General features: G+C 38.9%; 2 protein-coding genes across 2 annotated transcripts in view; one reads left to right on the top strand and one right to left on the bottom strand.

Moving 5' to 3' along the window:
- Nucleotides 1-1,008: 1,008 nt before the first annotated feature.
- On the top strand, nucleotides 1,009-82,280 carry CFTR (CF transmembrane conductance regulator). The gene is made up of 27 exons (XM_042872522.1): nucleotides 1,009-1,075; nucleotides 12,109-12,219; nucleotides 13,085-13,196; nucleotides 19,358-19,573; nucleotides 20,501-20,590; nucleotides 22,161-22,324; nucleotides 22,690-22,815; nucleotides 26,089-26,335; nucleotides 28,348-28,440; nucleotides 28,976-29,158; nucleotides 32,018-32,209; nucleotides 42,250-42,344; nucleotides 44,908-44,994; nucleotides 45,837-46,569; nucleotides 47,955-48,083; nucleotides 51,183-51,220; nucleotides 52,537-52,790; nucleotides 53,865-53,944; nucleotides 58,193-58,343; nucleotides 59,448-59,675; nucleotides 61,017-61,117; nucleotides 68,548-68,790; nucleotides 70,532-70,687; nucleotides 77,567-77,656; nucleotides 80,645-80,817; nucleotides 81,590-81,695; nucleotides 82,074-82,280. Exons 1-27 carry the CDS (start codon nucleotides 1,023-1,025, stop codon nucleotides 82,278-82,280), a joined length of 4,458 nt encoding a protein of 1,485 aa, XP_042728456.1. The 5' UTR covers nucleotides 1,009-1,022.
- A 4,416-nt stretch (nucleotides 82,281-86,696) lies between these two features.
- CTTNBP2 (cortactin binding protein 2) overlaps nucleotides 86,697-122,576 on the bottom strand; it is a 74,233-nt gene continuing 38,353 nt past the window's right edge. Inside the window, 20 exon segments of the mRNA XM_042872307.1 lie at nucleotides 86,697-87,453; nucleotides 87,455-87,591; nucleotides 89,207-89,308; nucleotides 91,065-91,197; nucleotides 92,154-92,214; nucleotides 93,531-93,716; nucleotides 93,928-94,133; nucleotides 96,587-96,765; nucleotides 99,431-99,618; nucleotides 99,899-100,051; nucleotides 101,954-102,053; nucleotides 102,137-102,223; nucleotides 103,160-103,239; nucleotides 103,651-103,746; nucleotides 105,085-105,360; nucleotides 107,320-107,437; nucleotides 109,894-110,148; nucleotides 111,213-111,363; nucleotides 113,029-113,128; nucleotides 118,495-118,698. Of these exon segments, the coding sequence (XP_042728241.1) occupies nucleotides 87,279-87,453; nucleotides 87,455-87,591; nucleotides 89,207-89,308; nucleotides 91,065-91,197; nucleotides 92,154-92,214; nucleotides 93,531-93,716; nucleotides 93,928-94,133; nucleotides 96,587-96,765; nucleotides 99,431-99,618; nucleotides 99,899-100,051; nucleotides 101,954-102,053; nucleotides 102,137-102,223; nucleotides 103,160-103,239; nucleotides 103,651-103,746; nucleotides 105,085-105,360; nucleotides 107,320-107,437; nucleotides 109,894-110,148; nucleotides 111,213-111,363; nucleotides 113,029-113,128; nucleotides 118,495-118,698 (2,987 nt within the window). The 3' untranslated portion in view covers nucleotides 86,697-87,278.

Raw genomic sequence — 122,576 nt, 5'->3', positions numbered from 1 at the left:
GCTGAGGCAGAGCAATTCCTTATGAAATCACGGTGGGGTGTAGAGAGAAGTGGTGAAATTAAAAATTCCTGCAAAGTTTACAAAGAGAAACAGCAGCTTTAATTGTAATGGAGTTTATAAGAGCACAGAGTAGCATGTTTGCCTGCTTATAGATCTAGCTCAATGAGGAGCAGCTGCATGCTTAGGGAAGCCTTATTACATCTATACTTTTTCAAGTTATAGAAGTGAAAGGAAAACTGAGTTTGTAAATATGACACTAAAGCATTAAATAAAATTATCTGGTGTGCGGCATTAAAGCATAAGTTCTCGTTCCTGCCTCTGGCTGTCTTTGTTTTCTTATAAGCATGCTTTCTACCGTGCTGTCCTTGGCAGCAGGGATCCTGTTTGTACAGCATGCATCCAAAACTATGAAAACAGCCTTACTGTTAAGCCCGGCTCTTCAGACTGAACTCTATAAGGATGTGCTCCAGCTCTCATTCCTTTCGGTTCGGAAATTTGAAAGAATGCAGCACGCGTGTGCGTGTTTTAAAGCGGATCCGAAGGCTTCTGTGCGCAGTGCCCGCTCTGTCCCGCCGTCGATGGCACGGGCGCAGGTGTGCAGCCGCCTCCCCTCGGCGCCCCGTCCCCGCCGCGCCGCAGGCAGGGCAGGAGGCCCCGGTTGGATGGGCGGCGTCTCCCCGAGGGGCTTCTGCGGCACAGCGGCAGGGCCGGGCAGGAAGAGCTCTGCCCAGGGGAGCCGGGGCGGGGAGCGCGGGCAGCGGGTGCCGGGCGCGGCGGAGGAGGAGGCGGAGGAGGCAGAGCGCGGGCCGGCGCCGCAACCCTCCCGCTTTTGAACCTGGGCAAAGCAGAGGCGGGGAGAGGGGCAGGGGAAGGAGGCAGGCAATGACATCAGAGCGGCCCGAGCGGATAAGGTGGGAGAGCCGCGGGAGTGGAGCAGCCGAGCCGGGCGTGAGCGATTAGCGGCCGCCGCCGTCCGCGCCGCGCAACGCAACGCAGCGCAGCGCAGCGCAGTGCCGGGCACCATGCAGAGGTCTCCCTTGGAGAAGGCGAACATCTTCTCCAAACTTTTCTTCAGGTGGGAGCCCCAGCGCGGCGGGACACGTGCGGCGCGGGGCTGCCCCGGGCTCGACTCCCTTCCACTGCTCCCCGTTCCCCGCCCTCCCTTCCCCTGCGCTCCCTGCCCTCCCCTCCCGTCCGGCGGCCGACTGCTCCGCGGGGTGCGCGGTGGGAGCCGCGGCCGAACGACGGGATCCTATCTCTTCTCTTGCATGTTGTTGTCGCGGGGCTTTAGCACCGAGCGGTCTCGATCTGTCAGGTGTCATAAGCCCTCACCTGCCCCGGACAAATTAATTTATGGCATAATTTGAGCAACCTTTGGTAAATTACTCAACGAGGCGATCTGTTATTTCATCCTAAACGGTGAGAACACGGGAAGGGCAGGGGGCGGCGGGGAGCGCTCCCGGAGCGAGCGTTCCCCCGTGGCTCCTCGGGCTTCAGCGTTTGCTCGGCGTGCGACCGCAAGACGCGATCTTACTGGAGGGTGTTCCCTGTGAGCCTTGAGAGCCTTCTCTTACTAGTTCTGTCCCTGGCGCCTTTTCTTTCGCACAACAACAAATAAAAAGAGAAGGAGCCAATGCCAACACCGGTGCACAGCGCTCTCTAAGTCGGTATAGAAGCCTGAACGCGCTCTACCTGACATTGTTCGAGGTAACGCTGCCAGCTGGAATGAGCAAACAATCCGGCTGGCAGCAGCCCACTTGCCGTCAGTTTTGCCCTTTTCCTAAGGAGCTGCTTTCCTCTTTTGTTCCTTGGGGGTCTTTCACACAGCACTGATGGGTGGGAGGAAATGTTAAAAGCGTGAGCACGGGACTGAAATGGGAACACGTGGTATAAAACCATAACATTGGCCGAGTAACCGAGGGCTGTTAGCTCACTTTCTAAAGCTTTGGGGATAGCTTTCCCCTTCAGCAGGTTGCCCTGGGCTTTTCTTCTTCTTCTTCTCCTTCTTCTTTTCGTTTAAAAAAAGTTTCTTAAAGGAAGTTCCCTTAGAGAATTGCTGTTTTGCCAGCCTCCCCCTCTTTGAGCTCTGTTGTTCATCTTTAACCAGGTGCGATTGCAGGGTAGAACCCCGAACATATGTGGTTTCTGAGGCTTTATAACCCTCCAGGCAAAGGTGAGGACCCCAGGGAAGTCTGATACAGATGCTGCAGTGAGTGCAGCTGTACCTGCCTTCAGATGCTTTTAGATCCAGAAAATGTGGATGATGGGAATAACCCCATATAAGTTAATCCATAGAATAAGCATCAGTTAGTTCTTCCCTCAAGTATTAAGATACAAATCTGCGGGAGAGAAGGCTACATAATGACTTCAGTGCTCATGGAGCCACTTGTATTTCATTTTATTTCTTTGTAAAGTTTTTGTCAGGGTTCTCCGCTAGAACCTGGGAAGGCATCTAGGAAAGATTCCAATGTGATAAAGTAAATGTATTTCTGATTCTGACCTTAGTTAATGTTTCCATGGCTGAAACCAGATGCAGCTCGTGCTCAGGAAGTGCATAATTAACCATTCTGGGATCCGATCTGATGTCTTTTAAAATCTGAGTCTTCAAGTCGATTAAATGCCGTTTGAATCTTACGTCTCACGGAGGAGATGTGGTACTGCACCAACTATCTTACTGTAAACGAAGTGATAATAACCAATATATGAAGTAAAAGGGATAATTGTCATCAACACTGACTACACCAGATAAACTTATTTACAAAACTTTGCAATAACTATATGTCACAGAAATCTGTGGAAGTACATATTCAGTTCACTGGGTGAGAACAGCTAAAAGTGTAACTGTGTAAAGACTCATACGTTCTGAATGATGTGTGTCTATTAATTACAAAGTGTTCTGCTTACTTGCATTTTGACAAGTACACTGCAAATGCCTTTGTTTCTTATGAACATTACTTGAAAGATTTGAAAAAATCACAAAAGCAAAAACCAAAAGGTAAGAAAAAGTATTACAGCCAAACTGGCAGAAAAAATGTCTTTCTTTTAAAAATAATTAAAGAAATCATTGTGTCTTTTAAAGTCACGCATTATTTATAGCTATGGCACACATTAGTTTGGTTCAAAATGCTTCAGTCCTCAAGGACTCCAGCAGTTCTTGTCTCATCAGGGGTAGATCCATATCAATACTAAACACTATTAAAAGGTAAACTATCACAGAGCAAAAATGCAACAAGGTGTAATAATTTCATACTGCTTGGAAGTATATTTTCTGTAATGAGCTTTACAAAGTCAGAGCATTCGCTACATATCAATATCAACTGTTTCCAGTCCACTCAACTGGAAACACCCACAATGCAGTGATTAATGTGTTAGATTGGAACAAGGCTTTCTAGGATGTCAGAATATTTTATCAGCATTTTAACTGAATGTACACACATCAATGGTTTATTAAATTGATGCTATTCAGTAAAGAACTTCAAGGCATGCCTACACTTTAGTATGTGCTTTAGTTCCATGAAAGAGTGAGACAGAACCCAAAGGGCATTGTATCTGGAAGAAGTAGTCAATTATTTCTTTGGTGTGTATGGAGAAAGATGGCTTTTTCCAATAACGGAACAATATTTTTTTTCAAATACAACATAGATGATGAATGCTTTAGTGAAGTAACTTCTCTGGTCAGTTCTCATAGAGTTACTTGAGAAGTACCAAGCTGGTTATAATGCAGTTGAGTAGAAGGTTACAAAAGTGTGTAAGTATTATTCTGAAGCTCTTGTGGATAAATATAATGTTTTTAAATATTTATTTAATATTCATGAGGTTTTATCAACTTCTTGATACTGACATCTATAAACATGTTGACAAGGTTTTATTGCTCCAACACATATCCTGTATCTGCAGTAGAGGGATAGGGCTGAAGGTGGTGATGATAGAATGGAGGGACTTGCTCTTAAGAGGATAACTGGAACATTTCAGTGTTGCTTGTAGTTGGTTTATTTCTTTTTTCTTCTTGTTATGCCAACAAGTGAGAAGCTATTATGTGTGTACAAGGAGTAATAACTTAGGGAAATGCTGCCACTTTGTTGGACTTTCAAGAGTCTGTGGGCTGAAAGGGCAACAAAAGAGAATTGCTTTGGGTGACAATGATAGAAAGTATTTAGGCACAACAATCAACTTCATCCTAAAATGTGAACGGTTTCTGCTTTAGAAAGTGAGTTTTGATGGTTCAGAAATGAAGTGTGAACGCAAGTGGTTTGAGATCTTCCATCAGTATGACACAGAACACTGGATATTGGCTGCTCAAGGTTTCAGGGTTTCCTTTTGATTACTTTTCCATATTACATGTTTGGAGTTTATTTATGTCTTTTATTGGAAACCACTGGGAAGACATTTATGTGTGCACTGGCAACTTCTTGTCTTGTTGTCTTGTCTAAAGCAGAGTTTTCTACAGAAGCATGCAGATGGTGATATGCCTCTGTGCATATTGCTTGTGAAGCTTCCTTCATGTGTTTGTAACAAAGCTGTGTGTGTTATAGGATTTTGCAGGGTCAAGGCCATACCTTTGGTAGCAAACAAGGCAGAGTACTTTGCTGCCACTTGGTTTTTATTATAGATAAACGGAGGTCAGGAAGAATCATTATGGTTTAATGAACGCAGGTATAATTAATTTATAGGTGGGTATAGGCATCACAGGGTTATCACTGGATTTTCAGAACTTTGGGGCAATGTGGTTTTTTTTTTTTTTTTTTTCCCAAGTTCAAAAGTTCAAAGAGGCAGTCATTACGCTCTCATGCAGCTCTCTAGGCATACACTTTAGCTTTTCTACATGCCATATATGACAACTGTCTTGTCAGGACTGAATAGTTCAGTGCCTGTTTCACTGTTAAATCCAGATAAGCCATTCAAATGAAGCCATCTTCATGCTCTCTTCTCATGAGCTCAGCCCAGCAACCCTACTCTAGATGCTCTTTCTTCCCAAACCATAGAAGGATTGACCTGCGACCTGTTCATATGGTTAGCTATCCAGTGATTCCTAGAACCAAGAACAGTGGTATGATGAGAATACATGCTGAATTCCTTCTTCCACTGTATGTATGCTAAGAAGGATAGAAAATGGAATTGCATACTATGTATCCTTCCCTCTTTTGTTTTCTGGGAGGTAGGACTAGTTACCAGTGTATGGACAGTGTCTGTCCAAACTCTTCAAGTTGCTTTAGTTTTCTCCCTGGCTCAGTTAAAGCATTGTGGCTCTTGTGGGTAAGAAATTTATTTGCATGTAAGTCCTGATTCCTCTTCTAAGGGCACTCCTTATGAAGCTGAAGTCTGTTGGAAGCCTTCAGGGTGGGTAACAGCATCCAGGACTGAAGTTTTGAAAGTTGTTGACTCATGAGCTACAGTCATGATTATTCTTTGTTTTCAGCTTAATTCATTGTTAATACTTTATTTTACTTTATTCTATTTTATTTATTATTTTCTTCAATGGCGTGCTTTCAAGTGTAACATTTGGTGGTGCCTTTAGAAAAATAGTTTCTGGTTACAGAAGGCATTCTCATGAGAATTAGTTTGAATTCTTTCGCATAGAGAAAGAACTAAGGCTAGGCCACGTGTGTGCAACCTGTTAGTTTCATGTTTTTGTTGTCTTCTTTTTTTATAAATTAATAAGTAATATAAAAAATTATTAAAGAATTGTTGTTAGTCTGTATTAACTATGTCATATATTTTATATGTGAACCAAGACTATTTGTCTTCACTCCATGTAGTCCAGGCCACGCTGCTTGTTTGGACACCTATAGGCTAGATCTACTGCAGTAAGTATTCTTTCCAGTGAGGCTGGTATATAAATAGTGGCTTAAAAATGGAACCTGCTCTATCCTTGAGTCAGGTATTTTAGCATTGTGTTTAGAAAAAAAAGAAGGTACTTAAGTTTTTGATTTCTGAATAGAGATGAATTTATGTACTTATTTTCCTGGAAAATTGTGGGTTTTTTTATGCATGTTTGTCCTCAAAACTTACCCTGAAACTGTCTTGAGTTCCCAAATTCATGGCAGTGGATTTTGCTCTGGAGGGCAAGTATCTTACATCCAGCAAATATTTGGAACATGTCCTATAAATGCATAAATTTAGCATCTTGGCCATTTCTTTTCTGAGAGCCTGTGTGAATCGTCAGCTAGGGGCAGATAAATTGAATTGCTCAGTATGATGTTTCAGTTGCTGTGACAGCTTGCTTAGACATGTGTGCAAGGCAGATTTCTTAGTCTGCATTTCTAAGGCCCTTTGTGGATTTAGTCCTGAGGACCTGACTTTTGGTAATCCCAGGTAATTCCAAATCCTATCTGCTAAAGAATATCAGGCACAGATGTAGCTGCTACACATGTGTAGGTCACTCCAAAAGTAATGCCTCCTATTTATTTCCATGGAAATTACAAGTTATACAAAGAGGATAATAACACCATTACACCATTTGATACAGCAAACTCCCAGCTACAAAACACTATTTTTCAGCATAGTCACCATCATTAGTTATGCATTTTCACCAGCATTGATCAAGAAAGAGCCTTTATGCCACGCTCATAGCAATCTGCACTAGTGGAGAGGACACACTGTCTCTGTTGCCACTTCTGAAATGCACCACCCACTACCTCAGTGTGCTGACATCCACTATTTGGTCTCCAGAAATGTTCAGCAAATATCAGTGAATGTCAGTGGATGCAATTGTTTCCTCATGGGGAAATTCAGTTACATACCTCTGTCTCATATGCCCTTCCATGTCAGATGCCATTCTGTCAGACTGCTTCTCTGCTACCATCTGTCACACAGCAACAAAATGTAATGGGATGTTGTTGGGAAGGCTGTTTAGCTTTCTGCTCTACTGCTGTACCACCAACATCTGCCTCTGAGTTATAACATAATAACATAGGAGGCATTACTTTCAGAGCAGCCTTCTTTGTTATGATTCTGCAGTGCTGATCAATTGTCTATAGCCGCAGATGTTCCTTACTTCAGACCTCTATGAAACAGTGAGCTTTCAGGACTTCTGAAGGTCAGCCCCAAAGGTTCACCATGCCTGCAAGTTTGGAGGCTCTTTAGGAAGTCTGAGTATAAAAGGTGAAAAGAATTAGAGAAAGAATGCTGACTCTCCTAGTATATGAAGTATCACATTATGCCTTCTAAATTAAGTAAGAAAGGGCGAGCCTGTGTTGTATGAGCAAGAACTTCTGGGCTGTGTTTATGTTTCACTAAGTCTCATGCAAACAAAAGGATCCCCATGAGCATTTTCACATCCAGCTTGGGGCTAAACCAAAACTGTGTCAGGAAGCTTCCAAAATTAGGAGAAATTAAATAGACTTTTAAGATAATTTTGGGAATAGTTGTTTTTTTTTTTTTTTTCTTTGAAACCAGAACCTTACTGCTGTTCAGATATGGGCAAGCATCCCTTCCTTTGGGGTTGCTCCTAGAAGGCAGTACTCGGGTGATCTCTGCAGAACTGGCACCTTGAATCTGGGGGCAAGGTTGTGCCTTAGGAGAAAATCCCAGATGACAGATGGCAAAGGTACTGGGTTTCAGGTATTTTCTCATGCTGTGTTTTAATGTTGTTACTTACCTTTTTATAAACTTGTTTCAACTTTCAAAATAAAGAATGTGAGCCTATATTGTATTGGAGCCAATCTGATCTTTCATATTTACTTCTTTCAACTTAACACAGTTTAAGGTTAATCTTTGAAATCTGTGATGCTTTTATTTCTCTGGAGGTAATGAATACAAAACAAAACAAAAAACAATATAACATCAGTGTTGCTTTGCTCAGAGCCCAAGATTTTAGAAATTGGAAGATGTGAGGCATTTTCTCGTTAACTTTCAGGAGTCAGACTGATGACCAGCAGCATCAAATACCAGGATGCAGAGAAGATGACAAAAAGCAAGCAGCCCTGTGCATTAATTACTTATTGTTACAGTGGCAGTTTACCTTTTGATTCTTAGTATTTATATTAAGTAGATAATTTCCTTCCATTTCCTTGCTCAAACTGCCACAGATCTGTTCAGTTTGTGAAGATATTTACCTCTGATAAGATCCCAGTTGCTGCCACTGGAACAAATGACACATTTGAGAAGAGTTGCAGCATGTTATGTGCAGCTGTGCATTAATTTGTTATGAAATATATCTGCAAATGCATGGCTAAGATAGTGGAGTACTATACTGAGTGAAGGTAGTTGGTGTCACATCTGTGATCATCTTCAAGTTCAGCTCGGCAACAGTTTTGCTGATACAAACTCTTGTGCCCATTTTAAGTGTCTTTAAAAGAGCAGGAAAAAACTGTTTGTCTTCTGCTGTTGCACATATTACAGAGAAAGAATAAAGATGAAACATTCTATCCTAGCCTGTCTTACTGTACATACATGTTGCATATACATTTAGAACCCGTCATTACTACTGTTGTATTTGATAGTTCTTTTACTAAAAATAGCTCTTATAGTAGTTCTGCAAGCTGAAATACTTTGGCCCCTTACTGAATGTAAGGAAATATATTGCATTTCTGCAAGAAGTCTGAGTATTTAAAAAAAAAAGAAAAAAAGTGGAAACGAGTACTATCTGTATGTAGCTTTTTTACCTTCTTTACCTTCTTTTGAAGCTCTTCAACAATTAGATGTCAATATTATTCTCAGAACATTGCATTTGTTTCTTTTTTAAAAGAAAAAGTGCTGAAGGTGTTATATATACTCTGAAAGCTATTCCAGCAGAGTACCTATCATTTGAAGCAAAATCAGCCAACCTCAGCCCCACTGCACTGAGAGCAACCAGGCCCTGGGGGTTAGGCTGTGGTGCCTGGCAGCTGTGAGGCTGTGCCACCCATTAGCGAGGGCCATGCAGAGCTAGAACCACTTTGCTTGGCTTAATTGCAGGAAGCTCTCAGAAGAGGTTTGGTGGTGCAAATGCATTTCAGGCATGGCAGAACTGCCACCTCCAGTATCACATAAGCTACAATTTGCAGTTTGTTCTGCTGCTGCAGCAATGGGTATCTACTGGGAGAGGACTGGAGTGTGAGGCTCTCATGGCATCTGGTCTAGTTTGAATTTTGAGGAGTGCCTGAGGTCTGTGTGGTACCTTGATCTTTTCCTACTGTCAGTGGGAACTAGTGGCCCTAAAAACACACTGTAAAACTTGGGCTCCAAAGCATCCATATCATGGATTGATTTTTTTTCCCCCTGAAACTGTTAAAAGAAGGGATAAGATAGAGGCACTGTCCTTGCTTCATCTTCACCAAGGTTTGGGCTCTTTCCCTTAGGAGCTACAGGCATTATTTCCAGTTGTGTAATACCTCAGGAGGGAAAGAAGTGCAGCCATGTCTGCCTCTGTGCAGCTCAGTAGATACATCACTGTGTTGTGCCTCCCCAGGCGTCTGCTCTGCTGGGCAGGCCTCAGCAGCATGGACTGGCCATCCTGGAGCAGCAGTACTTCAGGGTTAGAGAGGGTCTGCTGTCCCCGGGGAGCTCCTGTGCCTGGGAGGAAGATCTGGATGGTTGGCTTAGCAACACAGAGGCTCTTTCTGTCTTTGGTGACACGCAAAGCAGCCTAAAGGGAGAGTCAAATCCTATTGACTAGTCAACAGTGTGTATTAATTCTCTCTGGGAAGCCAAAGACATCTGTCCTTCCTGTACGGTTTGTTTGAGTGAAGTGAGACTGCTAGAGAAATAAATAGCTGTAAAAAGAGATCTATTATATACTTCTAAGGTGTATGGTAAAGAGATGGTCGTTAGAAATATAACTAAAGAGAAGTTCAAACATTGTGCGTATGATATTTATGTATCAAATGCAAAAGGTATTTTTTTGCTACCAGGCAATTGATATGGAGGAACTTGTTTTTCTTTCTTTCTTCTTTCCGACTGTACACCCTTGAAACTTGTCCCCTGCTGGGTTTTGTGTGTGTGTACCCATAATAACATTCCTAGTAAGTGGCAAAACTCTGACAGCACTACAGGTTTCTCTGTGAAAGAGTTCATTAAATGCCAGCCAGTAATCCGATGGCATTTGCTTACATAATGCTGTAAAGCCAATCTGTCTCCCTTCCTTCTTGCTTTCTTGCTTTCTTCCTTTCAAAAGAAATTTTGCATTCTCAGTATATATGAAAAGAAAAAGCTTGGAATTAATGCTGGCAAATAATTTCTATTAAGCCTAAAAATAGAAGAGGCATATTGACAAACTCTGATTCGGCTATTTTAGCTAATACAATGAAACATGGATAACTACAGATGACATTGATGGTTAAAATAAATGTGCAACCATTTTACATTTCAAAACTTTGCTAGAAATCCAGAGCATAATGGTAAACTGGATGCTATTTGAATCTGCAAAAAATGTGTTTGTAGAAGATATTCATGTATGTTCTTTTTCATTAAATATATACAGTCTGATATGGTTCTTGACACAACCAGACAAATACCACACAACAGCTAGATCCTTCCAGTACCACCACTCAGACCTGAAGCACATGGCTTGGCTCACAGGTCGGTTCAAGTGGGACATCCCAGTAGGACCAGGTCAGGTGGGAGGTGAACACTGATGTGCAAACCTTGCCAAAGACTGTGGTAGAAACCTGACTGCAGAGCGGAATATCCCTGGAGGGAGACAGTACCACTCCTTTAGCTGCTTAGAGGAATTTGTTTGCTGTAGATACAGCTGCTCTGATGAGTAGACTTACGAGGACAAGGACTGGACTAGGTTTGATTCAGACTTGTTGACTTTGGAGAAGAGGGTGACTTCGGGGCGTATGATTTAGATTGCACTGATAAGCAGAGCCAGTAAAACATCAAGAAGAACAAGAGACGTCCTTAGGAGTACAATAGGCTTGCTAAATATGCCACCACCCTCAAATGATAGTACAGCCACTCTGCTTACTAATTGCAGTCACATTTTGTTACTTCAAGCAATGGAAAAATGCCAAAGGTAGATGATAATCAAAAGTATAAACAAAATAAATGTGTGGAGAAAAGCAGGGCAATGGAAAATGTTTTCCCAAAATCTGCAAGGTTGGGAAATGTAAAGCATTTCTTTTTTGTCAAGACAAGTTGGGAATCACTTATTGCAGTCTCGAAGTATTATTGAGGAGGTCAGCAAGGATATTCCTTAACTACTGTATTGAGAATTAAAAAGATTGCTTTGGAAGTATTGCATTAGCTGCAGTACTGGTTTAGAGTGTCATAACTCATCTGTTTTGTGATTACTGAAATATCTGCATATACAGAGTTTCTGATGAAGACAGTCAATGAGAGTGCTGTGCTTGAGGAGATTAGCCATTCCTGCACCTGATGTGCACAAAGTCCATAGCAACTGGTCCTTTCTGCTGACTTGTACTTGATTTATCACATGCAGTAGCCACCAAAGACTTTCATGTAACAGTGTTATTTTGAATTCAGAAGTGCTTTTTCTGATCCATCTTCTTATGTCCCTGCAAATATTGGCCCCTATTTCCAGCAGCAGTGAAGCTTATGGATCCTTTACCAATGACTACAAAGTAGATTCTCACAGCTTGCTTTGCTACAGCATACTGTGAATTGCGTGGTACTTCTCAGATAAAGTGATGTCAAAGACAGAATTGAGCCCAAATGATTTATGTGAAACCACAGTATGATTACAGAAAGGAAGGATAATTTTCCAGTTTCTTAAGACATACTCCCTTTGCAGTGAATGTAATATAGCTTTTCACTTGGGAAATACCTTTGCATTATACTGGATTACGAGGATTATAGACTTGTGTCTCATAATCTTAATAACTTTGTTAAATGAACATTAGTATGGACATGGTAGATATTTGCAAATACAGAACAAAGGTCTCAGTGCCCTGCTTGTTGTCTGACTAAATGGGAAGACTGGGGCATAATCATACCCCCAAACTAATTAAATGCAACAGTTATGCAATTATTCTTTTAATGTTGGGTTTGTCACTATAGTTTAATAAATACGATGTAAAGCTGCATTGTATTATATCGTATTATGTGTACATACATGTGTACAAATATGTGTAATTTGGGTGTGTTGGACAAAATAATCACACAGAATAGTGCAGTTCTACCATTAATCCCAGAAACTAGTCATCATTATTTTATTTTTTACTTTAGATGGACAAAACCAATTTTGAAAAAGGGCTACAGACAACGACTGGAACTGTCAGATATTTATCAAATTCCTTCTGCAGACTCTGCTGACAATCTTTCTGAGAAACTAGAAAGGTATGAAAAGTTTCCGGGATACCTTTGTTTCAAGGATCTCATTTTGATATTCTTTTTCAGTGGGGTGTAAGTCCGAAATTGTGCTGCATCTAGAACTATTTCATATATACACAAGGGCTTCAATCCAGTCTCTCTCCCGAAATGTGTGGTGCAGGTTTTTGCTGGTATTTGGGGCAGCTCCCATCTGCATGATTACAACAATGCTGCTGATGTGCAGGGTGACGTACATATTCAAAACTGGTGGAAAGTATTGATAGCATAGGTATACTTAATTTGTTTTCATACTTATAAATGGAATATTCTAGTTATTAAATATTCTCTTGAAAAATGAAGGAAAGTGTTAGCTGATTAAGTTCTCGGGAGAGCTTAAATCTGTGGGCTGAGTTTTGATTTAACATATGCTTTTAATATATAGCACTTCTTCTGATTGATGATCAATTATTAAATAAAAAATTAATGCTCTGCAGTAGAAAACTCACATTTTTTACGCTTTGCTGGTATTTTCTTTTTGCAGATTGGAAGAGCTCCAAAGCATTTATTTGCCTATTATTTGTGTGTTGGTCTTAAGTACACCAGGTTTCTTTAAAACATACAGTGTGACCTTTTCATGAATTAATTCCCTGCAGAGTGATGTATGGCTGTGTATTTAGAACTGCCAAATATGTGGCTGAACTACATTTGAACTTTTATTGATCTATCAAGTCAATGAAGATCGGGTCTTTGGGGTCTTTGAAAAGCTTTGTTTCTTTAGTCACCTAGGCTAAATCTCCTTGGATATTCTTGAGCAAATTGAAGTATGTCAGAGCCATAGACCCGTGTATTTGCTCACACTACTTAATGGCCTTGTTTTTTGGTTCCTTTTCAGAGAGTGGGACAGAGAGCTGGCAACTTCAAAGAAAAAACCCAAACTTATTAATGCTCTTCGACGATGCTTCTTCTGGAAATTTATGTTCTATGGAATATTATTATATTTAGGGGTAAGATTTATTCTTATTTCTTGTGAACTTTTAGTGTTCTGTAAAAGGATGTAGGTCATAAAGATTGCTAAATTAATACAGAATCTTGTGAATAACTACAAGTTTTTCTTTGTGGATTGCTTAGAAAGATAATAAATCTGGAGAGATAAGCAGGGACCTTCTTAAGTAATTTATTTTCTGACCATGTGTTGATATCTTTAAGGCATACCTATTGCTAAGTGTAAGCATATGTTTTCTCAAGTAAAGATAGGGAACTGATGAATTAAAGTAATTATTTTCTCATGTAAAAATTTTTAAGACATTTCCCAATGAATTTTCAGGAGAAAATTTCATGTACACTCACAAAAAAGGACAGTGAAATCTAACACGATTTTGGTCAGTATTACCAAAGGGATTAATAAAGTTGTCATTATTAGTGGCAACAATTCTGCATAAATAAACATGTAAAATATGCGTGGAGTTTGGTGCTCCAAAGTATATGAAGAGGAGCTTGATGTTAAAATCTAAACTGTTTGTGTTTATCAGTTTTGCCATGTTGTGATTATCCTGACTTATGAAATTCCATCTGTTTGAAAACTCTGCCACTGGAGTTCTGATCTGTGAAAATAAATTATTGGTAGTGGTGTCTTACTAGATATGCTGCATATCCAGTCTGTAAATTTGAAAACTACTGTTAACCAATATGTGCATTAAATATGTGTTTCAATTTTCTGTGATTTAATAGTGATATATCTGCTTCTGTGTTCAAAATACTGTCATATCAGAAACTGTAGATGTAATAGCCTGGATAGTTCCAACTGTACTCATGTAGTACTCATGATGTACTCATGTAGTCAGTATTCTCAATTTTAGATAGACCTCTAGGCCAGAGTTTTATTTTGGATAGGTTGATACAGAAAGGAATTAATTCTATCTCATTAGTGTTGAGTGTGGTATAATTTAGCTGTATTTTCTAGGAGAAATGTGAACTGGACAAAAGAAGAGGGGAAGGGTAATTTGTGGGAAGTAATGTGTAAATTTATCTGAAATTCATATTGCTTCCTATGAAACAGCTCTCTTCTATATTTTTATGAGGTATTCCAGTGAACTACTTTAAGAGAATAATTAAGTTACAGAAATGCAAGTCTTTGTGAGTCTTTGTTCCCATTAGAATGAAGTGTAGTATGGAAAATGTCATGCTTCCTCTTAAACTGCTAAAGATTTGTCTGTAGAAGGGAAATTGCAGGCCAACTAGATCTTTTCATGAGCTGATAAAAAAAGATCAGAAACTGCTCTATAGCAGCCATTCCAGATGTATGCTAAGGTAAGTGAGATCACAGTGATACTTCAAGTTTTAATGAATTTATATAAAGAAAAACTTGAAAAATAAATAAGAATAATCTGAAAATTAAAACTTTACTGCATGAAAACTTTTAGCATTAAAAGAAAACCTTTTATAGGTGAAAAATAGTAATTTATCATGCAGTGCTTCTCATTGAAGACTATTTTTCAGATTAAGTGTTAGATTACTACTATGAATGCTGTTAGTCTTATGATAGAGCAGCTCTTTTGCAGTAAACTTCCTTGGAGTTCCTCCTGTTTACATGGCTATATGAAAGACAAATAAATTATAAAGTAAGTTTGTTTAGGATCCTATGGTGAAAATCCTGTCAATCCTAAGAATATCAGGTTGGATTGGTAATGATTTCTGTGTAGATCACCATTAATTTGGTTTGGATAATCAATAACTGCCTAAAATTGTACTTCAGATCGGATTTTTTCCTAAAAATTAAGGGAAAAAATGACTGCTTCTTTTTCTTATAATAACATATCTACCTAAAGGAAATATAGTATTTAAAATACCTTTCTGGAACACTGGTTTATTCACTACTGAGTATCAGTAATAGAATCACAAAGTTAAAAAGTAACATTGTCTAAAAAAAAAAGGAATAAATACTCTGAAGAAAATGGATTTTTTTTTCCATTAAAATGCAACTTCCCCTTCCTTTCTAGTCTATTAAAAAATAGGCTTTACTTTGCCATATCTTGTTACTTCACAGGTATAAAAAAAATAGGCCTTAATTTGCTGTAAGCACGTTGATTGCCTCTTAGGGGTAGCTCTCACAGAACAATTCTGTAATTTCTCATCACAAAGGTTTGATTTTAAAAATAAAACCTAGCATGAAAATGCTCTCTGCATTTTATCTTTTTTGCTTCTTTCTTTTGAATAATTACACTCACACTTATGAGTACACAATTTCTGATTAAAAGTAAGGTAATCAAGATGGTTGCTTAGTTGAGGTGAGATATGGAAGCAATTATCTCCAAGCCAACTTTTCCCTAGTTTAAGTCTCTCCAACTTACTAGCTCTTGTCATTGATGGAGACCCTTACATCTCTCCTAACTGATGCTCACCTCAGTGTGAAGCTGCTGCTGCTGAAGATTTGGTTTGGTGAGACATGGTGAGACATGCTTACCTTCTCCATGTACAGGGACCTCACAGCAAGGAAACAGAGACAAGGTTGCCACCGTGCTCATTCTGGAGGCCTTTTCTGTCAAATCCTGGTCCTCCTTCTGGCAGTTCAGCTGTTGTACAGGGCTGCTGGGAGCCAATGTGGCTCTAGTTGAATTTGATGAGTCAAATTGTCTTTCTGTCTTTGTCCAGGCATAACAGAGCAGTACAAGGCCTCTTGGTGTATGCGGAACTGAGTCATAACATTTATATCTGTGCTCTTTTACCTTGTTTGTTCACAGCTCTGGGACAAGACACTTTCTTTGTGGGTTCCTATACAGTTCTGTCTTATTTGCTCCTGCTGTGTCTTATCATAGCTGTTAATTTTTTATTCTATTTCCTCTTGTGTGTAACAGACACCAAGCCAGTGACTCCTGATTCCTGTCAGGGTTGTAACACAACAACAGTTCCACAAATGTAGTTTACCATACAAAGCAGAATCTGTCACCTGAAACTACCACAGTAATGCATTCTTGTTAAAAGTTAAGCAGTGTCTGAAGGTTTAAGGACAACGACCTTTCCTGGAATATGAAATGTGAGGGGCTGTGTGACTGTGCAGAGCTGATTTCTCCATGTGGATTTCTTTGGCCAGTACAATTTTGGACAAGTTGTATACAGAACAGTAACAGGTCTGCAGAATACTTGAGTCTTATTTTATTTGTTGCTTTTTTCTTCCTTAAGAAATTGCAGACATAAAGCTCAGCACACAAGAATCAAAATCTTTCACAGTGAACATGGCAAAGCTAAATTTTATTTTAAATTCTTCATTTAATTATGAGCTGACAAAACTCATTTTATTTCATTTTATTGAAAGCCTGAAGAGGAAAAACTCTCTGCTAAAGCTACTGATGTTGTTTTCAGACCCTGCACACGGAAATTAATGGGAGCTTTGCCATTGGTTTTAATGGGGACAGGATGTTGTGCCGTATTGGCATCAGTGCAATCATGTTGTGTGCTCTTTTGAACTTCGCTTTCCTTTCAACTCTTCTCTTGTAAGATCCCCAAGACACTTTTGCAGCACCTTTCTTGGAGTGTTTTAAACTCCGTTTACATCCCTGCTGTCTGTGCAGTCATGGTTGAAGCCAACATCACATCTTTGTTCTCATTAGGTCTAACATTTTTTTTCTCTCTCTCTTGCCCTTCATGCACCCTAGGTGATGATGTTATTGAAGGGTGGACAGTTGCACTCTGGCCCCCTAGAGTACTATGCTTCTCCCTAACACAGGGTTATGTTGGGCACACTGAGTTAGTTCATTTAATGTATCTACTCCCCTGCTGGCTTAAACAGCTTCCACGTTTCACCTCATCAGCAGACGTTTTGTAATGCAAAGGAAAGATGGACTGGCAATGAAACAAAAATCATTTTTTTTTTTAACAAGATGTGGCTAACAAATTGTGAAATTATGCACTTTGCTATGAGGATCATTTACATCTACTTACATTTTTGTCTTGCAGTCATTAATTTAGAAATGGTTTTAGTGTCATGTCCCAAAAGATTCTGATGAGGATTTCCTGGAGTTCTTACGTATAGATCATGTGTGTGAGTGCGTAGGGCAAGAAGGGATATGAAAGTCCCAAGGCACTTCTTGGGCATGGGCCAAAGCAGAGATGTGCATTATTGTCTTCAAATTCAGAGTGATTGAGCATATGGGAAATATATGTAATGCAAAACTGCGCATTGTGTAAGGGCAACCATACCAGGTCAAATCAGGGATCCATCTAAATAGCATCCCCTGTCATACTCCGTTTCTGTTCAGAACTTTGATCTTTTAATGAACATTGATGTGAGTGGAATGCTTATGAGTTTCTCAGTGGCCTATAGAATGCAGAGGGAACAGCAAGAGCAGAAGCAAAAAACTCTTGAAAACTGGATTTTCTGCTGGATGCACAATTCCAGTTCCTTTTTCAGGCAGGTCATTCCATTTATAGACCCACATTCATATGTAGAGGTAATTTTGAGGTTGCAATAGGAAAAATGAATAACATCTAGTTCTACTTTCACTTGTATGATGACTAGATAATATCGTTAGAAAATAAACTGGTAAAAATCCACTGTAAACTGGTGGATTTTTTTTTTCTATAGCAGATAGCAAACAATCTGGTGTATTGCCAGCCATTATTCTGCCCTTAGACAGTCAGTAAATCACCTTTTCTTTGCAGCAAGCTAGACATGCAGTCTTTATAGTCACAACAAACACAGTAGCAGAGCAAGGCATTTTCACTAGAAAAAGAGTAAATACAAAAATAAATCTCGCTATTTTAAGCTTATATATATGAAAGCTTATCTTGGAATCTCTGAGAGTATGAAAACACTGTATTGTCCTTGAAAGGTGACTGTTTTGTATTTAGTGACTTTCGTGGAGTTTTGATTTGCCACTTCTGGATGCATATGGTCTAAGCACAGCTGCCTTAGGTCGTGTGTGTTTTAATAAACACTCCTCTCCTTTGCCTACTAATAACACTGAAGTGTTTGTCAAAGCAGCCTCCAAGTTTACAGCATTTATGTTGGAAGCACAGCACGAGTATTCTATTTCAGATGTTTAATTTCTTCTCTTTTGCGGAAAAAGTGAGTGATATCAATTCCACTGACAGTGATATTCAGAAGAGTTTATAGTACATATTGTATCAATGTTTGGATTTGTTCTAGTGTGACCGAGAAGGGAAAATCAAAGAGGATTTTCCCAATCTATTTATCTCTGTAAAATATTAATTATAGCTCAGTTCCACTAGTTCACTCTGCCTCTGTATGGTGACCTGTGTTTTCAAGCTCAAAGGCAAAATAAATTCTAACAGAACTTAGCACATCCATACCAAAGATAATTTGATGGTTTCTTCTTATTTTTGAATTATTGCTTTCCGTCGAGAATGAACGTAGACAAGAAAAAGTAGAATGAAGAGAATATGGACAAATTCCTTACCTTGATGGTAGAAATGAAACAAAGGAGCACAAGTGTATTTCATACCCTTTGGAAGTTCGTTCAGAGGAAGTAAACTGTAAACCACAGCACATGGTTGATTTTTGCAGGTCCTGGGATGGGAAGCGTTGGGGCTGGCAGGACAAGAGTTCCTGGTTTCTCCCTGGGACTTTTATCAAACTTACCTCTCCCCATTTATGCCTGTCATCCTGCTTCTGTTACCGCCCTGCTTATAAGAGTCTAGAACTGTTGAGCAGGATGATCCCAATTGATACTTTTGTTGTTGTCCCTATTTACTATTTATTTTAGCTGTATTTTCACTTTGTTGTTATATTAATGTTTATTACAGGACCTATGAGTCTTCCTGTGTCCTATAGGTCCAGTAAAACCCAGTGAAAACTGTTCCTTAGTAGCTAAAACAGAGATCCAGCTTGCAGAGCTGAATTCAGTTGTATTATATGGTGAATACTTTTGAAAAGTAAATCTAGAAGCTCATATCTCAGTTGTCATTTTTGTAGAAAACAACCAGCAAAATTTAAAAAGTAGATTGTGGTGGAGTCGCAGGAGTATCACAGGGAGCAGTGAGCAGTGAGTTCTTGAGCAGTTGCTGGATGTTTCTGTGGTTTGCTCAAAAACTGACCTCTGTGATGTGTGAATCTCAGTTGGTAGGCTTTGAAATTACAGTGCATCAATTTGAAAAAAAGAAAAATCTGCTAAACAAAATTCTTTTTTTTTTTTTTTGTTTCTGTCTTCAGGAGGTCACCAAATCCGTGCAGCCCCTTCTGCTGGGAAGAATAATAGCTTCCTATGATCCAGACAACTCTTCTGAAAGATCCATAGCCTACTACCTGGGCATTGGCTTGTGCCTTCTCTTCCTTGTGAGAACACTGCTCCTACACCCTTCTATATTTGGACTTCATCACATAGGGATGCAAATAAGAATAGCTTTGTTTAGCTTGATTTATAAGAAGGTAACTCTTTCATTTACACTTAAAACCAAACTTCAGTCCATACCCTACGTAGTTTTTAGGCCAATTTGTTTAAAAGTTGATAGTTTTTTTACACAGAAGATGAATGTGATTAACATTGCCTTCTGATAGCTGTCCATTTCCTATGTCTGAATAATTAAATACAAGTTTACAGATGCTTTGATTCAAGCCAGTCCTTGTGTGAGTTCAGATGGACTGGATATATGGTGAGATGTCTTAATTGTACCACTCTGCTTCTGGATTGCTCATGTATTGCAAAAGAAACATTGAGTGCTGGTGGCTAAGGAATACTTTCAGAAGAGAATTATAAATGAAGATTTAGACAATAAATATAACATAAAAGGTTTGAATGAGTTTGAATGTTACTATGTAAAGGGTTTGAATGAGTTTGAATGTTACTATGTGAGATCTCTATTTCATGAAGAATCAACAGATACATTGATACATTCCATGTTCACAACTCCAAAGATTTCAAAACATGTTTGATTTTACCTATACCAAAACCAGCCAATGTAAGCAAATCTGTTATTTGTTCTAGAATAAAGCTCATTGTGAAAGCATCTTTCAAAAACATTTGTCTAGATAGGCACAGTAGGAGATTTTTGAGGATGTGCAACAACACAGCGTGTGTACTTAATTAAAGCTTGTATTTGCATATATATCTGTATAAATAAAATATGCAACAGAAAGCAAAGGCTAAGTCAATAAATCAATATTTGTAAAGCAGTTTAATTGCTAAGTTGAATTCAAGTGACATAAATAACAAATTTAATGAGACTCTTTTAATATCATGAAGCTGGTGAGTTATTTATACTACTGTACAACTGCCTGTTATTTTTATTTGTATTTATTCAGTATTATAGGATTAGCTACATGGCCATTTTCCTATGGTTTTGTTTTCTTTTACAGACCTTAAAACTGTCAAGTAAAGTTCTAGATAAAATAAGTACTGGACAATTGGTCAGCCTTCTTTCCAACAATCTGAACAAATTTGATGAGGTATGTTATTGTTTTATGCACTTAGTGATCCATCAAATACAAGTGCAATATTTCAAGCTGCTTGTGAAAAACATTAAGGAAGAAACGAGGATAAACAGTGCTGCACTGACTGCTTGTTGTCAACATAAAATGAAGTCTGTCTTAAGATTGTGTTTTGGCATTTGGTCACATAAATGTATATACATCTTCATTTTTCTCCTGTCTGACTAGTAAGGAAACCCAAAAACTCAACATTCCATAAAAACATTCTTGTTTTACAGTTCAGTGAGAATCTACCAGAAAAACCCTGGGTTACACAGTTGGTATCATAGCAGCCAGAACTTGCTCATCCAATTCTTCAGTCTTTTTTTCCTGAACACTTTCTATCTTTCTAATAATGTGAACCAGTATGGTTTTCTTGCTGTTAAACAAACAATGATATTCAGCATCCTGTTATTATTATTACCTACTCTCCTTAAAAATCTAATTAAGTTTTGAGGTAAGACTTTGTTAGGAATCATTTCCAAGACATCCTTTTTAGACAATACACAGTCACAGAATAGTTGAGATTGGAAGGGACCTCTGGGAGCCATCTGGATGAACCTCCCCCCTTTAGCAGAGCCACCAGAGCAGGCTGCCAGTTATTGTGTCCAGGCTTCTTTTGAATATTTCCAAGGAGGGAAAATCTACAGCCTCTTTGGGCAGCCTGTGCTATTGCTCAATCAATACCTCCAATACTTCAGAAGTAAAAGCTTTTATTAAAGACACAGAGGTAGATCCCTGGTAATGGCTTGGAGATTTGAAACTCCATGAGCTGTTGTTCAGATTGTTTGTCAGTTGCTCTGTAGATAGTATGAGGTTTTCATCCATTGGCAGAAACAGGAAGCTCGACATCAGAGGGACTCTACAGTTCCAACACGTGTGTTTGGTATATCTACTTTAAGCACTATTTTACTATGCAGAGGAATGTGAGTTATTGCTGGTGAGCTAGGACAAGGCCCAAGTAGTGCACGAGTGTAGCCGTAACACAGAGAGAGAGCTCTGTGAAGGCTCTGTATCTCAGCCTGACAAGAGCCTTCAATACAAAATCTGAAGGAACATGGATGAAGTGGGCAGCAGTCTCCTTTGAATTTGTTGCATTCATACAAGTCATCTATTCACTATAGCAATATTGGCCTTCTCTTATCAGATTAAATCACTAAGAAAAATCTGCTGTGTACTTTTCTCATCTTGCATTGATTGAAAATTCCAGTGTCAACGGCAAATTCTGTTTACTTTTACAAAGCTGTTTTTTTCCCCTCGTGCATACATAGCAAAGAGATAATTGTGTACTGAACTTTGCCTTACAAAAATCAAAGATTAGTTGTGGAATGAATATGTATTGCTGTGCTGCCATCATTATTAAGACCCAGAATGCTATGTGGTCGTAATCACAAGTCCTCCTTTATGAACTTGTTTTACTACTGGAAATATTTGTACCATCCCTCATTACATTTTTCAGTGTCACTTCAATGACTTACTCATTTTCATGTAGCTTTCAGAGCAATCTGTAATTTTCATTATTATTATTTTCTGCTGTGGTTTCCTGCAGGGTCTTGCTCTGGCTCACTTTGTGTGGATTGCACCTTTACAAGTGGCACTGCTGATGGGACTGCTCTGGGATATGTTACAAGCTTCTGCATTTGCTGGACTTGCTTTTCTAATAGTTATGGCCTTTTTCCAAGCCTGGCTGGGACAAATGATGATGAAATACAGGTGATGAGACTGCTTTAAAGGATTTTAATGTGTTTTTTTTTTCCTTAAAACGTTTTTTTAAGAGGTTTATAGCACTTGGGATCTCTAGTTATGACACTGTTAGAAAACTAGCATCCAAAGAATGTTGGATGTGTCAGAAAAGTAGGGAGAAGTCTTTACTTCTTTAGCAGCAGCTATCTAATCTTAAAAAAAAGGTGATGTCTAACATACAGTAAATAGTGATAATACTTTATTGTACTGTTGGTAGTGAGTTGATGTTAAACATAAGTATATAGGAAAAGTAAATCATAAGATATAATGAGATATAAACTGACTATAGAGGATGAAAGAGATGAAAATTAACCTACTGGCTTTTTACTTTGTAGGGATAAGAGGGCAGGGAAGATCAATGAGAGGCTTGTAATCACCTCAGAAATAATTGAAAATATACAGTCAGTTAAAGCCTATTGCTGGGAAGATGCAATGGATAAAATGATTGAAAGCCTCCGTGAGTAAGTGGTTTTTTTTGGTCACATTTCTTACGTGTTGAGAGAAAAATGTTAAGTGACTGTGCACATTGTCTGTAGTCATATTAGTTAAGAAGTAAAGCACACAACTATTAATCCTCCATAAAATGAGCATGCATTCCCACACTACAGCTTGCTTTTTCCCAATTTGTCAAATTCACAATAGAGATGATTTTTTATTATTTTTTTTTAATTTGCTTCCTTATTTGCTGTGATGGTATTTCAGTGGTTAGCTTGTACAGGTAAAACAATTGTGGCATCTGTGTTTGTTTCTGGCCAACCTTATCCTCATCTTACAGTAAAAAGCCCTTTTGTAATGCTTACTTAAGGCTTTATAGATTTTCCCATTCTGTGCTGGAGGAAACAGTATGACACCTCTGCAGTAATTTTCTGAGAAGTGCAACAGAGCTGGTTTTAGATGTGCCGCACAACCTGCTTAAGGAGTACAGTATTGCAGCTTCATGTATTCCTTTGGTACAACTACATTAACATTTATTATCTGTGGAAAGTCTTGTGTAGTGCTTATCTTCTCAATTAACATCAGGATTGAACTGGCATCGGCAGAGCTGAAGCATAAAGGAGGTAAAAGAGCTAACCCAGCTGGCTGAGAGCTAGAGGACTTCAGTGCTGATGGTGTCCTGGGGGAAGGGAGGAGAAGTGACAGATTGATTGATAGGTGATGTTGCATGAAGCAGAGTGTTTGTAGTCCTTTAGGGAACATTAGAATTCTGTGCCAGGTGTGTGATTGGTAAAATAAAAGAAAATAAAAGAAATATAAGTATTGTATTATCATGTAAATAAAAGAGGTGAAACAGTATTATTAAACAAACACCCTCTTCAGCTGTCTTCTGAAAGACAACATCGGAAAAATTAAGTGCTCTTTACCTTCAGAATAAGAAAGTTCTCAACATTATAATAATTTACTGTAAAATATGTGAGAAAACCTGGATTGAATCCAGTTCTAGGATGAAATCAGGCTAGGATTCAGCTGGTACCACTAGTGCTGGGCATTACTTTTAGCAATTTTCAGACCGCATTTTTAAGTAAATCCTGAAGAAATAAGGTTCATATATACATTCCTCAAAATGGTCAAGAAACCTGAAAAAAACAATTACCATTTTACAGTTTGTATTTACTGCAGTACATTAAAGAAAATTTTGTAATGCTGGAATTCAATTTTTACTGTATTATGTGTGAATTTTTAAGAGACATGAAAGAATTCTAAAAATGTTATAGGAGCAATCTATCTTTCTTCTGCTGCTCTTGCACCAAAATGCTATATCTTCTGACTGATCCAAAAAGTCACTTGGTAAAGATATCACCAGAGCAGGCCAGCCTGGGAATGTCAGAATTTCAATTGAATTTTGCTTGCTGAGACAGCTCTGCAGGGCTTTACAATCAGTTGGTTTGTTAAGATGGTAGGAAATGAGATATTGTGAGTTAACCCATGCCTGGATTTTAGCAACCATGCATCATAACTGTTAACAAACTGTTTCTGCGTGTTGGAAGTTTCTGGTGCAACCTTTTTTAACTAACTCTAACTTAACGAACTAGATATAACTGTGAGGTTGTATCTTCTAGATCTGAGCTGCCTGGGCTGGCCATCCTGCAGGTGTAACGCTGCTGGAGGCAAAGACCTCCATGTGGCTGTGACACTTCAAAGACAACAATATGGGCTGTCTCCTATGTGCCTCTGAAGCCTGTAATGGCAACTGTTCATAAAAGGTGTCTGAATAAATGCACTGCATTTCTATGGGCCATATAATGTATTTGAATAAGTAAAAAAAACACGGTGCCAAACTGTTACACCTGAACAACAGCATAATAGTCCAGAAAGTGAAATTCAAGGCTTGAAGTGTCTGTATTTTGTTAGCTGGCTGGTACTTGAGAGTATACTGAGAAGGTTTGGTGCATTGGTTCTCCCTTGTTCGAGTGACGATTGTAAGCTTCAGCACTGGGAGTGGTTTTGGTTTCTATCAGAGATTTTCATCAGACTGACCAGGCATTGAACTCCAAAGTATTTGTTATCCCTATTCACGGTGTCATGCAGTTTCATCCAAGTTCAGGAGATCCTTGAAAGGCCCTTTTCCAGACCATGATTACAGCTGTGGTGGTTACATGCATGCCCGACTAATCTCTCTAGGCCTGTCTTGTGAACTGCAGACATAGCAAGAGGTGCTAGGCATCCTGATTCTAAACTAACTGAGCTCAGTCTTTCTCTCAGGGACTTCCATGATAGGACACTGATGCACATGGAAATCTCACACACATGCAGTGTAGAGCTGAAAGTAGGTCCCACACAACCCCAAAATCTTGGACTTCCTTTGCGTGCAGACAGTGTCTCAGTACCAGAAGATAAGTAAAGACTATGATGCTCAGACTTGCAATACCAGCAGTTACCATCACCAATGCAACTGTGAACTGCTAAACATCCTAATGGTTAGAGCATTCATCCAGAATGGGCACCTTGATTGGGGACTAGCTCCATCTATGGACTTGAAAACCCTTTATCTTTCATTGCTGCAGAAGTGCCTATGGAAAAGCTGAGACTCTTTGTGTCTGGGAATGTGAAGTGAATGAGGTTGAAAGAAAGCTTTAGCACTTTTTATTTAACAGCTCTCTGTAAGATGCATAAATGTTATGAAGCTAGGAGTAATCATTGGTTGCATTCCTTGCATTCTTTGCACCCATGCTCTATAAACTGAGATTCAGCAGGAAAGATCGAGAACTCCCTGCCTTTCACCTCTTCCAGTTGAGGCCACCTGACACCTCATTTCTTGGGTGAGGCTGTTGGTAGGATGGTCTTCAAAAGGGGACGATGCTATAACTGATTGTTCTTGGAGTTGTTATGGTTGTATCTAGGAAATCTGACATTTAGGAGTGTCTGATTTCCCAGGGGATCGTGTATCCAGATGATCAGATGAGAAGGGAATGACATTTCTGGGAGCATTAGATGTTTCTGGAGAGTTGTATCAGGAACTGTAATGGCTTGTGGCTTATGAGGTATCTAAATCATGACATAGATCACTGTCACTTTGTCTAACAACTCTGAGGATCGGTGCCCAAATATTGCTGCAATTATTTTTTAAATGTAAATTGGGTCTGAATCTTGATTTTTTAATTGCATTCCTTAAAAATAACAGAAACGAACGAGCCTCTATGTAAACTGTTTTACCAGCAGTTCTATCCAAAAATTTGTAGGATATAAACTGTGAAATCAGATACTAATCATTTGTTTTTAAATTTTTTTTTTAACAGAACTGAACTGAAGCTAACCCGAAAAGCTGCTTACGTGAGATATTTCAACAGCTCAGCCTTCTTCTTTTCAGGATTTTTTGTGGTGTTTTTAGCTGTGGTTCCATATGCTGTGACAAAAGGAATCATTCTCCGAAAAATATTTACCACTATTTCGTTTTGCATTGTGCTTCGAATGACAGTGACCAGGCAGTTTCCTGGGTCTGTGCAGACCTGGTATGATTCTATTGGAGCAATAAACAAAATACAGGTAAGTTGCCCACACTTCAACCTTCCCAAGTACGTAAGCTAATTCTTTATATCACGTTATCTTGTCAGTTGATCAACAAAAGCACATGGCATTTGTGCAGACTTTCCGAATATACTAATAATGCTTTGATTATACACCATGAAATGTCATCATAAATCCTGATATTGTTATATGGTTCCCCAGGCAGCATAACTACAGGAGTCTTATGCTATCCGCCATTTGCTTGTTTTGAAACAGAGGCATCTAAGCCTCTTTTTCATTGCAGAATAGGGAACTTAATAAAACTACATTCTGGTACTTAAGAGATGTTTTCCCTTCAGAAAAAGAAGTACAAAATTAGTATGTGTTTTACATAGCACAGCTTCCAGTAGTTGGAATCACAAACCTGCTGTTTCTCTAGCTATTAGTGGCAAGAACAGCAGGAGATTGTACAGCTTATGCAAATGTGCATCTCATTCATTATGAGTAGTAAACATAATTAAGGTACTGGTCTGCTAATTACTGCCTACCTTACCTACCAAGATCAATTGCTCATGTACCAGCGTGAGTGGCTTACGCAGAGTCAGCTCAGGGTAAACCTTTGTGACCTCTCTTTTGTCTTCTGTTTTGTTATCAATCCTCAGAGAAAGAATTCTATTCTGAATCCAAATCTTAGGAATTTAAAAAAAAAGACTGTAGATGTTTTTCATTAAATTATAATTTTCTTATTTTTCAGCATGGTAGAAATACCCAATATACCCAATATATCCAATATAGAAATACCCTTAAAGATCTTTATCAGAAATCTGAACTGTAATAAAGAATAAAAGCATCTATTGGATTTTTGAAATGTCAAGAATCTAGCCTTAAGCCTGTCTATCTGACATTCAGAAGGTTGCCTTGTTGGATCCCAATTAACACAGAGCTTGTGTTGCCAGGCTCCCTAGGCATTAGTGGTGGCATCCTGTCTCTCATATTTCCTGGAAGAGTGCATCCAATGCTTTTTCACAGAAGTGGAAAGCCCAGTTGTCACACTACTTTGTTAGACGCTTGTCTTTGGGGATACTAGCTATATGGCTCTTCTGGAATTCATAAATAATAATCTCTTTATGATAGGTTTCCTCAGACTCCATATAAAGGCTTCACAGAATCCCCAAGCACTGATGCCCTTTGTTTGTCAGAGGAAATATGCATACATGCATAAAATGAATAAGCTATGCATACATTTCTGTGATTTAATTTATTCATCAGTTTGGAGAGTTTGACCAATATTCTCCCTTACCATATCCATTTTGTTTGTCCACTGTATTACCTAGGCAAACATAGTTGGTCCCATATAATTTTGAAAGGTGATTTAGAGGAGATGGTACTTAAAGACTGCATAACCTTAATAGAATAAAGGGACAGAAAAGTTAAAGATCTTACATAATATAGACTTACTCATTTTTTCCTTATCATGATACTCATTTATCCTTATCTCAGAAGATAACACGAGTAGGGTTGCTGATTTCTGTCATTTGAAATGACCGTACGTCAGTGCTGCACTAGCCAGTGTTATCATCTGCCTTTTGTGCCCACATCATTTAACTTCATTTAAGCTTGCAGTTTTGGAATAGTGTGTCAGCAGTGTCTAGCTGTTTAGCTTCATTGTTTAACAGAGTAACCTTCAACATTCCACTTCAGAAACAAAGCTTTATTTGAAAAGGATTAAGGCTGGCAGCTAATGCTGTGCCAAACAAGTCCTGAAAGTGAACAAAATGCTATGTTTTGATATTCTTACTAAACCAGAAGCAAATACACGCATGCTTATATTTCCACTAACAATGAAAGAATTGGTAGCTTCAAGAAACATTTCTTTCTGAATCTGAAAGACATTGTACAGTCTGCATTTGTGCTTCGCACAAGGGCACGAGAATGCAGTAACACCATCAGAAATGTTAACTGGTGCTCAGCATTGGCAAATCTGTATTGCTTTGTGGGACTGACCGTCATCCCTTACCATTTCCTGTAATCTGCTTTCATCGTGTTTCTAGGATTTCTTGCTAAAAGAAGAATATAAGGCCCTGGAGTATAATCTAACAACAACTGGGGTTGAGGTGGACAATGTAACAGCTTTTTGGGATGAGGTTTGTACTTTTACAATTCAATTAAATTCAGATAGTGACTATAGATAGATAGATAGATAGATAGATAGACAGATACTTACCAACATTTGACTCACTATTCTTTAATAAGAGCAGACCTTCCTTTTTACTGGCTTCAGCTGTCTGCAGGTGAGGAATGTGTGGCAAGTAATTAATACATAATATCAAATTATCCACGGTGGAGAAACATTGGAATAAGCTTTTTAGCAAATGAGAAGGCCTGTAACTTATTTCAAATTTAAACCATCCCGAAACCAAAATCAATCACTGGCATGTATAAATATCAGAAAGCAGTTCAGTCAGAGGAATATTTTGCTTGTGTCAGCATATTTAGGTGCAAGTACGATGTGGATGGTAAAACAGATTTAAGAATATAATAAATTGGTTATGGATAGGAAAAGTAATGTTAGCAAAGTAAGTCCATAGGCTTTCATAAGTCTGTAGTGTGCTACACATGTCTGCATATGTTCTGTTCATTTTTTGTGTATGTACAAACATACCAATATGTGTGTTGCAGGGAATTGGAGAGCTCTTTGTGAAAGCAAAACAGGAAAACAACAACAGCAAAGCTCCTAGCAATGACAACAATCTCTTCTTCAGCAATTTTCCCCTTCATGCTTCACCTGTTCTTCAGGATATAAATTTTAAGATCGAGAAAGGAGAGTTATTAGCTGTTTCTGGATCTACTGGATCAGGCAAGGTATTTCTCTTTCTGTTGTTTCTACAGAAGTCCTATTAATTTTAAGGAATATTTTCGTGTTGTCTGTGTTGTTACCGGTATTGTTAATGTATTCGTGCTAATCTGTGCTTTCTGTAAAAGTAGCAGCTGCAGGAAGAGTGTATGAATAAAATATATCTCAGTAAAATGACCCATTCTTATTTTAAATTTTACTCTGTGGCTAATGTGAAGGGGAGACTGCTGGAAAGTTTTTGTACATACAAGGATATAGGCTTAGTAGAGAAATACCAACTTAAATTACAAGTCTGTTTTTCTATAGGAACTGAAAGGAGGTTTGCAGGAGTAATGCAGACTGTAACCTTATGCTGGTGATCACGATGAGCATCTCCTTGCCTTTAAAACAGTGAACTAGAGAACGTTACATAGATACCCAGATTGCTCAGTGTGTTTGAAAGCAGGGCTTTTTCCTGCTTTGCCAAAACTTTAAGGAAAAATTTGAAAACAAAGTGGTCAGTAATCTGACAAACATGACACAAATTAGCAAAATAACTATGATGCATACTCTAGATACATGACATACCTCATCATATAGGCTCCAGATCATTCAGTACCTTAGCTTGAGCTCACACTCTCAGTTCCAGGTGAAAGCCTGGAGCACAGGTTTGGGGAGGTGCTGTTCAAACTGGTGGAGTACTGAGAAAAGTTGTGGTTTAGATAAATCATCATCTTAGATCTGGATAATGTTATAAATGCATTTTGTTTGCAGATAACGCATTCAATTGACCTTGGTACTATCATAGAATCATAGAATCTAATCCAAGGGTGGAAAAGACCTACAAGGTCATCCAGTCCAACCAACAACCTATTGCCAATAGTTTTCACTAAGCCATGTTCCTTATAAAATACACTGAATTGTAATGCTCTTATTCACTTCAAGCTGTAAGGAATTAAATAAAGTATTTGAAGGGAGCCTTCTGAGAAGGCATGAAAGAAAAAAAAAACACATTAATTACAGATTTGGCAATTTTTCCCATTTAACAAATTATTGGTGGAAGTATTCTGACTTGTTCTACTTTCACCTATCAGGACTCTTTTTGATGAGGAGGCTCCCTCTCTGGAGATTTTCAAAAGCCATCTAGACACTGTACTGAGCAGCCTGCTCTAGATGTTTCTACTTGAGCAGTCAGGTGTTGGTCCAGATGGCTTCCAGAGGTCTTGTCCAGTCTCAGCCATTCTGTGATTCTTTGTAAAGTCTTTGGTTTGTTGAAGTCAGTGGTGAGGACCCATCAATTTCAAAAGCATCAAGGCTTCAATATTATTTTACATCAATGATACCATTGCAAAAGACATGAGGTGGTCCTCAAGCTGATATACTGGTATGCATTTTACTGTGATAGTTCTGAATTAACAGAAGAATTTTATTATATTGCTGAAGTCCTCATTAATCTAATCCGGCTGTTGCTGAAGCTCATACTTATAATACAAAGATGTCACTTAGTAAGAAGGCTGTTTATATATTCCATTTATTCAACTTAGGAAAATTCAGATCACACTGTGCTGTAAGCAATTATATACATACAAGAAATTTGCTTTTTTCCAGGCAATAAAGATAAAAAGATTAAATATTATCTGAAAGGAAAATGTAAAATAAGATTTACACTTAGCCCTCCAACAAAAGAAGTTTCTCCTTTCCTTCCACCCTCTCAGTGTAGGGTTTCTTTCCTGTTGATGGTGTTGCAAATTCCAGGAATTTTCAGGCTAATGGAAAAGAGTGTGTACTTATTTCTTCTCTCTGTACTATGAGGCCTGATATCAGCTCTTTAAAACAGCTTCATTAGTAGATGTTTCTGGTCTTTTTTTTTTTTTTTTTTTTTTAACTTTAAAGAATACGACATAAGATATTGTAGCTCAACATCCAAAACATCCTAAGAGATTATCCTTTGCAAGTTCAGAAACTTCTTACTCAGCTTTTTGGAAAATTCAAGTTCTGGTATGATGGGAAGATGTCTCATGATATTCCCCCTGTATAACTTCTCAAAAGATATCTTTGCTGAGAACATAAAATTGTGTCTTAGATAGATTTTTAGATCTTGGGCTGTTATGTCCCAGCTTTGTTGACTGTTTATCTGTGATAAGAACACCACTGGAATGCCTCTGTAACATATTTTTCCTTGTATTTCTCAACTCTGTTCTTTGATCAAGTAGCTAGTGATGTGTGACAAGGTTACAACAAGCTACTGATTAACTTTGAAATTATAACATGTTAGTGCTGAAATTGCAATCAATTCTTTTATGAAGGGAAATAGCAAATATGCATAGGTCATGTATTCACGTAAATGAGTTAACAGTTACAGAGAAGACTTCAGATCACACTGAGCAGTTGGTGAGCAATTGCATCCACAGAGATAGCACATTTTTCAAGGCAACACAGAAAAAGGGCTATAAACATTAGCAAGATTGCAAACATGAACTGTGTTGCACAAAGAACAAGCAAAATAGACAGTGATGTTAAAAATCAAATAACATTCACCATAAATACTAATACCTGACATCCATATGCCTCCCACAGGTACTCACATTTTTACCTTGTAAAAGTGCTACAAGTTTAACTAATGAATGCTTTTGCAGCCACGTGCCTTGTTTATAGGCTATCATACAGTTTTTCTTGTTCAGTAACTTTCTCTCTGTTCAGGGGCCTTTCAGAACCATACACATCATGACAATCTTCAGTAATTGCGTCTTGTACTGGAACAGTGAATGTAGGGACACATTTTATAGAACAAAAGTACCACCTTATTATTTTAAGGTGATTCCTATTTTGTTTAGCATTTGTTGTGGTTGTGTGCATTTCTGATATATGAACCATTCATAATTTTTCAGACTTCTCTTCTGATGTTGATAATGGGAGAACTGGAGCCTTCTCAGGGTAAAATTAAACACAGTGGAAGGATATCATTCTCTCCTCAAGTCTCTTGGATCATGCCTGGAACAATCAAAGAAAACATCATTTTTGGTGTATCCTATGATGAATACCGATACAAGAGTGTCATCCAAGCCTGCCAACTGGAAGAGGTCAGTCATTAGAACTCTTAAGACCTAATTGTATAAAAATAATACTAAATAAGAGTCAGGAGTTTCTTGTTTTAAGTAAACAAGAACTCATCCTGGCACTGAAATGTCGTAGTATTACAAGTCAGCCTATTGCCAGCTCCTTCGGACATACGCTGATGGTGCTGGTTCTGGGAGTTTACATAACAGGAGCTAAATCAGCTTGCTTGACTGAGGTTGTGCTTTTCTTTGTGTGAATGCCGTAAGTTTTCACACTGGAAATTACTGCAGGGTCAATCTTTATGTGATGTGTAGTCTATAATGAAGTCAGAATGCCCTTGTATTTGTTTGTTGTTCCTAGAGGGTAATGTAAGAAACGAGCACTTTTTCACCTTGCAGTATACAAAAGGACCCAACATTTTAGGTCTTTCCACACTTATTGCTGTGCCACAAGATCAGGTGTTTCCTCAGCAGCATGTCGATGAAAACAATAAATATTTAACTGCTGAATAGGATCTTTCTTTAGGCTACGTAGTGAAACATTTTCCTTCAGTGCCAGTGAAGCAAGAAAACAATAGCCACTCTGTTTAAAAATAAGATGAGGTTACAGCATTTTATCTCAGAGCAGGGTATAGTCAAGTGATAAAGTAATCTGGTCTTACGTGTTTATGGCCATCTCAGTCTGTGTTTGGATTGTGGTTTGCTGGAAATCTTCTTTGAAAGCTTCTGAAGACAGAAGAATTAGCAACTTCTGTTTCAGGCATTCTGAAGAGAGTAGTCCTTAACCCCAGACTTAAAAAGTTGTAGTTAATGCCAAACCTCCAAGGGACAACTTGCAGCAGTTCAAAACTCTCCTTGTCCCAGTAGGCTTTCCAGCCTAGGCCCTGGCTAGAGCAGAAGGTTTTTAGTGATGGGTTTGTTTGGTGCTGATGGGCCAGCTCAGTATCTCCACGCCGGTGAGCTAGCTTGATGTTTCTGTGTTGGTGAGCGAGCTCAGTGTTTTGGCACTGGTATGATACCTTGGTGTTTTGCTTTGGTAGGATGGCTCAGTGTCTCAGTAGGCTGCAGTTCCTTTGTTCTCCAAGCAGGCTCAATCAAGCCAGCTTTGATCTGTGTGGGTGCAGATCTGTGCAGAACGATATGCTTCACCTCTAGCAGGACTCATTACTTGAGGCCAAGTTTGATATTTGTAAGGATACTTTCTTCTGCACTGAAGCTGAATAAATTGGGACGGCCTGAAGAGAAGGCAGAATGGTCTGGAATCAAGCCAAATGCATTACCTTGTTACTGTTATACTTGCTTGTCTCATTAGCGTTGAATTACAAATTATCAAGTAGGACCGAGAATAGCAAATGTAAGGATGGTTTTAAAATATTAATTCCTAGTTTCTTCCCCATTGTGCACTTTTAAGGGTTTTATTACGACAAGAAGAGTTAATGTTTTGTTGGTTTATGGTTGTGTTTTTGTTCTTTCGGAAGAAGGAATACTAGAGAATTTCTGCCTAAAGGAGCTCTCTTTACATTCTTCTCTACAATTTGTGTAGGTAGTTACATAGTGCCCCTGAATGCAAGAGAGTATTGTTTATTTTGTCTCTTATATGGGTTCTTCAAGTTGGACCAGGGTTTGGTAATAAAAGAGAGTTTGTTTCCTTATTGCACATGTACTGGAAGTTAGTTAAAAGGCATCTCTCAACAGTGACTAATTGAGATTTTCCTTCAAGTTCCATGCTCACAAAAAAAAAAAAAAAAAAAAAAAAAAAAGTTTTGAGGAAGACAAAGCCATTTCCTTTGACCTAGTGATCAAATGTAAACAGAATCACATAATTATTTCCTTTTGAGTGGAAAGGGATCCTTAAAGGTCATCTGCTCCAACTCCCCTGCAATGAACAGGGCCATCTACAGCTAGATCAGGTACTCTGAGTCTGGTCCAGCCTGATCTTGAATGTCTCCAAGGATGGGGATCCACCACCTCTCCAGGCAACCTGTTCCAGTGCATCACTAAAAACTTCCTTATATCCAATCTATATCTCCCCTCCTTCAGTTTGAAACTATTTCCCTTAGTTCTAAAACAGCAGACCCTGATAAGAATCTGTCCCCTTTATAGCTCTCCTTTAGATACTGAAAAGCCACTATCAGATCTCCCTGAAGCCTTCTCTTCTTCAGACTGAACAGACCCAGCTCTCTCAGCCTGTCTCCATAGGGGAGGTATTCCATCCCTTGAATCATTTTTGTGGCCCTCCTCTGGATGGACTCTTAAAGGTTATATGACTACTTGTCATAATTTCAGGAAGACGCTATATATATATATATGTAATGCTGAAGAAGCATGAAAAAAAGTTCTCAAATTCTATTTTGAATGTATTTCTGTGAGCTAGCAGCATGTCCTTATGGCCAAGAAAACTAGTGGTATCCTTGAATGCATCAAAAAGAGTGTGGCCAGGGAAGTGATCCTCCTCCTCTACTCTGCTGTGGTGAGGCCACATCTGGAGTACTGCATTCAGTTCTGGGCTCCCCAGTTCAGGAAAGATTTTACAGCATAGCCTGCTTTATATGTGTAAAGTGATTCAGAACTTGTTCATAATTACATTTTTTGATGTTACTGTTCCTTACAAGTAAAGTAGGACATCAGGGGAGGTAAAATCATGTGGTTCTAATTACAGGCATTTGGAAATAGACAAAGGTTAAGAGAAGAGCAGTAGGTGACAGAACAACAGAATGACTACTTCGGAGTTGAGATGAAGAGATTGTAGTGTGTCTAGATTCACCCTTATTCATGCATGATGTTGAACTCGAATGCCAATACATTTTAGTCATGTGATACTTACTATGAAGCATCACAGTAAAAAGCATTTCATAGAAAAGGTAGAAGGGGAACTTGATCCTCTACCACTGCCTTCTTGTTTTATCTTTCCTCGGGGAATAGGGAATATCCTAGCAAGTATGCAGTGTGAATACATAACTTAACAGATCTTTCAAAATGAAGATAAAATTAGTCAGCACAAAGTAGTAGTCCTCACCATTTATCAATTTTTCAGTAACCTTGTTGGAATATACTGTTTGAATGAGTTTAATTCTGAGTGTGCAGATATTATTGTGTTTATTACTTTTAACATCACTGCTATAATAGAGAAAAGCCAAGATGTGATTGAGGCAGTCTGAACTCTCTTTCTTCTAAAGAAAGTCCCCATATGCTAGTTTAAAAGTAATTAAAATAAGATAAACAGGTGATACTTGAGCTTATGCTACCTTTCTTTTTTTTGACAAGGTGTTTTACCCTTTTATTAAGTACTTTTCATCACATTCATGATAAAAGTCAGTTAGAAGGTGAACTTCTTCCTAGCACTTCAGATTAAAGACCAATTAAGTAAGAACAAATTCAGTGCTGGGAACATCCTGCATGATTCACCACTTTTATTCACAGTGATGAATGGCAAAAAACACTGGGAGATGTGAATTGCATGAATTTATATGTCTATGGAGTCTTGCTACTAAATATGAGGTAATTCCACAGGTGCATATTCCACAGAGACTGAAAGATTCTACTAATGTAATGGGAAGGATAACATGAATTTAAACAGGAATTTGTAGGAATAGCCAAGGGGTTTTCAACATCTTTATTACTGATTTGAAAAATTGTGAAAAGCGCATGGCTTGATTTTTAAATTTTTAATTTGAAAAATCATTATTAATAGCCTACAATAAACTGGAAGTGGGTTTTTTCATTGGTTTTTATCACTTGTTAAGTTATAAAGGTAAAGCCCTTGAACAGTTATAGCGGGAAACTTGAAGGCTACATTTTGTTAGCTTTGAACAAAATTGTCCCAAGAGAATACGTTTTTCAAGCCAGGACAGCAGAAACAAGCCCATTATAGTTATTCTTGTTAAAAAATAAACAAGGACTGTATCTCATTTGAAGGGAGGCAATACTTCATTTGTTTTAAAATCATAGTTCTGTGACTTCTGGTTTTGCCTTTGTGAAAGGTAAGAGATATTTTTCCACCTACTTAATTCATTCTGTCCTTCAGTGCTTTCCTAAGAGGCCATAAACCCATAATGGCAAAGTACCTGTAAGAAGCTGCCACTTTCAAAGTAAACACATGTTCTGATTTGACAGGCACCACCTGCTTGTGAATGTAATGTTTAACGCTGCTTGCAAACAGAGAAAGTGTTTCCTTACAAAATCAAATCATATAACAGCATACAGGAAACAGGAAACCACATTCTGTCCTTTTTGAGCTGCCTTCACAGGGAATGCATGCAATACATTTTCAGCTTAGATCATAAGAAAATGATTAGAGAAAGAGACAGTTAGTATGCCAAGCCCTCGTTTGTGCTCTTGTGTGTTTGGCATCTCCTCAGAAAGGATGGCATCTCCCCCTCGGTGAGTGGCTCTCTGCAGTGTCAAGGACGCCCCGAAACAAAAGCACATATTCTTAGTAGCATCTCACTGTGCTTCCCCAGCCCCTTTTATCGGTGCTGACTGGGGTTTTTTTTTTGCAGGTGTGTTATTAGTCTGCATAGAATATCACATCTGAAGCTGACTACAGGTGCACAATTAAACTAAATCTGTAGGAGTTGTGAGACAGTTTGACAGCTTTTAGTCAGACAGCGTGTGAAATACTTTGCACTCCGTTTTGTGGCCACTGTTCACAAGGGCTGCTGACACGTTAGGAAGCGGAAGAGAGGAACAATAAGGACTCAAATCTGGCTCTGTGTGCTTTATAGTAAGCAATTCTCTGCAAGAGGATATTAAGAGGAAGCTTGGTTACCTAATCATGTAGAAGTTTGAGATGTGGGTGTTCAATGAGAAAGCAGGTTACCTAGGCTGCCTTGATAGATAGGGACAGACACAGGTATGCCAATGTGAAGTTCCTCTCATCCTAGTGTAATCAACTAAAATAGCGTAACTGAATTCCCTGCATGTTTTCTCTTGAGTTTTGAGAGAAAACAGGTAGCTTAGATGTCTTTGTTATCAATATGAGGTGGGGTGAGTCCCACTCTTTGTCCATGCGTTAAACAGATGTATGGAAGCTGTCAAGCATTTAGCAACTAAGAAAAGACAATAATTGTCTGAGAGTTAATAACTAGTTAAAAAATCAGGAAAAAAGTGCCAAATTTTACACATTGAGAATGGTGTTTTCTTAGCATGAAGACACATAAAACTATATCAAGTAATCTTCAAATAATCTTGATAACAAAGAATTTGTATGCAAAAAAAGTCTGTTCTGTGTTTCCTTTTGTGTGTGTGTGTGTTTTAAGCAAGATCATATTTATTATATACTCTGGAAAGAGTTATTACATTAAACTATCTCAGCATTATTCTTCTGTACCAATCCCAAAGGTATTATCAATTACCCTTATTGCTGAGGCAGGTGAATATGACTTACACACAGTTAAACCTACAAACAAATATTAAATAGAGTGCTTTCTCCTTGAGTGTGAGATTCGTTAGCTAATATTAGAAGATCTCACAAAAAATGATTACCATCTATGGGAACAGGGACTGGAGAGAGTGTTAGGGTTCCTCTCTGAAAATAATGCCTCCTATTTTATTACCCTGACCCACAATGTCAGAGGTGGATATTGCTGGTATGGCAGTAGAGGCAAACCTTCCCGCCAATTTTCCATTACCATGTTGTTGCCATGTGACAGATGGCAGCAGAGGGACAGTCTGACAAAATGGCGTCTGATGCAGAAGTGCGGATGCAGCAGAGGTGTGTCGTGGAATTCCTCCGTGCAAAAAAAGTGGCACCCATTGACGTTTGTTGACTCTTGCTGAATGCTTATGGAGACCAAACAGCAGATGTGAGCACAGTGAGGCAGTGAGTGGTGTGTTTCAGCAGAGGTGGCAGTGATGTGAAAGACAAGCCATGTTCTGCATGGCTATGCACAGCTGTTACACCACAAAACGAGCTCATCTGCACGAATCAGAAGACTGTGACTAGAAAACTGTGTACAGAGCTAAATATCAGCTTCAAAGCACTGGTGGCAGTGTTGGAATATCACAGATTTTGCATCAGGTGGGTCCTTGGAATGCTCACACAGGAACATAAAGAACACCATATGAAAGTTTGTCATGACTTACTGAATCAATATGAGGCTGAAGGTGACAGTTTTCCACTACAAACGATGATGAAATGTGTTGTCACCATTATGAGCTGGAGTCAAAATGACAGTCTGTGGAGATGCAATATGTGAATTCCCCATTGAAGAAAAAGTTCAAGACACAGCCCTCAATGGGTGAAGTTATGAGATAGGAAAGGGGTGATCCTTCTGGATTCCCTGGAACCCAGACAAATCATCAACTTTGACCACTACATCATGATGCTGACTAAGCTGAAGGCTCGAACTTTCAGAGACAGGCAGAGAAAAAAACTTATCCCAAGATAACACCAGGCCCCATACCAGTTTGAAGACTGTGGAACATGCTGTCAGCCTTGCCTGGGCTGTCCTATAAAACCTATCACATAGTCCAGATTTCCTTCTGACTGCCATCTATTTGTGCCAATGAAAGATAGACTGTGTAGGCGACATTTGTCTAGCAACAAGGCTGGCACAACAGTTGTGAAATTGTTAAGTGGGTCAGCTCTGGTGGTGGAGATTTTTATGTGTGGCTTGCAGCCTTTGGTGAAATTGCACATCTAGTGGTGGTGACTATATTGAAAAACAGTGTTCTGTAGCTCAGAATTTGCTCTATCAAATAGTGTTGTTGTGCATCTGTTATAATTTCTATGGAAATAAATAGGAGGCATTAATTTTTGAGCAACCTATGTATATATTAAAGAAAATCCAGTAAATGCTTCATCAGCATGCTGGGTTTTGCGCTGTTCAGCATCATTACATTAGATTTGTTCCTGGCTTAATTTCACTTCCTGCATAAAATGACAGCAAGGATGTATTTGGACCAGCCCTACATACTTTTTTACAATAGGTAATGCATGTTCCAACAAATAACATTGTGTGTCTATTGGACTTCTTCACTCTGTTTACGCCATTGAAAGAAATTACTAACCATTTTTTAATTATTATAATTACAGCCTGAAAAGTTCTTTGTCTTTTCCATGCCATATATTACCCTGAGGTGAAAGGTAGAAGAAAACAGAAGGTGAACTCATTAAAAGTCTGATTAAAATACCATGTTGACATACCTGCAAAGAAATATATCAGACAAAATCCAACCACCAAAGCAATGGGAGTTCTGGAATTGATTTTAGTAGGGCTAGGATTTTACATTGATGATAGAGGGAGATATAATGGGCCCAGTAATAACCTGGAGCTTATTTAGAAAAAGATGTAGAGACAGGAGTCAACAATGGCACCAACAATATTGCAGGCTTCAATAGAAATGTGAGCAGTTGAAGTCAGCTTAAATATTTAGGTACGCAACAGCACAAATAGCAGTGTCCAGGTGAAGATATTGGGTTAATGTCAAAGGTACAGATGCATAACACGACTCCTATGTGCAGAGTGAAATTGGAAGGGTTCTGAGCAGGTCATCTCACTTAAATGCCAGAAAAGCCTTTATGCCAGAATTCCACACCTCCTTTTGAAGTACTTCACAGCCTATAGGAAAATAATTATATTCAGATAATTATGCTTTAAAAATGTTAGCACTATATTTTGCATCCTTCTTTCTGCAAATGTCAGTTAGTAACAGGGATTTGTTTGTGCGGGAAGTACCTAGTTAACATCAGAATAAGTTAGAAATCACCTGCAATGGCTTTTCCGTACATAAAAGCCTCTTGATTTTGAGGTCAGAATCCTCTGAGCCAGGAAGTAAATGCTATTACCAAATTAAAGAGTTGGGAGAATCTCCCATTTCCTGATGGATCAGGCAGTCAATTTCTAGTCTTTGAGCTGCTGGACTTTAATCTGTCACTGATCCAGGACTGAACGGCATTGTTACTCTGTTCCTGAGGTCAGGGCAATTTACAGGGGAGGAAGAAGGAAGTGTTTCTCTGGCAAGATTTTTATTTATTTATTTGTTCGGCAAAACCTGCGAGGCCTGTGACATCCAAAAGAGAATGATTAGCAGTCAAAATCTCAGTACAGGTGATCACAGCTGTATTGTATCAGACTTCATGTGAAATGTTAACTTCTAGAGAACAGCTCAGCTTAGATTGTATTTCCCTGGAAGTCTGAAGAGCCTGGTATCTGAGCCTGACCGTACGTCCCAGCACTTCTCTGTTCACCTGGGGAATGATGCAGATTGCATATTCAGAGCTGGAATCGATCATTCTTACGCAGATACCACAGCTGGAAACAGGAGTCCTGTGCTAGCTGGGGACAGACGAGATAAAAGGTGTTCTGACAGTGCCATAGGGAAGAGCTTATCTTTTTCCTCCATCTTTTTAATTCCATATCCTCTCTGCCACTGTTTTAGTAGCAGAAGTTATGTTCTCTGGCTGGCCAAAGATTTTGGTCGCTTCCAGAATAATTCAAGCTTGTTTCTTTCACTGAAAAGTGCCAGGCATCTGCTTTCTGATTTCATAAATAGTAATGCCTTGAAAAACGCTTCAAATTTGTCTTCCAGTGTTTTGCCTAAGGAAAGGTAGCAAGCCCTCCTTTGCCTGACTCGTGGTTCTGACTCTAATGTGGGATGTTCCTCAACAGGAAGCACTGGAAGAGCACAGCTTTTTCCAGCAGCAGTGGTAGGCCATGTGGGACATGTTCATGCCCTTACTATGAATGGAGTGGCTGTGTGCAGGTGAACGAATGGTTCTGAATGCCTTGAATTGCTGCAGTTGTGTGGGAGCAGCTGTGCAGCAGTGCTGTGCTGCTGGGTGGGCAGTGCTGGTGTAGGGAGCATCTGGCTGTCTTGGGGCTTCCAGCTGCGTGCTGGGAAGGCTGCCTTGCAGTCCTACTGCTGGAAGCCCAGTCTGCCCAGGGCACTGCCAGCAAGTGGCTGGGAACCTGAGGTAGTCGAGCCTGTGTTTCTGAGCAGAATTCCCTGACGTACGGAATGTTGTGGAGCTGCATCAGGGCAGGGTCAGTTGGATATCAGGAAAAGGTTCTTCACCAGAGAGTGGTCAGACACCAGAACAGGCAGTGGTCGTGGTCACAAGCTGCTGGAGCTGTAGAGCATTTGGACAACGCTTTCAGACATAGGGTCTGATTTTTGGGTGGTTCTGTGTGGAGGTAGGAGTTGTACTTGAGGTTCCTTGTGGATCTTTTCCAACTCAGCAGATTCTATAATTCTATGGTTCTATGACTCACAGTGGCGTCAGTGTTACTGAAATAGCTTAAGGACATAGGCTGGATAAGGTTTACAGGCAAGTTAATATTTTTTATAAGAGCAACCGTAAACTTAGATAAGCTAGACAGTGTTAGCGCACATAAGCACTTCTCCACATCTGTGCTTCCATGAATTGTTGTGGTTTGCAGGGATCTGTGCTAAATGCAACTACTCAAAAGTCTCCTGTCCACCTCTGCCAGTGAGGCACAGGGATCTCTACTGGTGCCTCTTTCTGTCTTACATGTGAACAAAATGGTATTCTCTGTTTTCTTCACTGGCAAAATATTCATTTCTAGCACAGCCACAAGTAAGTTACATGCCAAGTGGTGGAGCTTGGTTCCTACACTATTTGCAAGCCTGTGTTCCTGTCATTCTCTGCTGAGAATTTTATCCAAGCCTTGTTTTTATGAAAATGCCTTCTCTGAGGTCTGAAAAATTCAGATCTAGACTTTGATTTTTGCTTTTCCACCTGTGGTAGCAAGAGCATTTATCATCGTTATTATAGAGGAAACTAACAATTAACATCTTGAATCAATTTTATATGAAAGTATATTCTTTGTTTTTATAGCAATCCAGCAATTCAAATATTTGTTCTTGAAACCTTACAGCTTGAGATTGTTCTCTGAGATAGAATGATGCTCTGTTTAATCACCATTTCTGATTACACGAACATGTGAAGAAATAATTGTGTGGGAGACTTTTTTATTTTTTTACAACTTCTGTCTAACCTCTCTGTGCAGTATTGCATATCGTGCCTCCATTTGTTCTGTAGCTTGAGTGCTTTGAATATGGAAAATCCATGTCAGATTCTTAAAAAAATTTGTTAACAGGACATTTTGAAGTTCCCAGACAAAGATTATACAGTGCTGGGAGAAGGTGGAATCATTCTGAGTGGAGGCCAGCGAGCACGAATCTCACTAGCAAGGTGAGCATTTTGCTATTTCTATGTTTTACATACAGGGGAAATGTTATGACTGAACACATAAGTACATGTGGGCTAAGACCGAATATGTAGCTATACCCCAGGCAGGAGCTTCGTTTTGCTATCAGAAATCTGAGATTTGCTCTGCAATTTCATTTGTGATGCATCTGTACATCTATTCATTGCATTTTAAAAATGTCACGCCAGATGCATGCTATGGCTTGGCTGAAGATGAGTGTTCTCCTCCTGACACAAGATGCACTGGGAGATTCAGAACTTCACGTGTAGTTCTCTGAGTATCAAAGAAACACTTGCGATACACATACACAGATAAAGCAGCATGCTGGGATCTTTGCCTGCTGTGATACTTAGACAAAGCAGTCCATACACAGACTAATGACATACTCTCTGCCTGCAGATAACAAAACTGAAAAAAAACCTGCCATGTTTCAATGTGTTACTAGTTTAGGAATTTTTGTGTCATACAAAAAATAAGTGGAAAACAATGGTTAGCTTGCACCAATGGGTAATGGCCTAGCCCTGTCTCTTGGGCTTTCCAAAGTCAGGAGATAATTTTGAAGAGCAGCATGTTTTTCATGTAGATTAGCTGTATGTTTCAGCTGGATTGCTTAGCTATCATCAAAAATCCAGGGATGATAGCTGTAATGTGTAAATGGTCCTGTTGGTTTCTGTGCTGAGTGGCTCAAAAATGCTTGGTAGAAGTAAAATCTCATTATAGTGGTCCACAGTGGCATCCCGTGAAAGATGTGCATGCCTGTTTAAGGCTAGAAGATTCATTAAAATAGGAAGCCTTTCATTGAGGATATCCATAATGCATTTGTAAGAGAGGAAAAGGGATATCGCTGCTTCTGTTTCATACAGAAAGACAAGAGAGAAGTGGGCAAAGTTTCCAGAGAACACCAAAAAACAGGGAAAGAAGAACCCTAACCAAAACCCACTTCGATTTTCATACAAACTTCACTCAAAATATTTCTCAGATTCACTGAGTAATCATGTCTGTTGTTTTTCAGATGGTCACAGCTCATTTACTGGAGTGTCATATAATGGAATTTATGTTTTTATTGCCAGCTGTATAATAATTATTTCATAAACAGTTACATGTTGAAAGGCAATAGTTTATCTGCTTTAAATTTTGGTTGTGCTCTAATCTAAACTCAACATACATGAAGGTGTGCAGGTCCTTGGGTTGCAGATGAAGGTCTGTGGAAGCCAGAGAAGAAAATGTAGGATTATAGCCCTGAGTCATACCCTCCTTCACTGCAGATAACCTGGACATTATTTGCTTGGACTGGCTGCATGCATCTATCTGGTGTACTTCTTGCAGTCATATTAAATCAGAGTCCCTTCTGTAGGTGCCATCAGTGATTCTTCCTGAGGAGCAGATGCAGCTTGCCTGAGTTCTGCTTTCTAACAGTACAGCCAGTGCTGCTGTTGCGACAGGGCAAACGAAAAGCCCCTGGAAGGAAACACACTGTGCTCACTGGCCCAGCACTTTGAAGTCAGTCCTATACAGCTAGTCAGTCCACCATACAAATTACAGCCATAATCTGAGTGCAACTGTTATTCCATCAAACAAACTGCAGATGTTTCACTGATGAAAGTGCCAAGAACAGCGCGAGCTTTTTGTTATTGTGCAGCCACTTCATCATAACATAACGTATGGCCATTTAAATCAATCATGACAGAGATTTTTTGATAGAGTTGCTTGGTTTATTAACATAATATAGTATCATTTCTCCTGGTGGTTAAATATTTTCACATTGTTTAACATCATTATTTTAAAACACGATTGAAAAGTACTTTAAAAAGTACTGAAATGAAGTTGTCCAAATTTTCTTTACTAATTATACCCTGATTCATATCACATCATGATTTTCAAACTGACAGAGGAAAGCAAGGGTTTTTTTTGAACTTCTGTTGAAACTGATTTACAAAACCCCTCTTAACCACAGATTTAAGTATCACTGACCCATGTCCAGACATATGTAGCTTGAGAGCCTAATGCCACAAATGATTTTTCACATCCTGATCTCAAAATATTGTACAGTCCTGTTTAAGGTAATGCTTGCAATCTTATGGCTTGCTAACACACTTGTCCTGGCTCACCATTTATCTCAAATTACCAAAATTATCACATGCAAGTCTTTTTAGGCACTTATTTACATAGATGTAATATTTCCTCAGGCATCAGAAGGCATTACAGGGGATTCTAAATTCCAATTAAAATGTTCACTGTACACCCAGAGGGACTGTCAAATCCGGGCTTTAAAAACATCTGTGGAGAAGCCTCTGTAAAAAGCATCTTTATTTCTTCCTTTGTACAGAAATTAGTGGAAGATTTATTTAGTACTTAACATAGTCTGCAGCAAGGACAGCCCTAACTGAAAAGTGACTTATAAGCAGATTAAATGTTGAACTCTAACTCTGTATTTATACTGTAGAAACGTTTTTGAGTTAGAAATATAAAGGCAGTCATTTTAAGTTATGTTTATGTGAATTTGTAAGAGTTGTGAAAGTTAATTTCGTTTCTGTTCTCTCTGCTCAGAGCAGTGTACAAAGACGCTGATTTGTATCTCATGGATTCTCCTTTTGGATATTTAGACATTTTTACAGAAAAAGAAATATTTGAGAGGTACTGTATGTTTTGAAATGCTGTACTTAAGAATTTCATCAAATGACTTAGTGTAAAACCAGTAACAGAAATCGCCCTCTAATTGTTATAGAATTTAAGAACAGTACAAAAATACAGAAGTGATTAAAATAATACCTTTGGGGAATGTTGTTTTATAGAATTTTTGTGAGTAAACATTTTGTGTTAGCATTAGGATGGGATATTGTGTATAGCAGGCCTGGGCCATATTGAACCTGCTGTAATCTGTTAATCCCAGGTTGTAACACTTCATGTCAGGTGCATCTGTCTACCAGAAGGGCTCTCCGTTTAAAATTTGTATCTACTATGTCAGTACACATTTTGGCAATATTTTTTTTTTTTTAGAAAGAAATTTTAATTGCTGAAAGAGTGGTCACCTGAAAGTGCCCACTGAACAGGAGAATGTTGGCCGAACATGTAGACTTCTGACTTGTCCTCTTAGAGTAGCTCAAAACACTGGGGACGCACTGCCATCCATGAAATTTGCAGTTACCAAATTTGAAGCTTTGGAACTGAGCTAATAAATCTAAGTAACTCTAAAATGAGAAGAAATATTTCATTTTCATGTTGAGCTGTAATTTTTGGATTGATCTGAAAACGATTTATTTTTCCCCCTCCTTTGGCTTCTGCTCTAAAAATGCTCATCCTTCACACATTCCTTACCTTACCTTCACACAAGCCTTACCACTTCCTCGTAGTTTGAGGGAGCACCCAAGACTGTACATACTTGGAGGGAAGTAGCTGAGGATTGAAAATGGAGGAGATAAAAGCAATGTCTAATTATGAAAATAAGAAATCTAATTTTTAACTTTCGTTTTTTATAGTTGTGTGTGCAAGTTGATGGCCAATAAAACTAGGATCTTAGTTACTTCAAAACTGGAACATTTGAAGATTGCTGACAAAATATTAATCTTACATGAGGGGAGCTGCTATTTCTATGGAACATTTTCTGAACTTCAGGGCCAAAGGCCAGACTTCAGCTCGGAGCTGATGGGATTTGATTCTTTTGATCAATTCAGTGCAGAGAGAAGAAATTCAATTATAACTGAGACTCTGCGACGATTTTCCTTTGAAGGAGAAAGCATGGGATCACGAAATGAAATAAAGAAGCAATCTTTTAAACAAACATCAGATTTTAATGACAAAAGGAAGAACTCTGTAATTGTTAACCCACTTAATGCGGGCAGGAAGTTATCGATAATACAGAAGAATGGGACACAGGTCAATGGACTGGAAGATGGCCACGTTGACTCACCAGAAAGGAGGATCTCACTGGTACCTGACCTGGAACAGGGAGATGTGGGACTACCTCGAAGTAACATGTTAAACTCTGACCACATGCTGCAATCTCGGAGGAGGCAGTCTGTGTTAAGCCTGATGACAGGCACCTCCGTGAACCAAGGCCCACACACCTCCAAAAAGGGAAGTACAACGTTTCGGAAAATGTCTATGGTGCCTCAGACAAACCTGTCCTCTGAGATAGATATCTACACTAGGCGCTTGTCTCGAGACAGCATCTTGGACATCACTGATGAAATTAATGAAGAGGATTTGAAGGTGCGTGTTGATTTACTTCATCCTTTTTGATATGGTGATAATTTGAGCAATATACTCCTATGCCCATTTCTACTTGACTATACACTCTACAATATTTCCTGCGGAATGTCTTTTCTTCAATATCTATCAATATTTTTTTAAAGTCAAATACTATCTTGAAATTCTTGAAAATATTTCTTGTCAAACTGCCTAGCTTATATTCTGGTACAAATAATGAACAGACAAGTAAGCTGTTTTACTCTGTTTTTATGGGTGTGCTGGAAATCATGGTCAATCAAGGTTGAGTTTTACACCAACAACTGGAGCAAAATTCCTTTCTTTTTCTTATAATTAACAATATTACGTGATGAAACACTTTTCTTTCCAAGGTTTCCCCTGCCCCCTTCCTCCTGCCCCCCCTCCATTTTTCTTTAAAATTGTTTTTGATAGGATAGAAAAATTTTCTGTAGTAGTTTACTTTGTGGAAAAAAGTCCGGAAGAAACGTTGAAACTCTTAATTTGCTGAAGCACTGTCCATTTTTTCTTTTGCTTTATTGTTTTGAGCAGAACAAAAATCCCTTAATATATCTATGATTTCACTTTAACAGCATATTAGTAGTCTACATTCCAATATACACTGAAAGAAAATTGCTGTTGATTAACTATTACCCGACTTTCTGAAGTACTGGAAAAAAAATCTTTGTTGTTTCTTTCAGTGTTATCTGAACATTTCAAATTATCCCTAAACTGTGATGTTGGAATGAAGATAATTTGATCACCCAGTATCTTCCTCACCTGGCCATTATCAGGCAATTTGAATCAAATCATAGAATGATTTGGGTTGGAAAACTTAAAGATCATCTAGTTTGTGTAGCTTAAAGATCCTTAAAGATCATTTACTTCCAACCTCCATCCATGGATGCAGGCTTGCCCAACTTTCCACTAGATCAGGTTGCACAGGGCCCCATCCAACTTAGCCTTGAACACCTCCAGGGAGAGGGCATCCACAGCTGGGCAATCCATGCCAGAGCCTCACCACTCTCACAGTGCAGAATTTCTTCCTGATGTCTAATCTAAATAATTCCTCCTTTACTTTAAAGCTGCTCTCCCTTGTCCTATCACTGCATTCCATGATAAAAAGTCCCTCCCCATCTTGCCTGTAGTCCCCCATTAGGTACTGGAATGCCACTATGAGGTCCCTCTGGAGCCTTCTCTTCCTTGGGCTAAACAACCCCAACTCTCTCAGCCTGTAGTGTGAATGCTACAGTTCAATTATTTGGAGTCAGCAGAAAGAATGACAGCTTTCATGTGAGTTAGCAGAATGAATGACAGCATTCGTGTGTCAGAAATTTTCACAAATAGGTACTATTGTCATTGTAACTATGGTCTTATCAATTCTCTGTCAGGAATGCTTTGCTGATGATGCTGAAGGCTTGGGTACTGTTACCACGTGGAATACTTATTTCAGATACATTACCATCCACAAAAGCTTGATTTTTGTACTGATTTTATGTGTGACTATCTTCTTATTTGAGGTAAGAAAATCTGTTCCCAGTTTCATTTTCCTGCAAACGATGTTTCTTCAAATTATGTAGTTTGTGATAGAAGTATAAAGGGATGAAGGATCAAGACATTAGTTGATGCGTGTATCGACCAGCGGCAACTGCCGTTAAAATGATTATTTTTTAAATATAATTTCTCTACCTTTTAGTTGAACATTGCTCACTGAAGGTAATGATTAGTACATGGCAGAACTCAGATTATCACTGTTACTTCTGTTACATAAACCGTTGTCCTGAGCTTGTCTCTTTTTCGCAGGTGAATCAATTCCCGTTTTCTATGAAAAGAAATCTTTACAGAGCCTTGTGAATTTAACAAGTGCACACATATCAGTCCTGGAGAGTTGCTTTTAATAATGTGTTATTAGTTTTTCTCCCAGTGAAGGAAGAAAGGATAATAATACAGAAAGCTGAAGGCCTTTGATGGCATTTAAAGACAGGTGGGATTTTCCCACAGTGTGCAGAGAAGACTTTTTTCCAAGTACAGTGAAAACACTGTCAGAACATGTGCTGAAGAACTTCTGCCTGATCACATGCCTGATCATTATTTTACCTTTTGTGGATGTTTTCTGCTTTTTGGCTTTTCTCTGCTTAGGAAAGGCTTTTAACGTATCTACATAAACTTCTAGTATCCTCTTTTACAATTAATATCCTAAATTGAGAGTTTTTTCTAAGGTATGAAACAGATTTCAGAGAAAAGGCTGTGATTAATGGGACTGTATTGATATGCCAACTTATAAAATATAGCTCCCTTTTCCCTTGACATTTTTCAGCACAGGAAGAAAAAAAGAAAAATCCACTAGGAATATAGGATTGCTTTTTGACTGGTTGTGCCAGCGAAGGGTTTTTAACAATTCTAAGTTGACATTTGACCTTCTTTTAGTATCATGAAACCTGGAGAAGGACATGAGTGATAATGGCTGAATTTATAGTAATGTTGCATTCTGGATGACTGAATTAGTTCTTCTGGAACCGATGACTTTGTGTCTGGAGCTTGGGTCTTGTTTGAGATCCCGCATTTCTAAACCACTTCCAACAACAAAATTGAGCATTTTAATGTGTAGCTGTTCTCATTATGTAAGTTCTATTTTCCTGGTGTGGAAAGTAGCATTATAAACATACAGCAGCAAAGTTAAATGTGATTTGTAGGAGAAAAGGAAATTTTAACTTTGAGGTGTTTGCCTCTATATTCAGCATATATTTCCAACACTGATCACAGGTTTTTGCTTTTTAAATTAGACGAAAAACTTTTTAAATAATTCAAAAGCCTCTTCTTCTAACTGAGAACAAATCTTATGACTATGAATATCTATCCATCATAGTTAAAGTCCCCAGTGTAACTATTGCTTAAATAAAATCCTATTGATAAATTAATGGGCTGGGAGATATTCAGATATAGCATAAACTATGTAGCCTCTATTAAGGCTCTGTGTATGAGATGAAATACCGTGCAAGTTGAGTATGTGGCCTGCAGTTGCCCTTCTGGCCATAGGTGGTGAAGAAAGTCTAGTGCTAAACACTGAAATATTGAACTGAGAGAAAGGTGACAAGTAAATCGAAAGTGGAATTTTAACAGCCTTCAGAACTGGATGGGACTACTATGAAAATGCTAGATATGCTATTTTAGATTTAGAATGGATTACTTCATATTACAGATCCCAAGGTGGGTTCACGGAGAACACCATAAGTCAGCCATCGGCTGTACTTTCTTTCCACACTTGTGGAGTGTGTATTTGTGTGTGTGTAGCTCACTTGAGCGGCTCAAAGCAAATTTCCTAGATGTAGGACGCAGAGACCAAAGTTAGCGAACTAGAGGAAGAGCAGTTATGCATGGAAACATTTAGAAAAGTTTTGTATTCTTTTGCAGTACATGCAATTAACAATTAACATGCACTGTCTTCCCACCAGTATTGTGCTACATTTTGTTGCCGTTTAACTGATGGCAGCAGAGGGGCAATCTGACAAGTGCTGTCTGACATGGAAGTGTGTATGAAGCAGAAGTGTGTCATGGGATTCCTCCATGCAGAAACATGGCACCCATTGACATCTGCTGACTCTTGCTGCATGCTTATGTGGATCAAAGAGTGGTTGTTACCACAGTGAGATGGTGGGTGATGCATTTCAGCAGCAGTGACAGCAACAAAGACAGGCCACAGTCTGGATGACCTTGCAGATCTTTATGAGCTCTTGTTCATTGCTGGTGAAAAGGCGTAGTTATTGGTGGTGACTATATTGAAAAGTTGTGTTTTGTAGCTGAGAATTTGCTCTATCAAATGGTATCATTCTGCTCTTTGTTGTAGTTTCCATGGAAATAAATAGGAGGCATTATTTTCAGAGTGGCCTATGTACATTTAGATAGACAAGAAATCATAAGTAGAAAAAGAGACAGAGTGAAATGGAGTGACCTACATGAAGTTCTCCACTGACTCAGAGAACAGACAACATTTGTTATAGAGAAAGCTTCCATTGGGCACAATAAATAGAGTTGAATTCCGTATCTTAAAATATGCTAAAGTAGATTTTGTGGTGAAGTATGTAAAGCTAGCAGCCAAACAAGATCAGACAAATAGATATATCAAAGGTAGGTGTCACCTGGAAAGAACAGTAATGCAAGAGTAAAAATGTTAAAGGTTGTGAATTATTGCCTTTGAATATATTGGGAAAGAGACCTGTTTTCTTTTCTTTTCTTTCTTTTTTTTTTTTTTAAAGAGCCATCACGAAATATTAGATTTTGAAACTTAAAATATGTTAAAGCATACACTGAATATCCCTTGTCATTCAGAGTGCATTAACAAGCCTTTGTTAATATTATGGTAAAAAATAATACAAGAATATTAAAGAACTTGAGTGCCTGATTGTAATAAAAGTCTAAATGTAGCTTTGCTAGTGGGATGCACTAAATGGTTTCTGTGGAAGGAGAAGCTGATCTGACAAGGTTTTGCTTCAAGGAAGTTTGATTTCCATAGATTTACAATGCTCTCTCTACAAACAATTATAGAACAACAAAAAAAAAAAAGTAAATGAGAAGATCATAATGAGACAAGGCAAAAAATTAACTGTTTTCTCTGGTCACAGGTGGCTGCTTCTCTTTTTCTGTTATTATTTCTTCAAAAGTAAGTAATTCTGATTATTTATTGAAGGACTGAAGAATACTTTACATTGATTTTTGTTATACATAATTAATACATTCTGCCAGAAGTCCATATAATAGGCTCTAGCTTAAGTTCAGTAAAGTGATTCATAGATGGAGGTGGTACCTTACACTTGTCCTTCTCTAAGTGCTAGCATTTGTATGGTTTGTGTCTTGTTACTGAATGCACAGCAGTGACAAAAGACATTTCCTCAGTCAGCTCACTCTAAAGATGTGTGGGCTTATTTCTGAATATGTTGTTGTTCACTGTTGTCTTTCAGGGTCCAGCAGATGAGGGTTAAAACATGCTGAGCAGCAGTATGGCTTTTCATGTGTCATTGCTTTTGCTTCTTATTTTAGTCCTGTAGAACTAAGTCTGTATGTTCGAGCATAGGAAATGTGGTAATTAATGTGTGATTTGGGGGGGAATTTTGGTCTCCTCTTAGCCTAGGTCACTAAGGTTTTGGATTAAATTTTATCTTTGTAAAAACAAAAACATATTTTAGAAATTACTACAAATGCTGATAGATGCGAGCATCTCCAAAGATATGTGAAGAAAAGAATATGGCATATATTGCCTTGGCCCCTGAACACACACGGACTTTGTCTTACTGGCACTTGAGGTAGATCATGATATATGTGATGGTGTGGGTCCAGAGGAGGGCCACAAAGATGATCAGAGGGCTGGAGCACCTCTCCTATGAGGAAACGTTGAGGGAGTTGGGACTGTTCAGCCTGGAGAAGAGAAGGTTCTGGGAAGATCTCACTGCAATCTTCCCATACTTGAAAGGAGCATATAAACAAGAGTGAGACCGACTTTCAGTGCAGATAGTGACAGGTCAAGGGGGAATGGCTTTAAACTGAAAGAGGGAAGGTTTAGGTTAGAAAGAAATTCTTCATTCAGAGGGTGGTGAGGCACTGGAACAGGCTGCCCACGGAATCTGTAGATGCCCTGTCCCTGGAGGTGTTCAAGGGCAGGATTGATGAGTTCCTGGGCAGTCTGACCTAGTGGCTGGCAGCCCTGCTCATGGCAAGGGGCTTGGAAGTAGATGATCTTTGAGGTCCTTTCTAACTCAAGCTGGTGTATGATTCCATGATTTTATTTCATAGGATAGGATAATTCATATAGGATAGGATATTTCATAGGATAATAATAGTAAATGACAGTTAAACTATGTAACTGATCATTGACTTAGTTTTAAAAGAAATGAACGTTGCAGTGCTATTTATTTAGTAGAGAAATTAAAAAGAAACTTGCGATTTCTGATAATGCATTTATTTTTTATTTATATCACACAGTACAGCTGCAAAAATAAATGAGACACAACCAGAAAATGCTACCAGTGACAACCCTCCAGTGATCATCACCAACACCAGCTCCTACTACATGATTTATATTTATGTGGGAGTTGCAGATACCCTGCTTGCCATGGGAGTTTTCAGAGGCTTGCCCCTTGTGCATACACTGATAACAGTATCTAAGACTCTTCATCAAAAGATGGTGCATGCAGTTCTTTATGCACCTATGTCAACATTCAACTCTTTGAAAGCAGGTAACTTGGATCGAGACTGATTGACTCGTATCGGTTTTATTTTAATTAAACAGGTTTTATTCTGCTAAAGGATACTGCTGCTTTCCATTTAAATTGTCAATCAAGCTGAATGATAAAAGTTTGCTATGTAAAGTGATTTGTGAATCTTCTAATGGTTGCACTTACTTTAAGTATGACATATTTCAGTTGTCAATTCTGATTCTGAAATAACACCTTTTAAGTTGGCATAGAATGAGAAAATTCATTGTTAGAAGTTTGAGGCAATAAAACCAGAAGAGGTTCTAATGAATAGCCTTTGTCTAAAACTGTAATAGAAAAGATACAGTCTAAAGATACGTGGTGAGTGACAAGGAATCAGATATGGATGATAAATAGTGCTTTATTTCATGAGCAGTCCTACTGAAATGGCATAAAACATCAGTTGGTGTGAACAATGGTATTCATATTCAAATTTGGCTCAGAAGTTGATGCAGAGTTCATTACATAACTGGTGCAACAAGTTCTGTTTGCTGCTGAATGTGAAATTCCTTTCCCATACCCTACTTAACTGATACATGCTGGAGTACAGGAAGCATTGGTAAATGACAATGTAATATAGGATCTTCCTTCATTTTCCCATTATATTCTTAGTTCTGTTGTTATTTTGTGGTTAACATGGTATTTCTGCTCAGAAGCTAAGAAACTGGTATACAAACTAATAAAAACACTGACGTACAAATTATCCGTGTATCAGCATAAGCCTGATGCATAAAAGGTGCAGACTTTATGGCAAGTGTCTGGGTTTCTGTCCTGTTTTACATGTTAGTTTGTTTTAATTACATTTTTTTGTCTAAGATTCCAAGACCTGAATCAGAAATTGTAGAATCATTTTTTTTTTCATGATGTGGCTCCATTAAGCTGTAATGGAATTGCTTGTAGTACAATACATCTTGTACTTATCTTTAGCATTTTGTGTTTAGAAAAAAAGAAAAAAAAAAACTGTTTTGTTTGTTTGTTTTGTAAAAGTAATACATGTAGCATTTTGTGGGGAGGGTGTTAAAATGCTTTATTTATTCATTTATTCTTAATCCACAGGTGGTATACTCAACAGATTCTCTAAAGATACAGCGATACTGGATGATTTACTTCCACTGACAGTATTTGATCTCTTTCAGGTTTGTAGAATAGAAGTTCTCAATTTTTGATGTCTTCTGGCATTGTAAAGTTTCAGTTGTACATCAAGTAAAGAAATTATGTAATGTGAAAAACTAACAGGAATTAAATCCCAACAGTCTCTTTCTTTCAGTCTGTTCACATAGCTGCTTATCTTGTAAGTCGACCACTGCTTTTGTTTTTGAGTTCTTGCCGTAGGTCTACTTACACTCTTTGTGCAAACTTCTTTCGAGTACTTGGGCACAGAAACATTTTTGCCCTGCAGTCTCCTTCGGTACAAGTCCACATTCACCTTCAAAGGTGTAAGATACATTTCTAGGTTCCTTTCAGTTATTTTGGATCAAGATGAATATAGACTGTGATGCCCTTGTTAACTACTTGTTATGAAAGACAGGTTTTGGGGTTAGGAATTCTTTGGAGGGATTTTACGAGAGTTGTAGAACTGCAGAATTTTATTTTATTTTTAATGGCAATGCTTGGTGCCATTGTAGCTGCTGGGAAACTCCACACATTGCCAGATCTTGATGAGCTTTGAATAACCTCCAGTACATTCACACTGAAGAGAACACTGAAGAAATATAGAGACAGAGACAATTCCAGTGCTTCTTAGAGGGGCTGCCTTTCCTTGTTCCTCATCCCAACTGTGGCTCTGTATGGATCCCAGCTCACGTCAGTAGTGTCCCAGCATACTGTTGACACACTCCATCTGTGAATTTGCTCTGATTTGCAGTTCTTACATGATGATCTGGTTAAAACCAAGTCCCCTTTCCTTGTTTATTAGTAATTTGTAACTTTGCCTTAGGGAGGCAAGTGCAGCTCCACCTTAAGTTCAAGAAAATAGCAGCGTTACTTTGTGCGCTGCTGAAGTCCTGAATCTTTGCTGAATGAGTAAACGTGGGCATTAAACCATTCTCTTTTTTATTATCCATTGCTGATGTCATCTTCAGTGTGAATAGTATTTACTACTATCTTTTCTGGTGTGTTTTTTTTTTGTTTGTTTCTGACATTTTGGATCTGCCATGGAGGAGTTATTCCAAGCTGAATTTTGTTAGTCCATCAAATTCTATGTCAAACTCTATACAAGAAGCTGACCAGTTTTTCATATTTCAAGGTTAAAGAAAATAATCTCTACCTGTAGCTTTTCTGTTCTGATGCCTTTCTGAAGCTAACTTGTAATACCTATTGGTACATCTCTTTCTCCTGAGTTTCAGGTGTAGAGGCTCCTGGACATGTATGGCCAGTTGCCCTGTCTTTCCATTTTTTTTTTTTCTGTAGAAGATCATTAAATCTACCCACTGACACTTTTTACCAGCCTTTTCCTTACAAGACATTTCTGTTCATCCTCTGCAGCTTTTGAATTGTTTGGCAGTTTCCGACTTCCATGGACACTGCGTATAAACAATGTCAGATTCATCTGAAAGACATACAGAAATTGTGACTCTATACGTCGGTTATCACAGAGTCAAAGGATGGTTGAATTTAGAATAAATCTGTGGACCTAGTCCATAGAGGACAGTCAAACACTAGGATCTCTTCAAACCTTCTGTTCAAAGCAGGGTCATCTACAGGATTTTGGATACTCTCAAGGGTGGAAACTCCACACGTTCTTTGAGCAGCATGTTCCAGTGTTTGTCCCCACAGTGAAAAAGGTCTTTCTCGTGTTTAAATGGAATTTTGTCTATTTGAATTTGTGCCTCTTGTCCTTTTGACTTTTAACTGCTTGACAGTTAAAAGAGTCTGACCGCCTTCCCAAATCAACTCCAGATACCTATGGCCTAATAAATTTTACATCAATGGCAAGAGATACCGTCTGTGATGTTTTCTCTGGCGGCCATCTGTCAGAGTATGAATTACAGCCAGTTAATGACTGCAGTAGCTTTAAACAAGTTTAAATGCCTATGTCAGTCTTCCACCAGTACTTACAGTGGCAGCACCATTTTCTGAAATCCTTTGCATGAGATGCTGCTAGCATATATTGCTAGTCCCGAAGATATAATATTATCTCAGTCATGAGATCACAGTGAACTCACTAGACATTTATACTTATGGTCTTAACCACATTTTCTCAAAATATTGAACTGCCATTGGTTAACTGAATTGGTTGTTGCAGTCATCACCACTTTGAACCCTGGATGAAGTCTTTATCACTTGTGTTTGTTAAAATGAAGGCATACAGGAAGCACTGGAGTAAGTCTCCTGTTCTGGCCTCCATCCCAGCCCTAAAAGCTCATAATCTGAGGTCACTGCAGCACAGTCCTGTGGCTTTTAATTGATCTTCATTAATTCTCTGCTGGCATTCCCTGAGCATATACCAATGTAGCCAGCCTGTGTGTTGATTTTCACTATTGACATTTTGGAGAAAGTAGTATTGTCTGTTTGTTTTTACATTTGTTTTGTTTTTTGAACCTGCGAGAGAACACTAATTTTTTATATTCAGCTTTTTAGAAATAGGTGTTGGACCTGCGGTAGAACTGTGTGGTATGATCATGGTCCTTGCAAAATTTAAGTGAATAATGGAAATGGGAATTAGAACAGCCACTGTGTTACTCTATGATCTCAAGTAACCTAAGACCTGTATAATTTGGCAGGTGTCATTTAAATAACTCATTTTCTTAATAGTAAAATAAAGAAAAGGGGCTAAATTCTGCAGTTTGAAAAAATGAATAAACACAAATTCATTCTTGTGTTTCTACAGACCAGTGCTATACAAGCCAACGTGTGTCAGCATTCTTTTAATAGAAAGGGGTAAAGTAATGAAAGACATCTTTAACTAGTACATCCATTAATTTTTATTCATAAACTTTGATAATGGCATTCACTGATTGTATTTCTGATGAAAACATAGGGTAAGAAGCCTGTGTTGAACACTTAATGTTAGTCTGACTGTGAAAGGCATCAGACTTGGAATACTGGAAATCCAAACCATTCCTCAAAACCACACAGATTTAATAGCTAACACAGGAACTGCAAGTAACTTCTAAATGTGAAATTAGCTCTGTTTTCCAACTATTTCTTTCTTGAGATAATGGGCATAACCTGGAACACAGGAAGTTCTGTCTGAGCAACAGGAAGCACTTCTGTGCTGTGTGGTTGGCTCTCAGTTGAGAACTGACACAGGTTGCCCAGAGCCTGTACAGTTTCCTCCTTAGAGATCTTTAAAAGCTGCCTGGATGTGGTCCTGGCACCTTGCTCTGGATGTCCTTGCTTGGGCAGGGGTTGGACCATATGGACCCAGGGTTCCCTGCCAACCTCAGCCATCCTGTGATTCTGTGAGCTGGTCAATTACAGTGATGTTTCAACGTGATTGTCATTCTGTTGAAATTGTACATTTGTAGTTGCCTTCTGCTGATAAGTTTGCAAGCTGAAGTAGTTAAGTGTGAAAGGTAACACCCTGATATGAAGTAGAGTTTTGCTATTCTGCATACATGGATGTATTTGTGTTTCATTGATTCAGATATGGGACAGAAACAGCCCAAGGGCTTAAGGTGCTTCTAGAGTAAAGATTGACTTGACTTAAGCAAATCTGTCTGGAGATACTGAGGATGAGGTCTCAGGAGAATGGTAGTAGTCTCTGGTAGATTTAAATAGACTAATTTGAATGATTTTTCCCATCTGTCACCTCAAAACTTTTTTTTTTTTTTAACTTCCTGAAACTAACTTTTCATACCGTAAGTCCTTTTACAACTCATCTCCTGTCTTCTGATTAGATGACTACAATCACTAGGTTCATATGTAGGTTATAGTCCCTTGCACAATTTATGATGTACCATTTCCCATTTTTTCTGACCCTTGGAAAACTGATTGGCCCAGAATCTGCAGGAGAGTGGCACTCAGCTTCTGATAGCCTAGCACACCTAGCCCAGACAGGACAGAGTCAGAATCAGTAGGTTTCAAAGATGATTGCAGGTACAGCAAGTATCATTGTTTTAGCTGGAGTGAGTGCATAGCTACTGTTTTTGTGTGTATATGTTTGACTTCATAATTTAGAAGTTTGCAGTACTGTCTCTACCACAGAAAACATTTCTTCCATGTATTAGGAAAGGCAGACATTCTTATAGGTGTGGATCTGGTCTCAGTTATTCATGATCTTTTCATAAAGGCTTGTTCTCAGCTGCAAGTACTACTTAAGTTAGCTTTTTATGGTTATCAAAACAATGCGTAGTTGCTGTGGGAAGGAAATTCATCACCAATCTCTAGTCTATAAAATGACAAGTTTACTATATCAATAGTATTTTTCTTTCATTCTACAGTTAATACTGATTGTGATTGGCGCTATAACAGTAGTCTCAATATTACAACCCTACATCTTCCTGGCATCAGTGCCTGTGATAGCAGCCTTTATTGTGTTAAGGGCATACTTCCTCCACACTTCTCAGCAGCTGAAACAACTGGAATCTGAAGGTATGAGCAACAAAATTGGTAGACTACTAAATCCAGCACAAATCAATTGAGAAGTGATTCACCCTGTCACCTCTTTGCCTTTTCTCTTATAAGATGCCGTTGTCTCTGGGAGTAGAACACTTATCTCCTTAAAAGCACTGCTGTTACTGATCCAGCCAGTACTGAGTGCTCTGCTGCCAAAGAACAATGGAGAAGACCTATTTAAAGCTGGGCTTTAACACCACTGCAGCTGAAAACAAATAAAGTCTTGAAATACAATTTTCTTCAAAGTAAACTTAACTTGAAAAATTGTGATCAGATTTAGTATGTGCCTCACAAAGTTGTTTCTTTATAAGAAAACTTTAGAATCTCCATACCTTTCTTTGACGAGTGCAAGTAGTTGTTTGTTCTGAATAAGTTATTTGACTAAATTTCTTCCTCTCCCCTATTATCAGACTAACATATTCCCAATTAAAATGGAAAAACTGATTCTGAAGTGTGGGTTTACAGATCAGGACTGTGGTCCTTTACAAAAAATTGGCAGGATCTGACAATCCTCAGTCCGTTGTGAATCATCTTGCCTTTTACTCATGCATAACTTTAAATTTGCTCAGATATAAATTCCAATTTGTTTCATATTTAGAGGGGTTTAGCACTGGCACTCCATTTTTTGTGTAATTCAAGGTTTCCTTACAATTAACACCATGACAGGAGAGTGGAATCCAGAGCATTTAAGTACTCTAGCTGTGCTAAACAAACCCACCCAAACTTACATGACGGAGTGGTCAGAATTGTAGGAATTAATTTTGGCTGGGGAGGAGCCTTCTTTCTCTTGTGACGTCTTGCAGCTGACCAGGCATTTCTCCAAGCAGTATGCTGACTATGAGGAATTAATGTGGTCACTTGCTGGCAAGACACTGAATGGAACTTCAACCCAATCATGCAAACACTGTTGCGTATCCTCTGCTAGGATTACTTCAACCATGTGTGCCAACAGCATAGATAAATTAAACCAATGACAGTAGTTACACTGCTAGGAGTCAGACACAGGGCTGTGGATTTGTGTAATATGAAAAGTATTTTCTTATGAGTGTTTATGATGTTTGTAATTTAAACACTTTACAGCTCGGAGTCCAATATTCACACATCTTGTTACAAGCTTAAAAGGACTGTGGACGCTGAGAGCCTTTGGGCGGCAGCCGTATTTTGAAACCCTGTTTCACAAAGCTCTGAACCTACACACAGCAAACTGGTTCCTCTACCTGTCAACTCTGCGCTGGTTTCAGATGAGGATAGAAATGATTTTTGTTGTCTTTTTCAGTGCAGTGGCATTCATCTCTATCATAACCACAGGTACAGTAACTTTGCTGGAATACTGAAATGCAGGTTTTGCCTCTGTTTAACAGCTCATCTGTGGACACTTCTGATGACAGTAAACACTGCACAGTTCAGCATACATTGCAGTCACTGATTGAAGTATGTCAGAGAGTAGAAATTGTGTTTTACTTAAAATAGAAGTTATACCACAGTTGTCTGCTATTGTAGAAGGCTCACTGAAGGGATTAGTTTGAAAATAGATTATCTGAGGGGCCACAACTTTCTTTTCTTGACCCTAACTGCTGCAAAAGTAATCTGGTGGCTTCTAAACCACATAAAGATAACCATGTGAATGTACTGAAAAGCTTGGATGGTGATTATTAGCTATATAGCTTGAAGTTTTTTAGTAAATTGAGTTAATATTCCTCTCATTTTACAAATAGCTGAGTGAAAATGGAAAGATTTAATGACCTCTTAAAGCTGCATCACTAGCAAAGGCATTCATTCAGTTTTCCAGTTCCCACATATTGATCCATTTCCTGGTGTGAATTTTTCCAAATTCCATTAAAAATCACCTCCAAAATGGCTCACCACTCCTAGTAAACAGAGTACACACAGGAGAAACACTACGTACCTTACTGTTCTACCTGGAAGCTGGGCCAGGCATAGCCAGTCTCTGACAAGCAGAGTACGAGCTGAAAGATCCCAATGAAAACTGAATAATTCAGCTTTGTGGAAAAATTCTGCAAGTTTAGCTACAAATATCTTTTAAAAGAGTTTCTAATTCACTGTGCTCTCAATTACATTTTTTTTGATTTTCATTCTCAGGCATTATACTCCCCTCTCCCCTGTTTTACATTGAATTTTTGTCCAGGATCAGTGTTATGACAGCTGATGAGCAAGAATTCAGTGACTTTAAGAATGAAGTTTTTTATTCTAACACTATCTGAGTTTCATAGCTGATCATACTTTTCTTGATCATACATACAGTACCAGATCTGAAGCTGGATGGCCCTGGCTGTGGCGGGGGAATTGGAGCTTGATGATCCCTGGGATCCCTTCCAACCCAAGCCGTTCTCTGATTCTGTGATTCTATGATTCTATGATACCAAGATTTAATTGCAAATCAAGATCAGGGTTTTTAGTGCATTCACTGGCAGAACCAGGAGTTCAATTGATGACTGAACTGTCAATCCTCTTGTATAACCAACAAATCCATGTTTTTTTTTCCATGAAAAAAAAAGAGAGAATTTGAATTTGAATATGTATTTTAACATGTTATATAGATCTTCTATGCAATGTATGAAATATATATTCATTTTGTGAACTTTGTTGGCCATATATTTTCATATACATTACATCTTTTTCCCTTTGCAGGTGATGGACCAGGTAGAGTTGGCATTATTCTTACATTAGCCATGAACATCATGGGAACATTGCAGTGGGCAGTAAACTCAAGCATAGATGTGGACAGCTTGGTAAGCATAAAGTGTGCTCTGCTGTGGTTTGTTTGTTTAGAGAACTTGCTTTTCTTTGTTGATTATAGGTGCTCACTGAGTTATTATCAGACCTGTGTAGCAATCAGAAGTGAAAAAATTTTCCTTTCACTTTTCACAGCAACCTCCTGGCTTTGGGACAGCACTGAGTTTTTTCATGGTCAGAAATTCTCCTGGATGAGAAAAGGGAACAGCAAATGCTTGCTCTTGAGGATTCAGATTGCATAGCAGTTATGGGAAAGCATCTGAAAGACTTGGAGTTGCTTTGTTATGGTTATATACCTAATCAAATCTTGGTCCACTTAAAGGCTTTGCACAGCAGATTTCAATGGATGAGGCTGAGCTGCTTTCATGCAAAATGGAAGCAATTTAAAAATCATTCCTAGACTTAACTGGTGGTCTTTTTCTGGTTTTACTTAGAATAACTTCTGAAATAAGGCTTTGCTGATCTCATTAATTTGTGTAGTTACTTCATTAATTGAGACTGACTTTAAGCTTTAAGAGAGAACATTTCACAGGATTATCTTATCATCACCTATTTGTTGAGAAGCAGACAGGAAACTCATAAAAGAATACATTTGTTATGGTGGTTTTCATCATGTAACAGTCAATTCTCTCTCACAATTAAGGAATTCTGGGATTGATTTTAGACAGAATTCTTGTGGCAAACTCCATATAAATCCTAATTACATCTATTAAAAAAAAAAAAATCTAAGATAAAAAGTCCTTTGCATCCAGTCATACTCTCTCTGAATCCTAAAGTATCTTCTCAAGCCAAGCCTTCAAGCTCTGGAAAACAAATAACTTTCACAGGCGACAATTAGATCCTGATTAGCTGAAATGAATTGTTTTTAAAAAATGGAGCAGATTTATTTTTTAAATAAGTGATTCAACCACCCTCATCCTGAAGGAAATCCTTAAGAGCCCCAAAACTGGGAATTAGCCACTCACAAAATCTAATCTCTTGTTGACACATACAATTGGTGATAGTCCAGAAAGCTGACTGCCATTCAGGGACACATTTTTTCCCTATCCACCAATTGTTTTATGATAATTCTTTCTTCAGTTGTTAGTACAGGCTGCCTTGAAGGGCAAGCAGTTTGTGCAAGGGCTTGTTTGCCAAAACTGCGAGGCAAGCCAGACTGCAGTGCTGTGACCGATACAAAGTAAAACATCCTATTGGTAAGGCATGGCACTGAACATTCGATGAACTCTCTTGTGTAAGCTCACTTTTAGCCTTATGTGGCATGATGTAATCACTGAAATATCACAGTCTGTGAGAGCCATGTTCATTCATACTGCTTAGTGCAAATTGAAGATGCTTCACACAAGAGCAGAAAAAATCTTGGTATAGTATTGAGAGGGTGCTGGACACACCAGTGTTTTAATAAAGAACTTCCCCTTTTTAAAATACATTGATGCTAAGCTGTCATCTATTAGTAGTAACTACAAAGTAACTCCCTTTCCCCTGAAAAAGAACAAATTGCCTTACATGTTTGTGAGTTCTTTTCTCTGTATTAAGACAAACTAGTATATTGGAGCACTGTATTAATGACAGTTTTCTGAAGGTGCATCCGTTTGTAGATAGATCTTGTGGTCTTGTTTTGGTAATGGTTTGCTGCCCTCCCCCATCCCATGGATGTTTAAGTATCCCAGCTGCCAAGCTCATAGATATTGCTGGCAGAATGGTTTCCTGACATTGAAAAGCTGCTTCTGTGCACAAACAAATAACAATAGCTTCATGGTCTCAAGGCAATAAAATGGCTTCATTGGGTAATTCAGATATATTATTTCCTACCCTTTTCCACATTTGACGCTTTCCTCTTTACAGTTATTTGGTTAAGGATGTCCTGCGAGGGCTTGCATGTGTGCCTGGTTTAGTGTTCTCTTTTGGTTATATTTCTCTCAAAAGCTCCCAGTTGCATCAGATTGGTGAGAACTGACACATCTCTGTGTGTCTCAGTTACCAGTACACACACACTGCTCTGAGTGAGATCACTTATGCTCTTTTGTGAGCTGCCGTGACATCCATGCTTACAAGGCAGCACACAAGTGTGCCTGAGTGTACACAGTTCTAGGTGGTGGTCTTTGGTTGTCAGATAAATTGGTGTTTTCTGCAAGTGATTGAAGCCCATGGCTAAAGGCACAGCTGCTGCAATTAGTACATGACACTAAACTTGTGCTGAATTCTTTAACAAGATATGTGAGATATGAGACATGAGTGAAATAGGTACAAGCAAAACGACAGGAAGAAGGAAAACAGGTAAACAGGATAATATGACAAAGACAAAAAGGCACCAGAAGAAATACTGACCAAACAGATAAGTAGGTGGCTAATTTGACTTTATTCCACATAGCTGCCTTCTTGAGCTGCTGTGATGTTGGCGTATGTTTTCAAGCAATCTGAGAATCTAGGTTGGATTTCTGTTTTTACATGCAGAAGTATTCTCGTCTTTGGAGGGACTTCTGTTCATCTTTATTTGTCTCTAACTGAAAAATCTCCATTGTCTTTTAATACCCCATGATGGTTTTGGCACTGCATTTTCTACAGTCCTGATACTTTATCTGCTCTGGTGTTTCTTTTTTTCTTTCTTTTTTTTTCTTTTAAACATATGTGGTCACTCTGACAGCTACCCATTGTTTCATTTAAAGCTAGCAGCTAGACTAGATTTATCTCCTCACTTTGATCATTTCTGCTAATACCCCTTTAGCTTGTTTTCAGTCTTTTTCTTAGCCCTCCAGACAGTCTTGCAATATTTTTAATTTTTTCCTCAATAAGGAAATACAAAAATAAGTTTTCCAGTAAGTGTTGCCTTTGCAGATAAGCATTGGCTAGTCCCAGTGGAAAGTTTTAATGTTCACGAACCTTCTCCTTCGCTGATGTGTATCCTGCAACAGCAGTGCTAAAACTGGGAAGGACAATTTCTTTCATCAGGGAGCAAGAAATTGTCATGCTTTCATTATTGCCAAGATTATTTATGTAAGGAGATAAAAAAGAATTCCCAAAGAGATATTAAGAATGTACTTTCTACACTACACTGTGCTCCATCCTATACATCACTGGTGCTGAGGAATTAAAGTGGTACATGGTAAAGAAGAAGACCAAAGAAAAAAAAATAGGATTGTTAAAAATAATGCTTATTTTATGGCTGGTTTTCATACTTTCATTTTTCCATGCTAGTTCTCTCTTAACCCATCCAGCTGGTAATTCTTAACTGGAAAATGATATTAGTATGGTCTTGAGAAAACTTGAGAACTCTTATTTAATCTCGTGAAACTTTAGTCGCTTCTTGACTGTATAATCCACATCAGAACAGCAGTTCTCAAAATGAGCTGCAGTCATACGGAGATTCACAAAATCTAAAAAAAAAACCAGAGCAAACAAAAAAAAAAATCAGTACAAGTGCGAACTAAGTATTTCGTTTTTGCAATCTGGAATAGGAGTATGTGAATCACAGAACATCCCCAGCTGGAAGGGACCCACAAGGGTCATCAGCTTCAGCCCCAGGGGCACACACAGCACTGCCCAAAGTCAAACCCCGTGTCTGAGAGCGCTGTCCAAACCCTTCCTCAACTCCGGCAGCTCGGTGCCGTGCCACTGCCCTGGGCAGCCTGTTCCACTGCCCACCAGCCTCTGATGAAGAATGTTTCCCACCTCCCCTGGCACAGCTCCATGCCGTTCCCTCGGGCCGGGTCGCTGTCACACAGAGCAGAGCTCAGCGCTGCCCTCCGCTCCCTGTGAGGAGCTGCAGCTGCCATCAGGCCTCCCCTCAGCTCCTCTGCTCTGCGCTGAGCAAACACAGGGGCCTCTGCCCCCCTATAGGCCCTTCCTTGAATAACAGAGAATTATTAAGCTGCTCCCCATGTCTTTCCCACTAGACCCTTCCTCATCTTCCTAGCCCTCCTTTGGTCTAATAGCTGTATGTCCTTGTACTGTGGCACCCAAATCTGTTCCCGGTGCAGGAGGTGAGGCCGCACAGCACAGAGCAGAGCACAACCCCTGCCCTCGCTCAGTGCCATGCTGGGGCTGGTGCACCACAGGGTGCAGTTGGCCCTTCAGGCTGCCGGGGCACATTGCTGACTTGTGTTCAACTTGCTGTCAGACAGAACACACCAAAACCCACATATGAGTTTGATTACCTCTAAGTGCCTCCAAAACGTGTCAGCAAAAGGTAAGAAACCTCACAATTAACATATGGCCTGCCTGCACCAAGTTAGTTTTTGCAGTGACAAACTGCACAGGACCTTTTTTTTCCGACTTGAGCCACTGGACTGACCTCCTGTGGTATCTCTCAGTTGCACGCTGTGGTTTCCAGAGAGCGTGTATTTGAGGAGATGGTGTCACACAGCGCTGTTGTTGCAGATTATACGTGCCTGCTTTGGAGAAAGGAACTGCCCTCTTATAGCAGAAGAATACAGAGCCTTATAGAATTAGTTGTATTAGATTGCTTGTGAAAACAAAAACAAAAACGACCTCTTCCACATTCTGGAAGTATATATTACTTAATAATATTATGAATTCTCATCCCACATTAGGAATAGTTTAAGTGATATTAATGAGAAAGTAAATTAAAGGTTTTGTAATGTTATTAAAATCCCAGTAAAATGCAATTAGGCGAGGCTAAAAATAGTGTATTTTGCTCCAGACATTTTTAGCTGAAAGTAGTAAATATACTCCTTCATTCTAAAGCATTAGTTGGAGAATGTGAATACAGCAATTAAATTGCTGATGGGAATAACAGATAAGAAACTTTCTGTCACCTAACTATGCCTGTCATTATGAATGACAGAAGATTTCAGTCTCCAAAAGGAAGAATGGATATCATTGTAAAATGTTACTGACATTTATGCTGTATTCTGCCCAGATCTAAATCGTAATGCAAATTACAGAACCAGGAAAGCATCTTTTCAATTGATTTAAAGTACTAAGCTGTCTAAAATATCTTCACATGTGAAGTGAGTGATAAATTTGTCAGGGGAGCTGGATTATAGAGATTAAATTTTATAAGGCAAGACTCTTTAGCCAGATGGCTACCTAGCAGATTTTAGCTGATGTGTAATGCTAGGATGTCATGGGCAGTTACAGGGATTCCCTTTTTTGCACAGAATTTCATTGCCAAGAAGCCAGGAAAGAAGCTCTGATATTTCTGCAGATGCAATATTTCTAAAAATATAAAATTTCTGGGAATTAAAAAAAAAGATACTAACACCCATTGACGTGAATGCATGGTGTTCATTACTGGGGCTTACTAAATGCAGTCAGAAAGAATAAAATGGCCTGTCTCATCCAAGGTCTTCCTGTTTGTATGATCAAAATGAGACTACATTCATATGTGAACATAATGATGGCTATGCCTTTCCATCTTGCACAATAGTTGACACGAAAATTGCAATCAATAGGCTGGCATACTAGCACAGTTTTCAAAAGTTCTGTCACAGTTTTGTTTCAGGATGCTGAGAGAGGTCAGCAATTTTCCCAGTATTTTCATGCATTTTATATTTGCTCCTGCATGGAAAATCCACTGAATTGGATATTTCAATCTGGAGAGAAGAGGAGGAAGCAATGATAATAGAAGTAGCATGAGTTTACTGAATGAATGCAAAAACAGTTTAAATAAGGTCAAGGATATACAAAGATGTTTCTTTAATATCATTTAAGAGTGATATGATTGGGTTCTGCAATTTGGCATTTCAGTTAAATCTGTAAAATTGGGCAGGAATAGCACATACCAATACACTCAGGCTGGATGGGACTGGGCATCCCACTCCAGAGTTCAGAAAGAACTGTCTGAAAATTTGGCCATCAGTAACCATGGCTTTGAATGAATCCACCAGTGTGGCAGTGGTGGCATGTGACCAAGAAACAAATGTTTTGTCCAGTTGAGAAAGACAGATCAGAAATCACTGATCCCACCATCAGTTTGTTAGTCCGATGGTAGCAGTGTTTAGAAACTATGCTGAAGATGCAACTGAAGATACAAAGCTCACAGAGGGAATAAACTCAGATGTGCTGAAATTAGGATGTGTTAGAATAACTTGATAATTGTGTTTGATGATTTATTTTCTGGACAAGAGTAATGTAGTAATAATCTGTCTTCAGGAATACACTGGCTATGGCTCTGTTTCAGAAGTGATGTAAATGAACGAGATCAGGATTATTGCAAGAACTGTAAACTAGTTAATGAGTTGGATAGAAAGGAAACGGCATTAAGCCGTAGGTATTGAGCTATAGGGAGGATACTCAACAAAGATTAGGTTTGTGACTGAGCTTGTTTTAATCTTTTTCTAATACTCTCAACAATAACAACAAAAAGATGTGTTGAAGAAAACTGCCAAAGGCACAGAGCTGAAGAGCAGTGTCAACATGAAGAACACTAAGAGTTAAAGGTATTAGGTGACCTCAGGTGACAAATATGAAACAGATTTCAGTCAACAAAGTGCAAAGGCTTAAACTTAGGAACTGCTAATAATAACCTCTCTTGTAAGTAAGGATCTCTTCAATTAGAAATGTCTAAAGTGAAGGAAAGCTTGGCCAGCCACTGCTTGGTTACAGGGTGACTGTAAGATGTGAGTGTGAAGAAAAGAATATATATAATCTTAAGATGTGTTAATCAAGATATTCCTAAAATAGATAGGAAAGTATCAGCACATTTGTACAGTGTTCCTGTAAATGTCGTGCAAAATGCTGTATAAGTTCTGCTCAGACAGGAAAGATTAATTTGAACTGGGATGTCTGGGGAAGGAGAACATATGTTCAGAAAGAGGCTTAAACCTGGATTTTCTTTAGGCTTGGAGAATAAAGGGTGACTGGATCTAAGATGGCCCACCATAAGTTAAAGGGGAAAGCAGTTGAGGAAAAAAAACTTCAGAACTTAGAATTTACGAATGCCCCAAACCAAAATTGTCCATAGACTCAAAAATATGTTTTATGACCATCTGTCCAGTGAAGTTCTAGCAAAGGAGATGAATTAACTTTTTATTATCTGATCCTTGACCTATTCAAATTCCATGCATTCTGCTTATCTTTGAAGATTAATCATTATTCAAGGAAATTCAGTTTTCAGGTAGAGCAAACCCAAACGGGAGGAAGGAGCTGGAGACTCCAAGATTTCTTACATGATTGGTGATTTCAGATGTACAGCTCATCTGCTGTTTTTGCTATACATTATAAAGGTGAAGACAGCTACTGTGCTCATTTTAAAATAAAGGAAGGGGAATTAGATGTTTGGCCAATGTTAGCATCGTACGAGAGAAAAATAATCTACAGCTCTGTAAAAAAAGTACCTTACCTTTCCAAATTATACAGCACTATACATAGAAAGGAGATTCACTGGATAGAAATTAGTAATAATTTGATTTTGTTTGCTTTGGTAGCTCAGTACAATTAGAATAATGTTTGTTTTGATTCCTAGATGCGGTCTGTCAGCCGAATATTTAAATTTATTGACATGCCAACAGAGGAGATGAAAAGCATTAAGCCACAGAAGAATAACCAGTTTTCAGATGCCCTTATAATTGAGAACAGGCACGTGAAGGACAAGAAGAGCTGGCCATCGGGGGGACAAATGACTGTGACCAACCTTACAGCCAGATACACTGAAGGAGGAACTGCTGTCTTAGAAAACATTTCCTTCTCAATCAGTCCAGGGCAGACGGTGAGACACTGTTTTGTTGTGTTTGGTCTGATTTCTATCATGCTTTACTGTGGAAGTGTCATTATAAAACTATTTATTGACTCGGTAAGTTTTTGTAGATAGAAACATGAAATTATTGCAGAACAAAATAATCATCTAAATCACCTGAATGACAGAAATGTCTTCTGCCTCTTATTAAAAAGTGCTTATATCTAGTATTATTAGCTATGAAAAATAGTAAGGAAATTTGGCTTACTTATCCTAGAAATCTTGAAGCTGTTAGTACCTTGGTGAAGCACGATGAAGAGCTTTCCAGACCACGAGGAGAATAACACACAGCTAAAATATTTCTGCAGTAGTTCTTCACATCCTTTTCCTGTGCTTGAAGTTGGCCTCCTCCTCCTATGGACAGAGAAGTGTGCAAATGCTAGGGGCAGACTGACCCAGTGGAACGGGCCATGAAAGAATACTGGCCAGCGTGCCAAGGGTAACGCACCAGCGGCTCGGCGCTCAGAGGGACGTTCCATGAGTGCTGTGGGCTGTGCCAAATTATTAGAGAGCAAACGATAAGCAGCTCTATTCTTTAAAAGGCTTACAAACATGTAACTCATCTTCATGCGTGTTTGGATTTACATTCAAGAGATAACTTTATTTTCAGGGCAGCACTTAGGCAGATGTTGAACACTTTGCTTGAAGTTCATGCAAAGATTCCTGAGCTGAAGCTGTATGGATGAAGAGCCAATTTTAACTCTGTCACTTAGATGAGAAAACAGGTTCAGCAACAATGCCTTGCCTTGCCATGAGGCAGCTCGTAGGTCCTACTTTGAACAGCACCTGTCTGCCAGAGTTGATAGATCTACACTGGTTTACATGTTTCAATTCTAAGTTTGAAGGCACTGCAATTTCGATAATAGGGTTCAGACTTCCAGTAGCATCATCTTGAAACAGCTGTGCCTTTGGAGGAGAGGCAATCTGTGATTTCTGCACTGTGAGGTGTGGGTGCTTCTGTAGTCTGCTTGATTTACTTCCTGGATAATTCTTTGAAGCAATGGAGTAATGGAAATGAAAGATACTTTTGCACTGTACACTTCTGAGGCAAAACAGTTAAAACAAAGATCCCTTTTACAATGACTATGATTTAGAAATTTTACCCAATTTCAGTGATGAACCATGTATGCAGAGGTAGCGTTTCCAGAATTGGAGTGCGTTCCTTAAACCAAAGAGATTTGTTTCTGCCTCATAGTGAAGCAAGAGAAAAACAAGCAGGAAAGGGGAGAACTCCCATCACAGACCTTTGCTTGTCCTGTTTTGCCTTAGGCACTGTAATGGAAAGGATGTCAGACAGCAGGAATGGTCCTCATGTCACCTCATCACCTTCACATTTATACTGTCATTGTTCAAATGCAGCCCATGCTCAGACAGTTCAGCATTAGCGGTGTAAAATTCAGCTGTGGAAAAAGGCAGTGTCTCAGCTTTGGGTGGTGGTTACAAAATATGAAATAATATATAAGGAAATTTCTGCTCTTCAGATAAGTATAGACTAATGGATCTACCTTCGTTGATTCTGAAGGTTTACACTAACAATCAACCCTTGCTGTAGACTTTTATCACTTACAAATGAACAACCTACCACTGAACAGCTGTTCCACTGAAATCAGTTTGGATTGCTCTCCACTATTAAGATCTCTAAATGCTGCTGCCTTAGTCTGTGGTTAATATACGAGCGATATTAAGTGCTTGCTTTTATTAATTTGCATTGCAGGTGGGCCTTTTAGGAAGAACTGGCTCAGGAAAAAGCACTTTACTTTTTGCATTTTTAAGACTGCTGAATACAGAAGGGGATATCCAGATTGATGGCATCTCCTGGAACACAGTCAGCTTGCAGCAATGGAGGAAGGCCTTCGGAGTGATTCCTCAGGTAATGAGAATGTTTTAGAGGCAGCAAAGGGCCTTCTTTTTTTTTTTTTTGATTGTATATTAATATGCACATAGTTACACTTAAGCTGAAAGTTAGTTGTTTTATGCTAAGAAACAGAAAAAATGCACAGAATTTGTGAAGAGGATAGTTAGATGAATGAATGTGATAATTTGCAGTAGTCTACATTTTGAGTATTTCTATGTCACTCACACAAGAGCTCTTATAAAAATGAGAAGGTGCAGTACCCTCAAACAAAAGTGTTTGTAGTTGCCTTATCTCTCTGCCTCTGAAATGGATGACATGTTGATTCAAAACAAGATAGTGCCATCTAAAGAAAAAAAATACAGTCATTGATGTTCTCACCTCCTGTTTTCTAAAACCTTACATCACGTATTATGGTTAGGTTGTGAAAACAATAGTTTGCCTTTTTTCTTTGATAGGTCAGTAGCAGAACTACTCAATCATTAACTGATCCCCAACTTGGGCAGGGACACCTTCCTCTAGACCAAGTTGCTCAACCTGCCCTTGAACACTTCTAGGGGTGGGGCATCCACAGCATCTCTGAGCGACCTATTCCTGCTCCTTACTACTCTCATTCTGTGATTCTGTGTTAGAAAGTGCCTCTCCAGCTTTCTTGTGTGCCCTCTTTAGGTACAGAAAGGTCACTATAAGGTCTCTCTCAAGACTTTTATTCTCCAGGCTGAATAATCCCAACTCCCCCAGCGTGTCTTCATTGGAGAGGAGCTTCATCCTTCTGAGCACCTTTGTGGCCCTCCTCTGGATCTGCTCTAATAGATCCGTATTCTTCATTTGGTAGGGACCCCACAGCTGAATGCAGTGCTCCAGGTAGGGCCTCAAGGCAGCATAATAGAGGGGAACAATCACCTCCCTTGAGCAGCTGGTCACTCTTTTTTAATGCTGCTGGCTTTCTGGGCTGCAAGCACACATTAAATGCTCACGTTGAGCATTTTAGTCACCAGTGCACCAACTTTTTCTCCACAGGGCTGCTCTCAATCCACTCATCTCTCAGCCTGTATTGATGTTTGGGATTACCAGACCCACGTGCAAGACCTTGCACTTGGCCAGGTTGACCTGCATGTTTGCATTGCCCACATTTCAAGCCTGTCAAGGTCCATCTATATGGCAACCTTTCACTTCCAACATGTCAGCTGCACCACACAGCTCAGTGAGTTTGCAAACTTGCTGCGAGTGCAACAGTTCCCTCAAAGACAGCAATTTTAAGCACTTTGACCTTACTGGAGCAGCCTTTTCTTTCACTGTCAATTTACACACCCAACCTATGGGAGCCAGGAGTGCTGCAGGGAGTTTGCGGCTCAGATTCACCTCCTGGCTGAGCTCTGCTGGCAGCCAGGGCTTGCCTGGCATGCTGCCCTGTGACAGCTGATCTGTCACCCTTTCTCTCAGCTTTGCAACTCTTTCATGTATGTCTAGTCCTGTAAACTTCTATTTGTTACTGCTGGTTCAATACTGTCAGCATGACTTTTAGTTGCAAGCAAGGAAAAAAGTAACTCCTTTGGGTCAAGGTAGCTGTGTCAGAGATTGCAAATACAGCTGTGTCAAGATGGGCACAGATTGCATGTATGGTGTTGCTTTAGTTTGGAGAAGTATGTTATAAAATTTGTTGAAGAGTACTAAAAAATCCCAGCTCCTCATTCTCTGGAAATCACTAGAGTTGACAATCTATCTGCTTGCTTCACTTTGCAGTTTCTGTCCAAAACACTTGCCAAAGAGCTGCACATTTATGCCTCAGAATTTCCCATATGCAGAATGAAATAAAGTTTTCACCAGTATTCTCTTCAGAGAAGAGAAATTACACATGCCACCCAGCCTTTCCCAGCAGAACAAAGAGAGCCTTTTGTTCTCCGCCATTCACCTGCAGCTTCAGAATGTAAAATAAAAGTCTCCTTGCCTTTCCTGGGAGGTGGGCCTATAACAACATGTGGATGCGCACAGTCACACGAGAGAGGCTTCACTAACAGTGAGGGAATGGAGCTAGTTTAACTTGAGGCATGCTTCCTTAGGAAAATTTTTCAGCATTGCCCTTCTTTTCCCTATCCCCAAATTTTGCAGTTTAAAGGACACAAAATTATTCTTTAATAGGAGTGTCATTAATAGGTGGCTGTGTAGCACCTGCAATGTCCCACCGGCATGTACTGCAGTGTGCTCCAGGTGGGTGGTGCTGGAACAGCCCGAGGGGCACTCACAAATCTCACTGAGCCACAGCAAAGGAGGAGATCTATCTGCTCCTTTCTGTGTATCAGATGCAGCTGTCGGTGCATGAGCTGGTAAATCACATCAAGCAAGTTTCCTGGAGCGCCCACAAGGAAGTTCCTTCCTGCACCTCATCAAAGGCTGGCGTTGGTTAAGCACAGCCTCGACCACAGTAGTGCTCCTACAGGATGTTTGTAATTCTCATGGAAATCGGTAGCTCAGTGATAACAGGCTGCTTGAAGCATAATTGTAGCCCAACAGCTTTTCATTCTGGGCAGTTCTTTCTGAGGTTTCATCTGCAAGACTTTCCCTAGCATGTTTCGAGGGTGTTTGGAGAAGAAAGGTGTCTTGCACCTGATTTCTGCACATTGAAGCTCTTTTGCATGCAGGTCCTCAAGCAGAGTATGTACTGAAATAACTAATTGAGTAAGACTGAAGAAGAAGCCTTTAGAAGTTTGGCTATGAAGGGATAATGGGAGATCTGGAGCCAGCTTCCCATTAAAACAACTGAGGAATCCTGAGATCCATAAGGTGTCCCCCCCCACAGCGGGTGTTTCCTTGAGCCTTGCGTGCTGTTCCGCTCATATTTAGACATTTAATCATCCGCAGATGACAGATCTCACAGCATTTAACTCCATGTAGAGTTAAAATCAAGCTTAGTATGGAGAACAGGACTACTACAGTTTGTGTGATTGCCAGCTGACAAAAAGAAAACTATCAAATCCCTTTGCCTCCCTTATTTCCCTGAAGAAGTTAATGTTTGGCAACTTCTCTTCCTGGTTCATTTTGCAGTAGCCATCTGTCTTTGTTCATGATATCTACCTGTCTGTCTGTCCATCTCAGCACTGTTCCGTTGCCTCAGACTCTCCAGGACAGCTCACCCTTGGAGGTGGCACCAGAATGGCTGTTTTGTACCCTCCCATGTCACTCCTTTGCAATGCATCCTGCTGAGAAGCTCAGCTATGAGCTGACATGTCAGTATCATCATAGTGGGAGCATCTCCTGCCCCATGCCCATGCACAGGACACTGGTGGAGGTCAATAGAAACATGCTCATTCAGGGCAGTATATCTGTTGTTTTCTGCATCATGCATTCAGTGCTGCTGGGAACACAGCCCTCGTGCTTCTCAGTGAGCTTTATGGGAGGCAGAAGTTTTTGCATCTTAACACAACTTTGAATCTTACAGAAACGGTTGCAAAGAAATTTGCAAAGGGTCTTCGTTACTCACGTGCTCTTACTGTTGACTGTAAATGTTTTAATGTCAGTACAGTTTCTAATGGACACTTATGACAATAAAACTTTGAACTCAGACATTCAGATACCAAATTCATTTTCCTTCATCTTGATATTGTTGTCATGATGTATGTAGGAGGAGGCAACATGGAGGTCATGTTGCTGTTAATTGGACTTCTCTGTATGTGCAGCTGGTGTTGTGCTTCTGAAGATGTTTCAGCCTTGGGCAGATGGGAACAAGGAAGGGTTTGTAAGAGCAGAGTGAGAGGTGCCAGCTCATGGGTCTGGCTGAGAACCTGCACGGGTCTTCTATCTCATCAGCAGCTGCTCACAGCCAGGATATTCTCACTCTTTATCTGCCTCTTCTGTACTCTTCAGTACTCTTCTGTATGCATTTCCTTGGGTTTGTCAGAGTCTTGGTTCTCCACACAACACTTAAATCACTTAGCAGGCTTATCTGCACAAACTGGGTGTACTCAACTCTGTAACCAATGTGCAGAGGCTCTAGCCACTGAAGAGGATTAGCACTTTAGAGGGGTTGATTTACAGTAGGTGGGGCGGGCAGAACATAAACATGGCCATATTTATGTTCCTAAGCATTTTGCTTGTGGGTGCTTGTCAGCTCTGAGAAATTACCTGCTGTGTGATCACACTCTCTATCCTCCAGATTGAGCACGAACAACTGACAGAGAAGGAAATGGTTCCAGATTTACTTCCAGTCTCCGCAGCCACCCAGTTCTCCTTCCATCACCCTCCTTATTCCTACTCCTTCCATATTTATAAATGACACGCAAGCCCATGGTAGTCACTTCCCCCCCCCCCCCCCCACCCTTTTGAATTCCTGGCATTTAAGATTTATTTTTCTCCTTCTTTCTAAGTGGACTGTACCTGCCCACGTACCTAACACGATATTTACTCAGGTGAAGCCTATGTGGTTTCTAATGAGTTCAGAGGAAGGAGGTGTTGAAAAGGATGGAGAAGTACCAGAATTCAGGACAATGCAATATTTATCTTGTGGAAAAAAAAAAAAAAAATGTATTTCAGGGAATAGCTTGCTTTTAGTGCCCTACTTCTTAAAGGCACAGCTATCACAAGTATCAGTAGTGTCTGAAGAAAGTGGTCTCCTTTATTTCTCTCCCTGCTGCACTTCAGCAGGAATGTTATTCAGCCCAATCTTCTTTAAAACTGGTTTGTTCAGTTGACTATTCTTTATCAGTGAGAGCTGAAAATACCTACTCCATTAGTTAAATGCATGGTGCTCAAAGTGTGAACAAAACCAGGTCTGACCCTGCTTCCATAGAACGATTACTTTCACCGCACCCAGTGCTTGCAGGAATCTAATCCTGCTGCAAATATGTAGTCCCACATGCACAAACTAACTGGGCCGTGGGAAGGGACAGGGCTGTTCTTCACTCAAGCACTTGGAGTTCTTAGAAATGATGGTTATAAAGGAAAGGCTCTTCTCTTTCCCTGGTACCTACCAAATGTAGTTCTGTAAGTTCTGGCTGTGCACACCACTGCCTGCACTGCAGGATCCTGGCTTGCAGAGCAGTGAGGAGCAATCAGGGAAGCCCCTCCAGTGGCTGCATGGCAGCAGAGTGCAGTTGGTTTTCTCTTCTGCTCTCCTGAGTGAGGTCCTTCCTTCCCTCTTATACCAAAGAAGTTACTGGCAATGCCTTGCACTTCTTAATTAAATGAATTAAAACAATTTATTTTAAGCTGCCACACACTTCTAATTAATCATAATTAGATGATGAATATAAATGCACGTATAAATCACTCTGAAATCTGATGAAAGAATGCCAATTTCCCAGGTAAGGTCAGACGGAAATTGTGGCCAACTGGCTGAGCTCTGGGACAGTATTTTACTACATACACACTCTCAGCCAATCTCTGCCACCCCAGCAGTTCCCTTGTTGCTTTCAGTAGCTTTGGACAACCAGAGCTCTGGTTTAATTTCAACAAGAAATTATTTGGCTACGGATCCCTGGCATTTCAACATGTCTTCTCTAAATAAATATTTTCTTTAGGAAGACAAAAGAAGAAGTAATGGCTGAAATCCTTCCTCTTGATATCCATTCTGTATGTACAAGGCAAGAACATGCAAATGGTCATATTTCCCAACCTTTGCATTCTTTGAGAGCAAGTTTCCCTGCTGTTAGCAGCAGGTGTAGAGCAACACAGAAAGCAACAACTTCCATTTATCTTATAAGAACTGTAGCAACCTCAATGTCACTTGAAGAACCCCACTTCCACCGATCTGACGCACCTGCCCTGTGCAAAAAGAGATTAAACAAATATTTAATTTTGTCTGAGTCATTGCTTTTCCAGCCACAACACATTTATCTAAGGCATGTTCCTTTATAGCTGCTTGTCTAAACTGATGAACAAAACAAATTCAGTAGTAAATCTTAGAAGGATGCTCTGTTGGTGCTGAGCAGTGCACATCTTCATCATTTTCTGCAACAGAGGGAAGGTGCAGAACAGGAAGAAGAGATTACGCCTGCAGCATCCCTCAGGGCAGCCTCCTGTGTGAGCGTGTGGTGGTGCTGCAGCGAGGTTGGGTTGTGCTGCACCAAGTCCCTGTGAGCTGGCACCAAGAGAGGGGCAGGAGGGCTCTGCTGAGATGAGGCTGGGACAAGCAATAAAGAGTCAAACAAGATTTTAAAAAGGCTTCTTCCAAAGTTAAAATATAGAAAATTTTCCATTCTGAAAACTGTTGAAATGTTTCACATTTTTTTAGACAAGTTTGGGTTAGTTTTTATTAAAACAGCAGTCAAAACCTAAACATACAGTTCTTAACTCTGATGATCAGGGGGCTGAAGCACCTTCCTATGAGGACAGGATGAGACAGCTGGGCTTGTTCATCCTGGAGAAAAGAAGACTGCAGGGTGACCTCACTGCAGCCTTCCAATACCTAAACAGGAGGGGAGTCAACTCTTTGAAAGGGTAGATAATGGCAGGACAAGGGGAAATGCTTTTAAGTTGAAGGTGGGAAGATTTAGGTTGGATGTCAGGGAAGTTCTTTACTATGAGAGTGATGAGATGCTGGAACAGGCTGCCCAGAGAGGTTGTGGATTCCCCATCCCTACAGTTGTTCAAAGCCAGATTGGATGGGACCCTGGGCAGCCTGGTCTAGTATTAAATGGGGAGCTTGGTGGCCCTGCCTGTGGTTTGGGGGTTGGAGATTGATGATCGTTGAGGTCCCTTCCAACCCTGGCCATTTGGTGATTCTGTGATTAACTCCCTCCTCTTTTTTTTGAACAACTTGTTCCAAAATTGTATAAAACCTTCACTAAGCTTTGTCTGATAACCGCAGAAGGTTATTTTTTGTCTCTGTATGCTTTGCAATTTACAACGTCTCACATAGTGATCCACCTGTATATATCCACCTGTACATCTTCTTTCTTGTAGAAAGTCTTCATATTTTCTGGAACTTTTCGGAAGAATTTGGATCCTTATGGGCAATGGAATGATGAGGAAATATGGAAAGTTGCAGAGGAGGTAAAACTGCTCAGTGTGTTTCTTGTTTCCCTCTGCTGAGTGCCTACACCGGAGTGCAATGCAGTGCACTCAAAACAAGTGGTTACCGTGTGCTAAATTTATATAAAGGCTTTGAAACAAAGTGCTGAGAAAAGATAACAGAAGGCCATAAACCTTTTTTTCCCCAACTTTGACAAAGGCGATTTTTTATGGGGTAATAAGGAAACACAAAGATAAACTTCCGTACAGCTCTTCATGCAGTGCCTGAGCACAGGTGAGGCTCTCTTTGGCTTGGCTACATGACCCTGAGAGAAAAGAAGTGCAGTGGGCTGATGACGCAGAAGTCTTGTAATCTTTTGTCACTTTAATACTTTGTCAAATACGTGAGATTTTTCAACTGAAGTGTGCAAAGATGACTGGCAAACATCTGAGAGGCCAGAGAGAAGTGAGAAATGTCTGATGTCAGTGCTAGAAATAAAAGACTGGTATTGCTGCAATAGGAAATACTTAGACTCAGCTTATAAGAATCTTTCATTGAAAGATTTTCCAGTTGTTGCAGCTCTCAGTCTGGCTTACAGCTGGCTGGTAGGCAGTGCTCTCTGACATCGCATTTGGGCTCATGTACAGCTTGTGTCACAGCCAGCTGCCTCCTTCATGGAAATCAAATATTAGGGGATATTGGAAAACTCGAAGGTTTTCTTTCTTCTAATTTTACATTGAGGTTTTAGCAACATTTTTGTTTTCAAATTCCCCAGTAACAGGGGAAAGATTTTTCCAGCTCTGTTTCCATCTAGAGAGCAAACACCACTCATTATGGGTGTAAGATGCCACCTATTGGTGCTGATAGTGTTTAATAGGTTGCACGGGTGTAAATAATGCCACAAGGCAGCTAAGAGGTACAGAAGAGGGAATGCTTCAGCTTAGAAAGCAGATGTCTCCTTCTAAGGCACGGATGACTTAATAAACTCCTTCCCTCTTCCTTGTCCATAGCAAGTCTCAAGTATCATAAAATGCGTACAAACGTGGGAGTTAATCTGAAAGCTTCCTTGTTCCCACCCAGGAGGCTGACTTTTGTCTCTGCTCTCTCTGAGGTTTATGTAATTCCTTTCCTGTTTGAAAAAGGGGAAAGTAGCCACTTTCAGTGCACAATTTACTGTCAAGTACGTACATCACAACACTTTTGGTGAAATGGAGCAACAGCAGCTTTTTAGCTGGTGCTACAAGAGACAGGGAAGCAGTGCTGTGCTTCCCTGATGCCCTGAGACTTGGGGGAGGGGATTAATATCCCCTCTCAAATAAAGTGAGTTCTAGCTCTTCTTTGGATGGTGGTGTGTGAGAGCCAACCCCAGGATTTTAAAGAGCTAATCCTTATTTGTAAACAGTGAGAAAAAATTTTTTGAACTATTTATCACTAAGGAGTTTGGCAAATCCAAATGCAACAACACAGAGTTTTTCAGTTAATAGGCAAGAGAACTCAAAGCAAATAAAAAAGAGCCGCTAGTACTTTTCAGTAGGAGTGATGTGATTGTTTACACAGCTCGTGCTCCTGAAATCTGGCTCAGTGGAGTCAATGAGTCAGCGTGACTTCAGGAGTGGGGCATGGGAAGAAAGCAGGCATCCAGCTTCACCCTGACCCTCAGGCTGCTGAGGGCTTAGACAGCACTGCCAGTATCATTGCCACCTTTCAGCTCCCTTACACTGGGCTGCAGATGCAAGGCGCTGTATGAACAAATGTCAGGTGTTTCACTTCCACTGCCCCAGTATTTCAGCACCTGAATCTGTCACACTGGTGTTAATTCTGAGGGCTAGGTTTTCCTCGGGCAGTCAGCTTTCTGAGCTGTAGATGTACAGAGACCTCGCACAGTTTTAAGAAGAAAGCAAATCTCCAACTAAAAACCTGCTGCAGAGTTTCATTAAAGGGCAAGAGTTATATTTGAAAGAGTGAGGAACAATGCAGTGACCTTGATTTGCTTATAAACAGAAGTATGAAATTCAATAATACTATACATAACCTACATGCCACCATTTAATATGGTTTCCATGTAAAAAGGAAATGCAAAGCAATAATTCTGGTTTTTTTGCCTTGGAATGAAAATAAGTGGCAGAACAGTCATATTTTGAAAATCCAAGGGGGGCTCTTCATGAGCTGTGAGGTGCACTGCACTTTTATAATGTATTTTGGAGCAGTGTATCTCTCATATGTTTCCCAGTTCTCATGTTTTACAAATGCTTATCTGGGAATGCCAGGGAGCAGTCAGACTGGACATGAGGAAGCTGCAAAGCTTTGGTGCAAACACAGTGCCCTTCCCAGCGAGAGCAAAGAGGGGCACAGGCAGAAACAAACGAGAGCCACCTCCTGTGCTGGGTTTGTTTCTGGCTCTGGTGAAGCAGGTTCCCACCACAAGGCCCTCTGAAGCATTCTGCCACTGGTGCTCGAGGAGTGGCCGCAATGCCCATGGGCTGAGCAACATGCACAGTGCTTTTGAGGCAGCACAAAGAGCAGATGGAAATGCTCTCAGAGCCATAGACACAACGCCGCGGTGACCGGGGTTATTTTCCCTGTTGCTGTAAAGTAGCACGGGAATTTTGCTTGTTTCTTCTTGCCCTCCTAGTAACCAAAGAGGCCTGGTTTCCTTTCAGAAATCTCTCTCCTTGACATTACCAGTGACACACATCATTTCTGGACACGAGTTCTGAGCACATGGCTGTCTCTGCTAACTCAGAGAGTTTGGGTGGAAATGCCAGAAGTCATTGTATGTGACAAACAAACAAAGCATTGACTCTTGGTTTCCCAGAGTAAATCCTGGCACATGGTATGGTTCAGCTTTTCACACCGCCCAGCCAGCGCCTTGTAGTCTTTGTAGGACAGACACTCATTTTCATCAATCTGTATTTTCTGTTCAGGAGTAAAAGGCAAGAAAAGAAAAGGTGTTGGTCATCATACCCCCCCCCCCCCAATCAGCAGTAACTGTGCCTCATCCATTTTTCCTTTCTTTTTCTCTCTGGTAGGTTGGGCTGAAGTCTGTGATTGAGCAGTTCCCAGGCCAGCTGGATTTTGTTCTTGTGGATGGAGGCTGTGTCCTCAGCCATGGGCACAAGCAGTTGATGTGCCTTGCCCGGTCGGTTCTCAGTAAGGCTAAAATCCTGCTGCTGGACGAGCCCAGTGCTCACCTGGACCCCATGTACGTTTTGTTCACGTGTTCTAATACGAAATCCAAAAAACAGTGAGGCAGCACCTCTTAAAGAAACCTTTGGTAACTCCTCAGGTCTGGTACTAAGCCTGATTTCAGCTGCAGGAACAGACCTTGGGGAAAAGGGTTGCACTAAACGTGCCACCTCTGAGAAGTACACTTTTCAAGCCGGCTTCCAGCAGGGCAGCAACTCACTTCTGCTGCGTCAGCAGCAGCTCAGCCATGCTGGCTGTCCTGCTTTGGCAGAGCTATGTGAAGGAAGGAGAGGGACACGCAGTGACGGCTGCTGGGCTGTCCACAGGGTGCTGGCCACACTTGGTCCACCGTGCTGTAACTCACTGTTCCTTGCTGTTGTGCCACTGTCACAGTGCAAGGTAACGGAGACGCTCCAGCATGGTGGGTGCTGTAATTGTTACCCAAGGGGAGCAACTCTATACCCCAAAGCTTACATCAGACTGGGATTATCACCATGAGTTCAGCACTCCAAGCTGACTTATCTCCAGCCCAGACAGCAAGAGCATAAATTAGGTCCAAAGGATGCCAGTGCAGTGTGGCATTGTTAGTGACGGTGGCATTTCTGCATGGAGTGTCAGAGAAGTTCAGTTACACCTTCACATTAGAGCAGATGAGTGTTTCCCCAGCAGAGGTGCACCACTGCTGAGCATCACAGCATGCAGCTGGATGATTACACACCACAAATGCAGCTACAGGCTGTGGGTGATGTATGTTGCAGTCTGGATGCCAATGATTATTTGCCTTCCAGAACTTCCCAGGTGATCAGGAAAACGCTGAAGCATGCATTTGCAGACTGCACTGTGATCCTCTCTGAGCACAGGCTGGAAGCCATCCTGGAGTGCCAGCGGTTCCTGGTGAGCATCTTCCCTCATCTGCACAGTTGTTTTGTTACATTTGACAAGCCATAGAGTGCTTTGGCTTGAGGGGGGCCTTAAAGACCAGCAGTGCCAGCCTCCTGCCCTGCTTTACCATGGCCAGGGCAGAAAGGGCTGCACTTCTTGAGCAATAGAAAGGTGTGCAGGGGAAAAGGTTTTCCGAGTAAATATCCAACGGTCAGAATCTTTGATTTTGTCCATAAAGGCACCTGAATATTGCATTATCGTGTAATCTGGGCGGTGAGGAGTCAGGACGCACTGCGCCCTGTCAGAACAGAATGTGCGGGGTCGGGAAGGGGCAGCCGGGCTGCACCTCCCGCGGCCACCGCCCATCTGAGTGGTGCGGTGTCCCTGCAGGTGATCGAGGACAACAAGATGCGGCAGTACGAATCCATTCAGAAGCTGCTGAGCGAGAAGAGCTCCCTGCGGCAGGCCATCAGCCACGCCGACCGCCTCAAGCTGCTTCCCGCGCACCGCCGCAACTCCAGCAAGCGCAAGCCCAGGCCGCAGATCTGCGCGCTGCAGGAGGAGACGGAGGAGGAGGTGCAGGAGACGCGGCTGTGAGCCGTGCGCTCCGGGCTGACCTCCCAGGCGTGCGGGCACTGCCTGCGCTGCGCTGCGCCGCGTGGCGGTGCCGCTCCGCTCGGTACCGCACGGAGGGCCGCAGGAGCGATCGGCGCGCGATCCGAGAGCCGCGCTCCGCGCCCCGCGCAGCACAGCCGGTGAAGAGACTTTCGCACCGATTTTTGTACTCTTCTGGTTTGCGGTTTTATGATGAAACGGAACTTTCTCTAGGACACGTTATTTATTTTAATATTGTTGCCAACGTTTGTTAAGGAAATGATGTATTTTAAAAGTGATTCTGTACTATAAAGAAAAATATATTTGTACAAAAAGCTGTGTGTTGGGACGGTGTTTCTGTTACCGCCAGCCTTTGGTGCCGCGTTGCCCTCACACAAACGAGGGCAGCTTCGGGCCGGCGCGAACAGCCGCTCCAGCGGCACAGCCCGCCAGTAGCTCCTTGCCGGCCGCCACAGCCCGGGGCCGCCCCTGCACCGCCCCGCGCGTCCGCGCCCGCACCGCGCCGCCTCCCGCCAGCAGGGGGCGCTGCGGGGCCGGCACCGCTCCGCCTGCCCGGCTCTATCTGTATCCACGGCCCTGCCCGCTGACCAACGGGCAGCGCTCTTTGCTTGGTGTGATTTTCACATCGAAGCAGCAGGGCAGGCGCTGGGTCGCGCAGGCAGAGTTTCTGGCCGTACCTCGAATATTGCATTCAGTTTTGGGCTCCTCACTTCAAGAAAGGCACTGAGGCCCTGGAGCGTGTTCAGAGAAGGGCAACAGAGCTGTGAGGGGTGCAGTGCACAGGCCTTGTGAGGAGCAGCTGAGATAGTTCAGTCTGGAGAAGAGGAGGCTCAGAGGTGGCCTTATTGCTTTCTACAACAGCCTGAAGGGAGGTTGTGGTGAGGGGGGGTCAGCCTCTTCTCCCAGGTGATGGGGCTGATGGATGGACTGGATGAACTTAGTGGTCTCTTCCAATCTTAATGATTCTATGATTTCCAGAAGGGAAACGGCAAATCCAGCAAGAGCATGCAGTAGAGGGGATGTATGTGGGAGCTGCTTATAGATACGGCGTGAGCATGTGGAATGAAAAAAGTGTTCCCAGGCAGTGGCATCCCACTCCCAGCCAAGTAGCTGCAGACCCCTCTGCTGCAGGGCCCAGGCTCCCACTGCAGTCCCCCAGGTCCCAGACACTGCCCTCTCTGCTCTCAGAAGGCAGTGTGGAAAGACTGGAGAGGCAAAAGGCTGGTTGTTCCAGTGCAGGAGCACGGCCCCAAGCACTGCGCTCCTCCACAGGAGGAGGAAGGAAGCATCTGCTGCCCGTGGCAGTCAGGAGGAGCATGTTGCTTTCCAGAGGAGCTCTGACAATGCCAGTGGGAGCAGCTTCCTGGGCTCTGCCTGATGCCGTGCAGGGAAGCTGCATGACTGCTCCCATGAGGAGCTGCAGCCCAGTGCTGTGGAAGAAAAGAACCAATAACGATGGCCTTCATAACACAGATTGGTCACTATTTAGGTGGATTCTCCTCATCATGTGTGCTTTACTTCACACACACACACAGAGGATAAAACAAACCCCTCCCATAGTGCTTTGTTACTGAAAGCACACATCTGAGCTAACGGGTGTGTGTGCAGGTGTGCAATGAAAACCAAGGAGCAGGCTGAGTCCAGCACTAATAGGAAGATCTAGTTTTGCAGCCTGCGAAGAAGAAGCCAAAATGATTAGGAGAGTGAAATTGCCCTGCCAAGGATCTGCAGCTCCCCTGAAGTACAGAGGAGGGAGAGGGCAGCCAGAAATGGCTTGCTCAGCACCAAGGGCCTCTTAGACAGCAGCGGCCACACAGGAGCAGCCCAAACAAACTCAGATGTGCACATCCCCCCATCCTTGTACATCTCATATACAAAATCCCCATGCACAGCAGCTTCATCATCGCCATTAGTGGTGTCTCTCTGGGCTGCTGTCCCAAACAGCAGTTCAGCTTGCGCTGTTGCTTAACCGGTGCCTTACCAGCTGTAGGTTTTATTCAAGGACTGCCTGTGTTATCTCCAAAATCTTTCTGTGAGTTCCACGTCTCCCATTTCCACAGTCCTCCTGCTGTGGCCCAGCAGTACCAGCACCATCCACTGCTTGGTATCCACATCTCTCCCCAGGCTCACAGTGCCCCACTGCACCCCTCCTGTTCCACCCTGCCCACAATGAGAACATTTCCCTGAAACGTAGCGGCTCTGAGAGAACAAACCTTTTGAAGCCATTGCTTCTGAATTAGCATGGATTGCTGAAGATCAGATCAGAACTTCACAGTTTGTTCTGGTCTATTAGATATCTAAAAAGTTATTGCATAACGTTTTCCTCCGTTGTGTGGTGCCCACTTGGCCTTTTAGCTGGGCACAGCTTGCCTATGAGTTAGCGTTGTTCAGCACTGGACAAGAAAAGCACCAAAACCCACATGGAGCCGTGTGTCCAATTATTCACTAATGGACAATTAATTGCTGCCTAAAAATCTCGCACATTAAGCAACATTCAGTGTGATACAGTGACATGATTCCTTTATAAACCCTCATGTTCTCCAAAATCAATTTCCTGCTCTTAGGATAAATGACATTACTTCAATTTTATTCACTAGGATTTAGATCTTGAAACATAATCCTTATAAATGCAACCAGAGGTTTTCAAGCCCTTTGGTTTTGCTCTAGGCATGTTGAGGGCTTTTATTTTCGGGACTGACAAAGTGGAGAGATGGAGAGTTTAGGACTTATCGCCATCAGTGGTGGATGAGAGTGATGTTCTTTCAGGCTCTGGTTGAAGGGACTGAGCCACATGTAAGGAGCATGGGGAGGTGGGGCCTAAATGCAAAACCCACCGTGGGGCTGTGGAATGGATGGAGCCTTTGTGCCTAAGAGCTGATACGGCCTGAAGAGAGCGTTTGGGGATCAGATGGAATTCAGAGATCTGCAAAACATCATTTGAGCAACGACAAACGAAGATCACAGGCAGCACAGACAGTCAGAATGACAGCAGACAGAAGTCACCCAGGGATCAGAGGCAGACGGAGAGAGATTATGACAGTGGGCTGGGAAGAAAGGACGAGAGGATTGAAAGGCAGCACTACATTTAGCACCAGAGACTTGACTTTCAAACAATGAGCCATGATCAAAGCCACCCGCTCCTCTGCAGGTGTTCTCTCCACGTACAGCACAAATGACTTTTGATCCTCACAGACAATATCGTCTTAAAGCGCATCTAAAACCAGGTTTTAGGGCACTGCCTCAGTCCACCCACACTGCAAACTCTTCGTCCAAACGAGGGCTGGCATTTGTAAGGTGTATCCTCAGTGCAGAGCACATCCAGCTTAGAAGCAAGTCAGAATATAGACAGTTAGGGATGCTCACTGCCGAGAGCTGCCTCCCGACCTGTGGTCCTCCACAGCGACCCATGTGCTGTGCAGCTGACATTAAAAGCAGGGTCCCATTTGTGAGCACCAAAATTAATACAAAAAAATGGGATCCTACTGAAATCATCCTTGAATAATGCAACTGAATAGTTGGATGTAACCAGTGCTGTTGCAAAAAAAAAAAAAAAAAAAAAAAAAATCAAGTGTTAATAGAGCAGTTAATACAACAGTTAGGGTGCTTCCTAAATACACAGCAAGGAAAATAATTACAGACGTGAACTCCTGCCAGGCCACAGCTAGGGAGATAAAACAGATACACAAACTAAGAGACAGAAAGATGGACAATGTGCCATACAAAACTTTTATTGACATGAGCTTGGGATGACTGTTTTACATAGAAAGGTGAAGTGTTAGGAAACAGTTACGTCATTTTTTCCTCTCCCACAATGACCTTAAGACAAACACTACTGTGGAGGTGACACGCACAGCCGTGGTCTGTCCACGGTTCCCAAACCACCTCCTGAGAACACAACGGAGGACAACCAAGTCTGACCTCAGGGTCACTGCATGTTTTCCACCCCCTCCCCAGTGAGGTATCCAGCTGGGAGTGCTGCTGCTCTGCGCAACGCACAGCTGTGTGACGGTAGCTACATAAGGGGAGAGCAGGGAAATAGTCCCTTCATGGACACTTTCCTTCTTAGGAAAATGCTCTACCTCAGTAGGTGGAAAAAAATGAACAAGACTTCATTATATCTGCAACTCAAGTATCATTTCACAGCAATTACATCTTCAGTCCACAATAGAAACTGACAATTACACAGTAACTCATGTTTTCGCTACTCCATTATCTCTGATAATACTGCAGTTAAGCTTGTGCTCAAATTCCTTTTCAGTAAAATCTGCCTCTGAAAAACACTGTTATCTCTTGGATGCTCTTAAAACACTAATGAAGCATATAAATTTCGTAATAGTAAAAAATAAAAGCAAAGTTAATAAATGACCGCGTTGTCTTCAATTTATCAAAGAATAAGAGTCTGAGAAAAATAACTTTTATTGCATTTTAATTTCTCAATCTCTTTCCTTCTCTCAAAAGATAAAAGTTGTAACATAAAGTCATGACATTTAAGATGAAGAGAAGCTTGGGGGAAACGGAATCACAATTCAGCAGGCAGAGGATGGGGAAATCAAAGTATTTAATATGGCTTGGAGCTGAAAGTAATTGATCTGCGCTTCCGATCATCTTTGTTATTGCCACATTCCATTGATTTTCATTAGGTGAAGATAAAAACATGTCTTTAAAAAGCATGTACAATAGCTTTAAGCCGTTACTGTACACATTGTGCAACTCATCTGAATGCAATTGAACACATGAACTTAATAGAATATATATTTATGTACAGTATATACACAAACAGAATCTTGTGGTAATACCCCTGAATGTTATCATTTAAACAAGAATCATTTTGGTAACAGGAAGAAATCTATGAAGGTGGCAGAGCTGCCCATTTCTGACATCTAAATCAATATAATTTCCAGCTGACTTACATACAAATGAAACTGTGGTCCTGTACAAACTTTACATTACAGGGAAACAGTTTATTTTAATAAAAACTATTTACATATTTGAGTGCTTGGTTTTTGCAATAGAGATTATGTGAACACAGAAAATTATATGGTAGGCAGGTTTACTGTAAAATTTTTCTATTTGTTCTTTTTTTTTGTGCAAATTCCAAATCTCTCTTTTTGTGTCATTATCTGCCTCTATTTGCCTTGTATTACTGCTGCTGCTTTTTTTTAGTACTCTGAGAAGGCTGGGTGACTTTACTTCTCGGTACAGGAAGAAGAGATTTAACTCTTGAACCACCCAGCTCTGTCTTTGATTTGCTGCTTTCTACAGTTCGACTGCTGCTGAGAGGACGGATTCCATCCTATGGATAAAAGAAAGCATTTTTGTTCAAATAATGATTGTAGGCAGAGCTGGAAACAACCAACCAACCCTCCACCCTCACAGAACCTCTGTCATTTACAGTCTCTTGCAGATGAACACGACAGTGTCTGACTGCTTGGTCAAACGATGGCTTTTTTTTCCTTCTGTGATGGAAATACCATAAACATATTAAAATACCAAAAAGTGAGATTTTTTTGCATTAGCATTCAAAAACCTTAAATATCATTCTCAGACATCTCAATTTTAAGAGGTGTGTCTTATATTGTTAGCAGGAATTCTAAAAGGAAAAAGAAACGACTAGGAAAATTTTACAGTTATATATCAAATTATGCAATCATCATTACTATAGAAGCTCTGGTTTGGATTGTGTGAACTGAATGTTCAGAGAAACACTCAAAAGCTAAATCTAAATGTGTACATCTAAATGTGCGTCTTCAATACTAAAATTGTTGCCATTCGGTGGAGTCTGTCTTCTGGATTTTCAGTAAAATTACAGGGAATGTTTTTAACATTTTAAATATTTGAATACGAAGAAAGATGATGATAAATATGTCATCTTATCTAACTAGCTTTTTTAATGCGTAGGTGCACAAGTTAAACTATTTTCAGGGCTACTTCATTGATGATCCTTGGGGTCCCTTCCAACCCAAGCCATTCTATGATTCATTGTACCTGCAGAGAATAGGCAGAGTGCTTCCAGAAAACAATTTATTGCCATCAGACAAAGTGCCTGCATTGACCTCTAGAGGAACCCAATGCCTACTGAGAGAACATAGAGAACAGACTCTGTACTGGTTAAGGTTAATTGAGCTGTATGCTCAAAGGATCTCTCGCTGTTCAAAAAACAGGAAAGAAAAGGAATTTATCATTAAAAAAAAAAAAAAAAAAAAGTGGGTGTATTTTATAATAAACATGTCTAGAAACCACAAATGATTATTTTCCATTTCTGAAAAGAAAAAAAGTTAGTGGATCTGTTCTGTCTTCCAGCAGTATTCAATGCACCTCCCCACTCTGGAGCTGCCCTTCAGTTAGTAAAGTTTGTTCAAATTCAGAGTACCTTTTCCCAGAAGCACCAACTTTGTAACAACGGGCTTATTTTGATCTCTCCTAAATAATATGCCAAGACAGCTGTACAGCAACAGATAGCTAGGTAGTAATCACTGGTAATCACTGCAGAAGATGGTTTAAAAACAAACTACAACCCAGCAATTTTATATTAAGAATTTTAAAAAGTTTTCAGCTTTTGCAAACTTATTAAATAGCTTTAATTGTTAAAAAAAATAATGATCAAATGAAGCCAGGGCTTACAAAGCTGAAGGAATGTTAAGGATACTTGGCCTAGGTAGATAGCTTTATATAAACACGAAAACTGTGAAATAAATACATCCATTGTTTAATGAACCTTTAATTTCCATTAAGACACATGGAGAAAGCCTGGCATGGTGTGCCACCAAGTTTCCTAAGAATGGTGACAGTTAATTCTTGCAATAAACAGGGCACTGGAACACTGATTCTTGGGATCCAATCAAGAACTCAGATTTTAGAGACCTGAAATACAGCCACCTTCCCTACCCTGCTATAAAAGTCTGACCCACCTTTTGTTTCATTGTTTTGCTTGGGTTAGTACCACTTGCTGAAAATACAGGATTGTTCTGAGAGTTACTGAACATCAGTAGCGCATCCTTAGAATCTGCAATCTAAAAAAAGAGAAGAAAAAGGTGAAGATTTATTCACAGCAGAAATCACGTTTCTGTTTTGTACGTTTTGGAGTCTTGACTTGATTATCCCGTAGTTCCCGTTTGGTGTTATGCACAAACACCCAAGGAGTTTAACCAGCTCCAAGGATGTTACAGAAAGGAATGATCGCGTTCTCCTTCTCCCATCACGTTTCTTTCCTGATATTTTCCATCGAAACTTGTGAGCATGCAGAAACAGATACAATATGATCAGCCTTCTGATCTCACTGCAACCTTGATATTTTGATCTGGGGTGAGCTGACCCGATTCACTGCAACTGCAAAAGTACTCAATCCCGTTACAACAGAGACGGCAGGACATACAGGGAAAGAGCAAATTAGAAAGCTGATGTACTTATTTTGGTGGCAGCCCCGAATTACCTCACACAAAGCAAACATGCAACAGCATCCTTACTTCTGTAAGCTCTAGTAGGCAGCTGGGGAATTAACAACAGAAATTACAATCATGGATGGTTCCACCCATGATGAGGAAACTGAACAAAAGACAGTGACATCTATCTCCTTCCTCATTTAACCCACATTTCCTTGAATTGTCAACAACCAGCAATTGCATCTTAAATGTTATTGAACACAATTTTAAGTTCACTGCCATTTCTTTAGCACATCCCATATTGTCAAGTGCTGGTAGTAAATCCCTGCTGACTAAGGGTTATCTGACCAGTGTGGGCCATGGAACTCACACAAATATTGTAAGTTTTAAACTAAAAATAATAAAATCAATCAAAGAACAAAAAAATCCCACAACCAAATAATAATAAACTCCTGAAACCAACAAAAAAACTTCACGAAAGATGTAATTAAATAGGTTGAAAAATCTTCCCAAACATACACTTCTTAATAAAAGTGTGGCTATTTCCTAAGAACAAGCAGCTTGCTTAATAAGGTAAAACTAATGGAACTGCTGTTCAAGGAGAATCTAGAGGATACAATGGACAGCCTGAGTCGAAAACAGGCTTGGACTGGAGAAGAATGGCTGCTCTGTATTTCAAAATACATGGATCAACTACTGCAGTGAGAACACTGCCAGCAGGGAAACCTGGAAAAGAGCATACAGACACAGCTACAGGGAGCTCTGGAAGCTTTTGGTATGGAAGGAAAGGTAAGATCCATGGTTCTACACTCTGCTCCAAAAAGCCTTCCATAGACACTTAAAACTCCTGTCCCAAATTTGGGAGTCTTTCAAGCCTCTTTCCTATTTTTGTAGGAAAAGAATACTGTCAATCCATTCTTTCTTGTGTGGGGCAGCAAAACTTAATTTTGCTACACAGCAGATGAGTTTAAAACCAGTTCTCTGATGCCTAATGGGATTACAAGAAACAAAACATGCAGTGCCTATGAGGAAATCCTTTCTGGGTCTTTTAAGACTATAAAAAAAGTTTTCCAGACAAAGATGAACAATAATGCAGAGAATGCTACTATCTCTAGTACTTATGAGCTAATAAATTTTAGCCTCTAACGCAAAAACCTCTAGGATTCAAGGCAGTGAGGGTGTAATTTAAAATAACATATAGTAAACCAGAACAGTCTTCCTCAAATGTATTTTTTTATTGTATTTATTAGTTGACTTAGGATTATTGCCAAATAACTTCAAAATTTTCTTCAGTTCTTGAACTGACGTGTAAAAAAATTTATTTTAACCATTTAGCAAACAGCTGCATGTACTAATGATGTAAATTATTTAAGAACCGTGTGTTTACCTTGCTTATATCAGGCTCAGATTTGCTGGAGCACATACTTTGAAGTTCCTGCACAAGATCTACTTCATCATCAGAACCAAGGGACAGCCTTTGCTCTAGATTCAATGTTCTCAATTGGTCTTTCTCTGAAGATCTAGTGAAAAAACAACAGCAGGAACAACAACAACACAAACCAAGAGGGAAAACAATAAGAATTAAGCCATTGAGCAGAGTTTTAAAATAAATGCTAAACAAAACTGAAAAATAGAAATTTCTTTCCAAATATTTTAAAAACCACCAATGGAACAAAATATCTCGGTAGCAGGAGCAGTTGTAAATATTTGCTATATCTTAATAAACGTCATTTCTATTCAAATTATTCTCTCCATTCTGAAATTTTAACAAAGGACTCTTTTAACTCTTTTAACCTCTGCGTTCAAAGACTCCTCTTTTTTCAACGGAGCCATCAATTTTATTCTCATCTCTTTTTTGGACTTAATTCCAAGCACCTAGACTTTTAAAAAGTCAACATACTGGAAACACAAAGAATTCTATACTGTTTGTGCCTGTGAACGTGTGAATGTGGTGGAATCAAGCTTTCAGATGGAAGTAAAATCTCAGGTACAGCTCCCTATCACCCTATTATCCCCATTCATACCCTTCTATTGAGAAACTCAGTATTAATTGGACTGTATGAATTAAATGCATGTACGAAACTCCACATTTCCATTCAGTAAGCAGAAGAGCTAAAGGTGAGGGGTTTTTTTTCATCATAATGCCATGTGAAAAAAGCCTAAGGTTGGCTTTTTGTGGCAGAGCATTTGTTACGTAATATTCTTAAGTCATAGGCTGTTCTGTTACATAAAAAGAACATAAAGAGGTGCAAGGTTTGAATTACAGAAATGGATTCTAAAATTACACTGAAGTATGCAAATTTTGTTTTCTCTCAACATGAAATTGAAAAGCATTCTTTTCTTCAGATGTAAAACCACCACATCACCATACACAACTTCTTCAGCTATTCATTTTAATGTGCAGGGTAACAACACAATTTCAACATCCTTATTGTTTTCTAAGTGTTACACATGCCATGGATGCCATGCCACTTACTTAGTGGCAAGAGAAGCTCTTTTCTTACAGTTCGGTTGCAACATGGTCTTAGATTTTATACCTGCAGAAAAAAGAGGTTGGCTTATTAGTGGATTATTATGTTTGTTAAATTCTGCATTATTAAATGTGTAATAAATGGAGAAAAGTGTAGCTAATTACTGGCTTCTTACATCAGTAGAGTCTTCTAAAGATTGTAATACTTTCCTTGACATTTGTTAGAGTAGCTGTAGGGCCATATGGAAAAGCTAAGATGGCAGTGATGCCCAATGCTTTTGTGGAATAGAAAATAAGAGTTCATGGTGTGAGGCACTTGATCCACACCTACTGGTTCTCTCAAACAGAAGCCACTCATTAGTGAGAAAAGATTTAACTTCATTAAAAATAACAACAATACAACCCGCCCTTACTTGGAATAGGAAAAGCATAGAAATGAAAGGCTACTCTAACTAAAAATATATATATATATATTTGGACAATTATTAACTTGCTTTCAAAAATATCCAAAGTACATTCAACCACCCTACTCCAGGTTATGTTCATTTGAGTTCTTTGAATCCTCTTAGAGGGAATAGATTTACTCACAAGTGAACTACAAAGCAGAACTGGAACGTTAGATTTGCAGTTCAGCTAAAGCAGACTTCTTTCAGAAGAAGAGCTGAGTTCAGTTTAATGTTGAAAAGTACTTAACATCAGTACTGCAGACTTATATAAAAGTAATTGAGGCTAGAATCTTACTGTTTATAAAATGGCGGAGGGAAAGCTTCTCTGAAAGCAAAATAAATGATTTGATTTTGTCCTCTACAAGTTTTCCTGTTTTTTTTCCTTCCAGATAGATGTGTACTCATAAAGGAACAAATACTGCATCCATAAACAGCCAGATGACAGGTGTTCATAACAACTGCTTGTTAGATGGCTTATGATCTTGAGGTGAGAAGACATTTCAGAAGTGTCAGCTACTAATACAATTTTCACATGTATACATAAAAACAAAACAAAACCCCAAAGCATTCTGTATGTGTTGTAAATCAGATTGAAGGGCTGGAGGAAACAATCAAGTCATGACGTCTTCTCACATCTAGGAGAGAGGAAGATCACTGTAGGCAGTATGATGTGAAACCACTGCTCTATCTCCCATCATCAGAGCCGAGGCCTGCCTCACTACCAGGCAACAGGAAGGGCATTAGAACAAACTAGAGAAGAATTAGGATACTTCATAGCCACAAAGAAACAACTTGGAGAAAAGGTGAATACATTTTTAAGCCAGTAAACAAAATCACCAGTGCTATTTAATAGAAAATTGTTTTGTTACGTGGAAAAAAGTTACCCAGTTTATACCCCACACTCTTTTCCCCCACAGTTCAAAGCAGAAAACTTTACCTTCGCTACTTATATCCTGCTTGTTCCATGACTGGGAGGATAAGTGGCCTGTCTTTTTGCGAGGACTTGTGCTCACTTTTCTCCAAGAAGCATTCTCTCCTCTTTTCTTACTACAGTTTTTGTAGCTCGAAACCATGGATAAGGGAAAATTGCCACCCTTAAAATCTGCTATGTAATTGTCTAACTCTGAAACAAGAATAGAACACGGTTAGAAAGAACCAAGCGTTGCAAAGAGCGTTTCTTTGACTGCTACATACATCCCTGTTAGCTTTTAACAACATGCCCCCCCTCATTACCAAAATTAAGTTTCATGGACATTTTATAAAAGGAACCAAACATTTGAAAGCTTCACTTTGGCAACGTATAGCTGCTTGCTTTCCACACTGCTCACACTTACCTGTTCTGGGTAGAGGACAGCCATGCAAAACGGCTTTGTTTAGCAAGATACTGAGAGCAGCTTTAACAACAGCCTGTTGACCTTGGCTAGGATTTTTTTTGGCTATTGTTTGCCCTGGTACAGACGGTCTTTTCACAGAGGCTCTGGAGAGTATTGCTTCTTGAACTCTGGGAGCTATCACAACATTCCATAACTTGGACATCCACCTGTAGATGATACACAAACAATCCTTTAACCTCAGAGAAAATGAAGAAAACTCCAGATTTGATATTTCAGGTAATGTATCAGATTTTGTGCTTTCAGGAAGCTCACGTATTTTGAACGTTATATTCCATATCAGCAAGGTACTGATTTGATTAGGGAAATTTCATTTATTTGCTTTATATTTAAATGCTTGACCAAGTTTTTTTTCACATTCTTTGGCAAACTATTCACCATCTGATGCTTTTCCTCCTGCAAATACCAATGCAAAATATCCTTTTTGTGCATAAGCTTAAGGCTGTAGGGCTTAAAGAACATCCCAGAAAGATGTGCAAGCACCAGAAACACCTGTCCCATCAACAACAAAACCTTTCACCTTTGCCACTGCATGGAGAAGTTTCCATGTTTGCAGGTGTTCACTCATAGCCTATTTACTGCCAGGGTAGGGAAAAGAAGCTATTCAGTCATGATTGCATCCTTTCCAGTACTCTTCCATTTCCAAGCCTGTCCAGCTTACAAGACCTTTCTATTCATACAGCTGCATCTCTCTCACTCTTGTTTTGTTTATTTGATCTATGGCGAAACGCGTTTCCAGGATGCTGTGGATTTTCCAGATTGTCTGGTTTAGAGACTGGGTCTGATTACAAAAAATTGATGAGATGGGATATGGTTCTTGTGACATTTTAGCTTAAGAAAGAAATATTACACCCTTATAGCACAGAAGTGAAGGAAAAAAAAGGGTATTAGGAAATAAATAAATGATAGTTGTCACAGCTTACAGTTCTCAAGGGAAAATGGCTAGGAGCATCAGGAGTAAGGCACATCTCACATCTATAATAATCTTTTAAAAATCAAATTCAAATTTTTTTTTTTTTTAAGACTGCATGAATCATTTCCTATATATTTTTTGGTTAGTTATGAAACATAAGACCTATAATTTGTGACATATAGCCGTGCAACAAAGCGCAGAGATAAGACTGATAAAAGTTGTATTACTCAGCAAAATAACTGTCACTGTTAATAAAATAAGTTGTCTAATACATATTTAAGATTTTCCTGGAAGCCATCATGTTATAGACACCATTCCACGTGTCTAGAGTTTGCTTTTAGCAGCTGACTTGAGGAAGTAAACACCAGTACATGTAACTGCTGAACTATAAGCAGAAGGTGAGAGGTGAAGTTATGTAAACTTCTGACATTCTGCAATACTGCTAGCATGAATGGTCAGAAATGAATGTTGCAAAGATAAAAATTAGTTCAGCTCATTTAATCTAACAGTTGACTGTTGATGGGCTGTGGAGTGCTATTCTGTCTTAAATTATATTCCCACCATGTTTAAATTCAGTCCTATGTTTGGTTTTCATTTGTGCACATCTTGATCAACTCCCCAGTGCTTTGATACAACTGATATTTTGGAAAGATCTAGCATCCTCCACCCCTGAAAATAAGCTGTGAAAAGAATCCCTTTCCTGTTGGAATATCATCATTAATTCTCTAGATCAAAAACAAGGGAAATAAAGTTGCCAAAATTTTCCTCAGTTATTCTGTCTATGCTCCAAAACACATGAAATACGTGAACCAGCACACAGCATGAAACAATTTCCCTTTTCCCAGCTGCTGGTTTTACCACTTACCCCGTGCTAACAGCCAGCTCAGAACAAATTCAATTTCTAGATAGCTGTCTACTATGTTAATATATTGAAGTGAATCAGTGAAGCTTTAACAAATGCAAAAAGCAGCAGAATAGCAGTGCAGAGGAGGGGCGAGGGGACAGGAGTCGCTAATAGACTGAACTGACACCTACCACTGAGCTGCTAATTACATTTATTTATTTCTAGTTACATGACTTTACTGTTAGGCATTGTGCAGCTAAATTAGAAGTGGCTAGTGAGCACTCACTGCAGCTGCACTTTTTAATTATCACAGAATCACAGAGTGGCCTGGGTTGAAAGGGACCTCAAGGATTATGAATCTCCAGCCCCCAAACCACAGGCAGGACCATCAACCTCCACATCCAATACTAAACCAGGCTGCCCAGGGCCCCATCCAATCTGGCCTTGAACACCTCCAGGGACGGGGCATCCACAACCTTTCTGGGCAGCCTGTTCCAGCACCTCACCACTCTCATTGCAAAGAACTTCACCTGACATCCAACCTAAATCTTCTCTCCTTGATTTTTAAAACATTTCCCCTTGTCCTGCTATTATCTACCTTTTCAAAGAGTTGAAATTGATAATAATTGATTATTAGCAAACAAAAACGGTGTTAAAATGAAGAGTCAGGTAACATGTCACCGCTGTAAAAGACATTACAGGGATTAGTTAAATTTCACTAAGTTCCACTTAAATACTTCCAAGAATGTTGAGTCAGATGATTTTGGGGAGAAAAATAATTACTACATTTGTAATAAGTATGTAGGTGGCACTGAACAGTGTTAAACAGGAAACAGGAATCTTACTTCACTGTTGCTTGGCCATGCCCTGGCACCACTGGACAAGAGAAGAAATGTTTTGGCCCCATAAGAGCTTCAGGCGCTCCAAGACGAGATAAGCAAGAGTTCAGCTGGTGCCAAACGGCGAGAATCCAGTCTATGATCTTGCACACAGGATCACATGGAGGAGGTAGTTTGCCTCTGAACTGCAGGAAGAGAAAGGAACGTTGACACGACTTTAGATCTCTGCTGCAAATACTTCCTTTGAACACCACAGGAAAACTTGCCTGGTCCCCCCTAACCTTTTTTTCCCCTCTCCTATCATGAAAGTCAAGTGCAGACAATAACTGCTCAAACTTGCTTATGGAGTATACTGAAATCTTGTTATATTCTTATTTCCCCAACTATGTCTCCTTATCAACGAGCTGACATGCTTCTATTCTCATGTAGGAAACAAATAAACAAATTTGAGTGCACTTTATTTTATATGACATTAAAGATAAGAGATATAAGAGGCATCTACCATATGCAATATATATAATAAAAGTTGGGTATAAAAAAGAATACACCATCCAACCAAACAGGAATGCCTGATCCAGGCACGTACTCAGCAGATTTCTAACTTGGTCTTATCTTTAGTACTAATAAGGAATTTTCCTTGGTAAAAGAAAAATCTTTTTTTTCCCAGAAAAAATCTTTTAGCTCATGTAAGTCTGAATTAGTCCTCATCATGCTAGTCCTAGGATTATACTCTGGAACAGTTTGAATTGGAGGAAGCTTTAAAAGATGCAGTATTAGACAGCACTGAAGCCAGAGCTCCTTGAACAGCTCCCACAGAATCTACAGCTGAAGAGTTTAATGTTAACAGAGAAAAACACTTCAACTGTTCCCGTGTATCCTAATGAAACAAGGAGAAAAAGAACTTTTCATCTGAGAACATTAACATTAAGGTATAAACTAGCTATTAGAATACAGAGCATGGACCTTTAAAACAGTCTTAAAAATAGTTCTAAAAACAAATTAATCTGCTTTGGTTTTTTTTGTTTTTTTTTGGTTTTTTTTTCCTTAAAATAGTCACCATCAGAATACATGCTTTGGAGAAGAAACCTTAATGAGACTGCTATCCAAATTCTGCTAGTCAGAGGTACAGACTTCTCACATTGTTTGTCTTTATTCTATGAGACTAAGGACTGCTTTTAGCATAAACAAAATAGTCTGAAGATGACATGGCACACGATGCTGTCATCATTCCGGTAAGTAAAGCAGTTTGGTAGAGGAATTTTGATCCAAGCCATGTCTGTGACCAAGTCAGAGCACCACTGCTCCTGCAATTATCTGCTCTAGTGTATTGCTTGGCCTTGTGCTCAGCTGAGGACAAGTCCTTCTCTCTGATCTCAAATGATCTAGAATCAAAGTGCTCCTGTCCTAAGATCAGGCTTCGATCCCACTTTAGACCTTCTCCAGTGTAGGCTGTATTCTCAAGCTTTTCTCCTCAAGTGCGTGGAGAATTCTGATATGCACTTATATTGCACCATCCTCTGGTCTATATCTCATTTCAACGCTACCGTGTGTTTGCAAGACAGCAATTTCAACCATCCCACCTCCTTGCCCACACGCAATTGCTACTTGCTGTCATTCTTTGCAAGGAGTCTGGAAACCATTCAGACCCTCAGCCAGACAATGACTCACCATTTCTGCCTACCACATCAGTGCAGACATAAAGATTTAACACTTGCAGAATAAAAGTAAACATGAGAAAAAAGAACCTGAAAAAAATGTAATCCAAGTAATTTGTTAAGAGTTTAATTGATACATTCCACGTTACTCTCCATTTATATTCTGTACCCCTGCTTCTGGTAATCAAAGAATATTTAGGACTGTTTTAAAACTTTCTCGTTATCACGACTGAAATTTTATCTTTTCAATCTCTCCAAGTCAGTAAGCTTTTATAGATGAGAACTGTGGCACAGGGTGAAAAGGATGACATCTCCAAGGTTAACCAAGATACGTACAGCTGTAAACTCAACTGACACTAGTTCTGCTGTCCCAGATCAGGACTCTTCACTACCGACAGTTTTTTCTATTCCTAGAACAATTTCCCTTTTTAAGTCTGTCCAAAACTCTGCTGCCAAGATTATCTTCCTTTGCAGCTGTTCTGATTAAACTTCCCCTCCCACTCTCTAACACTGCCTGACTGTCTGCAATAGCTGCCATCACACAGGAATGGTTTTTTTTTTCCAAATAACATTCAAAATTACTGTTCTGCTTTTGGCCACATCTATCTTTTCATTTCCTATCCCCCATTTATTTATTCATTTTAAAACAGGCTTCCATCTTTAATTCTCTTTTGGACTTTGTTGCAACTTCAGCAGGCCTACTGGCTCAAAATGACCTCCCAAATGATGTTTTTCACCTTTCTTTCCTATTGAATTGCTTATTAAAACTCTTTTAGCTGCATAAAGCTTACACAATACACACAGAGCATATAACTATCTTATTTGTGATGTACAAAATAATTCCTTGAGAAAGGGATTTTACATTTGCTGAACAGATTCTTACTCATCATACTCACACAAAAGAAGAAAAACAGCAATTAAGCATATTTCATACAAGAGATAAGCAACTATAAGCAGTATCATTATTGCAGCCAACCAATGCCATGCAACCAGAGACACACACCTTCCTATATTAAAGCCAAGCACAACATTTACAGATATTGCATATATTCCTGTAAATAAATGTGTTTTTACTTTGGTTTGGCTTTTTCCATGAAACAATTCAGTTATCTGATCAACTTTTGACATTACCACTGTACATATTTCAGACTTGGTGAAGAACAAAATCAGAGAAGCTGATTCCAGTTCTGCTTACCTTGTTTATAACCTTTCTTCTTAAAAACTTCTGAAGCAAGCCACACATTGGTTCTCCATCCCACCTAAGCTGAACCCAACGGAAGTGCTGCTGGACTAGCAGGTCAGATCCATGAAGATGACACTTGGCGATTGTCCCCAGTAAAAAGCAGTTCTCATGAAAGTAAAAGGCACCAGAAGCTCCATTTGCTAAAAGTGAACCATTACAAATTTTACTGAAACACCCAAATGTTTCTACGTGTCATATAAAAGCAAGAAGCAGTGACTGTATTTGAAAGAAAAAAATGACACGACATATAAATTACCCTTAAAATTTAACATGGTGTATTTAACGAGTTGTATTTTTCAATAGAAGAAAAAAAAATCAGAACAAATTATATTTTTCTTTTCTAAATTCCCCGTTTTTCACGTATTATAATACAACTGATCTGCAATAAAAACATTTATTCAACTCAAGTTCTTTAAATACCTCTTTGAATAGTGCAAGAGTTGTCTGAACTACGGTTCTCAAGAGGTGCCAGGAAATCTCCGAGTAATTCAGATAAAGATACTCTCTCCAGATTTTCTAAAATCACAATGGTTGTCTTGCTTACAGGAGGCTGTTTAACTGGAACCAGACAAGCTGAAATATAAAAAGCTCATGAATGCCTACTTATCAAAAAGTTATTTATGTACACAGCTTCTACAGATACTCACACAAAGTAATTGTTTTTCCAATTTTTTCCCTGTTAACAAGTTCAGAGGAAGCTGTACAGTGTTCAAAATTAGATGTATGAAAACAATGGAAAGAATCTCAGACAGTACAGTAATAAAAAAATGAAAGCCATATTAAAAAAAGAACACCAAAATTCATATATAGGAAAGATTTCCACAAATAAACAGCAAAATAGCAAAGATATCTGGAAACATTTATTTCAATTGCTACTGGTTCATCCTAAACTTTTAACATCTACTCTTCATTCCATGTAGTGATAAATGGATACAGAATATTCTGGAATATTCCACATTCGTAGGAAACTCAATTGTTCTGAAAGATGAACTACTTGTTTGCTACTTTTCTCTCTTCAGAAGATCCATCAGTATCTCTAAGAATCATCTAAATAATCAGAGACAGTTTGAGGCACAATTACAAACAGTAGCAGCTGAATCTAATAAGCATTATAATGATACATTATTTCAGATTTCAATTTTGCTCCTGACTTCAAAGGCGTACATTGAAATCTAAACAAGGAACATGTTGAGTAATAGCTCAAAATCAGAATGGCTAGCAGTTGTAACAATTTGTGAAATGCCTAAAAAAAAATGTGCAAAAGTCAGAGGAGACCATAATCTTCATCATAATACACAAAGCACAAGCACACAGAAAGTCTGAAAAAAAAATGGGTCCATCAAATTATGCATTCTCAGCTTGTTTTGTTTAGGCAAAAACAAACTCTAACAGAGGACAAAAATGCACTCCAAATACATGCTAGACATACATTTGTTGTAAATATGACCAAGGGGAAAGTTACTAAAAACAAGCACGCACAAAAGAAATCAAGAGAGCAAACAGATACAAACTGGACTTTAAAACCCAGGCTGCCATTCAGATTGGGAAAAAAAAATAATAGGAGAAAGCTGCAAAGGGGTAAATGCAGAATACAAAGCTGAGATTAGCTTTCAAACAGGCAAACCATATTTGAGCCAAAGATAATTTGAACAGTGTTAAAGAGAAAAAAAAGCATCATCATATCAGCCTTCAAGTTCTTATATTAATGATCTCTGCGTAATATATTATACTATATATTACATTTTATTCTCTGTCATTTTATTTACAGCATGTATTGCTAGATATTATTATTATATACTATATTATTACTGTATGGTTGATACTAAGCCAAAATATCTATTCTCACTGACGCTTTCATTTGTCTAATCTGAACTCTTTTCTTACCCTTACCAGTTGTTAATCACTAATTAACACAGGTGAAACCTAAGGATCACTCTAAGGGTACTTTATTGTGGAGCACACAACTAAAGAGAATTTAGTCCACATGCATCTATTCACATCCATTAATAGAAAGTTATTCATTTGAACAGAATTACAACTTTGTCCTGTACCAATTGACATAATACAAGCAAACTAACATTTGCCTGTCCATGTGACAAAAATTTGGTATAGGACAACACATAAGCATCTACTAAACAAGCACATATCAAAAAGAAGTGATCTGGCTTTTTAAGAATTCCTTCTCTACTTCTTGCATTCCCAGAAAGCTAGCAATTATAACTCCCCTAACACATATGTTTTGAAACATTGGCTGCAATAAGGCAATAGCAGATTTTTTTCTGATTCAGTACATTTGAACCTTAGCTCTACTTCAAAGTTTAGACTCTTACCATTATTGGCCAAGTACCTAGAGAAGTATGTCTTCTGTTAAAACACGCCACTCACTAAGCAAAATGTTTTAATGTATTTCTTTTCTTTGTATGAACAAAACATTTCCTACCAATTACTGAGATCAGACTGATGAAATAAGCTTACCACTACTGATGAACAATTCTGCAAGCTGCTCCTTGGAGAAACCAGCATCCACTTCCACTTTAATGATATCACATGTAGATCCTGCAGCCACTTGTTTTTGCTGTGTTGAAAATGTATGGATTTGGTGAAATGGTGAATACTCCAATTGACAAACTAACTAACCTTGTGTGTTTGTGTTAATACCTTCATGCAGGCTGCTATCTGATACGCTATATAGTCTTGCAAACTCCCTTCTGGACCATGGAAGATGACATTATGGTATTGTTCAACCTATAGATAAACAATACATTATTCTTGGAAGTTCACAGACTCAGAATTCTTTGAGTCAGATTTAAAATAGACAATGTTTGTATGACATATTTGAAATATTTTTCACAGCTGTTCTTCTAAACAACAAAATTCTATCCAAGTACACAGCTGAATTTATGCAGATTTTAGACTTGATAATTAATGTTAACATGCATGACCCAATTATCCCTACATTTTCAGATACTAAATAACTTCTGAGAGCTATGAAATCTACCCATCTATCAACATCAGATGTATACATATATGTATTATACTTATGTATATATACACATGTATATATATGTATTATACCTAGGTCACTCTGAAAGCAAGGTCTTTTCTTCATAAGTGCTTCCATGTTAGAAGTCGCTTTGTCAGACTGCCCCTCTGCTGCCATCTACCACACAGCAACAGAATTTAATGAAATATTGGTGGAAAGGTTCAACCTCTACTGTCGTACTGCCAGCATCCACCTGTGATGTTGTGGGCCAACATTATAAAATAGGAGGCATTCCCTTCGTAGCAGCTCTCAAGTAGATATAAATATATAGATAAAGCTGTTCATAAAATCCAGGTCTCAATTGCTTACTTACTGCTTATTTACTTTTTCCTAGAAAGCTGTAATTATGTGACTTTGTAAGGAAATAAGACATAGAAGAGCTTTTAATATACTTTCTCGAGCAGCTCAGTTTATCAGATGGCAGCTATTTAAAGAATGAAGTGAATATCCTCATGTAACTACAGTTATTGGGAGAAGGTTTAAGGGGAATTTTATTTTAACATAACAACTTTTGTCCTACTTCATTTTTCTAGAAATCTTTGCATTCTTTCCTAGAGTAGAAGATCACATTTTTTTTAGTCGCTCTGTTAACATTTTCACATATGAACAATGTGGAGTGAAGCTGCACTGGTACTCACCAAGCGGAGGTAGTTCTGAAGAGTCTGAAGATGGATCATAGATGCATAAGTCACACTATTTAGGCAGCCTTCTTGAGGTCCTTTAAAAGAAAGAGATAAGCAAATACTTTAATAAATCTCTCATGTTAAGAAGTATGTATAAGGGCTACACATGCTTTTTATACAGTATCAACAACTTACTAAAATTATAGGCTACATAAATTAAAATAGTGAAGAAATTATAAGCATTTACCTATCAACATAGACTCAGTTATTCATGACATAAGTAAAACAGATACTACTATACATGCAAAAAAGGTAGTAGGGCTTTTATGTGCCACTGCATTTTCTAAACGTTCTAAGTCCTTTCAAACCTAGTTAAAGAATTAACAAAATATGATATTTCTGATTTCTAAATGATACTGAAGAAGAAATCCAGTGGTGATTCTGAAATTAAATACTTCATTGAGTGTTTTAACAGTCAAAACTGCAAATTATGAATTGAAACTTACCAAACAAAAACACTGTGATATGTTCAGCTCTGTTCTTCTTCAAAAAGTCCCATGGTGGTTGGGAAAAAATCTGACCTGTTGACCATGAAATGTTTCCTGTTAAAAAGAAAAAATGAGAGATTCCCTTAATATGTAAAACATCCCATACTCAAGCATATGGCATCGCTTGCAGAGACTGTGTACACTGACCAATTTGACAAACAAATCAGTCTCGTGCACAATAATACTACTGTTTGATAGAGGACTGACGATACTGATGTTGATATCCAACTAATAGATGAGTGAATAGCTAGATTGCCTTTACATCTTTACAGGTGATGCACTACCTTTCCCTTTCCAGTAAAACAATGTAACTCGACCAGTCTAGTATGAACAGGGTTTTTTCTGGGGAAGGAGCACTTAAGATGATGCATACAAAGTTTCAGTGGCCTATGCAGCTGTTACTACTACCACATTCTGGACAATTTTCTTACTATTTTGATCCTTTAAAATTTCTTTTATATTTTACTTTGTTAAGTGAAACTACATAAAACAGGGAATGTTCTGTTACACCTATTCTGATGATTTACAGTCTAGATTTATTGTGCAGTTTGGTTGCACTGAACAGACAATAGTATGGGCTTTTGTTTAACTAATTTTGTTTCACAAGTAATAAAGATACTTCTTTTGGATTTCTAAATTGAGTAAAAAGTTAATTGACTTTGGACACCATGTTCCCCCAGATGACACTAAATACACAGTTAGAATCATAGAATCATAGAATCACAAGGTTGGAAACGACCTATAAGATCATCCAGTCCAACCATCTCCTCATCACCATTGCCACCACCAGCACTAAACCATATCACGCAGCACGTCGTCCAGACGCCTCTTGAACACTGCCAGGGACGGCGACTCCACCACCTCCCTGGGCAGCCATTCCAGTGCCTGACCACTCTCTGAGAGAAGTTCTTCCTTATGTCCAACCTAAACCTCCTCTGATACAACTTGCGGCCATTGCCCCGTGTCCTGCTCGTTGCCTGGGAGAAGATGCCAAATCCCTCTTCACCACAACCTCCCTTCAGGAGGTTGTACAGTGCAATGAGGTCTCCCCTGAGCCTCCTCTTCTCCAGACTGAGTTAAAACTAATGAATACTTTCATGTCAGCATGTTTAAAGTTTCATAGTCAGAACTGGCTTTTCTTAGTCTAACATCTGAAAGATCAAGAAATGTAAGATTTTTTTTTAACTTGCTCTACTCCTTTAGAGTAATACTTGAACAGCAAGCATAAACAATGTTTTATTAACTGAATCTGTAGTCATTATAGCACTGTTTAAGTTCAGCAATTGTCAAAAGTAGCCTTAAGTACATTTTACACCATGGGATGAAATAAGATTTTACAATTTCAAGAAAACATTTCAGTTTTGCTTTTATTTAATACACCAGTATTCATACCTAGTTTGACAGATAATATACTGCTTGCACTGAGCCCAATGTTGGATTCTGCAGCACCATTAAATGACAGCTCTTCTAGGCTCCTCCACCCATCAGAAGCAATTGCTTGGAAATGATTTGTCACTGCCTGATTCACTGCTTTTGAAAAATCATCCCATGTTGTTTGTTTGCGGATATTTAAAGCACATATTGTATTTTCTGTATCAAATTCCTCTGTACCACAATGGGCTGGTTCAATGCCACTGACCGAAATCCTTACAGGCACATTAAGAGCATCTGTTGAAAAAAGAAAAACAAAAATGAGAAAAACTGTACAACTCAATAAAAATTATACTATTATACTTCGAAGATGAATAACATCTAATATTTAAAAGAAAAGCCACAGTGTGACTCCTGCTACAGAAGAGCAAATGTAAGCAGAGCACAGGCCACCACAAAACCAAAGCAGTGATGAAAAACAAATATCAAGGTATCTATTACAAAAAATCATTATTATTATGATCACTTAAATCATAGGAGGAAAGACAAAACTTACTTACTCTTGTATTTCCTCTTTATAGACTAACTTCTTATAAATTAAGACAGATGGTAGGTTGCTTCTCAATGTTTCACTTTATTGTGGTTGTGTATGGTTTTATTATCAATGTAAAAAGGAATTTTTTGGCTCAATTGCACGAGTGGAAAGCACAGTTAGCCAAGCCAAATGCCTTTAAATAAAAGCTAAGATAGGAAATCCACTTAGAACTGTGTATTTGGTTTGCTAGTGAATAAACTGAGAAAGCATTAAAAGAAAAAGAGTAGAAAATTTACATACACATACTAGAAAAATACAGCAAAGTAATTTCATAGAATCATAGAAAGGCCTGAGTTGAAAAGGACCTCAAAGCTCATCTAATTTCAGTCCCCTGCAATGTGCAGGGTTGCCAACCACCAGACCAGGCTTCCCAGAGCCACATCCAGCCTGGCCTCGAATGCCTCCAGGGATGGGGCATTCTGTTCCAATTTAAATTATTTTAAACCTTACTCTTTGAAGACTAGAATAAAATTCAACAGAAGTCTGTATGGATCAATCAGATGACTAAAAGTGAAAATGAAACTATTTTCCAACTCTACTGCACAAACAATACCTTTCAGAAATTATTCCTTAAAGTGAAAATAAGTGCAATTAAAAGAAAAACAGCATAGTCCAAGGGTTCTAAGCTGACAGAAGCAATTGGATTTGTGATATGCCCGACCAGACACACAGGATTTTAGGACTGACAAAAATTATACAAGTATCAGCTTAGTAGGCTGCAGATTCAGCTACTGAAAACTGGCTTCAGACTGACAAAGAAGTAGACCACAAAGGAGAAGTTTCTATCAGAAAGTGAATTGTGTAAAATTGTAGGATATTGCAACAGTGGAAGACAAAAAATCAGAAACAGCTCACAAAGCTGCTCTAATTTCCTGAGAATCAATGAACTTGACTCATCACAGACCTACACTGCACAACATGAACACAAAAGAAAGTGTATGAAATACAAACCTACCAAGGCAGTACTTCTGACTATAGAGAAACAGAAAAAAAGAATTGGTGAGCGGATGGACTAAGCTGTAAATCAAGAAATACCCAGGCCAGCACACTTCACTGGATTTTAAGAAAACTTAAAGAGAAGGAAGAGGACAGGTTCCAGAAAAAAAAAAAAAAAGTCTTCTGAGAGAAGCTATTCATGCTGGTACAGAGAAATGGTTTGATGTTTTCTCTAAGACTTCCTTTGAATATTAAGCAAAAAATCCCCATAACTATAAACAAGTGACAAATAAAATAGTGCTTTCAAAGACTAGATGACTGTGTTAGCCTAAGGAAATATGACAGCTATCCATCACTCAATGCTTTTTCTGCAAGAATTAGAAGAAAAGGTGAGAATGAAGGTCAAGGAAAAAAATAGCTTTGGAAAAATTAGTTAGTAGCATTAAATTGAGAAATGTTACAAGTATATTGATGTTTGCATGTGTACAGTGTACCAGTGTTTCATGTGGTTTAAAATTAGAAAGACATAAATCATTTAATACTCTCCAATAAAATTTTACCACAAACTTTTGCAAAATTTGGAGAACACTGACCTGCTAAGTTAAAAAAAAAAAAACTTACGGTGACAAAAAATGGATGGCTTCCCTTTTAATATTTCCACCTCTTTGAGCCACAAGTTCTTTAGCAAAAGACATTTTTGCATATTGCTGATAGCGATTACTTACTTAAGTTTTCTAGGAGATGTTTACAATCATCAGTAGCAACATCATGTAATGTTCGATTACATTTATCTTTTTTTTCAGCCTCTAGTCCACCATGGCTACAAAGGATTTCTAGACAGTTCTGCAAAGGTAAGAGCTGTATTATTTTCTTGTCCATTTGCTATATCAAATCGTTCTATCAATATGCAGTTAAGATACCTAATTGAAATTCTTATACATGCATTTCCAAAGACCAGCTACAGAATTTCTACACGTGTCCAAATGAAGTCCCTCATTACGTTGAAAAGCAGGTGTACTGTATGGTAGTCTTGAAAGTTTCAAACCAAGATTTTGAACAAGCAGAACACCACAGCCAGGCACCGTCAGCCTTCAGACACCAAGTGCTGATCCACTGAAGTGATCAATTCGTAACATCTGGCCACAAGTTTATATATTCACGTAAGGAAACAGAAGTTCTGCAACATGTTGCAATGTGATGCAACAGTGGCCATTTCAATATATTTTGTTTTGAAGGTCTGGGCTTTCAAAGGCAATTCTGAAGTGTAATACAGACAAAATAAAAAAACTTTTCAAATGGCAATCCAGTTTGCATTTCAGTAAGGATGCGATTCCTCATGCCTCACATCTTAACTGACAGACAGCAAAAGAAAAAACAATTGTTTTAAAGTCACCTTGCAGACCTCCCTTCCGGCAGCTAAAATTCAAAGACTTAAAAATAGACATAATGTGATTAACAAAAGCAAAGATTCACTACACTCAATTAGAAACAAGGCACTAGCGGATGAATTTGGATTGGTGCAATCATACTGTAAAAAGAAAAAAATCAATTACACAAGTCTTTCAGAACTAGAAGAAAAAAGCCCCCAACTATATTTTAAATGTTGTTTGATCTGTGGACAGAAGACTGATTAAGTTCTGATTTCTAATGGTCACCCATTCGACATCAGTATGGGTAGCCTGCATGAAAGCACTGCCATCCTCAGACGTGTCTTTCAAGGACAGCTATCCGTATCAAAAAAATGCACCACTGCAAATTATCATAATACTGTGCTGTTAACTTCTGGATTTAATCACAGTACAGAAACCAAAGCTTGGAAGTACGTAGAAGCAGCTAACAAAAGTTCCAGTTCAGACCAGGGAATTGTTTCAAGATTGGCTGCTGTTACCTATTTTACAGCTGCCGTAACAGAAAGACTTCTGCCAGTACATACAATACTCTTGACACATTCCATAAACGTAATAGTCATTTAAGCTATAGCTCCCCATGAGACAGAATTTTACTGCATAGTGGTTCCAGCACTTGTCAGAATGTTTCAAAAATCAATTAGCCAACTAAATGTGCCATGAAAAATTAACCAGAAAAAAAAGCAGCATATTTTCTCATCAGGTTGGTTAGTTAACCATCTCTCAAATAGATGGAATGAATGGAAGACAGCAGAAAGAGTGAACGGTGACACTGAAAGAAGGGAGAAAGGAAGGGAAAAAATAAGTGGGATAGAACAAAATACGAGGTTCGTTTCCTCAGTACAATAAGAAGCTTTCTTGGCTCTGTTGCCTGTGATTCTGTAGCTAAAATGCTCTAACATAGTTCACTTGTAAATTATTTACGCCTATCAATCTTGAAAACCTGTGCAGTACCAGCACTATTACATGCAGTTATCATGTAGAGTTATGAACGACATGGTACTGGCAGTGGAGGTAAAGGATTAGAGAATGGAGCTAAAGAGTTAACAGTACTAAAAATGGTTATTAAGCAACTTCCATATTCTTAATTTCCCAAACATATTTACTGAGTAAAAAACGCATTTAATACAATAAACATATCTTCAAACCTGTGGCTATTACAAGTTTATCACAGCAAATTTGTCAGGAGAAAAAGCACATCTACTGATAGAATTGAATTAGCCTTGCAACCACAGAATACTTTCTGAAGTCTTGGACTGTATTATTCTAAAACTCATTCTTCTGTGTTCAGCATTCATTCTTCATTTTCTCCTTGGATAAAAATTTAACAGTGAGATCTGACTGACAGCTTCTAAACAAATAAATACATCTTGTCAATGGTCAAGTGAAATACTCCATCTCCAGAAATGTTCCTACATGCAATCAGATCTGTCAGGTTTGTCCCCACCTTATCAGATTTTCCCTGCCCCTGTGATTAATATTCCTTTTCCTGCTGGGAAATTGTTCATAGTTTCCAGTTACATTTAAAGACAATTTAACTATGTCCATCTAACATCCATATTAAATACACATCACCCAATCAACAGGCATTTAGGTAGAGATTCACGTCACCTTAGCTTTGAAAATCTCAGCTAATTCTATTCTCTATTTTTGTTATTTCCCAAGAAGTGTGCATTTGAAAATAATTATTCATCACATTTAAGCTGGATATGTAGCTTCTGCAGCTAATGATGCAAAGGAAGTATCTTTCTGTCTCTATTAAGTCAAGTGTATCAGCAAATTAAATAAGAAAATTAGACTTGCCACCCAAGTTTTAGTTTGTCACAGTGAAAAAAGAGGATTTATCTCACATAAACTCTAGCAGGTTACTGTAACTTGTTCACATGGACTGACCTTAAAGCCTTTTGATGCTGCTATGTGGGCAGCTGTCCAACCCTCTTTGTCAGCATGGTTGATGAGATCTGCAGAAATAACAGGTTTTCTTCTAGTGTTACAGCCATCTTCTCTGCTCTCCAAATCAAAGTAGTTTGAATTAGGCTCTGTATCAGCCAAAGAGTTCCCATTGTTTGGCTCTCCATAGTACATAAGGAGCTTGAGACTGTCAACATTACCAGAATCCACTGCTGCATGAATGGGTGACCAGCCATCCTAAAGAAACAAAAGCAAAAAGCACACTTCCACCAAGCACAGAAAAACGTCTTCAGAACTCATATCAACAATGAGTCTGAATGACTCTGAAACTGTTTGAAAATTAAACTGAAAGATAAGAGTAACATATTTATCCTTAGGGAAACTGAATTACTTGTATATATAATTACATGTATATATGTATAAAAAGAAAGAAGGAAATGTAGCACACTAATTTTACAGTTTTTTCCATGGACAGGATTATAGAGACTTCAAAACTCTTAGAAGAGTCTAAGTGATGCTGGACTGTGTGTGGTGTTAAGAGACTGCATCCTTATCTTGTGCCAAAGTAACGCGACTAATGATCAATAATCTGTATCACGTTGCATTAACCAATTTATCAGATATTTTCACGTAGCATAACTTTCTCCTGAGTAAAAAATACTTACTTTCCAAAACCAGCATAAATGAATAAAAAAAATCCAGTGTAAAAAGAGCAAAATTTATTGTGAATTAGTGTTTCTGGACAGCCTAAACCACACATTTATTGTCACGCTTACTTAAAAATCTTCAGAAAAATTTCAAGAAAGTAGCAGAAGAGAGCAGTACCTAGATGTTAACTTTGAAACAATTATCCTCCCTTTCTCCATTTCTTTATGCCATATTCTTTCATTTACAATATATTAGGCTTTATAATATTGGCTAGCAAATTTTGGTGGGCTTCCTTCAAAGGCAAGAATAATTAACCGTAACATAAAAAATGGAAGAAAAATCTAACTCTGCACCATAAAAATAATTCACAGTACAAAGCAGAAGAGTTCTGTTTTGTATATCTGGTGCTGCAGCAAACTGCAGGCTGAAGCTGACATAAATAAAATCATAAGGAACTTGTGTACTTTAGGAGATTTTATAGAAAATATACAACTTAAAAAAAAGAAAGTATGATGCAAAACCATGATACTAATTTCAAATTACATTATGTTTTTAAGATTTAAAGAAAACTTTGAATAAATAACGTAATTTTTTTCTAGGTGTTTGCAATTATTGTACAATGTAATCTAACTTTACAAACTATTTTGACTTACACTGGTTTTTACTGTTCGATCTGCTCCTCTTTCCAACAAGAGTTTAATACAATCATTATTTCCATATTTGCAGGCCAGGTACAAAGGTGTCTGTCCTCTTTCAGCAGCATGGTTAATATCAGCCTGATACATAATTAATAATTCTGCACACCTACAGCAAACAATAAGGTAGTAAAATTATCCTGTATTTGACATTCAAAATCATTAGAACTTAGAATACCTAAATATCTAATTTGAAGAGGGCAAAATACCAACTGTATAGATGGAGATCAGCCCATGATTTTACCAATCACATACACATACATACGTAGGCATATGGGATACTTTTATATCAGGTACAGTAATGAATTGGACCACTTTAAACCCATAAATATTAAACTACTGTGCGTATAATTTTAAAATGTCAATTTAAAACATTTCATTTCAAAGGGCCAATAAAAACTTTTTGACAGATGACCAATAGAGCAGCATTTCTTTCCTGACTACTGATTTTTAAAATAGTTTTAAAAAGAAAACAAACAAACAGGCACCCAGAAACTCCAATTTCTCTCGTCAAGCTCCTGGTAGCTGTGTTTTTTGGTAGGACCAGCTTTAGATACCACCTGAAGAGAAGTAAACTAGAAGGGAAATGGAAAGGCAAATGGAAACTACCCCAGAAAGATGTCTTAGGTTGTGTTGGTAGCAGCTAATGCAATAGAACAGAAGACTAGGTTGAGGGGTCAAGAGAACTTAATTCTCATTAGGGGCTTGCACTGGATCCAAGATCCTGCATTTCCTCATGTAAGCCCAGTTTTCTTCCCAATAGGGTTAGCCCTCTTTCCCTACCTCTTCTCAGCATCTCTGAAGACTTCAGAAAAAAATTAATTTTAGTCTATTCTCTCTGCCGTTCAAAAAGAGTTTTAATATAAAATAACACCCATACAATCACTTATGATGACTTTTTTTTTCTGGATAAGAGTGCTCTGGAAGAGGTTATCTAGTAGTTGCTTCCAACTTCCAGTTCTGTTTGCTACAATTCTATGACACACAGTAAAACTGAAAAAAAAAAAAAAATAATAATAAAATCACTGTGTCAACTTTCAGCTCCTCCACTTAAGAGGAAAACAAATCATCTGGACAAACTGTTGTAAACTATTTCCCAGTATAAAGAAATGACAGAATTTTCCAATCATGCTGTGATAGAACACCCATCTTTCTGAAACAAGGGCTTCAAAAAATTATGGTAAATACATTTTGAAAAACTTCTTAGAAGTATTCTTTGACTCACACATAACTTTCTGTTTAAACTTACTGAGATGAAGAAAACTTAAACCTTAAAAAGAAAAAACAACCAAATCTGTTTTGATTGTTTAAAGTATTTGATTCTATCACTCATACAAACACTTAGGTAAATGTTCTTTCTTGTCTCTATGTATGATAAATCACAGTTCTCTATGCTTAAAAAAAATGATGTAAAAATAATTTATTTTCTCCTCCTATGGTGAATTCCTGTATTGTAGCTGACAACATGAAGAAAATTAAGAAATTTGAAGGCATGACTCCTGTGCAAACTAGTATCATATTTTGGTTACTAAGACTACACACATTCAGCAACCGTAAGAGCTGTAATTGGAAACAACAAAGAAAAAGGAAAGTATCAAAACCAGAAACGCATGTGAATATGTGAATATGAATTTGAGCAGTTGCTTTCAATAAATGGTATTTAAATACTAGTGTGTTCTTAGCTGTAAACACATTTTAATGACAATCTATATAACATAATGTAAAGTGCATATAAATTAGAGTAAGAGCTGATGGGAAAAATGTTAAGACTTACTTGACATGTCCCTGAGCAACTGCTGAACACAAGGGTGTAAAGCCATTTTTATCAGCAGCATCAACTTGTGCTTCTGCAGTCAGCAGCAAACTCACGCAATCTATAAATTGAGAATAAACACAAACTATGCAATAAAAACAAGTGGTTAGAACTACCAGAAGATAAGACCTGCTCAAGCAGCATTGTCTTGGAGAAACAGACATCAGTCTTTTTTAACCATACACCACACTTTAATGAACCAAAGTAGAAGCTCTGGAAGAATTTGCAGAAGGGAGCTGAAAATGCACCACTCTACTGCAAAATGGTTCAACCCAGATCCCAGTAATGGATTATCCCATTAACTGCCACTAAAGGCAACTCCATAATGTTAGCTCATTTCTGTATTTCTGAAGCTGGAAATTCGAATTACCCAGCAGTCACACTGACACCTCCAAAATGACAGCTGAATTGGAAACGTTCACAAGCTACACGGAACTCAAACAGCAGGCCGACCAGCCTTGTTTTAGGACACTTTGACACAGAACTGCAATGACTAATAAGGTCAGCTTACAAAAGCAAGCAAACAAACAAACAAAACAACAACAAAAAAAAACAACAAAAAATCCTTCTGACTCAAATTGTTTCAAAGTGACATGCTAAATATAATAGGTAAAGCTAATTAAGAGAATTAATTACACAGCAATTGGACTGCTGTTCATCTATATACTGGACTTTAATGTAATGCAATTAAGTTTGAAGAAAACATTAAATCTGCTCTAAAATCTTCAAATTCATTCTACACAAAAATAAGTCTTTAGCTAAAACTTCTACTTTGAAAATACACCCAGCTTGAACAACAGTTCTCACTCTTGACGCAATTTCTAAGCAAGCTTAACTCTTTCTCATACAGAATTGAGGAAGAACCTGGAGATGAGCTCTGATAGTGAAGTTTATCTCTAGATACCAGAAACATATTTTTAGAATTGCTTAGAAATCTGACTCATCTAAAATGTTTCTGAACATACTCAACGCCTGTTGCAACTCTTTCAAATATTTAACGTGGATGTTGTGGAGCTGATTAAACAAATAATTTAAGAAGTAAGATTCTAAAACACTGCAAGTCATTATACTGCAAATTAAGATTCTGAAATATGTGACCTGATTTGAAATGGCTCCTTTTTTTTTTTTTTTTTTTTTTTTTAAGGTTTTTTGTGAGGACAAGTAACTAGAACTTAATATGTTAACTTAATTGCTCTTCCCACAGGTAAGAAATTAGTAATTAAAGTTTTCCATCACTATGTAACAGAAAAAAATACTCATTATTACATCATTTTTCCCCTTTTCCATTTCAATCTCAGTCTTACATTAAACAGTCAACTTGAAAAAAAAAAACACCAAAAAAAAGGATTCCTGCTTGATATCCTAAAATGCCTAAAACTTCTAAAGTTTTTGAAGGTTGTTAAAAAAAAAAGTTGCATTTGGCTAGAATATTCTTTGATTTGTTCATAAAGCATAGGTTAGCCATGCAGAAGCAACAAAGATTGCACAGAACAAGACCACCTTTCCAAAAAAGTACAGTTAACTCACTTATTGATTGGCAGATCATTCAGGTTGTAGCTTATCTATGTGAAAATTCTGTTTCTGGTGAAGATCACTGAAAAGAGCCATTTATTCTCTGGCCCAGGTGCAAGCATGAGGAATTATAGCTACTTTCAGAAGGCATAACACATGAGCCAGCAAGCTCTACACAACCTGTTCTGATGGCACATCACGTAAAAGAGCAAAAGTCTCCAAGAAGCCTCAGTCCTTTGGATGGACTTTTGATTGGGATTTGGAGGAGGGTAATTTGGGTCTACCCATACTCATTAACTTCAGTTCATTGCTGTCTGCCATAGAAGCAATCAGCAGTGCAGGGGATATATGAGGAGGGAAAGCACAAGACAGACACTGATGTTGTTAAAGGTTTTGGTCAAAGCAAAAGCAGAACATGGAAGTTCCTTAGCACAAACACCCGGAGACTTCATTGCTCTCCATCTAAGCTCTCAGTAGGTAGTTCTTCCAGAGTGCTGGCAAACACTGCAGATGCACCCAGAGGCTCGGCAGAGCTGACTCCATGTAGCTGTATGTCTGCACCTCACTCCTTTCTACTTCCCACATTCCCAGTTTTTCCTATCAACCATCGTACCACAGCCTCCAAACACGCAGGGCAGAAGAGAATTGATTATACCATAAAATCATACAACTAATACATAGCTGAGTACATAGGATAATTATTATTATTCTCTTCACATTTCTATATTGGGAACTATTGCTATTTATTTCTCCTTTTCTCAGCAACCTTACATATGACAGAGAATGGTTAGAATTGCCAATGCTATTCAGATATGCAGACAGATGAGGCTTTGGGCAACTTCACCTACTTCAAGGTGCCCCTGGCTCTTGGCAGGAGCTTGGAACAAGATTGTCTTTATGCTCCTTCCCAACTCAAACAGTTCTGTGATTCTGTGTATTACCCATGTGAACCACTGTGCATTTTATCAAGTGCGTCACAGATTGAAGTGACTTCTGCTTTCTTAGTGGATCAAACCAAAATGGCCTGACAGAACAGTCTGTTCAGTTCTCCCAGCTAGGTGGCTAAATCATAAAAAACAAGTTTCCCAGCACTCATTCAAACACAAAGGAAGTATTTATGTATATTTTTAGAGTGAAGTTGTCTCTCTCAAGACCTACAAAATGCAGGACTGTGGGAGCATAGAAACAAAGGAGCTGCTATGAACTTCATGTGCTGGGAAAAAACAAATCTCATCCGCAGCTCTCAAAGGGCAACTGTTTATGAACAGGAAAACTACACATTTTGCAAACAGAACAGATTAAGAAAGAACATTTGAGTGTTCTCTTTTATTGCATAGCTGTCAATTTTCTCTACAGACTGAACTCAAAGGACACAACAGCTGCTGCCACTGTCTTGGTTACAGAGTGCTCTACCTTTCTTTAGTTAGCCACAGATCTTAAATACTGTATTTATTCACTGAAAGCACACGGAGACCATTTGCTTTCCACTCTTCCCAGCCACTCTGAAACACAGTGTTTGTTTCTGAAGGGGTACTCAGGATGGGAGCCCCTAACAAATCCTGAGCTACTCTTTTCTTCTGGCCAACTATTTCCCAGGAGAAATTAAAAAAACCTGTTTAGTTGATTTAGAGGAAACAAGGAGTCCCATAAATCACTGAATCCATTTAGTCACTAACTTCAGGTTGAAAGTATTTTCGATAAATCAAATCATGGTGTTCTTACCCTTTAGGTTAAGAGTATGTGTTAGGTCTTTCACAGAAAGACAGGAGGAGGGGAAAAAAATACTGTAAAGACAGCAATTTACCACTGACAATCCTACTTAATGCAGTGAAAAAGTTTGTAAAATTAAATGGTTTAATCCTTCTTAATATTACATCAGCATCCTTTATTTTTCCCAGCTGTTTAGTTAAGAAAGCTATTAAAAAGGACTTTTTAAAATAAGATACTAATCCCTATAATTCTTAAGTCTCTATGTATTTACATCTATTTAAAGCCTGCATTTTGAAGAGCCGCATCTTATCTGTGCTTTTTGGAACAATCTGCAAGTAACAAACAAAGGATTACATATCAAAACACAAAAATCTTTATCCAAAAATACTATGAATCTAATTGTTCACATCACTCTCAATTTTCACACAATCTATTAAGACATAAATGCTGCTGCTGTGTGATTCATTCAGAATTCATACAATTTTAGTCACTAAAATGCGATGATTTGTAAATGAAAGTACTTCACACATCCTGAAACTATAAATGGAAGTGTAATGCTAAAACCACTGTAATATAATTTTTATCTTAAAATGTAAAAGATACCAACAACTATAGGATGTCTGTACATGTGTTTGTTTTCATCCATCACTCAGGGACCTCTGTTATTTGAAATTTTCACAATAAAACAAGCAAACAAATTGCTTTTGCTGTCAGTAAGAGCTGTTTAGTAATTGAAATTGAAATTCAGGGTATTTGCTTGGAAACAGCTTAGGAATACAAGACGAGAGAAAAATTAGAGCAAGCACTGTCACCCACAAACACCACCCAAGGACATAAATCTAGAAGAATCTACAGAACATTCATTCAGTGAGGGGGAAAAAAATTCCCCACATTGTGATAAAATGGGACCCTTACTACTGAGAACAATAAATTGCACAAGAAGAAAATAAAAGAAAGGGACTTCTCCAATATTTTAAGGGTCATAGTGTATGGGAACTGCTGAGTCATGGCCTTAACCACTGATGGACACCTGGGGAAAGGACTGAGTCAGCCGCAGAGCACAGGTGAAGGCAAGTCACTTCCTAGACCCCATTTAAGGGCTGACTGCCCCTAGGGAAGGATCTCTTGCTGGAGATCCCTTCTCAGTGGAGTCTTTCCTATAAACCTACATCGTTAGACCTACATCTTTAGACACAGGTAAGAATTCCTTCCCTGTTTGTTTCTTTTCCCGTTTTCACCACGATAATCTTTCCAGCTCTAACACCAACTGTAACACAAGGCAACAGCAAATATCTGTCAAACAGAAAGGTTCAGATGATTCTAGAAACTAAATAATAGCACTTAGTAAAGAAAGAAAAAATACATTATGGACAGAAGGAAAATTCTTCCTGTCCCTATGTCTGCTAGCACAATTAACCTTGAATGTGTCAGAAAAATGTATACTATTTGTCTAAGCGTGGATTTGAGAACCTCCATTTACACTCTGACTTTAAAAAGGCTTCAGAAGAAAAAGAAAAAAAAAATTCTGCAAATATTGTTTTAAACAGTGAGTCAGAAATTTCTAATTATGTCACAAATAGACACACTGTTAGATAAAGTCAAAGTAGTCATGAATGCAAAGGTCCTTAAGACAATGTGTTTCACCTTACAGAAAAAAAAATCAAGACTTTACTAAAATTAGTGAAATCTCAGTCATTTGTATTGAAGAACTTCGTCTTCAGTACTGAAAAACAAGCATAACAAATAACAAAACAAGCTCTTGGTTGCGGGTTTTTAAATCTGTATGAAAAACTACAGTTAACTGTACACTGATTTTGAGAAAGCTGCTGTTCAAAAGATTTGGGTTAATTGTCAGAAAAATCATTGCTTAGAGCCTGTATCAATTAAACATCTTTCACTACAATGTTCCTCATTTTATAAAGTTACCTGTAAAATACGAAGGCTGACTGTTGGGAGGTTCAATAGATGCTACCACCTTGAGACCAAGGGTTGGGAAAGACGGGAAAGAAAACTGCTAACTACTTCAGTAGAATGTAGAGAATGAACTAAGATTATTTCATCAAGTTTAAAATGAAGACAGTTTGTTTCCCAAGTAACTTGGTACAGATCCAAAATTTGGTTAATTTAGTATTGGAAACTTATGAAATAAGATTTTACTATTTCACGTGAATGTACTGAACATAAACAAATCTTACAATTGCTTACCTGTGTGTCCATTCGTAGCAGCAGAATACAAGGCAGAATAGCCATCTTCACAAGAGTAATTAATGTCCAGTCCTTCTTCATTAAGCAGCATTGATAATAAAGTGACATTTCCCTGGGCAGCAGCTTGGTGAAGAAGGGTGGGCCTGCCACCCAGGGGGACAGGACCACCGCTTGTTAACAAAGGGGTTAGGGAGGAAGACCAGCCTGTGAGTTAAAGCAACAGAAGTTAGAAGGAAGACAAACTTAAAAAAAGTCTGCATTTTCTGTGTTCCTTTGAATGTTAAGAATGATCTTCAAAATGACAAGATTTGTTAGTTTAGCTCAAGTTATGTGGTGATGCTTTGTCTTTTAGAAGGTAATCTGAAAAAATAAATACTGTGTACAGGGGTGACCAGATGTTAATGCAAACAAGATTTCATTACAGCAATTTAACATAAATCTTGTTATGAACTGTAGCAGCAACTAGATGTCTGCCAAAATTATAACAAAATTAAGAAACTACTGAAATTTTTATAAGCTTTAAGTGAATTACTGATATGTTGCAAAGGCTTTTAGCTTTTTTAAGTAGCCAAGAAAAAGTTTCTAAAATAAAATGCATTCACTTCCCTTACAGTCTTAGCTCAAACGTCAGTATTTATATCTCACCCACTGCTGTATAAACAAATGATGCAAAGAGCCCTTAATAACTTAAAGTAACTTTGCAGAGGGGGGAAAAAAAAAAAAACCTTGCAGAAATTAATACTGAGCTATGCTTCAAGGTAATATTTTACTCAGCAATACGTAAACAATATGTGAATGAGAGAGGCTATATAAAATTTACTTGTGAAAGCTTCCAAGCCACCCAGCTCAAAGACAATATTCAATTCAAAGCTATAAAAGCTTAGGAGTTATCTTGGTTAAATGTTGCATCCATTAATTTTGAGTTTTAGTAGGGAGTTTGTTAAGAATATGAAGTTTTTTGCATAAGGTATAAAAAAAAATTGTGGATTCTTCTTTGACCCAGGACTGCAATAGAAAATAGAAGAAAGATCTTTTCTTATTTTAACTATTCCCTTTAGAAGATGCACATTCAACTTCTCTCTTAGGTAAGTAGGTTTTATTTGTGTTCTGCAGGCAAATACAAGCTAGGATCTGAGACTGAAATCTGACAATACAAGGCAAACTTGCCCAGACTTTACTGAGGTTCAGTGACAATCAACACTAAAGTAGAGCTGGCAGAGCATTACTTCCAGCTCCACCAAGCTGAGTAAGTGCTACCCAACCTTTAAGATATACAGCAGAAAAGCAGCTTACTGGGATGATCTGCTCCGTGTTTCAGAAAAAAAACCCAAAATTTAATCCAGAAGAATTCTACAGATGTAAAAGGTTTGGGAAGTTTTGAGCAAATTTAATTAACATCCAGAGTTACACAATCTGAGTAGAGTTAATAAAGAATGCATAGCTTTCTTTTAAACCCCTGTTTAAAGCAACAAAAATAAGTGCTAAGAGTATCTTCTATTTGTTTTAAAAGCAAGTGAATTTGTCATTTCCAATTAAGTTCACTAGCTTAGTATGTAAAGGAAGCGTATTTGCAGTATTACCACAAGTTTAGCTTATTATTCAACTTATTAATATAGAATTCATATTAATTATGACTTACAAAAAGTCATCAGTACAACTACAGAGTTAAGTTACAAACCCAGCTTGAAGCTGCTGATAATCTCTGTATAAAGATGGATGGAATTACATTCAACTTCAATTCTGGAGTTTCTTTCTGACTATCAATACCTTCATTAATATTTGTTTTTCTGATATTTTGGGAATTTTAAACATTTTCCAAACGTGAAAAAGTTAAGGGAGGAACATATGAAGTAAACTACATATTTTAAGTGGTAAAATGCACTGCATTTACAGTTCTGACATTTGACAACAGCTGACTGACAAAATGCCGAAGGTTTGAAAAATAACTTCTGTTCACCCTCTCTACTGTAAAAAAAAAAGCTTTTATTTTTCCTATCTCTCATCATTTTTTGAAACTAATTGTGGTAATTGTTCATATACATCAATGTCTTTAAAGCAGCAGTTCATATTTATTCTTTACTCCCTTGGCATGGTAGTTAATGATAGCCAGCTTTGCTTGTGTGACACTCCAAATACTGATAGTGTTCGTTCAAGCTTCTGCCTTCATTTTATAACTTAATTTGGTTTGTACTGGAATCACCTGGGGCAGTTTGGTGAGCTTGACACTAAACTATCAGCAGGAACTTTGTTCTGCAAAGCAGTTTGGCAATAATACTGCTGGGAATCCTTCGCTATTGAAAAAGGTGTGTTTCTTTCTTTCTTTCTTTTTTTTTTTTTTTTTTTTTTAAAACTTAATAAAAAAAACCCAAAAAAAAAAAAAAAAAAAAGTTTATTGGGCCATACATGGTATTTTAATTTTTTGCTTGAACATGTTGAAATGGAGAAGAAGGGAAAAAAAAAAAAAAAAAAACAAACCCCGCACCAAAACAATGTTGCAATTGAATGATGAAATTCACTATGCTAAGTTATCACTGGATGGAATCTTTTCACAGAAAAATATGAGAACTGGATAACAAGGTAAGTTTATCTTCTATCATCAATGTAAACAAAAACAATGCTGCATTCATCCAGGAAAAAAAAAGCGACATCAGAAATACTAATAACCATTATTACAGGTCCATCATCACAGAAACAAAAAGTTAGGAAATGTGAAGCATCTGTGAAAGCGTGTAGAACGTGCAGTGATGAAGGGCAGAGGGACAGACAAAAACAGCTTCTGGCATCAGCTTCAGAACGTGGAGGTGGTTAATTTCAGAGCTCAGATCAGTATCTCACCCCCCACTTTTATCTTCTAAGCCAATTGTATAGAGAGAATAATCATAGAAATCATCATAGAAATGAGCAAAATAAAAAAACACTTCAGTGAAGAGTGACACAAAAAGCGCAAAACCAAGAAGAAAGTGAAAGCAGAAATCCCAGGGGTATGAAAATCCAACTGCCTAGATTTGTTTCCATTTTGAAGTCTTGCAGCCATTGAAAAGTAGGAATCCAAACAGAGCAGAAGCACTTTGGCACCAGTTGAAAGGCTGCTGAAGTTAATGAAAACACTGTCACAGATTTCGAATCAGGCCATAAATGTTCATTGTAATTTCTTGCTGTGCAGTCTGGTCAACGTTAATGACAAAAGTTGGCATCCTTCCTTACTGGGAATGAAAAGGGCAACACAGTGAACTGCCTCACATTTAAAGGCAAATATCATAGCATTAATTCAAGAGAACGTGTAACTGAAACAATCTGTGCTCACATTTCCAATTTTTTCCTAATGCTTGCTCTCTCTAGAACCAAGGCACTTCTTTACTGAAAATCATGCTACTGACAGGTTCTTAAAGCAATCTGACACAGCTAGGACAGTTTTCAAATTAATAAAAGGAATACCTTAGTAACTATGCTATTATCAATTCTTCTGACTCCGTAGTAAGAAGAAACACAAATTTATCAACAAACAAACATTAAAAAACAAAGATACCTTCAGTGCTTTCTAATTTGTTAAATCTTTTGCATATTTTCTTAAATATTAACTAATAATGACTAAAGCTCATTACTTCCTATACAATAAAATATGAATTGGATTTCACTATGTTCTGCTTTAAATGAAAGCAAAATTGAAATTCCAAACACTTTCTGGGAGGGAAAAAAAAGTAAATAAAAGACTGAAACCAATCAGAAAATTTATATAAGTAATTGAATCTGTGGCTAGAGGGCATGAAAATGCAGATATGAGAATGTAGTTTCGGAAAGAACATGCTCTAAAAAGAAACTGAAAAAAGAGTGAATGAGTGACATTAACTCAGGCATAACTGGCCACTTTATCTTACTTAAAATAGTATAATTAAATTTAGTCCTCTTTTTTTCCTAAGGCAAATTCTATTTCCACATATAATTATAAAATCTATTTTTTCCTAGGCATAAAATTTGAGGGAAATATCTTTCCATATTTGTATAATATACCTTGCTCATAGTCTACACAGTTCTAGTGCAGTTTGCAAGAACACAGCCAAAATAGATTAAATTCCATTAAAAAA

This window comes from Lagopus leucura, unplaced genomic scaffold, assembly GCF_019238085.1.
Source record: "Lagopus leucura isolate 7727_CA_CO unplaced genomic scaffold, USGS_WTPT01 Super-Scaffold_100008, whole genome shotgun sequence".
Lineage (NCBI taxonomy): Eukaryota > Metazoa > Chordata > Aves > Galliformes > Phasianidae > Lagopus > Lagopus leucura.
The sequence above is the reverse complement of the archived record's forward strand: the minus strand, read 5'-3'. Positions and strand labels throughout refer to the sequence as shown.

Bases quoted from the DNA above. Each gene is read 5' to 3' on its own strand.
- CFTR (XM_042872522.1), top strand. From the start codon at position 1,023: ATGCAGAGGTCTCCCTTGGAGAAGGCGAACATCTTCTCCAAACTTTTC. The intron at 1,076-12,108 runs GTGGGAGCCCCA...TTTTTACTTTAG, and splicing joins TTCTCCAAACTTTTCTTCAG to ATGGACAAAACCAATTTTGA. The intron at 53,945-58,192 runs GTTTGTAGAATA...TTCATTCTACAG, and splicing joins CAGTATTTGATCTCTTTCAG to TTAATACTGATTGTGATTGG.